The sequence below is a fragment of the Martes martes genome (genome assembly GCF_963455335.1).
Source record: "Martes martes genome assembly, chromosome: 1".
NCBI classification, from domain to species: domain Eukaryota; kingdom Metazoa; phylum Chordata; class Mammalia; order Carnivora; family Mustelidae; genus Martes; species Martes martes.
In genome coordinates, this window is record NC_137888.1 from 1,826,169 (window position 1) to 1,963,873 (window position 137,705).

Sequence of the window (137,705 nt, forward strand, 5' to 3'; positions counted from 1 at the left end):
AGACCTGTGCGCACAGAAACAACAGAAACCTTCTCCGGCCCTTCTGGCCACGTGGTCTGCCCACTGTAGCTGCCCTTCTGACCGTAATTGGGCTCTGGGCTGATTACCTCACCGTTTATCTGCCCGGAACCCAGGCTCGGAGGCCCCAGGGGTGCAAGACAGCTGCTCGGACCGGCTAATTGCTTCCCCACCAAGAAGGTGGATGTGCGAGGCGAAGTCCGAGCGCATCTCTCTGGGGACCAGCACAGAGGTGCTGAGCCTGTGGCATCCACAGGGGCCAGGATGAAACCAGGCCTGTGAATAAAACATCTCGGTGAGGCCAGCATGCTGCCCTCCCCCAGGGAGACTGCCCCTCCTCGGGGTGTCTGGGCGGCTCTCGACGCTCTACCGTCCCGCCCCGCCTTCCTGGCGCATGGTCCGCCCTACCTGCCCTGGCCTCCACAGCGGCCCCGGGGGCCCCCAGCTCCTGCCCAACCATGGGGACCCCCAGACAGAGCCCCACGCCCACCCAGGAGGGGCTGGAGCAGCACAGAGGGAGAGGACGGAGGCCGCTATTGAGAGCCGGAGGGGCAGGGCCGGGGACCGCGTGGAACCAGAGCCGAGGCAGAGGACGGATTGCCGCGCACTCACTGCTTGGGCGTCTTTTCCAAGAACCGACTGTTTAATGTAATCATCGTGGCGACTCTACTTCCCTCCTCCGTACACCCTGACGTCCCCCGCCCTGCATTTATGTCGTAGCCGCTCTCCAGCTTCTGCAGTTAGAGGCTCGGATAATTCACTTTCGGTCTTTTATCTCTGAATAAGGGCATCTGAGGTCGGAAAGGTTTCTCTCGCGACTCTCCAGCCGCACCCCACAGGCTGTGACATCACCCCCCGCCCGCTGTCTTGCGTTGGTTCGCTCCCCGCTTAAGGGGCAGGTCGCAGGCAGAGAGGTGGCCGGCTCGGTGGCCCCCCGGGCTTTCCCTGGACAACGCCCAGCTCACGGTCCTTGCTTGTCCTTCCCCGAGCAGCTGGGGTGGCCCTGGGACCGAGCGCTGACCGGAGCCTGAAGGACAGCGTCTCCTCTCCCGACAGAGGCACTGCCTTCCTCACTGAGCTCTTGCCGGGGAAACGGGACAGAAGCCCCTCCAGGGAGGAAGGAGGGCAGAGGGCAGCATCACCCAGCAGTGCCCTGCCCTGGGTGCCACCTCCTGTCCCTCCGAGCTGGTCAGGGGACCAGTCACTCACCGTCCCAAGCGCAGGCCCCAGGAACCACTGAATATAGTTTCTGTCCCTTCTGGCGTATGTTCTCGTTCTAATGTTACTGTTTTGTTTTAAGATTGTATTTATTTATTTAGAGAGAGATCATGAATGGGAGGAGGGGGCAGAGGCAGAGGGAGAAGCAGGCTTCCGGCTGAGCAGGGAGCCCGATGTGGGACTCGATCCCAGGACCCCGAGATCACGGCCTGAGCCGAAGGCAGACGCTTCACCGAAGGAGCCCCCTGGGGCCCCCTCGCCTTACCGTCCCCACGCTATGGCCCGGGAGTGTGGCTCCGTCCTGGGGTGGCCTTCGCAGAGCTGCTGAGATGTCCTCAATGCGGTGACACACGCTTGGTTTTTATGCCTGTCCCATGTGTCTCCTCGGGGGCCTCTGGTTGCCGCTGCTGGGGCGGGTGCAGAATCATACACCCACATGCATGAACGGTGCATGTTTGTGCGTGTGCTGTGTCTGTACGCATATGTCACATGGAATTAATACACAACTATAAATAGGTATTTCATTTTATGTACACAGATACATGGCACCTCACCTCTATAATTTACATGTGATGTCTGCGTATGTCATGTTGTGTATGTTTGTGTAGGTCATGGGGTGTGTACACGTGCATTTCTATATAAACACACGCATGTGTGAAGGTGCGCACAGGGAAGGACCTCGGTCTTACCGACTGTGTTATTCAAATTCTGCAGTTTTCCTTTTGTTCTTGATTCCCTGATTTCTGAGAAAATACCTCAAATGTTACTGCGGATTTGCTCATTTCTCCTTGAATTTCTATCAAGTTTGCTTTATATATTTAAAACGCTGCGGTGTTGGGTGGGTGACAGTTCCCGAACGGGATGCCTTCTGAATGCATGAAGCCCGTTGCTGCTCGAACGCCGCTCCTGGCTCCTCATGGGAGGCCCCGAAGGGAGCGGGCGTCCGTGTGTCCGGCAGGGACTCTCCCCACGCCTTCCTGTGGGACAGGCTTTGCCCAGCGCGACTTGTTCGAGTCATTAGCTCTCAGACGTCTGTCTTAGGTGATACGGAAAAGCACACAGAAAACAAGACAAAGGAGTTGCATTTTTTAAATCTGATATGAAAATCACGATCTAAACGTGTCACAATAGCTGCCGTTTCGAGTGTTTCCTACCCCGTTTCACAGTAACCGTCCTCTGTGGCTTATGGTGCTTCTCTGGACCTCGTCGTTCCCATTACCTCCTCCGGGGGTGCTCGGTTCTTCCCGTCTCTGCCCCTGCCGCAGCCACAAGCCCCACAGCCGTCCCGTGGCCCCACGTCTGTGAGCCCCGCCGGCCGTGTGGCAGGACCATGGGCGGCATCTCCCTCCTCTTCCCGCGTGAGAGGAGACCTGGGCGCTGGGACCGCCACCTGTCTCCTCTGCCAGCTCCGGGGAGACCAGCTAAGCCACAGGATTTAACCGTGTCTTTTCTCGGCACAGGTCTTGGTCTGTGCACCCGCACAGGTGTGTGTGCGTGTGTGTTAAGGCCCGAATGCTTGTCCCCCCACCAAGTCCCCGTGTCGGAGCCCTAACTCCCAGTGTGGCTGTACTTGGAGGCCTCTAAGGGAGTAATGAAGTTAGACGGGGCAAAGGCGTGCGCCCTGAGGTGACAGGGAGAGGACCCTCGTAGGAAGAGACGCGGGAGCCCTCACGCCCTCTCTGTGCAAACACCGAGCACGGGCGCGCGAGCCGGGAGGAGGGCCCGTGCCGCAGCCAGCCCCCCCCCCCCCCCCGCCCCTCGGTCTCGGTCCTCCAGCCTCCGGCGCCGACTGGACGCGAATGCCCGTGGCTCACCAGGCTAGGTCGGGGCTTGCTTTCCCGAAACGCATCTTAGAGAGAGTCTTTCGGAAAGGGCGCGTGCGTAACGCGTTTTTTGAGCCTTTTCCATTCTGAAGTGTCTTTATTTGGTGCCACCAAGGTCCCCACGCCTGAGCACCTGTGTGGGGGGAGCCGCGGAAAGGGCGCCGGGTGGCGGTGGGTCTGAGAGGGAACAGCTAGTTCGGGCCTCAGCGGCCTGCAGGATGTCCCGGGGAGGAGCCTGAAGGAGATGCCGCCAGAGACGCTCTCGGGCCCCGGGGGGCTTGGCAGTGGCCCAGACTCAGCCCCCCGACCGCTGTCTGTCTGAACCCGGAGTGTGGGAAGCACAGGAGGCGCCGGCCCGGCCGGTTCGGGCAGCACGTTTAATGTTGGTTTTACAATATTCCAGACCTGGCGACTCCGGGTGGTTCACGCACGCCACTGACACGGAGAGGGGGGATCCCCCGCCATTGAGGCCCACCGCCTGCCCCTCCCTGGGCTCACGGGACGGGGGTGCCGTGCCTGAGTCCCCAGCCTTGGATCTCCAGAGAAGCGTGTGCTCGTGTGGGCCCCGTCCCCTTGCGCACGGGCCCAGCCCTGACTGCTCGGGGCAGTGAACTGTGGCTCCGAGTGCCCCCGACCCCAGAGCGGGCGAGGGTCCACATAAGGTCATGGTGGAAACCACCTCCGGGGTGTGGGCCCAAGGAGAAGGCCACGGTTGGGGGGGGGCCCAGCTGCCCGGGAAACACAGGCCTTGGGCCCACGCATGTGGGTGGTGGACGAGCTGCTCACGACACGGATGGGAGGGATCTCGCTGGCTGAGGGCCGAGGCCGCAGGGGCAGGGATGGCTGCGGGGTCCCAGGGGCCACGTCAACCCTGGGGAATGGCCCTGGGACCCGAGCCAGCTGTCCCCTGCCTGGGCTCTCCTCTGGGGCGCCCTGACGCCCTCCAGTTCACAGGCTCATCTACTCGGCAGCTCAAGGTGGCCGTGAGAGGCGGCAGAGGCCGCGCCACACCACGCGGTGCCCGGAAGCAGCCCCCCGCCCGCCCGGGGTCCAGGGGCGACTATGACTCGGACAGCTGGTAGTAGCCTGTGTCTGGGGCAGTGCACGTCTCCACGGGGACCGCGGGAGGACGAGCCTCTCCCTCCCCTGGCGGCGGGACCCGGCTGGACTGCACGGATCAGTAGAAAGCCCCAAACAAAGCGGCCACCTTCTGGAGGATGGTCTTGTGGTCGGCGTACAGCGGGATGCGCTTGTCCACGACCTGCCACTGGACGGACATCCCGGGGTCGCAGGTGTGCAGGTGCTGCAAGGGCGAATGGAGATCCTGATCCCCTGCTGAGCCGGCCCAGACACCCCAAACTTCAGCTGCAGGAGGACGGCGGGGATGCCGCGGCCCTGGGCCCGGCCATTGGGTGGCTCACGGTGCTCTCGTAGCAAAGCGGAGTGACAACAGAGCATGTGGCCTTGTTCCTGGGTGTTCCGTCCTGCAAACGCAGCCCGGGGTCTGCTCCCTGGGCCTCCACAGTCCCAGCTCGGACTGATCTACGTATGGGGGACCCGATCCCCATGAAGGCACGAGAATCCCGCCCCCTCCCAGGAGGTCCGGCTCTGACTCCATCCTGGCCTCTCCTCTTGGAGTCCCTGCTCTCTGCAGCTCCCCCTCTCTGGTCTTAGCCAGCTCTGGGCGCCTGGGAACCCGGCGGTCCCCCCAGAGCATGCTTACACCCCCCCCCCTTCTTGGGAGCCCGTGCCCGAGCCTCCTACAGAGTTCAGCCTCTTCAGGTCCATGTCGCTCTGGTCTGGGAAGTGGATGCTGACGGCCACTGTCTCTATCCAGGCATTGTCTGTGTTCCTTGGGTCGTCCACGTACCCCTTGTACACCTGGGGGGCAGCACGGGGGTGAGCGGGTCTGCCCCGTGGAGCCCTGAGCCCCACCCCAGCTTTTTTCCAGAGGGACCCGGGGGACGCAGGCCCTGTGCTCCGTCCAGGCCCGGGCACACTCTGGGCACCGCTCTCCACTGCCTCGGCCACCCTCCCTGCCGGCTCTCTCCCTGCCCGGTGCAGCCTGCTCCCCAGCAAGGCCCCAGCGTGCCTGGCCCACGGCGGGGCCCCCGCCTCACTCGTCTCCCTCCCGGTCTCTGGCCTGACATCCGGACCCTCCTCTACTGTCCTCTACGGCCGACCTCAAAGTCATGACACTAAGTGAGAGAAGCCAGACGCGGAAGGGCCGAGGGCCGCACACTGCGTGATTCCACTAACAACCAGGGCCCTGCGCAGGCAGACTGGCGCCAGGAGTGGGGGAGGGGCAGGCGGTGAGCGCAGGGGTGGGGCGAGCACTTGGGCTGATGGGAATGTTCTGGAACAGGCGGAGGTGGCGGTCACACACACACAGGGCACTCAAGGCCACTGACCTGATCACTTTGAAACGGTCCATTCTATGTTACGTGGATTTCAGCTCAATCAATAAGCTAGTTGATCCTTCTTACAAAGTACAGAAAAGAGGCGGTGGGGTGGCCCCGGGACGGCCCTCGTGACAGGACTGGGTCCAGAGTCAAAGCTCTAAACCCCAGCTCTTGCCTGTTTCACCCCGAATGGGCCAGAAACAGGGCCGGGGACAGCTCGGAGGTCCACTGAGGACGCTCGAGGAATCCCGGCACAAAGCCTCCCGGGGCCATGGAAAAGGGCAGGTGAATTTTAAATCAGGGCCTAAAAATAGGACCGTCGTGCATTAAGCAAAAATGTTACAGGGAAATGTGTGCGGTGTGGCCACATTTCTGCCAAGCACGTGTGGGGTTCACGCAGAGACCGTGGGCCCGGAGCCCACGCGGGCAGCCACAGAGGCCAGCAGAGGGCCTGGTGCAGGGCTCTCCGGCCCCATGGGCGGGAGTGAACGTGGGAGTGTGACAGCAGGTGCGGACTGCTTTCGGAATGACAAAAAGATTCAATGAGGAATGCGGGCCTGAGCAAGTTGCCTCCCGGGCCACGGTCTGGGGAGCCTACGGGGGGTGTCCCAGCACCCCCCTGCCCGGGGAGACACAGACCCTGCGGTGTCTCAGGGCAACAGTGAGTTGGGAGGGAGGGGCCGCCCCCTTGATTCAGAGAGAACAGGGACAGAGAAGGAAAGCAGGTGCCCAAGGCCCAGAGCCACGGCCAGCCCCGCCTCCTGCTCCCGGCCTTTCCTCCAGGAGCTGCGGGGAGTGGGTCGGGAGCAGGGTCCCCAGTGGGTCCTGCTCTCCCTGCAGGTCTCACCACCAGCACACCGTGGGAGGCCAGGACACACGGACGGGGTCGAAGCAGAAAGGCTGCCTTACCTCGGTGCCCTGAATCAGCAAGTTCTGGAAGGAAGACCAGAACTCCCTGCGGAGAACCTGCTTCAGCTTCCGGGGCAGTATCTCTCCTGGTTCCCGGGAGCCCTGCGCAGAGAGGAGGCACAGGCAGGTCTGCGAGGCTGTCCAGAGACCCACATCCACATCCACTGGCCACCTGCCCGGCGTGGGCCGCCAGCCAGCCCCCCAGAGCCACCGGCAAGGGAGTGTCTGTCAGCTCAGTTGTCTGGGGAATGATGTGACACTGCCCAGAGCCCACCGCCCGCGTCAGCCTGTGACGGAGCAGGGCTGGGTCGCGCCAAAGCCAGAGCCTCTGAGGGGTGCCCGCAGGCACCGGGGCCTCTCTCCGGCCCCCATAAGGTAACCAGCGCCCCGCCCTCCACCACTGGGGGCTGTAGGCACATGGCCCTGGGAGGGTGGCAGGCACACAGCCTTGGGGGGCTGCAGGCGAGCTGCTCGGAAGATGCCAGGTGGCAGGAACCACACTGGGGCTGGGCCAGTGTCTTGCCCAGAGAGACCAAAGTGCCAGGAGGGAGGCTGAATCATGCTAGGGAAGTCCCAGGGTGAGAGGGCCCATAAGCCACCCCCGATTCAGCATGGTGCTCCCTCTGTCAGGGGCACGGGGCTCCTTGCCGCAGGGGCCAGCGCTGCCCAGCACCCCAGACTCCTCGTCGCAGCCTGAGGACCCGACCATCCCCGGGAGAGGAGCAACGGCCACGGACAGGTAGATCATGGATGCCCCGGGAACAGGCTCCGAGGAGAGGCCCCCGAACGGGGCCGTACCCCAGACGCTGTGCACCAGCTCAGAGCCTGGTCCTCCTGCTAGGACCCCAGAACAGGGCTGGGGGCCGGGGAGGGCAGCCTGATCTGGGAGTAAAACCCAAGCCGTTCAGCCCACAGTCTTCTGCACCCCAATTAGTTTTGTCCCCACAAGGTCTTGGGGTGCACTCCAGCCTTTACCCCTGTGACCTGCCACTCCCCGCCCCCCCACAGCCCCGCAACTGTCCTGCCCTTAGGGCTCAGCTCAGCGCTGCACAGGACGCAGGGGCCCGCGGAGACACCTGCAGGAGGAGCCACTGCCCCCGCGGCTGTGAGCGCCACGAGGACGCCCGGCCCCGGCACGGACGCAGCCCCGGCCCTGAGCCTGGTGCTCAGACACAACGGGTATCCGTTCGGCTCTCGCACACCAGAGTCTCTGAACCCGTTTTCACAACTACACAATGAGCCGACGGGAAGGGGACCTCCTCACGGTGCCCAGTCCCAGGCTGTCCTTCAGGACCAGGGACAGAGTCTAGAACCGTGGGGCGGTGACCGCGGGGGGCGGGGGGCGGGTCTGCGGGTGGAACGGATGGACGCTCGGACGCTCGGACGCTCGGGCGGGCTCACCCCTGGCAGGGCCCAGGACTCCGAGAGCGGGGGCCTCACGACCAGCACTTCCAGCATTTTCTTGACGCTCTTCCTGCAGATGGCCCCGTCCTGGTTCCGCCTCCACCTGCAGACCGGCCGCTCGCGGGGATCCTCTGACGTCAGCGCACACACACACACACACACACACACACACCCCGCACCGGGGAGGGAGGCCACGGGGTCCCAGCCCCGCCCCCTGCCCTCCCGGGGGCCGACCCTGTCTCCTTCCCCAGCCGCTGCTCCAGGCGAAGCCGGGCTGGTGACCGCTGGGGAGTGTCTCTCCCGCTTCACTGATCCCGGGAGGACTAGAATGACCCTGGCTTTCCAGAAAACAGTTTTTTTATCAAAAGCCTCCAAGAAACACGCGCCCTGGGCTCTGCTGTTCCACTGCTCGCTCTTTGGAAAGCTGTGTGGGATCACACGTGTTTCCAGTCTGTCCGTGGGCCTGGGCCTGGGCACTGCCTCTCCTCCCAGAGCCACGCCAAGGGACAGGGACCTGAAGGGAGACAGCCTCCGGGAGTGGGGACGGGCCTGGGTTTTTCCCAGGGGCAGGGACACTCCTGCCCTGTATCTCGGGTGTGCATGAGGGTCAGTGGCTGGGACGGACAAGGTAGGGGCCCGTGGGGGGACTGGGTGGCCTCGTCGGTGGCACTCACCGCGTGATCACGGGCTGCAGCGTGTGGTTGGGTCCGAAGCGACAGAGGCTTCCTCGCCCGCGCAGTCCGGTGCGGCCCATGGGGTTCCTGGGGTGGACAGGGGTCGGTTAGATTGCCGCTTGCCTCCGGGAGGACCGGGACGGGGCAGTGGGCAGAGGCCACTCGGGGGGGCGCGCGGCTCCTCCTGGACCCTCCCCAGTCCGGGATTTTCAGAGCCCTGGCAGCTCACCTTGGCGGGAGGCAGGGAAGGAGCCCGAGTGTGGAGGCGCTGATGGGACCCCAGATCTGCCAGCCCCTCCCCCAGCCTCCCCACCTGGGGCTGTCCACCTGGGGACAGATGTCCCTGAGGGACCCCAAGGGATGAGGCAGGAGCTTCAGGTCACCTTGGAGTTGGCTGGAAGAGCAACAACCAGCCCGGCCGCGGACCGTGGTGTCCGAGGGGCCGTCCCGCCCCCCGGAGAGCTCGTGCCTAGCCCGCCACGCCACGCCACACGTCTGCACCCGGAGGCCTCACATACGTGGGTCCCGCTGTGACACACCAGCCTGCTCTCTCCCCGTGCCACAGCCCCGCGTGGCCTCCTGTCGCCGCGGTGGGGGCCCGTCTCCCACCACCTCCGGACACGTGGCCCGCTCCTGTTCCAGGACGTTCCTGAAAGCCCCGCCCCCTGCCACCTCTCTCCAGCCACCAGGCCCCGTCCGCTCCACGGGACTCGTGTGTCCCAGCCACTGCTGTCCCTCCACTGATTCTGACGGCTCCTTCCTCATCCCCGGGCCCTGGAGCGTCTCCTCCCCAGAGACCCTGCCCACAGGAGGCTCCTTCATCTCCAGGAGCCCAGGCTGACACAGGAGGTGACCCCCAAGGACTGCCGGGCAGGAGGTCACTGGTCACTCGACGGCCGGACGTGGGGCGTACTCTGTACAGTGGGACACCGTGCCCGTCCCCACAGAGAACAGATGCTGGCAAACACGGCCACCCCCGGACGCGACCCCGCTGCCCCTCGATGGCTCCCCTGTGACCAGAACCCTCTCAGGGAAGCATGCTCTGCCCCAGAAATCCAGGGAGATGGCGGACGGTCACCCCGCTTTACGGGGAAGAACGGAATCCCCCAAGGTTACTCAGGGATGACGGCAAAGCACCCAAGGCCAGCAGGGTAAGTCCCGTGAGGGGCAGGGGGGGGGCCTCGTCGAGGTGCTGAGGAAACGTTTTAGGTCGATGCATCTTTTCTCTGCATTCTGTTCATTTTTATCAGAAAAATGGCCAGTTTGCCAAGACAGGGCAGCTGAGCCCAGAAGCAAGCCCGCAAAGGCCCCCACAAGGGTCGGGGTGATGTGGGACGGTGGGCGGCCGCACTCACAGAGGGAGCCCGTCCTGCACCACGTAGAGCCCGTGGAAGCTCCGCCGGTCTGTGGGCCCGTCCACGGCGTTGTAGCTGATGCCGGCCAAGGCTTCCAGGACACTGGGAGCAAGCGGAGAAGTCACGGCCCCAGCGAGAACGGGCGGCCCCCGGACGGGGCCATCAGAGAGCCTGCGGCCCCAGGTGCCCCCAGCCACGCGCCTCCCTGCGTGTCCCAGCCCTTGGGGATCGGGGCACCCCGCCCAGGCCGGAAGCAGACCCTGCCCTGAGCCGGCTCTGGCAGCCACCTGGGAGCGCCGGGGGGTCCCTCACCCGCCCTCCTGCCCGGGGCCGAAGATTCGCACACTCACTTTCCCACGGGGTCCACCAAGCCCTTGTCCTTCCTGTCGTCCGTGTAAAAGGGTGGGTCGTAGATGAGAAACTCCGTCTGCACAGACATGGTGGTGCCCCCCTTAGACTGTCACCCAGACCACGGCTAGGGCCCAGGCACCCGGATGACCAAGGGCCATCAGAGTGCTCGTAGTCAAGGCCGCCGACACTGTCCCCAAAGTGCACATGGTAGCTGCAAGCTCGGGCACGCTGGGGGGGCGGCACCCCCCAACGGGGACTACGCCGAGGGGGCAGCAAAAGCACTGCTGGTCTAGGGGAGCCCCCAGGATGGGGGGGGGCGTCCAGGCTGGGCTCCAGGAATGAGGAGGACTCCAGCTGGCAGGGACTCGGGAGAAGGAATGGAAGCCACAGCCTGGAATGTTCTGGAAAGACCAGAGAGAAAGCCTGTGGGCCAGGGAGGGCACACAGAGGCTGTCTCCCCTTCCTCTCCCTTCGATGCTTTCGCAAAGCTGTGGCACTCACAAAAGGGGCAGTGACCACTCCCCGGGGATGCTGGGGTCCAGGACGAGCGAGGTGGCTGGAGGCGGGGGGGACAGTGTGCTCCCCGTGTGGGTCAGATCCTGGCTCCACCACCTCTAGCCACATGCACCTACGGGACTCAGTCTCTTCCTCTGTCCAGCACGTCCCGGGGGGCTGGAGTGGGCAGGGGCACACAGTGTCCGGCTATGTCGGGGGGCTCAGGGCACAACTGCTGCCCAGAACCCCGGGCGCCTCCTGCCAGGGCTCACTTACCTCCCAGGGCACCTTCTCGTCGGGCACCGGGAAACGTGTGACATGGGAGTGAGGGTAAAGGAGGTGCCGGGCGTTCACGTGGTGGGTGTCGCCCATGTCCTCCGCCTTCTGCCTGCCGTCCAGCTCCCGGTCCTGCCCCTCTGAGGCCTTCTGGGGTGCTGGGAACAGCCACAGGGAGCCATGGGCAAAGCCGGACCCCGGCTCAGGCACCTGGCCCACAGGACAGGGGTGTCCTCTATGGCCCTTTCCCTAAAACTGGGCCTCCTCCACCTCCCTGAGCCCAGAGTGAACACCACCAGCCCTGAAGGGGGCCTCAGCTCAGGGCCCTGGGACCGTGGCTCTGGGAGGACTGAGATCTGGAGTCAGGCACTGTCTTCACACCCCCCCCAACCAGCACCTGCCTCCTTGTGTGGCTGCCCCAGAGCCCGTCCAGGGCAGGAGGACCAGCAATGCCCCAGGAGATCTAGCCATGCCCATTTCTAGAAACACAGACTTTGCTTTCTGTACCCCAGCACCTCCTGGAGCTGCCCCTCCTCTGTGTCATGAGGCACACAGGAGGAGGTCAGGGACATGGGCCAGGCCTCTTCTCCGAGTCCCCCATCTGGTCATGTCGGAAGCTCATCTGTGCTGGGCCCCTGCTTCCCCGGGGCAGGCTATGCTCCTGCTGGGTCCTAGGGGCTCGGGGATGGCTCCGTCAGCTTACCCCCAGGGCCCGTGAGAGCCCTGCCTGCTGCCTCTCCTCCCCACGGACCCCCAGACTCAAAAGAACATAGGCCAGTAGAGACCAGCTGCTGGCGTGGCCCCCCACTCACCCAGGGTGGGGAGGCCCTCCTCTGAGCCAAAGCCACTGTCCCTCAGTGCCTTCATGACCCAGTGCAAGGCTCTGGACGTCTGGGCCACCTGGAAGGCAAACCCCAAGCGAGATGTGGTCAGCGCCTGCCCCCGTACAGCAAACCTACCCCCACTCCTCCCCCGAAACCACGAAGGCACTTCTGGAAGTGCCCCCCCGTTGCAGTGACCCCACCAGCATCCAAGCCCACCCTGCTTCCCTTGGTCCCCAGCAGTGCCCACCAGGGAGACACAGCGGCCACTGGACCTGGACACACCAGAGGCCACTGAACCTTGCTGAAGCCCCAGGAGGGCGGCTCTGAGCCGTCTTCTCAGGGAGAAGGTGGGGCGTGATGACCCATGGGAGCTTCCCAGGGCTCCTGTTCCTCCCAGAGGAAAGAAACTTCTGGAAGCCAAACCTACTCAACTACAGGCAAAAGTAGGAGCCATGTGATGGATAGGGGCCAGGAGAACACAGCTCGGCAGCAGCCGCACTCGTGTTAGAGGACGGCAGCAAGGCCAGGCCCCACAGGGGAGAAGGCAGTCGGCGCAGACCCCCACAGGCAGTGGTCCCCGGGTGGGGGCTGGCTGACGGCGGACACCCTGCCAGCACACGGGCCCAGGGGCTTGCCCCCGCCCCCGACACAGCAGAGCTGAGAAGGCGTGAGACTCCAGTGACAGCACAGGGGCGCAGGTGCTGCCTGCTGGGAGGCTGCTGTGGGCTGCCCGGGCTCTCATAAGAAAGCAGAGGTCCTCTGTGCCACCAGCAACAGGTGCGCAGGAGGGCAGGGACCCAACCCCCACCCGGCCCACCCCTCCTTATCCTGGAGGCTGGAAGCCTCCCCAGCCAACAGCCCCCATACAGCCCTTCGTTGCTGTGCTTATGAAACTACACTGGGACAGTGGACATTCACGTCTGTGCCCCCAAGACTGGAAACCTCTAAGCAGGAGACAATGCCTGTCCGCCTTCACATTCCTCGGGCCAGCCCTGGATGTGGCACAGAGGAGGAGCCCGAGAAACATGAAATGATGGATGGAGGGGGCGGGGTGGGGGGTGGATGGATGGGGGATGGGTGGGAGATGGGTGGGGGTTGGGTGGGTGGCTGGAAGACTAGATACATGAACGAGCAGATGAAGGAAGAGACGGGTGGACGGGGAGTGAACGTCCAGGGACCCGAGCCCAGCTTGCCGGCAAGGCTGCTCAGGGCCCCCTGTCTCAGGCCCAGCGCCTGGAGCCCAGCGGGCAGGGCCCATCCTGTCGGGGGACCATCAGTGTTCACTGATGGGGAATGAGCGGGGCTGCTCACCTGGTGCTAACTGCCTATCGACAACGTCCTTCAAGCTGCCTCTTAACAAAGGAACACGCTGCTGCGTGCGGAAGCGTCGAAACCTTGGACCCACATTCCCACCATCTGGGGCTGTGCTGAGACGTCCACACGCGGCTGTCTGATGTCGTTCCTCAGCCAGGGGTCCACACAGACATTCAAACGCACCCTGCACCTCCCTCCCAGCATCCCCTGGTGGCCTGGGACGTCTGGACGTGGAGTCCTGTGCACCGGTCATCTCAGAGGACAGCTCTGAGGAGGCCAGAGAAGGGGAGCAGAGCGGCTCCCTCAGACCAGCCTGCGGTGTGGACACCCGCAGTGCAGTGGGGCCAAGTTCGGCGGGGAAGGGTTTGACGGCATTTTCCGGAGGACAAAGAAGGTGCTGCTTCCGGCTGGGAACGGTTGCCCAGACATTCCCCAAGTCCGTCTCACGGTCATTTCCCCAGAGTTCTCCTTCTCAGAGAGCGGGGGCCGGGCCTGTCGGAGGCCTGGCCCAGACGAGGGGCCCCGGCCCGGAACCCACCTGCGCCTCCAGGGAGGCGAGCCTCTGCTCCAGGGAGCTGGACCGCTTCCGACCCTCCATTTCCAGCAGGTCCACCGCGGTGTTGACCCTGGAAGAGCACAGCGCTGAGCCCAGCCGGGCCGAGCTCGGCCCCAATGTCAGGAAATACGGCCCCAGGCTGCAGGGGGAGGTCCCTGCCAGACCCAGCGGCCCGGCCTCTCCTGCCCTTCACTTCAGGCCTCCTCCCCCCCGCCTGAAAGTATCTGCAACATGCGTTTCTGTGCAGAATGAACACCGCCTCCCACCCCAGAGAGGGGGGTCTCGTAGCGAGCAGCTGCCCCCGGCGCCCACGGCCTCTCTGACACCTGTAGGGGCCTCCCTAGGGGAGAGACGCAGGTATGCGCGACGCTCCTCGCCGTGCCGGGCCACAGGCCGCCAGAAGGCGAAGCCCCAAGTTCAGAGCCGCTTCTGGGCAGCAAGGGTGGGGGAGGAGGGGCAGTGCACGGTTCGGAAAGTCTGTCTGGTTTGTGTAGCTTGGCTACCGCGCGGCAGCGTGCCCATCCTTGGCCTGCCCCGTTTACAGTGAGTGATGCCACGGCCAAACACGGTCCAGGCTCTCCCCTCCGGCTGTGCCCGCTGCCGCCTGCCGGGAACGCTCTCCCATCATAAACTCAGCCCCCGCTTCGGTGACCACTTCGAACGGTTCTCTAGGGAAAGGGGAGGAAGGCATCCCCCCGAGGGTCCGGGTGTTACTCCTCCCCCCAACTACGTGCTCCCTGATCCCACAGGAGCCACGAAACCGCTTCCTGCCATGTCCCCAGCCAGCCCGTGGACGGCCGTGTGGGCACCGACGCAGCGTCTTCAGACCCCATGACTCGCGTCACCGGGACAAGCTCGCCAGAGACCCCACCTCATCAACACACCCCCTCCCCGCTTTGTGGGTGGAGAGGGGTGGGCTCAGCTCAGCCACAGGGCTGTGGGGCCAGGGTGCGCCTCGCGGCCTCCCCGGGCCTCGGATCCCTCCGCTGAGCTAGGGAGGGAAGGGAGGGAAGGTGGCCAGTGCAGGGCACCGTTGTCCCCGTGTCCCCAGCCAGGATGTACTCCTGCCTTTCATGTGCACTCCCTCCCGTGTGTTCTGGAAACCGTGCCGAGCGATGGCTGCCATCCTGACTCCGTTCACGGAGGAGCCAAGAGAGACCCAGCCAGGCAGGTGACGGCTCTAAGGACAGGTGAGCTCGGCCTGGCTGCAAGGCGCTCACCCCAGATGCCCCCTCAAAGCCCCACAGCACCCCTCTCCATGCACGGCCCAGGGGACGGCCCCAGGGGCAGGAGCAGGCATAGCTGCTGGGCCCGTGTCCACTGCCTCCTCCCGGCCCACGACAAGGCACACCCATCAGGGCCGAGGGGCGACGTGGACAGCCGGGAGCAGCAGCGATTTCACGCCAGGATGAAGAGGGGAGGGAGGACCTGGGGGCGGGAGGACGATACCCAGCGAGGCTGAGCTCCAGGCGGGCCGCCCGGTCCCGCAGAAGCTGCAGCGAGGCCGTGTGCCCACAAGCTCGCCGAGCTCACACCCCAGGCCAAGGGGGCCTCCCCTGACCCACACCCCTCCTTCAGCCCTGTCCACAGGGGTCAGCCCTGTCTGCAGCGCGGGTGACCTGCTCCCTCCTCCCCACCCCTCGGGGTCCGGTCTTCCCAAGGACCCAGAGAGAAGGCCGTGGGTCAGCCGGAGGACACAGGTTTCCCCGCCCCAGGGACCTGGCCCAGGTGGGCTGTGGCCGCAGTGCGACTTGGAGCTGTAGGGGTTTCCCGCCCCGTCGCCGCAGGGGCTGCCATACTTCTCGCTGATGTCTTGGATCTGCTGCTCCGGCCTCTGCCTCTGCTGGTGCTGCTGGCTCTGCAGGTAGTTCTCCTTCAGGTAGATCTCCCAGGACAGGAGGGCGGCCTCCTCGTTCTTCTCCAGCTTGCTCTCTGCAGGGCCAGGGGTACATGGAGGGACCCGGCCGCCACGGGGGGGGGGGGACTGGGAGGGGCCCCGGCCAGGAGGAAGACAGCGGGAGCCCACCCCAAGTCCACCTGAGGGGCTGGGGGAGGTCAGAGGCCCGCAGAGTGTCCCAGGTTCTAGAAGGAGCCACCACACCCCCTGCGGGCCCCCCACTACGCGCCGAGACCCGAGACAGCGGAGGGCTCTGGGGACGGCGGAGGGAGGGGGCTCACTGAGCTGCCTGTGCCTCTTGGCGGGCATCTTCAGGACCACCCTCTTGATGAACAGGTGCAGGTGGCTGAGGAGGATGAAGGGGGGCGGCGCGGGGGGCCTGCCGTGGTACTCCTCTATCAGGTCGTGGCGCTGGAACTTCCAGATCTGGTCTGTGTGCTCCTGGACCTGCTGGAACGTGTAGCTGGCAGGAGGCAAGGGGCGTGGGTCACGGGAGAGCCGGGGGGACCCCTGGAGTAGCCCACAGCATCACCTGGGGGGGCTGGGAGGCCCAACCCATGAAAAGCAAACACACAGCACCCTGGAGGGCAATTCCTAAAGCAAAGACATGGCAGCTGGGTCCCACGCCCCCCAGGAGGCTCCCTTCCCCGTGGGCCCGCAGCGCCCCGCGGGGGGCCCTCACTTGAACATGGCAATGAGGAGGTTCAGCAGCAGGATGTTGGTGAACAACAGGTAGAGACACAGCAGGATGACGGTCAGCCACTCGGGGAAGGCAGGCTCGTGCCGGACGGCGTCGCTCTCGGGACACTTGGGCTTGTAGGGGTCCGTGCCATTGGGGCTGCACTGGTCCAGGCTGAAATTCACACCTGGGGGGGGGGCGGGTGCCGGGAACAAAGAAACCACACAGAGTCACGAGTGTCCCTTGGGCAGGGAGCATCCCTGGGGCCTGGACACCCCCACAGCTGGCTGACCGCAGCTGTCTGCTCTGGCCCAGAGAGGTGCCTGTCTGCACCCAAGCACCCTCCATGGGCAGGAAGCGTGGCTGCCAAGGACGCTCCAGCCTGGCGCAGGCCCCTGCCGGCACCCAGCCAACCCCTCTGGGGCACGTCCTGGGCTCCCAGGCAGAAGCCAGCCCCAGGAGGGGTGACGCAACCTCCAACCGCAGAGAGCGGGACGGAATTCGAACCGAGAAAATGAACAGTTATCACAATGAGGAGGGAGGCTGGGGAGGGAACCGTGTGGCACAGGGCAGGTGCTGACCTATGCAACAGGGGGTACCAACCGAAGTGGAGTCCCCCATTCATAGCCAAGGGAAGGGTATAGGAGATCATAAAACATAAATATGTGTCCAGCTTGTACATCTAAAAACACTCCCGAGAGGGCATCTCTAGTGGCAGTCATTAAGGGCAGTTACCCCGGGGAAATGGGCTTATAGACAACTTTATTCTTTATATTTACTTTGGATTTACATTTTTGCAACACTGAGCATGCACTAGTTTTTAGAGACTAGAAGTCTGTACCTGCCACCAGCCCGTGTCCGTTTTGCCCATCTCCCCCACCCCCAGCAAACATGCACCGGTGAACACCCACACCCACAACACACCCTTCCCCTTTCAGTAAACTAAAAAACGGAAAGCAAACTAGACCCAAAGCCAGCAGAAAGAAGGAAATGAGAAAGATCAGAAGATCAGAATGCAAACAAATAAAAGAGAGAATAAGAAAACAATAGAGAAAATCAATAAAACCCAAATCTGTTTCCTGGAAAAGATTGAGAAGATTACAGCCCTTTACCTAGACTGGTCCATGGGGAGGGGGGTTGAATCGCTCAAGTTATAAGGAAGAGAGAACAGCACTACCAACCCTACAAAAGTAAGAAGAAGTCTAAGGAAACACTGCAGAACTGTGTGCTAACGAAGTGGACGGCTTAGAAACAGGGACAGACTCCTAGCGAGAGACGAAACACCGCAAGTGACTGAAGAGGAGAAGGGAGATATAAGCAGACCCGAAACAGGTAAAAAGATTGAAGTTATAACTTAAAACTGCACACAAAGCATCATTCAGGCCCAGAGGGCTTCCCTCGTGAATTCTACTGAATGTCTGAAGAATTAAATCCAACCCTTCACAAACTTTTTCAAAATATGAAGGTCGAGGGAACACAGATAACGCGTTCTGAGGGCAGTATCACCGCGATACCAAAACCAGACCAAATAAAACTGAACATAGATGCGAAAACCCTCCCCAAAATGCCGGCAAATTGAATCCAGCAACACATAAAAAGAATTATACTCCATGCCTGAGTGAGACAGATCCCAGGAGGACAGAGTTGGCTTCACATCTGGAAATCAATTAATACAACACACCCTATTAATAGCACGAAGAACAAAAATCATGTGAACATTTCAACAGATGCAGAAAAAGTGTTTGACAAAATTGTGTACGCTTTTATAATAAAAGCACTCGAGAAACTAGGGATAGAAGGTCTTCCTCACTCTGATGAAGGACATTTACAAAAAACCCCACAGTGAGCATCGTACTTAGCAGTGAAAGATTAAAAGCTTTTCCCTCTAAGATCAGGAACAACATAGAGATGTTTGTTTCGGACGCTTCTATTCACTGTTGTATCAGAAATTCTAACCAGGATAATTAAGCAAGAAAAAGAAATAAAGGTATTAGATGGGAAAGGAACAAGTAAAGGCATCTCTATTTGTGGAGGCAAGATCTCGTATAGAGTAAATCCCGAGGAATCCGCTAAAAAACTATGAGAGCTATAAAGAAGTTCGGCACGGTTTCAGATCAACATGCAAATATAGTGTATTTCTGTACACTACCAAAAAAAAATCCAAAAATGAAATTAACAAAATAATTATATTTACAGAAACATGAAAAAGAGTCAAAATCTTAAGAATAAACTTCAAATGAGTGTAACTCTCACACTGAAAATTATAAAATATTGTTGAAAGAAATTAAAGATCTAAATAAGCAGAAAGGTATCCCAGGCTCACAGTCAAAATCCTAGATGCCTTTTGGGGAAAGTGAGAAGCTGACCCCAAAATTCATGTGGATCCGAGGGACCCAGAGGCCAAAGCAGTCTTGAAACAGAACAAAGTTGAAGGACTCCCTGTCCTGACTGTGAAACTTACTAGGAAGTTACACTCGCCAAGACCGAGTGGTGTTGGCACGAGAACATGGAGATCAACAGAACAGAGCTGAGAGTCTATAGATAAAACTTTCCTTAACGGTCAGTTGATTTTTGACAAGGGAGCCGAGACAACTCAACGGGGAGAAATGGCTTTTTCGGCACATGGTGCTTGAACAACTAGAAATTTCCATGCAAAAGAATGGCCCTTACCTCACACTGTATAGAAAATTAGTTTAAATAGCTCAAAGGCCAAAAGTAAGAACAAAAGCTATTACTTCTGGAATAATAACACAGACGTTAAGTCTTCCTGACCTTGGATCAGGCATCGGTTCCGAGATAAACACAAATGAGAAAAGCAATTGATAAGGTGGACAGCATCACAATTCAAAACTTTTGTGCTTTGAAGGACACCATCGAGAAAGTGACAAGATGACCCACAGAATGCACTGGTAAATCACACACATGAGAAGGGACTGGTGTCGATGTGTAAAGAATTCTTGTAACTCAATGAGAAAGAAAAAGAATCCACTTGAGAAATGGGCCAATGAGGGGAGTAGACATTTCTCCAGAGAAGACGCCCGAATGGCTCAGGGAGCACATGAAGAGATGCTTCACATTGTTTAGCATAAGGGAAATGCAAATCAGAGCCACAATGAAATGCACCTCACACCCACTGGGATGGCTAGAAGGAAAAAAAAAAAAAAAGACAATGACAAACCAGAGAGAATGTGGAAATTGGGGCCCTCGGATATATTGCTGGTGAGGACATAAAATACAGGGCAGCTGCCATAGAAAATAGTTTGGCCAGTTCTCAAAAAGTTAAACACAGACTTAGCATACGACCCAACGGGTGTACATTCCAGTCCCAGATATATGCCCAAGAAAGATGAAAACATACACCCACACAATAACATATAAAAAACTTATAAATAACTGTTCACAGCAATGTTAGTTGCAACAGCTAAAAAGCAGAAACAACACGTGTTCACCAACTTACAAATGCATAAACAAAATGTGGTCTGTCCCTACAACGGAGTATTATTTAGCAGTAAACGGGAATTAAATACTGATGCAGGCTACAAGATGGGCGAGTCTTGAAAACGTTACACGAAGAAAAAGCAAGAAACAAAGATAACACATTGCATTCTCCGGTTCATATGAAACATGCAGCAAAGACAGATTGTACAGATGGAAAGTAGATCGGGGGTTGCTAACAGTCCCGAGGGATAGGGAGTGGCTGCTAACGGGTGTCTTTCGTGGGTGATGCACATGTTCTGCACTAAAACCACTAAAGCACACACTATACAGCTGAGTCTCGTGGTGGATTACATCTCGGTGAAGCTGTTGAAAAGAAAGAGCTCAGTATGCAAAAAGGACTGTCCCCGTCCAGAGGAGGAAGAGGGATAGGGTGGCGTGTGGTGTGGGGGAGGGGGGTCCGCTGGTGACCCAGCACCCCAGGCCACACCCTTGGCCCACCTGGGATCTCAGCACAACTTCAGGGTTTAGCTCAGACTCCCCCCGCCCCACTGATGCCAAACACCCTCAGCCGAGCATCGCACACACCTGTCTCTCTGCCACGTGGGCCCCTGGGGAGCTGCCGCCCACCGCCCCTGTCCCCCATACTTCTGTGAGCTTCGCAGGTGCCCCGGCGGGTGCTCTCAGCGCCCCACGTCCTACCGTCAATGTAAGCCGGCATCTGCCCGAAGATGGTGAGGTACGACTGGTAGACGACCCCCCGGAATATCCAGTCCACTCGGCTCTCATTGTGGATGAGGATGGCCTGCTTGGCCACCCCGAAAGACACCACCCACACGGCCAACAGGAAGAGGAAGAAGAAGACGTCCTTCATCTGCAGAGACAGGGCAGCCCCAGCTGCAGCCACGCGCGCCCCCGTGTCCCCTCCCTGCACACCCGGGCTGGGGCTCCACAGCACTGGGAAGCGTCTCTGACACCCACTGCAGGGACACGGGGGCCCACCGTCCTGGGCCGCCCCCGTATCCTCACAGGGTGCCGGGCGCCACACAAGGGGCTGGATGGGACTGTGACCCACAGAGGGGAGCGACAGGAGCTGTAACGGGGACAAGGAACGAGCTGTGGCAATCGGGGAAGGCTTCCTGGAAGAGGAGATGTACACGCAAGGACCTGAGACAGGCGTGCTAGGGTTGGGAGCCCGAGGGCGAAGCAGGGACGTGGGAACCCGGCAGCGGTCTCGGCCCGGGGGACCCTCACCGGCCGCTGGCGTCAGGACCCACGCGCCCCCGTACCATCCGCTTCACGATGATGATCTTGGGTCCCAGCGTCTTACTGACGGTGAAGATGTGCATCAGCCGGAGGCAGAACATGATGAAGTCCAGGGAGAGGATGATGCGTCCAGGGTACAGCAGCCCGGGGATGAGCCTGCCCAAGGCAGAACCGAGGGCCCCTCAGCTTGCCACGCCAGAGCCTGCCCCACCTGCCTGCTCACCGGCCCGAGCCCACGGTGGCTCTGGAGGCCTCTGGACCCCAAAGCACCATGCATGGGGTACAGCGCACGGGCAGAGCCTCCGGGGCCGCTCTCCAGACAAGTCCAGAAACCCAGCTGGGACAGAACAGGTGGGCCCCAAGGCCTCTTGCCTCATGGAGAAAGGGACGGTGGCAGGGACGCACAGAGACCTGAGGGACAGCAGAGTGGCCGGAGCCACAGCAGGACGTGCCAGGGAGGGCTGCCCCTTCTCTGCTCCTCCGCCGGCCCTGGGGAGCGTCTGCCCACCAGACGGACGACAAACACACCCGGGGGGACCGGGGCCCTCGGGGCTGCCGTCGCGGACGGGGAGGCCCAGGGCAGACTGAGCCGCTCACCTGCAGGTCAGTCCTGCTACGAAGAGCAGGATGGCGCCGACGTCCAGTTTGTTCCAGAAGTCGCTGAAGTACAGGAGCGCCACCTTCATCAGCCCGAACTCCTCGGGGTCGTAGAAGAGCTGAGAGAGGGCGCGGTTAGGGGCCTGGCCGTCGCCACCATCGGCACCAGAGCGGTAAGGACACTTGCTCCTTCCCGGACAGCGAGGCCAGCCAGGAAGGGGACAGATTTCCCCCGTTCCCGTGTCCCCCAGGTCGAGGAGGAGGGGGGAGGAGCTCCAGGCAGAGGTGCCCTGCGACCGACCCCTGTCCCGCTCAGCCCGCAGATGTCCGTGTTCTTGGGGGCAGTCCGTCCTCTCTGTCGGGAGCCAGCCAGCTCCCAACGGACCCCAGGACCCCAGGAAGGGTGGGACGGTGGCAGGCCCAGACCCTGGCGGCGGGGTGGGCCAGGGAGAGGTCCCAGAGATGGTCAGACTCAGAGAGGAGGGCACATGAGACCCCCATTCTGGGGCAGCCACCTGTGAGACTGGAACTTTGTCCCTGGGAGAGGATCTGGCTTCAGGAAGCGGTGCAGCCAGAGGAAAGCCAGGAAGAGCCCAGGGGGACAGTGCTGCTTCCCGCACCTGCCTCCTGCACCCGCCTCCCGCACCTGCCTCCGCACCTGCCTCCCGCACCCGCCTCCTGCACCTGCCTCCTGCACCTGCCTCTGCACCTGCCTCCCGCATCTGCCTCCCGCACCTGCCTCCCGCACCTGCCTCCGCACCTGCCTCCCGCCCCTGCCTCCGCACCCGCCTCCTGTACCTGCCTCCGCACCTGCCTCCTGCACCTGCCTCTGCACCTGCCTCCCAGAGCTCTGAGGCTGCCTCAGGCCCTGGCAGCGGTGTCTGGGTGCCTGGTGAGCCTACTGTGAGGCCACCCACAAAAGTGACCCGGCTGCGGGTCCCGGGGCCAGGCGCTCCCAGCTGTGGGTGGGGACCATAGGACAGTCCCTGTGGGTTGGGGATGTGGGGAAGTGGAGAAGGGGGCCGGCCGGGCGCACCTGCCGCAGCTCCTCACACACCAGGGAGAAGAGCCAGAAGTAGATGAGGCACTCGCACCGCGAGGGCGTGGGCTGGAAGTCCACCATGAGCACGTAGGCGAAGAGGCACAGGAAGGCGAAGTAGGACAGGATGTTGAGGTGGAAGATGACCACGGGGGCGCTGAAGAAGGCGCGGACGCGGAGCATGCCCCTCCTGGCCTGCAGCTTCTTCTCCCTGCAGGGAGAGGCCGGGGGGCAGACGGCAAGGCTGCGGGGGCCCGAGAGCCCAAAGGACCTCCGCCTCCCCCGGGGAGTGGAGCCAAAGGGCTCATGTGCTCACATGGCAGAAGCTCAGGGACACGGCCTGCGTGCAGCCAGCCCACCGACCCTGCCTACGCAGCACGTAGACAGCTCCCCCAGACGGTGCCACGGAAGGGAGGGCCCTGAAAGAGCCCTTTGGCTCTGGTGTCGCTAGGATGGAAATGAAATGCTGGGCTCCATTGGGTGCTCAGCGCAGGGCAGGTGCTCGGGGCAGGGCGGGTGCTCAGGGCAGGGCAGGTACTCAGGGCAGGGGCGTTGCTCAGGGCAGAGCGAGTGCTCAGGGCAGGGGGGCATTCAGTGTCAGGTGGGGGACCATGCAGGGCAGGGCTTAGCGCACAGGGGTGCTTCCCACAGGTGGGGACCCTCCCTCGGCCTCCTGCACGCCTCCCGCACGCCTCTCTACCGTCGTAGGACCCGGGGGCAGCCATGGGGACAGAAGCGACTTGCCCCCTGCAAGCACATCTGGAAGGAAGGTCTGTGGGCCCTGCGGCCGCCCAGCAGCCAGGCTGGTACCTGAAGGAGACGAAGCTGGTACAGAGCAGCGGGAAGGCCAGCATACACAGGATCACCCGCCAGAGCCCGTTGTCCACGCAGAGCTGGCCCCACCACACCTTGGTTAGAAAAGCCTGGGGACAGAGGAGGCGGCTTCAGAAGAGCGGGCGGTGCCGTGTCTGCTCCGGGCGGAGTGCCTGTGCGGTCCCCGGCACGGTGCTCTGAGCCCCCGGCCGCGCCACGTGGTGGGCAGCGCAGGCCAGAGCCCGTCTGCCGCCGGCTGAGGAAGAGGCTCCAGGCCCGGCCAGCCTTTCCCCGGGGTACGGGCTGGGGCCACCCGGAGGTCTGCGGGCTCTCAGGTAGGAACACCCCTGTGGGGCTGAGCCTTCACCACCCACCACCCCTCTCTCTTAGCACCAGTTTCCTGACGGGCAAAACGGGAGGGGAGCACACGATCAAGGGACAGTCCTTGTCCCCGGGACCCCAGGGGCCGCAGCACTGGGACCCAGGTGCCGGTAGGTGAACAGGAGGCCGTGTCGGCGCCCACAGTTCCTCCTGGAAGGGAGCCTCAGAAGGTCACCTGGATGCCTCCGTGAGACACGAACTTCATGTCCTTGGCCTCCAGGGCCAGCTGCAGGCAGGTGGTGCGCCCCCAGGCCTCCGACACGCGGGTGAGCAGTTTCTGTGCCCTTTCCTCGTCCTTCCGGTGGCACTCGGAGAACACCCCTGGCAGAAGGAAGATCCGTGTCTGAGCCGGGGACGGCGTCAGGGACTGGCTCCTCCAGATGCCACGGTCTGGGCAGGACCAAGGACGAGGACCCCGGGGCAGCGCGTGAGGAGCTGGGCCGTGGCCCCAGGCCAGCACCCGTAAACTCACCGATGGCTCTGTGTTCAAACTCGTCGGCCAGCGCCAGCATCTCCTCCAGGCTGTCCGTGTCCTCCTCCTCCTTGGACAGCTCCTTCAGCATCTTGCTGCAGGCCAAGGCCGCCGCAATGCAGTCCTGGCTCTGGGCACCGGGGAAGCCACCATGAGAACCCAGACAGTCCAGCCCAGGAGCCCCAGACACCCTGCCTGGGGGTGAGGAGACGGCGTGGGCCACTAGGTGATTAATTGTCCTGCCCCTGTCCATATAAACCACTTGCCCCCCACCCCCCGCAATCAGTAGGAGAGCCTGAGCCGGAGATCCAGTCTCCCGCACTGGCCAGGGGGAGGGGTCTGCCTGCCCACCCAGAGCACGGCCCTGAGGGCACGAGTCCCAGCACGGCCTGGGCCTCTGGTCAACCCCAGGCCTGGGGCTACAGGGCAGAAACAGGACCGGGTCCACGCAAGTCTCCCAGGCTCTGGGCACCCAGCCTCAGTGGCTCTGCCTGTCCCAGGCACCAGGGATGCCGAGAACATCTCAAGGGAGGCTCTCCAAGCACAGCCCAGAGGCACTGTCTGGTCTAGGACAAGGGGCTGGTGGCAGATCCTGGAAATCCCCCCGTGCACTGAGACCCACAGAGCACACCTGAGGCCACAGGCAAGCCCAGCTCTGTCGCTGACCCACCACGGGCCTTGGGAGAGGACAAGCTTCCCAGGACCACGGAGAGGGTAGACACTGGTGACACTGGGGAGGGGCCAATTCCACAAAAGCAATTTGGAAATGCCAATGCTGAGATGTAGGGGACCTCTCGGAGAAAAAATTACACTTCAATTTCCCTGTAAGAAGAGAATCTGCTGGAAGTAAAGGAGAGCCATATGTGGGGGCCTCGGGCCTGGCCCGTCCCTCATCATGACCATGGAGCTGCTACAGCCTAGTGATAAGGGCCGATGTCCCCAGGCAGCCCACAGAGAGGCTCAGGGCAGGCTCACACGGGGCTCGCTCCCCATCTGAGCCACAGACTCTGTCGACATCCCTGACGGCCAGTGACAGGCGATGCAGCCCCCCAGGGATATCACCTTCTGCAGAGTCTCTACGGAGCAGGCCGGCCACGGCACAGGTGACCCACCACCCCCGCCCCCGTGTGGGCCGTGGTGGGTGGCTGCTCCGAGCTGTGCCCGCACACACAGCCTCCGCCCTGGACAGAAGGACAGGAGGCAACACACCTCCTTAAATTTCTTTTCCTGCCTGAGCCCAGCTCTCTGTCCTCCAACACTGTGCACCCTGGGTCCCTCCCGTGGTCATGGGCACCCCCGCCGTCCCTCCAAAACCACACGCTCCTCTACTTGCTGTTGGCCCTGGGCTTTCCGGACACACTCCCTGGCCAGAGCCCTGTCGCCGGTCCACACTCAGCCATGCTTCTTGAGAAACAGGCCTAGTTACCTGGGCCCAGATGATTTCTGCCAGCTCCCGACGACTCTGGACGATGGCCCAAATGAGAAGATCGCGGACCGGGTCCATGGTGAAGGCCACATGTCCCGATGAGCGCTTGTGGAGGGACCGGAGGCTCACTCCCTGCATCTGGAGAGCAGCGAACATTCAGAACCTCGCCTAGGCCCCCAGGACTGTCGGTAACCCCGGGTGGGCCTGCTGAGGGTGCAGGCCCTGAGCCCAGGTCCACACCTTCCCAGAACCACTGTTCCTGGAGGCTGAGCCCAGCAACCTACAGTTTCAACACCACCTTAGACCAATTTCATGCACACCAGAGTTTTAAAACCCTCCCTCTGGAGACACGTGGAAACATTCAGAAAGTAGAATGTCCAGCTAACTCCTGGCCTAGCCTCTTGTTTACACACCAGGCACCTCGAGTTTCCTGAGTCTTATCTGATGGCATCAAAGCCTTTCTGGGAAGTCAACTTCTAGCACAGAGTCTGTTAGAGATTCATGGCTGTGAGTTCCTCAAGGGAATCTACACAGTGTCTCCTGCAGAGAAGGCCACGGAAAAAAGCAGAACAGACAAGGGTCACGTGTGAGCAGGAGGGCACCTCCTCCCAGACTCAGTTTATGCAGTGACATGGGGATCCAGCTTCCTAGCCCATCCAACTGTAAACACCTACTTAGATGGTCCGGAAAACATTTCCAGAAGTGAGAACATATTTCCCACATGACACACAAAATTCCACTTTCTTTAAGAAATTTTAGAAATTTCCTGAAGGCTTGTCCTTATGTTAAAAGAGATTAGTTGGTAAAGTAAATAAATTACAGGGGCGCCTGTGTGGCTCAGTGGGTTAAGCCTCTGCCTTCGGCTCAGGTCATGGTCCCAGGGTCCTGGGATCGAGCCCCACATTGGGCTCTCTGCTCAGCAGGGAGCCTGCTTCCCCCTCTCTCTCTGCCTGCCTCTCTGCCTACTTGTGATCTCTGTCTGTCAAATAAATAAAAATAAAATTTAAAAAAAAGTAAATAAATTATAGACATGTCTAGCTATGAGCTTCTAGTTTGAACCATCATAAAGGGCATCTTAAATACACCAGAATCTCAAAGAGTGAGTGGGGAATATACAAAACCCAGGCACAACCCCCTCTCTCCCAGGGCTCAGATGGAGCCCACCTGAGACAATGGATGAATCTTAAAACCTGAATGAAGTGGATAATTTCCTGCTAGATATAAAAACCAAATCTGGTCATAGAACACACAGAAAACCTAAACTGAGAAATTATCAGAAAAGAAACAGAGATGGGATGCCTGGGTGGCTCAGTTGGTTAAGCAACTGCCTTCGGCTCAGGTCATGATCCCAGCATCCTGGGATCGAGTCCCACATAGGGTTCCTTGCTCACCAGGGAGCCTGCTTCTCCCTCTGCCTCTGCCTGCCACTTTGTCTGCCTGTGCTCACTCTCTCTGACAAATAAATAAATAAATAAATAATCTTAAAAAAAAAAAAAAAGAAACTGAGAAAATTCTCAGAGCACCTACCCAAAAAGGCCCCGAGCCCTGAGGGACTCATAGGAGAGCCGGTCAAGCTCATAAGAACAGTGAATTCCGGCCACATAAACAGCTCCAGAGCAAAGAAATAAGGAAGGTTTCCCAGTGGTTTTCACAAGGATCACATAAAGCTGGTACCAGAACCTCACAAAGATGCCTCCAAAATAAAACTACCTTCAAATGCTCAGATATTCTGGAGCAAAAACCATGAAAATATTGGCAACATAATTCAGCATCATACTAAACACATGTCACACAGCAATCAAGTTAAGATCAAAACAAGAATAAGTATGTTTTGCCATCAGGAAATCTGTTGACATAATTCAGCAAATTCATAATTTAACGAAGAAGAGCCGTTCCAGTTCTCAAAAGGCACCTGACAAAACTCAGCGCTTGGGCTTCATTTGTAAAAGCCTAAATAACCGGGGAGGAGAATACTCAGTAATATGAATGCAAACCCAACCTCCCACTCCAGCACTGAGATGCTGCAGGATTCCCATCAAATACAGACAGAGACTAGAAAACGACTTTTCCTGTGCTGCAGTGCACGTGCTGGGCGTCCTTACAGTGCTGTAGTGGAATCCTGTTGACCTGACCACATGGTGGCCAGGACTGGGGGTCCAAGGCATGAAGGGGACCACTTCCCCCACATTACCTTTTGTACTGTTTGAGATTTCTAGAAAGGGAGAAGTATGAACTGAGATGTGTCCCCAGAATTTGTATGTTGAAGCCCCGCCTCCTAGAGTGACTGTATTTGGAGACGGAGCATCTAAGGAGGTGACTGTGGCCCTGATGTCATAGGACTGGTGTCCCCGGAAGAAGAGGAGATGGTGTCCACCATTGCTCTCCGTGTCTCCCTGCCCGCCCACCAAACGAAGACCACACATGGACGTGGCAAGAAGGCGGCCGTCCTCAAGCCCAGGAAGGAGGCCCCACCAGGCCCCAAGCCCACTGATGCCTCGACCGTGGGTTTCAGCCTCTGGACTGTGGGAGACCAAATGCTGTCTAAGCCCCCGGTCTATGGTATTGGGGATGGCGGCCCTGACAGACGAAGATGGGGAGCACGTTCCTTTTCCAATGGAAATAAGAGATCGTTTCTTAAAACAGAAGCGCTAAGGACCTAGTGGCGGCCCAGCACCCGGGCCGGCGGCGGGGCAGAGAGGGCAGGGCGGCGGGAGGGGTCACCAGCACGCACGTTGAGCTTCACGTTGGGCACGGGGAACAGGAGCCGGGGCCGGTCGCCGGTCCGAGGCCGGGGGTACAGCGGCTGCGTGAAGTCCCCCAGCAGCTCTCGGAGCACCTGGGCCACGTGGTGCATCTGCACGCGGGGGGCGGGGGGCCCGCCGGCCGGCCGCTCGGGCTCCTCGGCCAGCACCTTCTGCAGCTTGCTGTGGAACAGGCAGGAGGGGTCCAGGTGCTGGTACAGGGAGAGCAGGGTGTCCCACGTGACGAACTCCTTCAGCCGCACGCCGTTCTCCAGGAAGAGCTTCACGAACTCGGGCTTGTTGGAGATGAGGGCCGCCATCATCACGGGGTGTAGCTCTGAAGGCTGAGAGAGAGCACCGTGGGGCGCACACCCGATCGCAGGGCCGCTGGAAACGGAGCGCCGCGGTCCCTGACTCGGGCAGGGAGGAAGCGGCCCGGGGCGCTCTCCACCAGGACCAGGGCTGGGGTGGACAGAGGCCCCCCTCCAGGGCCCGTCCTCGCTCTTGCCGGCCAATAGGGCCCACCACAGGGCCGCGCAGGGGCCCTACCTTCCACTGCCGCTCGTCGGAGAAGATCTCGCTCCGGGCGATGTCCACGCGGTTCCACGCCACGGCTAACTTCAGCTGGTGGTCCCAGTTCTCGTGGCCAAAGTAATCGTGGCTCCGCGAGGCTGCAGGTAAAAGCACTCGCGTCGGGGGGCTTCGGTCTGGGCCGCGAAGCCACTCCCCCGCTGTCTGCCAAAGTCAGACAGGGAGGCACCTGTCACCAAGCCCGGTCTCCCCGTGACTTTGACTGAGGCGTGCGCCCAGCGGCCAGGTCCCTCGCCCCCCCACCGCCTTCACGGAGGCTCGCTTCCTTTCAGTGCTGGAGCCAGAGAATCTCTGGGTTTGGGGCATGGCTCTGGCTCACCCCCGCCCCCGCCTGGTCAAGCCCCTCGGCCCCCCGGAAGAAGACCGCGTCGGACAGGCAGGCGTTTCCGCGGGAACGTGTGAACAATGCACCTGCCCACGCGTCAGCTCCCTTTCCGCCTTGGGTGCAAAACCAGAGCTTGGCCAGGCTCTCGCCGCGGGCGTTCTGCCGGCGAGTTCCTGCTCCCCTCGCTGGCTTTACGCCCTAGAGCCTGGGTGGTGATTTGGGGAAGGAAACAGGAACCTGACCCTTTCTGCACAGCAGACACAGAAGCCAGTGTGAGGCACGGTGTGGAGACGGGGACAGGAAGGCTGAGCCCACGGAGCTGCCGCGTGAAGCGGAGGCGCGGGTGTGGACAGCACGAACCAGATGGGACAGAACGGACCGACTGGGCTCCGGGAAAACCCGAGCCTTCCGCTCGCCGAAGACACCGTGAAGGAACTAGGGAAGGGGGCCAGGACCCAACACACCCAGGGCGAGTATCGACACAGGATCTGTACCCGAGTGCGCCAAGAACTCCCGCGACTCAACGACGAGACGACCGATAACCAAATAAAGCGGACAGAAGACCCGAGAGGCCTGTCGCCAGGATGACATGTGCGCGGCCAGCGAGCCCGGACGCCGCCGGCCGTCGGGGAGAAGCAAACTCAAACCACACCGAGCGGCCGCGTGCCCCCAGACAGGGGCTGCATAGAGGGACGGCGACAACGCCCAGCTGCAGGCCCCGCGGGCACCCGGGCGAGGGGAGAAGTGTGGCGATCTTGTTGGAAAACAGTTTGGCGGTTTCTTATCAAGTTCGACATACGCTTACCATAAACAATCAGAAATCCCACTCCTGGACGTGGTCCTCAGGGAAACGAGGGCAAACAGAAGCTTTACGCACAACAGCCTCACGCTGGAGGCGGCCTGCGAGCCCCACGGCCCCCGAGCGGGACACCTGGCGGCGAGGACCGCTCGCAGCAGAAAGGAACCGAGTTCTGAGAGAGGCGACAATGCGGAGAGAGCTCTAGTATGTCGCCCTGAGCCGGAGAAGGGAGACCTGGCGGGAGGGGGGGCGGGGGGGGGGTGTGCGTGGTTCCATTTATGCGAGGCTCCGGGCCCGGGAAGCCCGTCTAGAAGGACAGACGCCATGCAGCGTCCCGGCTCCTGCTCTGCCGCACGGCCGTCCCCCGCTGGGCTCTGACCTACTCAACCAGCTCCTCCCGCTCCTCTGTCTCCCTGGCCGGAGGTCGTCCAGCGGGAGCCTCGGTCCAGGTTTTAACCATCTCGCTGGCTCTGTGACGTTTTAGGGCAGGAGGAGGGCGCGGAGCAAATCCCGGGTCGGAGCTTTTCCCCCCAGAGCTTCCGGCCCCGCCGCCCGGCTCGCGTCCCTCGAGGGTGACCGGCGGCCCGCGGGCAGAACATCCAGACGCCTGCAGCCCCATCGCAGCCCACGGGAGGGACGGGGACATCTGCGCTCCTCCAGGAGGGGGAGGAGGGGGAAGCGTGGCTGCCGTGGGTGGGAGCTTTAGTGTGGGGGGGGGTGTCCCTGCTGCATGCGAGGACGCGTGGGGGGCAGGAGCAGGCCTCCCGACACCCGGAATTGTGTGTGCAGCTGGGATGACCCTGGGGGGCACCTCGGTGTGTCCGACCTCGGGTCCCAGTGAAGCAGAGAAGCTGCAGAAAGGGGCCCGGACCCCCAACACCGGCGGCGGGCACCCCTCCCCCCACCAGGCGGGAGAGTGAGGCGGGCCGCAGCGCCGTCCACCGCCAGCTGCCCTTGGACCAGCACGTCGGACTGGGGCTCGGTTCTTCGGCTCGCGCAAACCCGGGGTCCCGAGCCCCCCCGTTCCGACTCTCCCTCTCGCCCGACCCTGACCTTTCAGCAAAGCCTGCAGGATAGCCACGTCCACGTCCTGCTGGCCGTCCTTGCCTTCCCGGAAGATGGTCAGCAGCTGCCGCCTCCGGACGATGTCCTGAATCTGCAACAAACATGGCCCGAGTGGGCTCTGGGGTGACAAGCGGGCCCCCCGCCTCCTCATGGGTCACCTGCAGAACCGAGACCCCAGACGGCGGCCGAGCCCCGGCGTGAGTCCGGCCTGCAGGGAAGGCCTGGGCACAGCGCCTCGCCTCCCCGCGGCCCAGACGGTGAAGGTGAAGACACGTAAGGACCACACAGGCGCTGTTCCCGAGCGGCCACTGGTGGGGACACCCCCAGGGCTCAGGAGTTTCACCCCAACCTGAGACTGTCTGTGAAGGCCCAACACCACTGACCCTGAGACCACCCCCCCACCCTCCTCCTGCCAGGGCCCCCCCTGCCTGCCTGTCTGCCCACCCACCCAGCCATCCGGTCAGCCCCCACCCACCTACCGGCCTGTCCACGTACCCACCCGTCCGTCCGTATGTCCAGCCGCCTACTACATCCCTCCGTCCCTCCATCTATCACCTCTGAGCCTGCCGCCCCGCTCCGTGCACCCAGAGGCCAGGGTGGGCCTTTCACAAGCACATCTAGCCGGGCTGCCCACCTCTCTCCCCAGGCCCCCAGCCGGTCACGCCCAGCCTCGCCTCCCCCCACCCCTGCCTCCGCCCCCAGCCTGGCCCCACCTCCCACCTCGAGGGCGGCCTCCCTCCTCCCACCACCTCCTCTAAGACCCCAACCTTCCCTGTCCCTCGGGCCACCTTTCTCATCGACTCCAAAATACTTCCCCTGCCGTCCCCCTCCCCAACCCCCTCCCCCCCGGCTGAAATAACGTCTCCTGAGTTCACCCCAGCCCTGGTCGGAGTGAGAGTAGCCCCCAGCTTTGGAGCCCACGTGTGCGGACACAGCGCCAACCACTTTGTCCTCTGGGCTTAAGCAATAACTGTCCATTTTCTCAGGACAAGAAAAGCAGCGCTCAGAGGGAGCCAACAGTTTCCTTTTGACCCACAGCTCCCTGGCGTCGGCGGCAAGCCCCCCGCACAAGCCCCAGCCCCGCGGCGGGTGTCTGCGCCCACCAGCGGCAGCATCGGGGGGGGGCAAGACCCTCGTATTCACTCCTGCCACCACCCGCAGTGTAGACCAATGCTCTGGGGTTTGTTGAATGAATATCGGATCCTGACTCTGCAGCTGGCCCGTCCCCCAGAACAAGAATGACAGTGAACGGCGAGGCGCGGACGGACTCGTACGGGACCATTTTTAGGGCTCTGAGTCAGTAGTGCAGAGCGGATGGAAGCAGACGCCTGTTGACAGCAGTGGGTTAGGATCAGTTCTAAGAATTGCCTGAATAATTTATAAACTGACTGAGGAAAGGCCCCACCCAGGGTGCGCCTGCCGAGTCCCACCGGCGCCATCAGGAGCCAAGCCCGCGCTCACCGCCGGACCTCGGCGTCTTTGCAGGCGGAGCCGTGCTCAGGGCAAAACGTCTCAGGCAACATCCAGATCGGACGTGGTCGCTCAGAGACCACAGGACGTGCCCATGAGAACGAGGTCACTGTGCTGCCCACAGAAACCCCGAAAAACTATGTCTGCCCCTCTCGAGAGTGAGCCCTGCTGCCCCCGCCAGGGCCCAAGGCCTCCCCAGGCTCGCGTGCCCCTCTACCCGGCCGACCACGGCTGTCCCTGGGTCCCTGCAGGGCACACAGTCCACGTGGCTTGCGATTAGACACCGTGGGACGAGCTAAGCTGGTCTACAGACTTGCCCTGAGAAACGCCCGTCGGGCACGTGAAACCTCCGATGTGCAGGCGTTTTCACAAGCTGCCTGGCTGCTCACAGAGCGAGCTGCTGGGTGGGGAAACCAAGGATCCGAGAGCACCCCCCAGCCAAGAACCAGCTGTGAAACAGAGGTCGGGGGGCCTCACAGGTGGGCCCGGAGCTCCAGGTTCAGAAAGCAGCAGGGACGGCGGGGGCCACGTGACCATGGGAGCCAGTGGTGCCGGGAGGCACCCCCGGAGCTCCCCTGGGATGGCCGGGGCCGCAGGCGTCAGCGAGGGCCGATCCGGCCACACCCCTCCATGCTGACCCCCACCCCACCCCGGCCGCCTGCGAGGACCCCCTCTGAGGGGCCCTTGCAGAGTCGCCCCTGTCTGGGAACAGTTCACCTGCCACCTTGGGCATAAAAGGGCAAAGTCACTGCATTTAAGGGCAAAACTACTGAAATGCAGGACAATCGTGTCACTGTCACCGTCACTGCTGTGACCACCTGGTCCTGGAGACCGGAGGGGGGGTCCCCTGGAAGGCTCCCTGCTCTCTGCACCTGCAGGTTCCCCAGGAGGGGCCCCGCCTGCCGATGCCTCTAGCTGAGGGGGTGCCCATGAAGCCCCTTCCAGGTGCCGCACGGTACCCCAGAGCCCCTCACCCGCCTCGCTGCCCTGCGGGCCCTCTAACGCCTCCGTCCATCTGCCCCAGGTGGGGGGAGGCGGGAACTCGCCAGGCTTGCAGGCTGTGCCAGACCCTCGCGCCCGTGGCTGTCACCTGGCAGCGCCCCTGCGGCCTGGCTCTCGGCTCCCCACTTCTCTACCCCTGCCCTGCCTAAAGCAGCGGCCTCCTGCCCCGAACCCAGCAGGCCTCCCTTCCGAACAGCTGCACTGTCACCGCCGCCCCCCAGCCCAGCCTGAACCTCCAGGGCCAAGAGGCCCCCGCCAAGCCCTCCCCTGGCAGGACTGCTGACCTTTTTGGTCCACTCGACAATCCTGCTGTCACTGAGGGTCTCAAACGTCTCCTGGAAGAACAGGCCGAGCTTCTCCTGAACCCTGGAGATGGTGATCTCGGATATGGGCAGGCCGGCCACCTGGGCGATGACGTCGGCCACGCGGCCCGAGCCCTCCACGACCACGCAGGGGGTGCCGTTGGTGATGGCGTTGTAGATGGTCTGCAAGGCAGGCCCCCTGTGAGCCCCGTGCGGACGCTCCCCGAGCCAGAGACTTCTCTAGTGCTGTGGCTCGAGGTCAGGGCTAAGGGGCTCCCGAGAAGTGTACAGAAAACACGGGGTTGGGGAGCATTCCCCTGCCCGGAGGGGCAAAGCCACTCGTCCCGACAGACCAGCCAGGCCCGCTGCTTGGGTGGACCGTGACCCCCGAAACAGAACCCCCACGACATTTTGGCCCATCGATCTGTGTTGGGGAGAGTATGCCGCCTGACCTGTCCCTTGGACAGGCCCAACACGAGACCAGGACCCCTCTGGGCAGACCCCAGACACCCAGGGTGAGGTCGGCTTCAGGAAGGGCCCCAGACTCCCTGCGGGAAGGACATCCCCCGGGCCGACGAGGCAGGTCTAGGTGCTATCTGTGAAGCCGGCCAGTGGTCCCCCAGCAGGGCCGGCCAGATGCCGTGGTCTGTGTTCTCCGCGGGAGCCTGCCTTACACTCGGCTGTGGTCCCATGGGGCTGGGGCGGGGCCTGAGGGCAACCCCTTCGAGAACCCTTCTGGGGGTCCTGGAAGCCAGGGGCCATCCAGCTCCCTCTTGGGGCCCCTCTTCCTGGCTGGACACCCAGGGCCAGATCCAGAACGCCCTCCCCCGGCAGGGCTCCCCCTCGAAGCCAACCTTCGCACCACGCCAGGAAGGGCCCTGCCACTCGACCCTCCCTTTCTCCTGGCCCGCCCTTCCCAGGGGCCCTGCGGGATGCTGGCCGGGGGCCCTCCGGCCAGCAGTGAGCTTGACCTCCAGAGCCCCACCCCCCAGCTTGTACTCACATGCAGAGTGCCGGGCCCCCCTTCCAGCACCACACAGACGACAGGGATCTTGATGGCCACGCCTAGGACAGAGCCAGGAGCCCTGATTTAGGGGACATGGGGACTCGGCCCCCCACCTGGGCACCCTCGCCTGCCTCCCTCCGGCCCCAGCCTAATCCCGGCCAGTGCACCGGATGGGAGATCGCGGGAGGCTCTTAGGAGCTTCCAAAAGCTGATGCTCTGCCCTCAGCGGCCGGCCCGGCCCGCGTGCTCCGAGTCAGGAGAGCAGATCCAAGGCCCGAGTCGCCTCCCGCCCGCCCGTCGCCTACCGCGTGTCCCTTCTGGGGCTGGAGGGGAGGAGGGCTGTCTGCCGGGCCACCACCACCGGCCTGCTTCTCTCACCGGCCCTTTTATGGGGCCTCAAATCTGGGCCCGCCGTACGGACATGGGGACGCACTGAGTCGGTGGGCAGAAGGCACCGTCCAGGCGGGGGAGCGCGGCGTGGGACCTCCGTCCTCTGGCCCACCCTCCCCATGCCCTGAACCTTCCCTCCCTTCCCGCCAGCGGAGGACTTTAGAAATCTCTCTGGGCAGCAGACTGTGCCTGCAGGTGCCGCTGCGGCGGCTCTGCCCAACCCCCCACCCCCTAGCCCTCCCAGCGTCACCCTCGCTGCACTCAGGGCCCCGCATGCCAGGCTGGCGAGTCCTCGGGGGGGGGGGGGCACCACTGCTCGCTGCTCGAAGGCCCCACCCACCCTGCCGTGGAGCCGGGAACACCTGCCGCTCCGGGTCCCCTCTCTTCCCCCCAGTCCTGCACGAATCCCCGCACCTGGAGCCCCCGTCTCACCCACAAGGGGACCGACGTCACGGCCGCGTCCTGCGCGTTCTCACTTCTGAACGGAGCCCGCGCGGGGGGTGTAGCGTGATTGCGGGCGGTCGACGGCCCGCGAGAGCTGGGGGCTTGCCCCACCTCCCCCCAGCGGTCAAACCGGGTGACAGACGGCGTCCCCGCTGAGCGAGTGCAGAGAGACGGTGGGACCAAGTCCAGCGGCGTCTCGTGGTGCCCCCGAGCCCCACCTGCTGACCGTCCTGCTCACGGCCCGCCGTGCCCCAGACCCCCGACCAGCCGGCTCCCCCAACACGGAGAGCCCGCAAAGCGACGCTCCACTCGCCTCCTCTTTCCTTTGTCTGCTCTGATATGAACTTCTCCAGCTTCGTCCTCAGGGGAATCTCGACCCCGTAGCGGCCGTGGGTCCCGTCGTCCACAAGGATGAAGTGAGAGTGGTTACTGTCCAGGCAGGTCAGGTGCCCTTGGCCTTCCTCGTCCATGATGTACTCCGCAGGAAAGCCACCCTGGGGACAGCCAGAGACGCGTCAGGCACAGACAGACGAGGAGTTCTGCATCTGGAATGCTAGGACTGGGGGGGAGGGGTGTCCTGCGAGGCTGGATAATGACCCCCAAAGACAGGAAGCCCTCAACCCTGGAAACTACGAATGTTACCTAATTTGGGAAAAGAGCCCCTGCAGGTTTGATGAAGTTACGGATGGTGACACATGAGGATTATCCTGAAGGGTCCGGGCAGGTCCTGAACGCCACCTTCCAGGGTGGCAGAGGGAGACGGACTGCCGGGGCGGGGAGGGCCCCACAGCTGTGAATGCCAGGCCAGGCGCGGCTCCCGACCGCTGCCGACACCTGCACGGAGTCGGGCCGCAGGGATTCCCGAGCTCCGGCCTCCAGAAGAGGGAGAGACCCCCGTGGTGCGGCTTTCAGCTGGAACCGGGGGGTGTCGCTGCCGCAGATGCGGGAGGGTTCTGGAGCGCGGACGGGTGGAGCCTGGCAGAACGCGGCCCGCGGCGGAGGAGCCTGGAACGGACCCGGTGGGAGCGCAGCGGCAGAGCCCCCGGCACCGGGGCCGGCGGAGGGCGTGGTGAGCGGGCGGAGCGAGCGGCTCCGGTCTTCCAACCGTGAGGACGGAGGCGGAGGGGCTGCTGGGGCGGCCCGGAGGGCACGAGGACTATGGCATTGGAAACGGGAGGACGACGGTTGCTCCCTGAGCTGCACGCGGCCGCTGTGCGGAGGGCACGAGTGTAAGCGACGGACACGGACGTGGACCAGGGGCGTCCCGAGCAGCGGGCAGGTGCCGCCTGGCTGCTTCTTGCCGAGGAAGGGGGCACGTCGAGGGAACCGGGACTTGACCTGGGACAGGCTCAGCCTGTCCAGCTTGAGAAGGCGGCCTGCGTGCTCCCGGCTCGCGGACAGGAGGCCCGCTCCCGGGCGGGGCTGGACGTTCGCTGGGGATGGCACGGGAGGCGCGTGGCTCTGGGCTCCACCACCTCGGGGAGCCTGCAACAGAGGTGGCGTCATCCACGAAGGAGCCGAGCGCCGGCTCCGTGCCTGCAGCATGGGACACACGCCAGGAAGACAGGATGTCGTGTCAGTGGAAGCCCGGCTAGCCAGGACCGAAGGGACGCATGATGTCAGACTCCCAGACACGGCAGGCGGGAAACCGGCAGATAACCTTCAAGAAAACGGCACGATCCCCGGGGCAGGGTCACGGAGGAGGCGGAGGCTGGGCCTCAAGTCACAGAGACTCCAGAGTTCAGCGACCAGGACCCCTTTACTCCTGGCACGTTCCCCTTTTGGGATGAGAACGGGCAGGGGCTCTAGGCTGCCCGTCCCATTACTGCGTTCCAGAAGAAAGTAGCTTGTCTCCCGGTGTTGCGGGTCCACGCACGAGGTGGGTGCTATCCCGGGATGGGTCACACGCAGAGCGTCTCTCCTGCCGGACTTGGAGGAATCAGAGGCTGGGATCGGGGACTTTCTGGCTGAGCAGGTGCTGTAACAGGTTCATATGAGGGGAGCCTAGGGATGAGGTGAATACAGTTTGCACGGGGGACAGACGTGAATCTTTGGGGGGTCGAGGGCCGCCTGCAGTGAGCTGAGCCCCTGTCGTCTAAAGACATCAGGACCCCCAGCCAGGGCAGGCCCAGGGGGCAGCAGAGTCTGGAGGCAGAAGCAGCCTCCCCAGAGCTTCTGGAGGGAGGACGGCCCGTCCACACTTTGACCTCATTCCTGACCTCTGGCGTCCGGAAGGGAGAGGATGCATTTCTGCGGCTTTCAGCGGCCACGTCTGCAATCACTAGTTCCAGCGGCCCCAGGACACTGATCCAGGAGGGACGGGGCCAGCGCACGCACTCCTGTCGCCCACAGAGGACGGCACGGAGGTGTCACGGGGAGAAAGTCAAGAGTGGTCTCCAAGGCGACCCCACCTCTCAGCCTCGGTTTCCACTCCCCAGAAGGAGCACGCAAGGTGGCACCAGTCCCGCCCCGCTGAACGCCCCGGTGGCTCGGCCGCAGAAGGACAAAGGCTGGGGGCAGGCTGGCCAAATCACCAGTAACCGTGAGGGAAAAGCAGTCCCCGTTCCAGAAGATTCTTCCTGGGAAAGAGCACTCGGTGGCCCGGAAGGCAGGAGGCCCCCATTCGTAAGTCCCCACTCACGGCCCGTCAGGCCAGCGTGTTCCCAGAACGTCCCCGACTGTGCGAATTAAGCACACATGCGCTCGTCGTGCCAAATCCGCTGCGTCTTTTAAAACTCATTGAAGGAACCCGATGATCTTCTCCAACGCGAGTCTCCGTGTTCCAGGGCTGGCCTCCCACTACCGCCCCTTCCTCCACACGCCCGGTGGCCGTGACTGTCACACACGGCTCTGGGCTGGGGCCACCGCGGAGGCTCAGAGTTCAGGCTTTGGAGCCTCAGTGCACCCCAATCCGGACACGTTCTGCCATCTGCGAAATCTGTGTGTCGACGGAATGGCTGTTGGGATGACCCGTGGTGGCCCTGAGGCTCCTGCTTGGAGCCGTCCCGTGGTCATAAGGGCGCCCAGCCCAGTTAGCTGCTGGCCCTGGCCGTCGGGGGCTGCAGTGCGGCCGGGCATGAGCCCCGGTCTCTTGGGCCCCCCGCCAGGCCCTTCCCTCCCCCCTGCATTTAGCCCGGGGTCCAGACGGCAGCCTGTCCCCTGCAGTACCCAGTGGGATTCTGCACCTGACCTCCTCTGACCCGCACCCCCGGGGGGGCTGCTGAGCTCACCGAGGGATGGATCAGGCCCTCTCGGTTGTGCACGGTGCCCCACGTGGCAATTCCGACAGTGACGACTTCTCCCTCATCGTGGCAGCTGCTCAGGGTGAAGTCCCGCACGGCCTCGCCCACCTGCTTCATGACGCCCGCGTGGGACCCTCCGGTGATAATCCAGGCCCCTGGGGAGAGGAGCACAGGTGAGCGCCTGCCACGCGCCAGCCGGACCCCGGGGGCCCTGTGTGCTCACTGCCGTTGATCTGCGGGGCCTCCACTGGGCTCTCCGACTCCTCGTCAGGAGTGTCTCGGGGCCGGGACACGGAGGAAGCCACACTGTGATTCTGCCTTTGAAGTGCGGCTCTGGGGGTCGAGGCTTCCCACCTGCCCAGGCCAGGGGTGGGGGACAGGGACGGGGACTGCAGGCCTCTCTCCCAACCTGTCCGCGGCCTCTCTCTGTCCTGCACTTGGGAACACGTCTGCCTAAATTCTTCTACTCCAAGACATCAATGTCCCTTCTTCCCCTTGGTTCCTGGGGCCTGAGTGTGGCAGCCCGAACCCCAGCTCCTGACCTACTCACCCCACCACGCTGCCCATTGGCATGCGGCTCGCAGTGGCCCCCACAGGGCACCCCCTTCCCTGCTGCGGTCCAGTCTGACCCAGGGGACCGGCTCTGGTCACCCCGGGCAGGCGAGAAGGGACGCCAAGCCTGGGTGCCGTGAGATTGTGTCACACTGTTTCTGCCGCACCCCTGTCTGTCTTCTGCCCTGAGAAAGATCCCCAGTGCCACCTGCTCCCCTGACCTGGAAGCCAGTTTTGTGTGGCGGTGCCGTAAGGAAGACGCTCAAACACGTGGCTTGGGCTTTGGGGCGGGGACGTTGCCAATGAATGCTAAAGAGATAACCATCAAGGCGTTTCACCTGAGATGACCTGCAGGACAGGTGAGCCCCAATGGGTTCGCAGCCCAGGTCAGGAGCGTGCCTGGGTGACGGCTGCGTTTAGCCCGGTCCCACCTCTGAGGAGACTCCAGGAGGACTCAGACCAAGTCTCTGTTTCAGGGCAAGGACCAAACAGAGGGCGTGGCCCTCCTGCATGGCTAAAGCCAGAGCCTAGAAGGAGGGTCGGCCTTCCCGGGGTGGCCCCAGTCTCACCTGGTCCCAGAACCCTTGCTCTCCTGCCATGAACCGACCCAGTGTAGCCCCCTTGGAGGCCGTGGGCACCGTGGCTACGGCTCCAGCATCACTCTGACACAGTGCCAAGGGCCACACCCCGTGGCCCTGCCCCGGGCTCCCTGGAAGTGTGGCCTTGAGGGACACAGAACCCCGAGGCCGTCCCCTCACATGGCAGTTCCTCCCTCTCCGACGTGGACGGACGGATTAGGCAACAGTGCTTTGGTTAACGGAGACCCTCATGGACATCCCCACGACTAGGACAAACCCTGCGGCCTCCTCCACCGGCCACCACATTGGCTCCCAGTTGCCTCCTGTTGATGCAGAGCCGGGTGGGGCCACCAGGAGCTCGCCAGAGCTGTGTCCGCCCCACGAGCAACTGAGCAGCACCCCTGTGGGCCAGCAAGGAAGGGCTGGGCGAGTCTGACCCAGCAGGGCATGGCCTTGGGGACTCCCCAGGGCTGCTCTGGTCCCCACACCCCAGTGCTGTCTGCTCAGCTCACCCATGGCTCCCAGCCCCAAGGGCTACCTGTGGTCTGGGCCACCTTGACCAGGCCTCTTCGGAACACACTCTTCAGCCTGGGCTTCATGTTGAAGTCCTTGGCCCCACCTGTCACAGAGATGAGGAGGTTGGGGACGTCCAGGCCCCAGTACTGGGTCATGAGGTGGTAGATCACGCTGGGGGGTGTGTCCTGGGAGAGGCGGACGTACTGCAGGGAAGTCAGAGGACAGCAGAGGACACGCTGTGTCAGCGGGTGGCCAGCCGGGCCCCAGAGAGGGCCGCGTGGCCATGCCCGAGAGCCCCGCCAGCGGGATGGGCACCTCCCACCCTGGGTCTACGCCAGTGAGTCAAAGTGTCCACGCCCAAGCAGGATGCAGATTGAGAGGAGGGGGAGGGGCAAAGGCCCAGAAGCAAGGCCCAGCGGGATGACAGGCCACCCTGCGGAGACCCACCGCACCTTCCCAGCCCCCTCGGCCCAGCCCTGCACCCACAGCACCCTCCCCTCCCTGCTTCTCTGCTGTAGGACACACCCAGACCAAGGCCCACCCTGCCCCGTGGTGACCCAGAACTCAGAGAGCCCCGTGGGTCTCCTGTGAGCCTTGTGGAGCCCCCGCCCACCCCTCCCCCAGTGCTGGCAGGCTGGACGCCTCGGGTTTCAGCCCGCCTCTCTCCCACACCGGGACATCCTGGCCATTTGGATCACAGAAGGTTGATGCGAGTCCACAGTGAGAACAACGGAGGGAGGGAGAGGGAGACCAACCTTTCCCACCTTCTGGCCGAGGCCCGTGAAAACAATGTCACCAAAGGCGTCCGTTGGCATCTCCTGGACATGTTTTTTGGGGTCCCAATCCTTGCCCTGCAAAGTGTGGGGCCTGGTGGCCTCCTCCAAGTGTTGCTGGCGTGTGTGTCCGCACTCACACACCACCTTCCTGCGAAGACCGCACAGTCAGTGGAGGAAGCAAGCTGCCTCTGGGCTCCCCTCTGGGGTGTCAACAGGGGCCCAGTGGAGGGTCAGGACTTTCAGCCCCCAGCAGCGAGGAGGCACCCCCAGCAACAGGGTCCGTGGAGGCCCAGTGGGGAGCTGAGCTTCCCTCCCATGCGCACAGCAGCAAGAAGCCCCTCCCTGCCGTGTATCAACTCAGGCCGGAAGAGCTTGGACTTCCATCCCCACAGGGCCGAGATATGTCAGAGGGGACCTGCTAAAACACAGGATGCAGAATCTTACATATAATACCCAAAATATCACAGTTTCAGATGGAAAATCACTAGCCATCCCAGGACCCAGGGAACTTTCCACCAGAATGAGAAAAGACAGCAGCCCCCAATGTCAAGGTGATACACATGTTAGAATTATCTGGCAAGGATTTTATGGCAGCCATCAGAAAAATGCTTTACCAAGGAATCATGAACACACTTGAAAAAGATGAAAAAAACATAAAGTCTCAGCAAAGAAATAGAAGGTACATCGAATGGAAATTTAGAAGTAAAAAATGCACTAACTAGCCAAAATTTTTTTTGAAAATCAGTAGGTGAACTCACCAAAGAATGAAGGTCGCAGAGGAGAGAATCTACGAACTTGAAGACGGAACACGGAAATAACCCAACACAAGCACCAGAGAGAAAACAGACCTAAATAAACAGCCTCTGGGACCTGCAGAACTGTGACAAAAGACCAAACGTGCGTGTCATCGGAGTCCCAGAGGGCAGAGAGAAAGGAGGCAGGGCCGGAAAAGCATGTAAAGAAATTATGACCATCACAACGATCACCGAGTTATGTATGTAAGTGCTGAATCATGGTATTATTCAGCTGAAACCACTGTACGTTACACTTGAATTAAAATTGAAAAGTTCATTTAAAAAATTATGACCAAGCGGGAGCTTTCTCGGGAATGCACGGTTGGGTTATCATATTAACAGAATAAGGAAGAAAAGTCTAAAGAGAATTCGATAGGTGCATAAAGTGTTTTACCAAATTCAACACCTGTTTATAATAGCAACTCTCAATGAAGTAAGAGGAGAGGGGAACTTCCTCAACCTGGTGAAAAGCATCTGTGAAACTCCTACTGCTACCATCACACTCAAGGATGAAAGGCTTTGTCTTGAAGACTGGGGACAAGACAGTGGTGTCCCCCCTCAGCTCCACTGGGCAGCGGGCACTGGAGATCCTAGCTCAAAGAATGGCAGAAAGGAAAGGAAACGAAAGGAAGGGGAAGGGAAAGAGGGAAAGAAAAGAAAGAAAAGGCCCACATACAGGAAAAGAAGTAAACTATCTTTATTCACACATGGATAATTTTGAGTGTAGAAAATCCTAAGGAATCTATAAAAAGCTATAAGACTGACGATAAGTCTAACACATTTGGGGGGTACAATATCAACAGAAATAAATCAATTTTATGTCTATATAACCGTAACAATTAGCAACTGAAATCAAAACAAAATACTACCTATTACAGCAAAGAAAAATAACAAAGGGCCAAAATCTCCTGCATTTGGAAAGAAGATCTAAATCTACAGATTCAAGAATCCGAGGGAACACCAAACACTGTGAACCCAAAGAGAGGCATACGAGGACACGAGAAATCAAACTTCTATAAACTGAAGACAAAGGAAAAAATCTTGAATGCAGCAAGACCAAAATGACACCCTATGTATTGGGGGAAATCATTCAAATAACAAGCAACTTCTCATCAGAAACCAAAAGGAAGTGCAAGGAGAAAGTGGCATACAAAACCAGAACCTGCCGGCCCAGAATTCTCTACTCAGCAAATACATGATTCACACGGGAAGTGGAAGCCGGACATCCTCCTGCAGGAAAACGAAGGGAGCCACCCGCAGAGCTACCCAAAAAGGAGGGATAAAGGACGATCTCTGAACAGAAGTGGAGTGATAGCAGGCGGAATGGTTGAGTATCAGAAAGGGAAGAAGAACTATAGGTAGGGTACGTGGGGCTCCAAAGACATGTTCAAGTCCCCCGGAAGCACTGAAAAGAAAAACAAAAAACCAAGCTGAAAACAGAAAAATGCAGCAGCCGACTCAAATCCTAACATGTCCATAATGACATTAAATATAATATCCTATATGCCAATTTAAAAAAAACACAGATCGGCAGAGTGGGCTAAAAAAATAAGACCCAATTACTTGTTTTCTTCAAGAATCTCACTTCTGGTGTAGTGTTGGAGGTGACCGGACTGGAGGTGACCGGACCACTCAGCAACGAAGAGGAGCGGACTGGACACGTGCAAGGACCCGAGTGGATCTCGAAGGCCTTGTGCTGAGCGGAACACGGAAAAGGTGGTGAGGGTCTCAAGGTGAGAAAGTTAAAGGGGTGAAGAACAGGTTCGTGCTTGCCATGGGTTAGGGTGACGGGGGCAGAGAACATGAGTGCGGAACCGGTGGTGGAAACAGGGGTGCTCTGTTGTGTCTCGGCAACTTGCAAAAATCTGCAATTATTCCAAAATAAAAGGTTGGGCCAACAGGGTGCATGATGCCCGGCCTCGCCGCCGGACCTGTGGCCCCGCTGGCCTAACGTGGGTGCTGCTACAGGAGAACCCCACCTCGGGGAATCCCCGCTCTGGTTTCTGCTTTCCCCGCAAGTGCGCGCCCACGCCTCCCGTCAGCCGTGACCTCCTCTCTTACTCCCTTCACGTCCGTGGGTTGAGACTTCTTGCTCCTTTACTGCCACTCACTGGGGCTTCGGGAGTAAGAGATGAATGTGCTCTTTATACCTCGCTTAATTGGAAATTATGAATTTTTAGGTTCTGACGTTTTGCTAGTATCTAGTGACCTGAAAGACAAGATCCAGATGAGACAGAACAACCAGTCCAAGGCCAGCTGAGACCAGGGCCAGCTGAGACCAGGGCCAGCTGAGACCAGGGTCAGGTAGCACAGGGGAAGGACGGCTGGGCTGCCTGCCAATTACCTAGTGTAGAGCATTGCTCCGACTCTCCATTTCTCTGCTGGTCGATGGGGAAAGCAGTACACGCCCCGACCCCCACCCTACCAAATGCTTTGAGGGTCAAACAAGGTTCTAGAAATAAATTTTTTAAGATTTTACTTATTTCTTTGAGAGAGAGAGAGAGAGCATGTGCCTGTGAGCCAGGGGAGGGGCACAGTGACAACACACTCCCCACTGAGCACAGAGCCCAACCCAGGGCTCAATCCCAGGACCCTGTGATCATGACCAAGTCAGACACCCAACTGAGCCACCAGGCGCCCCTAGAAATAATTCATAAAACTAGTGCAAAACAATGGTGCATACAGAGGGTTAGGAGACCCACAGCCTCTCACGCCGCACACAGAAGGAGACTCAAGACGAGTGGAAGACCTGAATATGAGGAGGAGAACACAGGCAGCGACCTCTGTGCCCTCAGCCGCAGCAACTTCTCCCTAGACTCGGCTCCAAAGGCAAGGGAAGCACGGGCAGAAACGAGCTATTGGGACGTCATCAAGATCAAAAGCTTCTGCACAGCCAAGGGGACAGTTGACAAAATCAAAGACAACTGACAGACAGAGCCGGAGAAAGTGTTTGCAAATGTCTTATCAGATAGGGGGCTAGTATCCAAGATCTATAAAGAACTTATTGAACTCAACACCCAAAGAACAAATGATCCAATCAAGAAATGCGCAGAAGACATGAACAGACATTTCTGCAAAGAAGACATCCAGATGCCAACAGACACATGAGAAGGGGCTCCACCTCCCTTGGCATCAGGGAAATACAAATCAAAACCACACTGAGATCCCACCTCACCCCAGTCAGAATGGCTAAAATTAACCAGTCCGGAAATGACAGGTGCTGGCGAGGATGCGGAGAAAGGGGAGCCTCCTGCACTGCTGCTGGGAACGCAAGCTGGTGCGGCCGCTCTGGAAAACAGTGTGGAGGGTCCTCAAAAAACTGAAAATAGAGCTACCCTACGACCCAGCAATCGCACTATTGGGTATTTACCCCAAAGATACAGATGGAGTGATCCAAAGGGACACCTGCCCTCCCGTGTTCATAACAGCAATGTCCACGACAGCCGGACTGCGGGAAGAGCCCAGACGGCCGTCGGCAGGTGAACGGACAGAGAAGACGGGGTTCGTCTACACAACGGAATGTGCCTCGGCCATCAGAAAGGGAGACGTCCTGCCCTTTGCATCGACGTGGATGGGCCTGGAGGGGATTGTGCTGAGCAAAGTCAGTCAGCCAGAGAAAGACAGTTATCACATGGTCTCACTCGTATGTGGAATTTAAGAAACAAAACAGAGAGGCATAGAGGAAGGGAGGGGGAATAAAACAAGAGGAAATCAGGAGGGAGACAAGCCGTGAGCGATGCTAAACTCTAGGAAACGAACAGGGTTGCTGGAGGTGGGTGGGGATGGGGTGACTGGGGGACGGGCATTCGGGAGGGCATGGGATGGGACGAGCCCTGGGTGCTGTATGCAGCCGGTGACTCCCTGACCTCCACCCCGAGACTAATAATACACTGTGCGTTAACCACATTGAATTTAAATGAAAAATAAAAAGAGAGACCCACAGGCTGCCCCGTACCCCGTGCTCCAGGGCTCTTCCAGGGCTGCCCCTCCCGGTGTATGTAGTGACCACAGGGCCCTCCCGGTGCTCTGAGCACAAGCGCCCACCCCTGGTGAGCTCAGGGCATGCCCGCTGACCTCCTCCACGGACCCCCAAGGGAGACTAAGATCTCCTGCAGTGATCTTGGGGTACACGTTGCATGCTGTGTGACCTCCTCGACCTATGGTCCACGGCAGGGGAGGGAACCGCCAGGATGAGGACCCAGCTCTTGTACCTTGGCCCAGGGCTGCCCCCGACTTTCTAAGTCTCTAGCGGCCTCTGACGGGCCGCCTCCCTAGCTCGTCCCTGAGGCAGCCCTCTCAGCGGCGCCTGGGTCTGAAACCTAAGCGGCTCACTACGCTGACTCAAGGCAGGACACGGCCCCCAGTCCACTGGCCCAGAAATGAAAGAGCCTCTCTGCGGAGCTCTTGGCCCAGACGGGCATGAAGGGGGCACCAGCCCTAGTCCCGGTGGGAGCACGGAGCCCGCAGACGCGCGGTCTCTCCATCTGGGCCCCTCCCCGCGGCCAGGAGAGGCGCCTTGACTCCCTGAGCGCGCCCGTCTCGTCCTCAAGATCGTTCCCGAAGCACCCGCTTCAGTCTCTGCCGGGCGGCAGAGGATGTGGTGTTCCAGGGAAGAGAACCAGCACACCGAGGCGGCGAGGTCAGCGTGCCAGAATACGGGGCGGGCGGGGGGCGGTGGAGGGAAGGGAGAGCGGAGGAGGGCCTGCAGGAGGTGGAACCAGTTAGAGATGCCAGGGGGGGCGGGGGTTCGGGTCTGGAAGAGGGTGGGGGACACCCTGGTGCGCTTGATGGAAATGTTTCAAGTGTAGACATGCACCTTTTCTGAAGCTCGGTTTGTGATGCGGAGGACATTCCTCACCCTCATGCCGTCCACTGGAGGGACCCGTCTGATGGGCCCGATGAGAAGGGCTCTGTGCAGAGCGCAGCCGGCTGCCGAGGTGAGAGCTGCTGCAGCCGGTGACTCCTCGCTCACACGGCCCCTGCCAGCCCCGGCCGCCCGGCTTTCACAGTGCTATGCAGTCCCCGACCCGTGGGCTCTGCTGTGGGCCCGGACCGTGCAAACGCTGGGATTTACGCGGAACACCTGCTTTCCCTCAGGGCCTGGAATTTGGGGGATGCTAGACAGAGGGGCCTACGGGACCAGCCCACAGGGCTAACCCCGGGCACTGAGTCCCCAGCGGCTTTGCAGAACAGAGACACGGCCAAGGGCTTGCTGCCCTTTTCCCGGCTGGCGTGCCCCTCGGGAGGGGGAGGACGTGGCAAGCCCGCCCGTGGGGGTCTCCGGACCCTGCTTGTGTTTTCCCTTGCTGAGCCTGGTGTGAGCCCCTGGTGCTGTGACAGCCTGTCACCGGGTCCTAGAAATTACTGAATTCAGGGTGGCCTCGAGGACCTCTAGGTACCAGCGTCCACCACCCACCCCGGCCTAGAATCAGCCCCCCTTCTCCCTGGGGCCCGCCCGCCCATGGACAGCACCTTCCTCGTGGGAAGCACGCTGACTGGCAGCAGGCTGTGGACAGACTGCCCTCCCCCAGGCTTACCAGGGCACCAGGCAGCGGGGACAGCCCCAACCCCCAGGCACCCGGCCACTCCGCAGACCCCACTGTGCCACGTGCGGTCCCAAATCTTTGAGACGGGAAATCAGAGATCATAACGATGCTCTCTTCATCAACCAACGGGCTCTCGGACATCATCTGTGGGTCACTGGTGCTTCTGGGCGATGACCCAGACCCCGGCCACGCCTGCTGAGCTCCCAGTTAGCGGAGGACAGAAAACCCCCATGCAGCCGCCCCTCACCAAGCTTGCCGCCCTCCCTGCGGCTCCTGGCGCCCTGGGCCCCGGAGCTCTCCCCAGGACCTCGGGGGGGCCTGCTTCCCCTCTCCAGTTATAAACCCTGTCCTGGAGGTCCCATTCATTTAAAGCTTCTGACACACAATTTAGGGACCTGCACTGAGTAACAAGACACAGCCAGTCAGGAAACAGTGGGCGTCATTCATCCCAGTTGCCGCGAACCAATTACACGGACACGGACTCACAGTGAAAGTCCTCTGGGTGTCCCCATCTCCCTGGCCCTCGCCGGGTCCCCTGGTCCCCAGACATGCCCCCCTGCTGTCTCCCTGGGACAGGCTTCCGCATTAACCCTGATGCTAATAAAAGTGCTTCTAGAAATTTCCAGAACCAAACACATCCTGAGCACTTTCTTCAACGTGGGGAAAGGGGTACTAAGGGAGTACCTCAAACCCAAGTACCCCCAGGCCTCGCTGACCCCCATCAACATTCCCCACTGGTGGCAACTCAGAGCAAAGAAGGGGCCCAGGGTGCTGCTGGTGGGGCCGCCCACCCCCGCAAGCTGGAAACCCGACGTGGTCTGTCCCAGAATGAGTCTGCAGCCTGTGGGTCCTGGATGGGGACGTGGGGGGCTCTGGGCTCTCTGAGGCTATGTCCATGAGCCTATTTTGAAGTAACTAAAGCGGAAACCTCGACACAAATTCTCTCCATACATCATCAGACCGAGCGGCGTGGCCTGGGAACTGCCCGCCGTGTGCGTCAGAGGTCACTGGGCGCTGGCCCGCTGGCCCAGGGTCTGCTGCCTGCACTGGGAGGTGAGAACCGTCCTCTGAGGCAGGGCCGAGCCGGGGCGTGGACCCCAACGCATGTGCAGAGCGTGATGTCACAGGGACAGATGCCACAGGACCCCAGGCACGGCCTCATCGTTGGGGACCACTCCCGCCGGACTCTGCCGGCATCTCTCCACCGTCCCCACACAGGGCTCCCTCCCGCACAGGCTGCTCCTCCCACACCATGTGACACACGCGAGCTGGCTGCTGTCTGTCCGTGACGAGAGGTGAGAAAGAGACTCTGCCACCACAAAGCCACACACTCATGGTGCCGTGGACTGGATCAGACCCGTGTCCGGAGCGTGGGGGAGGGGAGGTTACTTCCAGTGCAGTCAGGGAGGGCTGCTCAGCAGAGGCCACAAGAGTACAGTCGGTGACAAGGAAGGAGTGGACGAAGTAAGAGAGAACGTGGCCCATCCGTGGCCCAGCACGGACTCGGGCGTGGCTGCAGGGGAAGCAGGAACTCACACGCGCTCCGCGCACCCTCAAGGACTGCCAAGGACAGCCACGCCTCCCATGAGGTCCCTGCAAAGCTGTCCGCAGGCTTCCCCCCGACTCATGGGGAGCCCCACGGGAAGCCAGTGGCCTAGGAGTGAGATGTCCCGCGGCGTGGAGGTAGCATGGCCACGGCTGCCCGTGGAAGGAGTCGTGGTGGCCGCACCAGAGCCACTGGCTCCGTGGGGAGGAGCGGCCAAGGTGGTGTTGGGGGCTTTGGGGTGAGGGGGGCCCTGTCTGGATTTGGCACCCTCCGCAGTGAGGGGCCTGGGCTGTGGGCTTTCCCTGAGGCCCCTTATGGTTCCTGAACCCTCTCTACTCCACTCTCTACTCCACGGGGAAAGGAACATTCTCGCAGCGTGCCCCGTGGCGCCCGAACACCGGGGCTCGAGTCCAAGCAGCACTGCGGAGTGGTCCCATCACGACCCCGCACAGTCACTTACGTGCTCGGGGGAAGCTGCTCCCCCACAGCGAGCTCCGAGCTCCGGGGTGAGCGGAAATGCCGCGAGCGCCCGAGGCCACACAGACAGCCACGCGCGCGGGCCGGGGGAGGGGCGGCCACCCTGCCAGGCCACTCACCCGGCGTCCGACAGCTTGGAGCTCTCCACGAAGTACACGCACTCCTTCTTCTTGATATTTTGCGGGACCCACGAGCTGAGATTTTCTTGCTGAGGACAAAAAGGGCACTTTGACACTTCGGGGGACACACCCTACGCGGCTCCTAGACACGGCTGAACGCCCTGTCCAGCTTCGGGGGCCCCTTCCTGGGGGGCTGGGGGAGAAGGGAGGGGACCCTCGCCGAGGCCCTCAGGTGTGAGTTCAGCAGGAGGATCGCGTCCTCCTGGGCCCCACTCGGCTACCCCAGAACTTCCAGTTTCTGTCACCTCCGCCTACCTCGAGAACAGAGCCGTGCAGCGGATAAGGGTCTGGACACCTGCCTCGGTCCTGGAGAGACAGCGAGCTGACACCCCTCCCACGCGCCCAAGCAGGGGCCGAGCGAGTTAAACGCGCCCTTCCCACAGCCTTGCCCCGGGCCCCCAGGCAATCAGCTCCGGGACGTGGGTGGTGCTTAGGGCCCTCCGCCACGTCCTGGACGTCAGGGGCGACAGCCTCCCGTGAGTCTGGCCCTGGACAGGACCAACGGGCTTCCCCAGTGCCCTCCCACCAGACCAAGAGCACAAAGGGGTCGTGTGGTCCCTGGGAGCGGACAGGCCTGGCCGCTTACCGTCCTCTCCAGGCCCCCTGGCCCCCAGCTCCAGGGAGCCTCTGCCCCGAGCAGGAAACACAGCCCTCCCTGGAGGTCCCTGCGCCCCACAGGGCTGTGGTGCAGCCGGCCGAGGGGGCCTGCTGAGCCCCCCGAAGGCTACCTTTGCATTGTTTCCAAACAGGTGCTGCAGCCTCCGGGTCTTGCAGACGCTGCTGTTGCTGCGCCGGAGATGGGGGGCCATGCCCAGCTCGGCCATCGTCCTGGCTGCACCCCAAAGCCTTCCTCCTGCCTGGAGCCGGCTTTCCTCAGGGTCCGGGGCTCCGTCCTACGGGTCACTCGCACTCCAGCTTCTGCAGTCCCCTGCCCCCCTCAGGACAGCCTTTCCTGCAGCTCATGAGGCTGAAGGTTCTGGAAGGACACCGTGGAGGGCTGCTGGAATAGGCCAGAGAGGGAAATGAGGCAGGTGTCTGAGAGCACCAGGCGCGTGTCTCCGTGCAGGGGTCTGCACGCCTCCCCCGCCGCCCACGCTCTGTCCCCCAGCAGAGCCCCAGGGCGGTCTGGAAGCACTGGCCGGTGCCCAGGGCCCGGATGCCCACCTGGAACACGGAGGGCCCGAGAAGCAGCTCCGTCCCCACCCCTGCTGCTCCTGGCTTTCAGAGATCTCGGGGCTGCCCTCCCAGCACGGGCCCAGAATGCGAGGGTGCGGGGGAGCCGCAGCCGCCCTGCACCCTCCCCTCTCGGGCTCAGCTCTCTGATTCCAGGAGTGAGCCAGACAGCAGCCCCGGGTGCCGCCCCGGGGCCCCTGTGGCCTGGGTGGGAGCACCTGCCCCATGCCGCCATCTCCACTGTTTCGAAAAGTCCACAAGCCTGGGGGGCATGGCCACCTCCACCCAGACTTTAAAAGATGGGGCCACCCGGAGCCACGTGACCCAGGGAGAGGGCCAGAGGCAGGTGGGGCTGCAGTGGGCTGTGCCCAGCAAAGTCATCAGGCCGGATGCCCAGGCCAGGGGCCTCCAGGTTTTCAATTTGGTTGGCCCCGTCACCCCATCCTTCCTTCCAGTACACCCCTTTGGGATGGGCACATCTGTCCTGTGCCCACCCTTGCATTCGGGACAGCTTCACAGCTGGAGAGGCGCTCCTCAGCATGACCGTCCCTGGGGTCTCCCCGACCCCCGACTTGGAGGAGATTTAGATCGGACTTTGGACTCAGACTTGGGGGCTGATACAAGAACGAGTTCAAACTCGGGCTGTTGGGACGGAGCGAATGTATTTCTCCTGCGAGAAGGACGTGACTTCTAGGGGCCAGGAGGGGAAGGCTGGGGTCTGAAGGTGCTCCCCTGACATTCATAGGCTGAAACTGCCCACCCGAAGGTGATGGCCGTAGGCAGCGGGACCTCTGGGAGGTGATCAGGGAGGAGTGAGCCCTCATGACTGGGGTCCGTGCCCTCAGGAAGGAGACCCCCGGGAGCCCTCTTGCGCCTTCCCCGCTGCGAGGACACAGAGGGGCCCTCAGGCTCAGCAGCCCGAGCCTGAGACGCCGGCCTGACCCTCTCTCTCCCTCCCTCCCCTCCTCCCCCCTCCCCCACCCCACCGTCTGGGTCCTGGAAGAGTCTGGAAACCCAGGGCTGACCATGACCTTACAAAGCACCCCCTTCAACCTTCTCCGAGGTTCTCCCCCAAATCTGACCACGCATTCCCCCCCCGAAAGCGGTTGTGGTCACCCTGGTTCTCCTCGTGCAATGGCACAGGTGTGTGTTAACCTTTTAAAAGGAAGTGAGGCAGAAACACACAGCAGGCGTCAGCACGTGCCTGCACGTGCCGCCTCACAAAGTACTTGTCTGGGGTCACCACGAAATTCCTTCCGCTTCGCTGCATGCTTGGAAATGTTTACTTAAGAGATAGAGGAAAAAACCAAAACACAACCAGTGGACTCAAAAAGTAGAACATAGCAGTATAAGCACTAATTATAATAAGTACATGAAATCAGGGCGGCCGTATGAATGTGCCTGAAATACCAAAAAAAAAAAAAAAGAAGAAGAAGAAGGCCCATCTACAGACGTCGTTTGGCACAGGACCCCTGACGGCGATGTGGAGCTGTTGCCACAGAGCGAGCGGGCCTGGACGCGCAGGGCCGGGCGGGGCGGACGTCCCAGTCTGAGCGGTGCTCCGAGCCATCCTCAGGAGAGAGCATGGCGGGGCCGCCGGCCATGAGCACAGGTGGGTGGGGAGAGGGCCCCCCAGGCGACAACCCTCGTCCCCAGGCTCCCGTAGTCCAGGGGGAAAGACCATGCCCCTGGCTGCATCGGGACTAGACGCCAAATCCAAACAGAGTGAAAGTACTGGGGCCGAGCTCTATAGCAGCCGCCTGGGGCCAGGACCATGGGAACCCCCCCAGGCTGGGCCCCTCCTTTACCCCCCCCACCCCAGCCAGAAAGGCCCAACCAACAGACTTGTATGTGAGGCCACGGGAGCGCAGGCTGGCCAGGGGCCCCCCACCCGCCTCTCTGCCACTCCTTCCAAGTAGTGCACCTGCTCCCTGCTGTTTCCCAGGTCGCGTCCTCTGAAATCCGGGCCGCGAAACACTCTCAAGCCTGAAGGGCAATTCCCGGGCTGAGACAGGAAGAAAGCGCCGCCAACAGCCCCGGCCTGGGGTCGTGGGGGTGGGTGTGGGGATGGGGAAGTTGCGGTCAGAGCTTAAGTCCAAAACGGCCGAGTTCAGGGTGTCCGCAGATCTGGGGAAGGCGGCCCCGACAGACCGCGCCTGGGGCCTTGCCGCACCCCGCCTGCAGCCTGGATCCCTGCACCCCACGCTCCTGCCTGGCCCAGGCCCGAGTCCCCACCCCGGAGCTTGCCCCCACCCGCCCCGTGGCACCCCGGCTCGAGCCCCGTGCCTGGGTCCCTGCACCCCTCCAGCCTGGAGTTGCCCCCCGCCCTGCCCCCGCAGCGCCCCGGCTCGTGCCCCGCGCCTGGGTCCCCGCACCCCTCCAGCCTGGAGTTGCCCCCCGCCCTGCCCCCGCAGCGCCCCGGCTCGTGCCCCGCGCCTGGGTCCCCGCACCCCTCCAGCCTGGAGTTGCCCCCCGCCCTGCCCCCGCAGCGCCCCGGCTCGTGCCCCGCGCCCCCACCAGCCCTGCGGCGAGCGCCTAGGTCCCCGCCTCGGGCAGCGCCGCACCCTAGCCCGCGCTCCGTGTGTGCCTGCCGCCCGGCCCGCGCCCTTGGATCCCGGGACACCCTCCCCCCACCCCGCGCATCCCCCCGCCCCCCGCCCGCACCTGTCCTGCTACCCGTCTCCGCACCCCGCTGTCTTCCATCCCGGCGGGGGCGGGCGTACCTGCTCGGAGCGGGCCGCGTTCCCGCGTCACTGGCGCCGCTGCGGAGGACCGCCCGCCGGCCCCGCAGGGCCGCCCGCATCCCGGCTGAACGTGCGTCCCGCGCAGTCCCCGCAGCCCGCAGCGCGCTCTGCGTCACTGGCCCAGAGCGCTCCGCCTGCGGAGTCCCCCGCTCCGGAGCCAAGGACGCGGGCTCGGAGACGCCCTGTCCGCGGGGACCCTGCCCAGGGACCCCTACGCCGGCTCTCGGGCAGCTTCTAGCCTCCGGAAGGGCTAGCGGCCGGCTTCTCTTTGAAAGGCTGAGCGGCCGCGGTTCTCCCCAAGCCCTGAACCGCGCTGCGCTGGGGGCGGGGTGGGGGTGGGGGGCTCCGGGGAAAGGCAAGGCAGGAGACCCAAGCGGGCCTGGAGCCAGGGTGAGCCACCTCCCCTCCAGGCCTCAGAACCTCATGCCCCAGGAAACCCCCAGCGACCCCCACCCCAGTCTTGCAGGCAGGGCCTAAGCCAGGAGACCATCCCCAGGAAGGCAGGATCGGAGGGGTCAGGAGGGGCTCCAAGGCTCTAACCACAGAGCAGCCCTGTGGCAGGTGCTGGCCACGGGGCCCCACAGATGTCTAAACTCCACCCCGGTGGCCCTGGCCCTTCTCGGTCCTCCTGAGTGGAAGAACGATGAGGAATTCTGACCCCCTCCCCCCAAAAAAGCTGACCACAGCTTTCCTAAAGGGCCAAACCACCCCCACGGGCTCTCACCTCACAAAGACCACAGCCCTCTCCTTCCCAGCCACCAGCCCACAGTGTCCCGCAGCCACTCCCGGGCCCTGGGCCTCTCTGGGGGTCAGGGGACTGCCGGCTGAGCCCTGGCTGGCTGGCCACCCCCCTCACTTCCTTCCCTGGCTGTGCTGACCCAGCATCCAGATTCCCGCCCACAGCATCCTCCACGGGAAGGCCCCCGGACTTTATCTGTCCCTGCCTTCCCACAGAGGAACCAGCCACAGTGCCGTGGTCCACAGGACCCCCGTCTCGTGGTCCCGTGCTCTGGAGGTGTCTGCGCAGCCCAGGAAGGTGTCAGAACCCACCAGAGCCCCTCGTATGGGGCAGTCCTTGATGGATTTCCCAAGACACTCCGACAGGCACAGAGGCGGTCGGAGCCCTCCTCCAGAGCAGCTGGCCCCGTGGAGAGAGTGGGCGGCGGGGAGCGCGGCTGCCGCAGATACGAGATCCCACCTGCCGGAGGCCAGACCACCTGTCACCGCCACGTTCCGAGTCCGCCAGTCGGGCAAGCGGCAGGCGCCCGCTGCAGGAGCAAGCTGGCGGCCTCTGCGGCCGCCCTGGAGGGGGCCCGAGGCCCCAGGAAGCTGGCGCAAGAAGCAGGGACCCGCCAGAGCCTGCAGCTCGGTCCGGAACCCCGGCCAGCGCTCCTTCCCTGGGCTGCCTGCGGGTCGAGGGCCGCCTCATTGACGAAACGCACACAGTGCGCGTGCATGTGTGCGTGCGTGCATGTGTGCGTGTGAATATTTCATGACACAGTAACAGTCGCAGAGTCCTGGCGGGTGGCACGGACGGAGGGCCGTTTGCTTCCCGGTATCCCAGGGCCTCTGTGGGAACATTGGCCGAGGGCAGGTCGTGCTCGAGACGGGCTGCTGACCTGACGTCGTGATCACGCTGTCCCCCTGCGGCTCTTTCCCCTCAAAAGAGAAACCACACATTTCACAAGAAGGCCGCGTTCCGTCTGCCAGGGAGCCGTTGCAGGAGCACTTACGAAACATCCTTCCCATAAAAATAAAAAGGCCTTTGCCCATTAGCAGGACCCCAGCGAGCCCTGATGCTGTTTGCCCGTCTCAAGTTCAGAGCGAGGAGAGCGACGCAGGGGCCTTTCTCCGCCAGGGACAACATGCCCGAGAGAAGCAGCTCTCGCGGCAGGAAGAAAACCACAGTCCGCGAGGAAGGGAGCGCTCTGACCGCTTGGCACGGCCGCGCTCCAGTCACAAATAACACGCGGGAGCAGCGGCCGGGCTGCGGGCTCCCGGGGTGCGGGGCCACGGGCTGGGAGGCCACACGGCCAGGGTCTAGGGCAGGGGCTGCACACTTCCGTCCGACCACCTGGTAAATACTTCAGGCCCTCAGGCCCTGGATCTCCCCTGAACTGCTCAGCGGAGCCCCTGCAGCCGGGGGAGGGGGTGGTGGGCAGCCACTGGCCGCAGGTGAACGGGTGAGCGTGGCCGCGTGCCAATAAAACTTTATTTACAAGACAGGCGGTGGCGGCTGCATTTGTGGAGCCCTGGTCCCGAGCAGGCCCCGAGAGAGGAGGGCTTCATGCTGGGGACACCGTTGCCTCCCTTCCTCTCTTCCTGTCTGAGGCCAACAGGTCAGCCGCCTCCCCAAACGCTCACGGAAAAGGACTCGCTGTGAGATACGAAGGTGACGTGCAAGCGACACGGCGAGCGGCCGAGTAGCCTGTGGCTCGGGAGCGTGGCCGCTGCCCGCCCAGGTGTGGGCAGGCGTGCCCCGGGAGCCAGAGCAGGCAGCGCGTTTCCAAGCGAACAGTGACAGGGATGGAGCTGGAAGTGGCCCCGGGGCCCGCAGGACCTCTCAGGTCACTGCACGGGGTGGACGCAGGCAGGCCGCTCCCCTCGCCACCGGCATGTCCGGATTTGCCGCGGCCCGTCCCTCCTGGACTCTCTTGGCGCTGACTGGGGGCACCCTCCAGCGGAGCGGTCGACGAGGTTTCTTTGCTCGCGGGCACCCTCCTTGCCAAGCACCATACAGTGCTCCCCACGCCCGTTCGCAGCCCCCACAATGCAACGTGCCAGGGAACCTTCTCGCCCCCAATCCCTGATGAGGGGCCTGTGACTCGGGGAGACTGAACACCATCCCAGGGACCCCCGGCAGGGTCCAAAGGCACCTGCAGACCCAGCGTTCACTGTGTTCGGGCCATCCCCAGGCATTTACTGAAGCCTTACCGTGTCCAGAACCTGTTCAGGGGCAAGGCTCCAGGAGAACGGGAGCCCAGGTCTCCACAGGGAGAATGGCATCGACAGCCTCAGGTTGTGTGTCGTAAACACTGAGGAACTCAGCAGGGCAGGAGCTGGAGAATAAGGGGGGGTCAACGTCAGGGCAGAGCAGGTGCAAAGGCCCTGTGGTGAACTCAAGTCTGTGTGCTTGAGGAACAACAGGAAGACCACCAAGGCCTCCAGAGTGCGCCAGGGGAGCGCGGCAAGCGGGGAGGGGAGGCAGGGGCAGGCGCCGGACCGGACGGCCTTCTGGCAGGGAAGCAGTTCCCTTGGGCTGACACAGTGTTTTGGGGACCCTGTGCTGGTGGGTCAGAGCACCATGGGTCCTAGACCACAGCGCTGGCTAAGGCCCCCACGGGCAGGAAGGGCAAGCCCAGACCCAGAACGTGTCGGTTTTGTGGGAAGGCAGTGCTGTGCCGTGTGGCCTCCGTGGCCACGCTTCCTCGCGAGCCACCTGCGGCCCAGAGCCGCTCGGGACGGACGCCGACTGGCCGAGGACTTTCCCTCGCGAGCTGTCCAGCACCTCGTCCGTGGTGGCTGCCCCTGGTGGGCCTTAACAGGGGGCGTTAGGATCTCCACCCTGCCCCCCCTCCCAGTGCCTCTTCCAGATCCCCTTGTCCCTGGTCTTCCGGTCTTCCTCTCCTCGGGCGCCCTCCGGAGCGTCCGGCCATCCCAGCCGTGATTCCGCGCACACTCTAATGTCAGCGTTCGTCCCTTCCCCACAGAGCAGAGGCTGGGGCTCCCTCCATGGGGGAGGCGGGTCCCCCTCGGGTTTCATGCACCCCCAGGCATGTTGGGGCCGGCCGCCTGGTCACGTGGTGTCCACCACGGCTTCCAAAGCAGGGAGAGTCCCCGCCCGGGGGGCCCAGCCTTGCTCCAGAACAGTGGGGTCCGCATAGTGATTCTCCTGCTGAGGCTTATACCCTCCTCACCCAGACGTCCAACCCCCTGGGTTTCGCCGGGTCGTATGGTCCACACAGCAGGCTGCCTGCACCTCAGAGGCCCCCAAATCGAGTGAGGGGCTGGGCCTTTACGTCCCCTGTTGGTCAGTCCGTCACGGGATGGGGCTGGGGTGGGCAGCTCCCCTGCAGAGGGCCGGTTCCTGGGAGGGTCTCAGCTGAGAGCTATCCGGACGCAGACTGGCGGAAACACCGAGGGGGCGAGTCCCCGAAGGGGAACCAGGCAGGGAGAAGGGCAGGCAGGCCTGGGGACTGTCCACCCTGGGGTGACCTTGATAGCTAGCAAGTTTCTGCTGCCACTGGAGAACCAGAGCTCACGCCCTCCCCACCCCAGGACCTTCCTCTCTGCCCCACCGTCCAGTCCCAGCACCCCAAACTTTCCTCAGCACCTCAGTCCCTGCCCGTCCCCCCCGCTGTGGGGCAGTCCCTGGGGTGAGAGCTGAGCGCTCAGGCTGTGGGGAGGAGAGCAGACCCCTGCTGGAGGAGCGCCTTCCCCAAAGTCCAGGACCCAGGCGGAGGGCGGACGGCACTTCCCAGCCCCTGGAGGCCCCTCCCCGCGCCCTCCAGCCCGAGGGCTTCAAAGAGCCCTAAGGAGGAGACACTGCCTGTCGGTGTCTGTCAGTACCAGAAAGGCAGCCTGTGGGCTTCTGGGGGAGCCACGCGGGTCTGGCACCCGGGATGGTGGAAACGAATTGTGGGACTCAGCTCGGCTAGAACTAGAGGAAGGAGACTGTCCTCCTGTAGCCGGGGCCACCATGACAACCCCAGGGCCCCAGCCACGTGGCCATCCTGTGAGCAGAGCCCCAGACAGACCGCTGGGACGGGGAGATCCCCCGGAATACGGAACTGTGCGCAGGGACCCGAGGAAGGACGTGGCGGCCAGCCGAAGCCGAGGTACATTCCGGTGGCCGTTCTTCCCGCAGCAACCACCAGCCTAGAGCTGCAGGTCCTCTTTTTCTCGGATGTTCCTCTGGGTCACCTCCCCTCCTCTCCCCTCTCCTCCCCTCCCTCCCTCCCATCATCCACCTTGGGCACGTGGCTCCGGCCAGCAGTCCCGTCCTGGCCAAGCCGGCCAAGGGCGCTGCCAGGCCAATCCCCAATCGGGCACCCGAGTTACTGGGGAAAAGATTTCCTGCTGCTGCGCTCGAGCAGACAGCAGACGGCGTCCCATGAGGGCAGCCAGAGGCTGGGAGGTGAGTAGGTGCCGAAGCCACCTGAAGCCACTGCCTGGGCTTCTTGGTCCCATGAACCAATGTTTCATTTTTGGTTTAAGCCAAGTTTGGGCTGCATTTCTGCCTGTGTCAGGGTTCACTCCCAGAAGCAAAAGTCCCATGAGCGTGGTGAAAGACGAAACGAGTCACGACGCTACACAGTTGTGGAGGGGAGCTAGGGAGAAGCTGGAGAATTGCGGGGTGGGGGGGGGGGAGGCAGCCCTCCCCAGCAGGGGGCAGGTGCCAAGGGAAGAGCTTACAGGGGAGCAGGGGAGCTGGGCAGGCCCCGCTCTGCAAGCAGGACCACAAGGAGGGGCGGAGGGAGAGGTCTGGGGAAGGCAGTGGCCCCTTCAGAGCTCGGCTACTGTGAGTTTCCCATAAGGGACGCCGGTGGTGGGGAGGGCCTCTGTCGGGAAGAGGGGGACACACTTGGGAGACAGCCCCTGCCCCTCCAACCCGACCCTTCCCCGTCTGTCCGTTTCTGCCCAGGATGGCCTTCACCGCTCCTCCTCCCCCATTCCAGTGAGTGCCCGGGAGTCCGGTCCTACCCAGAGCTACCCCGGGAAGGGAATTCTGGGAATGCACAGTGACACCCCAAACCACCACACTTAACTTACCGAAAATCCTCACTTCACAAGTGTCACCTGAGCCACCAGGACCTTCCACGGGTTCACACCCGGGCTACCCTCTTGAACACCCAGAGGTGGCAGGGGCTGGAGAGGCCCCAGAGGCCAGAGAGCTGTAAGCACGGCTGCCCCCTTGCCCTCCGTGTGGGGGCCCCACAGCTGCTGCCCCTCCCCCCAGCTGAGAGGTTTCCTGCCAGAGCCGCCCGGACTCAGGGATGAGCGACTCCTGTTCCCCAGTGCCGGGTGCAGGGAATTCCACACACGCTGGAGCTGAGGGCCTTGACCTACTCCGGTACCCGAAGGGAGTCTCCACCCCTCTCCCACCCCGGCGCCTCCAGCAAGCCGTCCGGGGCAGCCCCGTCCTGAGAGCCGAGGTCTGCCCCACAGCCCTGCCTGGACTTGTCTCTTTGCCCTGGCAGGAGGAGGAGGGGCCGTCTCAGCCAGGTGGGGGCCAGCAGGGCCGGCAACTCCCAAGCCCCGTCCCGTCGGCCCCCGGCCCACTGCCGCCACCTACAATACCCTGTCACAAGCCTGCTCAGTCCCCCAGAACCACTTTCTGCAGACGCTCGCTTCTGCCTGCTGGCCACTCCACCACCCCCGCTCGGCAGGCTCTCTGGCCGGGGGCTCTCTGGGGCTGTAGGACCCCTGGTCTCTGGCCGGGGGCTCTCTGGGGCTGTAGGACCCCTGGTCTCTGGCCGGGGGCTCTCTGGGGCTGTAGGACCCCTGGTCTCTGGCCCGGGGCTCTCTGGGGCTGTAGGACCCCTGGTCTCTGGCCCGGGGCTCTCTGGGGCTGTAGGACCCCTGGTCTCTGGCCCGGGGCTCTCTGGGGCTGTAGGACTCCCGCACTCTGGACCGGGCTCTATGGGGCTGTAGGACTCCTGCATGAGACAAGCTCCCGGCTGCCCTGAGACCTGGACGGTGCCCGGGACAGCTCGTAAGGCCCGTGTCCGCTTGAGAGCGTGTCACTGCTTGTGTCTTCTTCTCCTGGGGCCCGGGGGGACTCCCGCCCCACCGTGGGGCACCTCGCTCGCCTCGGTGGGAGCGCAGGGCAGGAATCGGACCCACCAGGGCTGGCCAGGCCCGCACAAGGACACCCCGGGGCCGCAGCGGCTGCTGAGCGGCCGCGGGAAGCCCCGCCTGGCCGGACCCCACGTCGTCTCTGCGCCACCAGCGCCGGGGCCGGCGGGCGGGAGACCGGCCGTGGGTTCTGCTGTCTCGTCGGGCCGCGGGGCCTTCGTGCAGGCCGCCCCCGCCCCCGCCCGCGTCACTGCGGCCGAGCAAACGTCCTCGGGACAGCGAGGACAGTGAGGCGGGCTCTGCTCCGGGCCGCGGGCCCCAGGGGCAGAGGCGGGGCCCGCGGACGGACAGCGGAGACGTGCCGCAGGGGCCCGGCTCGCCGCGGGCCAGGGGGGCCGGACCCGACTGGCCGGCCGAGCGCGTCGCCGGACGCGGGGCGCGGGGCCCCGACCGGAGGGCACTCGGCGGTCACGTGCGCCGGCGCGGCCCGGTCAGCCGGTTTCCGAACGGCCTAGTCCCTGCGAGCCGCGTCCCTACACGCCCGCGGGGAGCAGGAAGCCGCGGCCCCGGGGCTGCCCCCGGCCGCCGGGTCCGACGGCGACGCGGGGTCGGGAAGTGTCCCCGCGGTCCTCCGGGCTTGGGGGCTCCGGCTGGGGGCGGGGTCCTCAAGGGCTCGGGAGCTCGGGGGGCCCGGAGCTCGGGGCCGGAGGGCTTGGGGCTCGCGGGCCCGGGGCTGGGGCTCGGTCAGGAACACGGTCCCCGCGCGGCGCGGCAGAAGCGCGTCAGACGCCCGCACTCCCCGCCGCACATGCGCAGCACCGGGCGCCCGGCCCGAGGGGCGGGGCGGGGCGGAGCCAACGTTCCGAGCCAAGCTTCGGGGGCCTCACTGCGCTCGCGCCGCTCCGCCCCCTCACGGAGTGACCAATGGGCTCGCGGGCCCCGCCCCTGACGACGCGGACCCCGCCCCCTGGAGACGGGCCGCCGTGGAGCGGAGACGGTCCGGGTTAGCGGGCTGGGTCGGGCCCGGCCGGGACGGGGTGTGGGTCCCCGGGCGCTCGGCCATGAAGCTGACTCGGAAGATGGTCCTGTCCCGCGCCAAGGCCTCGGAGCTGCACAGCGTGCGGAAGCTCAACTGCTGGTGAGGGCCCAGAGGCCGGGGCGGCCCCGCGCGTCCTGCCCGCCGCCCCGGACCCGCGGCTGGGCTCCGGGCCGCGGGCGGGACGGGCCTGCGAGGAGCCGCAGGGCGGTCGGCGTGGGAGGACGCGGGTGCCGGGCCGCTCCGCCTGCGGGAGGTGCTGCCCAACCCGGGCCGCGGCCGGGGTCGTCCCGGAGCTTGCACCCCCCGGGCTGTGGCGGCGGACGTGCTCTGCCTGCCCGGGGCGGCTGGGATCGCCCGAAGGCTCCTCGCCGGCCTTCGGACAGCGCCAGTGGGGCCCACGGTGCCTTCGGGAGGCCATTTTCTGACATCCCCGCACAGGAGCCGGGTCCACTGCTGGTGGGGGATGCAGGGGTGAGCCGCTCCCTCGCGGGGAAGGTGGCGACACCCGGCAACCGAGTCCTTAGTCCCCGGTGCCTCGGTGTCTGGGAGGGGCCGGACGGGATGCAGGAGCTGGGGTCAGTGAGGGCTCCAGGCTGGGCAGGCCAGGTCTGGGGGTCAGTGTGGGCTCCAGGCTGGGATGGCCAGGTCTGGGGGTCAGTGTGGGCTCCAGGCTGGGCTGGCCAGGTCTGGGGTCACTGTGGGCTCCAGGCTGGGCTGGCCAGGTCTGGGATCAGTGCGGGCTCCAGGCTGGGCTGGCCAGGTCTGGGGGTCAGTGCGGGCTCCAGGCTGGGCTGGCCAGGTCTGGGGTCAGTGCAGGCTCCAGGCTGGGCTGGCCAGGTCTGGGGTCAGTGCAGGCTCCAGGCTGGGCTGGCCAGGTCTGGGGTCAGTGCGGGCCCCAGGCTGGGCTGGCCAGGTCTGGCTGGGCCAGGGAAGGACAGACGCACTTCAGGAACTCCTGAAAGATCTACAGGTGTTCACCGGGGACTCAAGGCAAGGCTCCACGCGCCCCTGTATGTGGGGCAGTGGAGGGGGACGTGGGGAGCTTAGCCCAGAGCCCGGCCTTCCTCCGAGGAAGTGTCGACAGATTGACTGCAGTGATCTCCATCCGTGGCGGCCTTGTCACTTGTTCCCAATAACGCCCCTCTTTGTTTTCCAAGAGGTGGCCGGGCGTTGTCTGAGCAGCAGAGACAAGGGCCCTGATTCAGGCGCGCCGGCGTCTGTGTTCATGAGCTGCCCGCTCAGCCTCTGCACTCGGCCTCACAAGGGCTCGCTTGTTTACTTCATCAGTGAGGGACATTGTGCGGCCTTGCCGCCGCCTGCCGAGTGAGCGGACCTCTGTCCTCCAAGTGCGGCGGCTCTCCTGCTCCTTAGTCGGAGAGGCAGCCCTCAAGCATGGGGCAGAGAGACTTGTGTCGCAAACGGCCCTCTCCCAAGGTTTGACCCCTTTGCCGCTCGTCTGGACAGGCCGTCCCGGACTTTGTCACCGACATTGTGGAGTTTTAGCCTGTGGACATTCGTCGTTCATTTTTGGAATTTGTGTTTCAAATACTATTTTACTCAGCTTTAATAAAATTAAAGTACACATGTCTTTTCTTTCTCTAGGGGCAGCCGCCTCACAGACGTAAGTATTATGGCGACCTCTCCGGTGCTCTCTGGTCCCAAAAGTTGTATCCTGCCCCCCAGGAGGACCGCGGGATTTACAGAACTGCACGCGTTCCGTTCAGCCCCTAACCTGCTACTCTGTCCACATAGCAGTTTGCGTAGCATGGAACGACTAAGAAAAAAGCTATGCCCAGTGCCCGGCTTTATTCTGAAGTTCCTTCGTGTCCCAGGTCTCACGGAGGAGGGAGCAGTCGTTCCCTTCAGCTCCCGCTCCCGCTGGGATCCAGTGTTGTGTTCTGGCCCCCAGGCCGTGACAGGGGAGTGGGGCGCAGGGTGGGGGTCAGGGAGCAGCACCCTGAGCGGAGCTGTGGGTCTGTGAACAGATTTCTTCCCCTTTCTCTGTCTCCTGGACTGAAAGTCCCGACTCACACAGGGACCACATGCCTGTCTTGTCTTTTTTCCTTACCTTTGTCCCTTGAACCGTGCCTTTCCTTGAAAACAGAGTCGAAAATGCCGCCGACGCGGGGCTATCCAGGAGAGCTGATTCCAGCTCATGCTGTAACTGAAACGCAGCATGTTCAAGCAGCCAAAAACTACCCTGAAAAAACAAAAATACCAACGTAGCAGAAAACCACTCCACTGCACACGTGAAGTGTTCTGAGCAGACTGCGAGCCTGTTGAGGTCAAGGGCCCTGTCTGACTCGGTGCCTGGCGCGTGGCAGGTGCAGAGACATCTGGGGACTACCCCGCCCTTCGGCCTCAGAGGTTAGGGACCCGTTGTGGACCCAGCCGAGCACCTTGTTGCTCTCTTCCCCTGAACTGACAGTATTAGATGGTACGAGATCCAGCTGCAATCCTGTCTCCCTTTTGGCCCAAGTCTGATGGCCAAGCCCTCTCCTTGTGCCTCAGGGACTGTGAGACAAAGGTTCTCTGTCCAGCGTAGGGACCGCAGAGGTCCCCTTATCTGATGTCTTCTGAGGCCATCGAAGAGTAGGAATCCTGGCCGCGTTTGGTGGTGGTGAGAGAGAGACTGCGTGTTTCTCCGGCGGGCTGAGGGGTCCCGAGGACAGTGCGGAGTACTGAGTGTGATGCAGAGCCCGCGGGCTCTCTGTGTGCTGTACCAGCTCCGCCTCGGCGGTGGCGGTGGGGCTGCGTGTGGCCGTGTCCGCCAGTGCCCGGCGGTTTGTGCGCCACCAGCTTCCTTTCCTTCCTAGGTCTCCATCTGCCGGGAGATGCCCAGCCTGGAAGTGATCACACTCAGGTACCTAAACGCTGCTGTGCTCTGAGTCCCCGGGCTTGAAGGAAGACGAAAACCTTCAGAAGCCTGAGATAACCGGAGAAGTCCCAACGGGAGCGTGTCTGGGAGGGCCGCCTCTGTGGGCAGGGCAGCCCAGACGCACAGGGCCCCTCCCAGCTCTGCCTGGCCGTCCCCCTCCAGCTGTGTCCCTGCCCGCCCCTGCCGCGATCATGGGAACACACCCACCCGATGAGCAGCCGCTGTCGAGGCCGCAGTGTCTGCCCCCAGAGCTCCCACTCGTTCTGCCCCGTTTCTGGCGTGGCGAGGAGCTCGCCAGAGTCTCTGTGTCACACGCGCTGTCATGACTGTAGCCATCTCTCCCGGGGGCACTGGCATCTTAACAGACGAGGGAAACCGTGCAGGAGCCAAACGCAGCCGTTGGCATTTCTGGCAGCCGGGCAGTTTGGAGGGTTGGGGGAGGGGGCCTGGGAGTCGCCACTGCTTGCCGGTTGCTGGCTCTCCCCCTTGGGCAAGGCTCAGATCTCTGGGCCTCGGTTTCCTGCTCTGTAATATGGACATGTTACCGGCACCTGCCCGTGTGGGGGCAGCGAGGAGCGAGTGCAGGCGGGGAAACAGAGGAAACAGAGCTTGGCGAGCGTGCCGGGCCGCTGTCTGTGTCGTGGAGTTCTCAGTACCAGTGTGGCTGAGAGTGGAGCTCGGGAGCGTCCCTGATGAGTCAGTGGATCGCCTTTCATTCCTGAAAGTGGGCGCAGCTTCCGCCCGCCTCTGCCCTGCCTGGGGGGCTTTGGGGCAAGTCGCTGGGCCTCCCTGAGCTGTAGGATCTGTCGTGCTCACAGCCCAGAGAAAGGACAGGAGGCCCAGGGTAGTGGACTGAGCTCAGGTGCCCAGTGCCTGCGTGGCCAGCTGCGTTGGAACCCGAGTGTGAATCGCAGTGTGAACACAGGGCGCCAAGTCCTTTCCTGGGGTGCGGTCACTTCCCTTTGGTCTCAGAGCCTTGCGCAGGCCGGCCATCTGTCCTGGCTGCTGTAAGAATCCCGTAGACCGGGCGGCTTGCGGACAGTGGGCAGCGTGTCTCGTGCCTCTGGAGCTGTGAATCCAAGGTGAAGGTGTTGGCGTTTTCAGTGTCTGGGGAGGCCCCCTTCTCCCTGAGTCCCTGTGTGGGGGAGGAGTGAGGGAGCTCAGGGGAGCTCTTTCCTGAGGGCGCCCTGACCCCGTCCCCTCCGAACCCTGTCACCCTGGGGCTTAGGTTTCAGCATGCGAGTTTGGGGGGGACACAACACCGTGGAGCCACAGCTAGCCCCGGTGCTCCTGCAGGAGGACAGCAGGTGGGTGTGGCTCGGATCTTCACGGCCCACCCCAGCCCGGGCCTCGGACAGCTTCTCAGACTGGGAGACGGCGGAGCCTCGCCCTGCTCTGGGCGCGGTGGCGTCTGCTGCCTATGGGCTGTCGCTGCAGCTCCCCCGTGCTGAGCACAGGCCTCCACACCAACAGCTCCATCAGTAACCGGGGCCTCCGCTGCGGTGCTGTCCCCACCAGTGCAGCCTCCAGTAGAGGATGTCCTAGATCAGTCTGGCCCTTTGGGCAGGGTCGCTCTGAGTAGCCCCACTCGTGCCCCCCCAGCTGTGCAGGGAGCCGCAGCGTCCCCAGGACTGTGCGGTGGGGGGGGGGGGGGGGTACTGGCCTGGCCTGCACAGTGCTCTCACTGGGCTTCGGTCCTGGCTGCCTGCCCGCCCGCTGAGCAGGCCTTTGCGGTCCGTCTGGCTTTGCAGAGGTGGGAAACTTTCTGCTTGTGTCCCCGTGAGCCTGTAGGCTCTCTGCCTAGAGGCCTGACGATTTTCTGTCTGTGGTGTGTTCACAAGTCTGAGGGACAAAACGTAAACCCACCTACTCTGTTTCTTCCTGCAGCACGGGATTTGGGAGGTCGGGTGTTCAGTTCTGCGGAAGGCTGAGCTCGCGTGCGCTTGCTGTGTTGCTGTGGGGCTTTCCGGCCACTGCCCACTTAAGGGCACAGAGACGTTCTTTGGTGGCCTGTTCCCTGTCCTGTGAGGGACAGTGAGACCTCCGACCTCCCAGCTGCACGCCCCCCCCCCCAAGGCTGCACCAAGCCAGAGGCCAGGGCGTGGCTCCCTGCTCCTCCTGTTTCCAGCCTGAGCGACTTTCCGTCCTTGCGCCCGAGGCCTTTGGTGAACTTGACTCACAGGGTCCAGTGTTGACCTCCTTCCACGGAGAGGGTGGATGGGCCTGACCCCACGGGGGCCTTTTCTGGTGTTTGCCGTGGACCCGAGATGGGTGCAGGGGGGCCGCCCTCCGCAAGCGGGGTGCTCACCGTGCTGACCCCCTACTGTCCCCATGCTGTCCCCGTGCAGCGTCAACAGCGTCTCCACCCTGGAGCCCGTGAGCCAGTGCCGGCAGCTGAGCGAGCTCTACCTGCGGAAGAACCGCATCCCCAGCCTGGCCGAGCTCTTCTACCTGAAGGGCCTGCCGCGCCTGCGCGTGCTCTGGCTGGCGGAGAACCCGTGCTGCGGCCCCGACCCGCACCTCTACCGCATGACCGTTCTGCGCAACCTGCCGCACCTGCAGAAGCTGGACAACCAGCGTATGTGTCCACCCCGGCGGCGCCCCGCACAGCCCTGACCCCTGCAGATGGGCAGCTGCCCCTCCCGGTGCTCTCCTGGCGGGGGGTGTCTCCTGTGGGGGCCAGTCCGCTCTGATGCCGTTGCTCCCCGCCCCTGCTCTGAAGCCGTCACCGAGGAGGAGCTGTCCCGTGCACTGCTGGAGGGAGAGGAGGTCACGGCTCCTGGCATCGAGGGCACAGGGAATGGTGGCTCTGAGTTGTCCTACGCCCTGAGTGCCATGGACACCAGCGCTGAGACCCGGCAGGACACATTGAGCTGTGGCGAGGAGGAGACGAGGTGAGCCTGGCGGGGGCCGCGGGCCTGCCCCGAGGGTCCTCCTGGGGACTCAGTGGGCCCTTCTGGGAAGGAGGGAAGGAGCTGCCCGGCGCGGTTCTGCCGTCTGCGGCTCTCAGTGACCCCCAGCCTGCTTCCAGCTGTGTGTCCGGGAAGCTCCGGGCCCAGGCGTGTGTGGGTGTGGAACCACGCCCACAGCTGGAGTGGCCTGGAGCTGGGGCAAGTGGCATGGGCCGGCGGGCCTGAGGGCACTCCTGGGCCCAGCCCTGCAGCCTCCCGAGGGCAGGCCACGAGGCTGTGACTGTGGCCAGCCGAGCTGCTGGTGGGGGGAGGGCAATGCGGCCCCAAGGAGGGGACCTCTGACCGCAGCACTGCCGATGTGGCTGAAGCAGTCTCTGGGGACAGGCTGCAGACTGTCACGGGCATTTCTGAGCAGCCACGAAGCACGGGCAACGTGGTGGAAATAGCCAAGCCCAGTGAGGTGGTCCGGCTGTGGCCACTTGGCAGCCAAGCCAGCCATTCTGTTGGCCCCCAGTGTGGGAAGCCGTCCGGGTGCTGCCCACGGCTCTGCGTTCCCGTTTGTGTTCAGTGTCCCCCACGCTGGGGGAGCCCAGGTGCAGCGAGGGGGCCCGCCGGGGGGCCAGAGAGATACGTGCTTGCCCATCAATCCTTCCTGCCCCTGCCCGTGCCGTGCTCCGTCCCTCCAGAAGCAGCGTCACCAAGCGGCGGGTCGCCTTCCTCACTGTGATCGGCGGCTCCGGGGTTGGAAATGGGGCCCCGAGCAGGTCAGGCCTCACGCGCCCTGTGCTCCCCCTCCTACCTGCAGCGTCCAGAGCCAGCTGGGCCTGAAGCTGCCTTCCCGGGAGCGGTTTCCTTCCTTCTCGCAGAGGGACGGCCCGAGCAGTCCCAAGAACAGGGTGAGTGTGACCCGGGACAGCCCAGGCTGGAGGCGGCTGCCACTCCCGCCGCCCGGCATGTGGAGGGTGGGGCTGGACAGGCTGTAGACACCCAGGGACCCAGGTTTGAGAAGCTGGCTCTGAGCCAGACCAGAGGGGGTGTCCCGGCCAGTAGAGAAGGAGCAGCCCCGGAGCGAGCGGGGATCCCCGAAGCAGCCTACGGGCCGCTCCGTGCCGCACACGGGACCCGGGTCCGCCCTGCGTCTGGCCTGGGGGTGGGAAGGCGGCTCGAGCAGCCGCTGACGCTGCAGGGGTGCTGCTCGCAGGGTGGCCTCCGTGTCCCGGCAGGGCGGCTTCTGTCGCATCATGGCTCCCGATGGTCCGTAAGGTGTAACAGGTTCAAGGAGTGGGTTGTGTGGGCAGCTCCGTCCAACATGCTGGACCTTTCCAAGCATCTGCCTCCTTGTTATTCTGGCCCGTCCAGGGGCTTGTTCCCTTCCTGGTCACCGGGCTGGCCGTCTGATCCAGGCGCACACCCAAGAGGAGAGGGGCCGTGTCTTCTCACGTGTGTCCTGATGGGATGGAAAGGGCAGCTTCCCTATGGACCCGCAGCCAGCAGGACTGGCCTCGTCAGCCTGCGGGGCTCACATCCTGAGTATGGCCGGCAGGACGGGGTCACCACCGTTAGCGTGGCCCAGTGGGGCCGTTGCCTCTGTCACGTGGGAGGAGGGCTGCCTGAGCAGAGCCGGGGCCTGGGGGAGGCCCGTGACCTGCAGGGTCTGCTCCCGGCTCCCGGCGGCAGGGTCTGACCGGAGCTGTGGGACCGGCGCGCACACACATGGGAAGGGCTCCACGGGCGGGGCTGGGGGCTGCCAGCACCCCCTCAAGGAACTTAAAAAGCTTGTGGGCGGTGCAGAGGGGGATGGACAGAGGCCCTGTCCTTGGGAGGGGCCAGCCCGCCCTCCGGGAAAAGCATCCCCCAGAGCCACTGACAAAAGTGACTATGGGCTGCAGGCCAGTGTAGGCGGCTGTCGCTGGGCCTGAGGCCCAACCCTGCACAGGTCACCGTCCTCCGCAAGGTCCGTGCGCATGCTCCCCAGCACCTTCAGGGAGGAGCCCCCCGACAGCCCCCGGGGCCGGTCAGCCTCTGCCGACAAGGCAAGGCCCAAAGGACCGGCCTCCCCACGTGCAGGTGTCTGCAGGGCATCCGGGGGTTTGGAGAGGGGTAGCCTCGGGATTGAATCACTGGTCCAGAAAATCATGGAATCCCCTGGAGCAGACAGAGCCGCTTCTGGGGACAGAAGGGAAGGCTGTGGCTCTACTCCCAACAGGGAGTGTGGCTCGGTCCTCCCACGGGAGGTCCTGCAAGCCTGAGTGGGAGGTTGCAGGTGGCCAGGGAGGCCGCACCAGAGTAGGGGTGCGGAGGGAACGGGACCCTCGAGGGTTGCTGAGGCCAGGGGTTAGCACCGTGGGGCGGGCGGGGGCTCTGGTGCTGAGCCCCACTGTGACCCTCTGAGCCGACATCACGTTGCTGCCATACGCTCCGGCTCAGTCAGCTCTCCTCGAAGGACGAGCCAGCTCGAGTAGCCCCCGTGTGCAAAATCCTCCTCGCTCAGGTGCAGATAGAAACCACATGCACACACGACACACACGAGCGTGTGTGTGTGTGTGTGTGTGTGATCACACGCTCCCGAGCACTGTTTCCTACTGTGTGGCCGAGGGCCAGTGGCTTAATCTCTCTGGGCAGTCCCTACAGGCTCTGTCCACCTGAGTCTCTGTCCGTGTCTGTCCGGGTTGCCTGGAAGGCCACTTGCCCGCGGTGTCCATGTTAGGGTGGGGCCCTCAGCCGGTGACTCTGTGCCCCCAGAACAACGTGCTGAGCGCCGTCCTGCTGCTGCTGCGGGAGCTGGATGCCGAGGGGCTGGAGGCCGTGCGGCAGACCGTGGTCGGCCGGCTCCAGGCCCTGCACAAGCTGGAGCTGCAGGAGGACGTGGAGTGACGGTCAGCCGGGAGCCCGAGCTGCCAAGCCTTCCTCCCACGACCCCGTGCCCAAGCGCCTGGGAGATGTGGGGTCCCTGCCACAGCCACGGCCTCCACGGGACCCCGGCTGAGTCCCAGCATGTGGGCTGTGTCCCAGGAGGCTCTGGCCTGCCTGGGGGAGCCAAGCCCTTGGTGCGGATGGTGCCCCAGCGAGAGCAGGCAGGGCGTCGGGCACTGTGCTGGGTGCCCTCCCTGCGCGGGGCCCAGTGCACACCAGCCTGCACGGGGGGGCCCCCTGGACTTGTCTCTTCCTGAGGCGGGCAGGGCCCCCACTGTCCCTAATAAATATCTTACCAAAGTCTGATTCGGAAGCAGGCATTTCCTAGGGGACAGACATGACCTTGACATTGTTTTGAAGGTGAGAGCCATCGTTCACACACGTTTCCCTTGTTGGTTCTCTGACCCAGTTGAGGGATAGGCTCTGTCCACTGCAGCCAGCTTCCAGAATGGTACCGTCCTTAGAGTGGCCTCACGTCAGCAGACCCACACCACCACCAGCCGCCCCCGAGGCATTGCGTGTGACCGGCAGCCTGGGGGAGGGCTGGAGAACTCACCTTCCCTTTTTCTCTGCCTTCTTAAGAACCCGCAGGGTGCAGAGGTTTGTGCGGGACGGGCCGGATCCGGGTGCAGCCGTGGGAGGGGCAGCTGGTGGGGAGGACACCGTGGGGAGAGCCGCAGGCCTTGCTCTGAGGCACAGGCCCTAAGTGGTCGTGCTGCAGGCCAGGGGCGGGCCCCTTCCTAGTCCCCCCCACCCACCCCCAGCAGCTGAGGATGCCTCCCCGGGCTGGGCAGCGGCTTTCTGAGCTGGTAGCCAGCCTTACGGGTGCTGCCGCGGCCGGGACGGGAGCAGGGGTGCCCTCCACCCCCACTCCGGTTGGGGGGACCCAGATCTCTGTAATGTGTCCTTCGCTGTGCGAGCAGAGGGTGACCGGTGCGCCATGTGCAAGAATCCCGATGGGGCGACTATGCCCGGGAGACGCCGCTCCCATAAAGGGAAGGCTGCCCTCAGGCCAATGGGTTTCAAACTGCCCGGGGCCCAGGGCTGCCGCTGGGCGCTGGGTGCCGGGCGGGGCGTTTCTCTCCAGGGCGTCTGGTTCTCCAGGAGCTGAGCGGCGCAAGCAAGGCATCGCCGCGGGGGGTCTGGGGAGGTGGCTGCAGGGACATGCGTGTGCCCTCCGCTGTACGTGCGGACGGTGGTCGGACTCTCAATAAAGCGTTGTCTCGGAGGAAGTCAGGGGTGTTTGTGTTAAATTGAGGACAGCCTCCCTTCACCCCGCACCTGGCCAGGCTCACACCAACCTCCCGCCCACGCCATCTGGTGCGCCCCAGGTGGGGACCTTGGATTGGCCGCGGGGCTGGTCCTCTGCTCCCCCAGGGCGGCTGGGGAGGTCTGAGTTCGGGGGAAGACGCCCTTTGAGGTGCCCTTTGATCTTGCTGGCTAGGGGTGCTGTGCAGGAGGACCAGGTGGGGGCAGGGGTCCCCCAGATGGCGGGGCACTTGCTCACCTTGTTCCCGAGCCCGGGGCTGCCCCGTGTGGAGGGAGGACACCGATGGTGCTCCGGTGGTTGTGCTCCCGGGAGGCCTCCATCCCCCCGGCAGGGACTGAGAAATGCTCACGGGTCCCCCTTGTTGGTTCTGGAGTCAGGTCAGTTGGGGAAATTCGAGAAGAACCCGGGGATCTTTGCTGCCGATGTTCTCCGCGAAGACACATGGGCTCCAAGGCTGCCCTGGGGGCCCGGAGCTCTGGGGGGACCCGCCAGGGCCTGGGGGCTGCCCGGGCTCTCCTGGTGGGCTGCCAGCACACATCTGGGGAGTTCTGTCCAGCCAAGGGAGCGCTGGCCCTGCTGGGAGTGGACACCCACAGTGGGCTTGCGGAGTGCGGGCAGAGCTGGGCATCCACATCCCGCGATGGAGCTGGTTTGCTGGCCTGCGACGCCCGCACCCCTGCATTCCTAGTGTGCGTTCGGCCAGGCTGTGACCAGCGTGGGCACATGGGATCCACGCTTGCTGGGTGCTGTGCCCCCACATCCCGTAGCCGGATCTTAGACGTCTCCCGGGAATTGAGCCGTTTGAGTCCCGCAGGGCTGTCTGGTCTCACGCGAGGAGAAAATGCTGCTTGTGCGTAAAGGTCCGAGCTGCCCATCACGGTGCCACACTTGGGAGGCTGATGGCCACGGCCCTCACCCGGAGAGCCCCACCTGCGCCCTCCCCTCTGCAGGGGCTGGCGGGAGGTGTGGGGGTGGGGCCGGGGTGGGAGATACCTGGGAATGCGTCCACCTCATCCCTGCCTTCAGGACATCAGGTAGGAAAACCAGGACAGCTGCCCCCGTGCCCAGCAGCGGGGGGCCCCGTGGTGAGCGTCCGCGCTCTGCCCGCGGACCGAACGTGCCGGGCGGGGGGCCTTGCTGGGGGGCTGGGACAGCGCCCCGATGCCTGCTGCGGCGCGCCCCCGCCCCACACGCAGGCCCTGGGGAGATGTTCTCCTGAGGTCGCGCGGTGAGCACGAGCACCCCTGTGTGCAGGAGCCCCTGGCGATTTCCCAGCTGCCTCCAGCGCTCCCCCAAGCCCTGCCCACGGCAGAATTGTCAAGAAGTGTGCAAGCCGCCGCCACGAGGCCTCCTGCTTCAGCGGACGCTTCTCAGGGTCTGGGAACCCCGCTGAGATTTACTCATGGGCTTCGTTCCCTGCTCACGGTAACACCCGTGTCCCCAGGGCCTGAGACAGTCTGCACAGAGCGGCAGGACCTGCAGGGATGAAGGGACGGGACGACGCACTGTGGCCACCTGCGTCCCGGAGCCTCCGGCAGCCAGCTTGCCCTGGGGACACAGCCTCCTCCACACAAGGGACAGTGGCTTCAGGGGAGCTGCCCTCCAGGGCCGCCCTACACTGTGGGGACAGCCATCTGGGCGGAGAGCTGGCTCTGGGGTTCCGGGGCGTGCAGGCCAGCCTCAACCCCGAGGGGCTGAACAGGGGCTGGGGGGGCTGGGGGGTGGGGCTACCTCATGAGGCAGGTAGAGTGCTAGCTCTGTGCTCCAGACTGTGTAGACACCTCCCCCGTGCCCCACCCTGCAGCAGACGCCCCCCCCCCCAGCCTCTCCCAGGACCCTGCCCCAGTCTCAGGCAACAGGTGGGCGATGCCTGCTACCTAGCTCACCACATTCCCGGGGCCTCCAGCACCCCTTCCCCAGCCACAGTCCCGAGGCCTGACTCTGGCCTCACACCCCCAGCTCAGCCCATGCTTTTCTGCATGTGAGGGCGGGGCTTGTGGTCTGTGGGCTTCTCGGGTGGCCCCAAGGTCCCAGACCCCATATGACCTCCACCAAGTGGGGGGGGCTGTGAACATGATGGATACTCTGCACATATGGCCGAAGTGAAGGAGCTTCACGGATGTTCACAGATGTCACTCAAAGTCCCTAACCAGCTGCCTCAGTGAGTCAGAAGGGAGATTCGCCTGGGTGGGCCTGGTCTAATCAGGGAGCACCGGCAGCCAGCAGCCCCCTCCTGGCCAAGCCAGCCGCCTGCCTGCCCCAGCTACCCCACCCCCAATCTCTGCACAGCAGGGACCCACCGTGGGCACCCTCCCTTCCACATTGTGCGTGTCTTGAGTTCACAGGTGGACTCGTCAAGGCCTTGGCCGTGTCTTTGGGCCACCAGCCCCAGAGCAGACTCCACACGGCGTCCATACGGTGGGACAGAGAAGCCTCCAGCGTCTGTCCAGAGCCTCCCCGAGTCGTGTTCAGAGGCCCACGTGCACACACACTCTGGGAACACGGAAGCCACTTCCTGGGATCTCGCATCCGCCAGAGCGGCCCTGCCCTGGGCTGAGGCCTCCCACGTAGCAAGCCCCTGACCCTTGGGCGCGGTGCAGAGGGCACACTCGTCAGTGCTCTGTGGCCAGGCGACTGGTGCCACCCCACCCTTTTGGCACCTTTGGGGGCCCCGTACGGTGTCCTCAAAGACCAGCTGGAAGGCAGAACCCGCTGAGCTGGCGGTTCAGTGCCCGCTCCCCAATCTGCGACGGCCCTGGGACAGCCAGGCCTTCAGGGCCTCCTCCAGGACGGGGAGCCCCCCCGCTTTGCTTGGGGAGCAGGGCCTGGCTGCAGGGAGGGGGTGTCGGGACAGTGGGGGCCCAGCCCAGATGCACAGCTATGAGCTGCAGCCTCCCCACGCACACGCGTAGGCACGCACGTGTGCACTCACCTGTACGGACACACGCCCACGTGCACACGTGCAGACACGCACACGTGCAGTTACACACGTGCACACTCACATGCCTACATATGCACACAGGCACACACATGCACGCACTCACATGCACACGCGTGCAGCCACAGAGGTGTGCACACGCACTCAGGTGCACACGTGTGCCGTCACACAGGGGCACACTCAAGTTTCTGGGACCCAGGAACTTGTCCCCGGTCTCTCGAGGGTCAGACACTTGGAACCCTTCCTTGGGGAACTGTCCCCTCCTCGGCCTGCCCCAGGAGCGCCCACACTCATCAGAGGCACAGTAGACCTGAAGGCTTTCAGGTTCGGGGGCCCCCACAGTGAGGAGGGTGTGGTCCCCTGGCCTGGCCCCCACCAAGCCTGCTGCTCCCGGAGTGACCAAGGCACCCTGCCAAGGTCTTGGGGATGTGAAGACAGCTGGAGGAACAGAGGGCCGGTCTGGTCCCTAGGCCCAACCAGGAGACCCCCCTCCCGCCAGGAGCCCCCGATGTGGCCTGTGAGCCCCTAAGGCCAAGGGCTCCCCCACAAAACCTCAGGGGTACCAGCCCCCCGCCCCCAAGCCTCTGCAGGTGCTGAGGGCAGGAGGGTGGACCAGGAGCAGCCCGGCACTGAGTGTCCCTATAACCGCGGTGGAACAGAAGTGGGTTGTGGCGGCGAGCTCAGGAGGGACGGGAGTGCCCCCGAGAGAGCAGTGTTGGGGTTCGGCTCATCCTCCTGGGGACCCTGGTGCCGGCACCACATTGGACAGCAAGGCTCCGTGCTGCTCCCCAAGCTCATGGTGGATGGGCCCTCGGCTCCCTGTGACACTTCTGACGGCCTCCCCTGTCCCCCAGGCCCCAGGGTCTCCCCGTGGGGCTCTCTCAGATCAGCCGCTCGCCCCAGGATCTTGGGCTCTGTTTCTGAGACCCCAGTCCAGGCAGGGGGGGAGGCGACTGTCCCAGGTCAGACTCAGGGCCTGGACCCAGGCTCAGAAACCCTTCCAGGGCTGGGGGAGGCCAGGCCTGTGTGTGCAGGCCGGGGGCTCCCACCAGACGCCCACCCTCCTGGAAGGTTCCACGGGGCCCGCTCCCCAGAGACCGGCCGCACTCCACAGTCAGGGGGATTTTATTTCTAGAAAAAGTGGCAAGCTCCACGCTGCACAGTGCCCAGCGCACACAGCTGGCCCAGCGAGGCCCACGGGGAGCGGTGACCCCGCACGGGTGCCCCCACGCGCCCCCCCCAGGCCAGAGGTGGGCATCCAGGGGCCTCCGTGCTGTCAGAGAGCCTGGCGGACAGCGGGGGCACAGCCAGGGCCGAGAAGGCCGCAGCCCCAGCCTGCCCGCCCGCGGGCTCCCGGGAAGGAGGACAGGCGGCCTCAGAAGCCCTTGTCGATGCTGAGGCTGCGGCGGGTGACGTGCTCCAGCTCCCCGGACACGTAGTCGGCCATGCTGATGCGGTAGTGGGCCAACATCTTCAGCATCAGCCGCAGGTTCAGCCACCACTGCTCCCGGGGCATGCGGTGCCTGCGGGGGAAGGGGGGCCTTAGGGGCCGCGGCGGGGACAGCAGCCCCCGCGGGGACCCGGTCCCAGAGCGCGGCCGCCCCCGTCCCTCCCGCATCTGCCCCCGGGACGGGTCAGACGGGCGAGGGGGGCCCAGGGGTGGCCCCGGGCACGGGGACGGGGCCGCCTGTGGGGTGAGGGCCGCCCCCGCGCTCTCCGAGGGGCTCACTCGAAGTCCGTGTCCTTCTTGAGCTCGGTGACGGGGCTGAAGGCCACCGCCTTCTTCCGCAGGCCGATGACGCAGGCCGAATCCGGGGCGTTGGCAAACACCCGCCCTGTGGACACAGGCTCTGGTTGGCAGCCCTGAACCCCGGGTCCTGGCAGAGGGCAAGGTCGGGCCCGGGGCCGCCACCCCGTCCCGCCACGCACCATTGCGGTAGACCGCCCGCAGCTTCTCCGACATCCAGAGCATGGCCTTCACCCCGAGCTTGGTCCCATAGTTCCGGTCAAAGGGGGTCGGAGCCCCACCCTGGAAACGCAGCGGGGACGAGGCAGGTGGGCACTGCCAGCAGCCCGGCACCACCGTGACCCCAGGGGAGCCCCCCCACCCCGTTTCCCACCTGCTCCCTCGTTCTCCACCCCGAATCCGGCCTGAGAACCACCTCCAGAGGCTGGCGGGCTCCTCCGGCTGCACGGCCTTCGGGGACCCGCCCCTGGCGCGTGCGCACTGCCCCAGAGAGGGGAGCCCCCACGTGGGCCGCTGGCAGGCCCCCAGGAGGCCTAGAACGGGGGGGACCGGGCCTGCCCCTTCCTAGCGCTAAAGACTCGTGGGACAGGAGTCTCGCCCTCCTCACTGCGCTGAGGGACGCGGGGCGTGAGGGGAAGCGGCCGGTGGCCTGTGACCGGGGCGCCGCAGGAGGCTGCGAACAAGGAAGGGCCCCCCTCCCGCCATGCCCTCCCGGGTGCGAGCTGAGGCCAGAGCCCACGGTCCCGAGCCCGTACCTGCTGCAGGTGGCCCAGGACGTTGGTCCTACAGTCAAACACGCCCTTGCCCTCGGAGGAGTATAGGTTGTACAGAAACTCCGTGGTGTAGTGTTCGTGGCACTTCTCGTTTCTGGTGGGAGGGGCCGGCCCGGGTTACGCGGGAAGCAGCCGGGGTCTGGTCCCAGACACTGACCCATCACCGGGTCGGGCCACAGACCGGTTCTGGGAGAGGGCACGGCGCCCCCGGCGAGGCCCGTCCGGCCCCACTCTGCCCAGCGGCCCCGTCCGCAGCCCCGTCGCAAGGCCCACCGTGGCTCGGGCAGACCCCCTCCCGCCCGGACCCCCGCCCCCAGCAGCCTCACCGCAGCACGAGGCCCCGCTGGATATCTGTCTTCATCTTCTCCGTCATGTGCTCCACGTTGGCCTGAGGGGACGGGGGACGTGAAGGGTGTGCGGGAAGTCAGCCACTGTGTGGCAGGAGTCCCCCAGCCCGACCCGCCCTGGAGCTTGTGTGACTGGGGCCGTGGGGAGGCCAGCAGCTGCTGGCAGGGCCCCAAGGACAGGGCAGGGCCAGGAGGCCACGGCGGCCACAGAGTAGACACAGGGTGGGGGGGCTGCGTGGGTCTGGGAGACCCCACCCAGCCCCACCGCGGGGTCCACTGCGGGAGACGGGCTGGGGGCTCAGCTCACTTTCAAGTCTTGGATGTTGAAAGGGTCCTCGAAGACGTAGGCAGCGTCGGCACCCACCGCGATGCCCGTCACCGTGGCCAGGTAGCCGCAGTAGCCGCCCATGGTCTCCACGATGAACACGCGGCGCTTGGTCCCTGAGGCTGACTGCTTGATGCGGTCACAGCTCTGGGGGATGGGGGCGGTCAGGGCCTTGGCCGGGGCCCCAGGAGGCTCCCCAGGGCACACCATGGAGGGGCCGGAGGCCAGGATGGCCCCATGCCCCGCCGTGCCCAGCCTTCCCATGCACTCTCCACAGGGCTGTCTGAAGCTGGGTCCTCAGCCGGGGCCACTGTGCCCCCAGGGAGACAGGACGTGTCAGCAGCACCTGCTGGGTGCAGGCCAGGGGTGCGGCTAAAAGGCTCTGGTGTTGGGCCCGGGAAACACCCGGCCTTCGCTTCCTTAGCGGTCAGTGGAACCATGGGGTCACGGGAGCAGGGGACCCGCACCCCAGCCGCCACAGAGGCGTGGAAACAGGGCACCAGGTGACACGATGCCCACATTCTATAGGTGCCAACAATGATGTGACATAGAATCATTCTTACCCAAAAGTTTCAGAGTTTGAAAAGGGAATTGTAACATTAAAAAACTGAGAAAAGAGAAACGAGACCAGTAGGTGATGGGGTCTGAACCATGAGTTTAAACCCCAAGTAAGAGACAACCAGCAAAGTGGAAGAAAATACTCTAATGTTTGCCAAAGGATCAATAGCCTACATATGTAAAGAGCATTCACAAATAAAAAACACCAAGAGAAAAATGGGCAAAAAATAGGAAAAGGTAATTTTCCATAGAATCTTCAAACGGGCAACAAACAGAGAAAAAAGTTCACCTTCACCCGAAATCAGAGCTATAAATTAAATAGAATGCCACTCTTGCCATCGTAGAGACCGAGAAAACAGAACCGTGTCTGGTGCTGGAGAGGAGCTGCGGGCGGCCCACAGCGGTGAGATGGCAGGGGTTGGGGGGTAAGATCGTGGGGTCCCTGGGTCAGCGGACCCTGTGGTCTCGTTTGTTCTCTTTTCTCCTTTCTGTAGCATCATACAGGAGCTGCTCAGCTCAGCCCAAGACCCCCACACACACAGGTGCTGACCCCAGCAGGCTCGTTGTGGGGGGTCACAGGTGGGGTGAGAGAGTCACGGGGAGGCACCCACGGAGCCCCAGGCGGGCACCCACCCTCCCATGTCCCAACCAGGGGCCTGGGCTCTCCCACATCCACGTGTGGCTGTTCACTGGACAGGACCATGGCCCCCTCCACATGGGCATTAGCCCCGCCCATTGGGGGGTCTGGCCCTGACCCCCCAGGGCCTCATGCCACAGTGACCCCAGAGCCACAGCCCCGCGGGCCACCCTTGAGGGCTCACTTCCCGCCGCCCCTCCCTCCCAGGGCCACGCAGTGTCCTCCTGTGTCCCGCCCACGTGGGGGAGGGGACAGCGTCCTACCTCCATGGCAGCGTTGACCGCGGTGTCAGAACCCAGGCTGAAGTCGGTGCCGGGGACATTGTTGCTGATGGTGGCGGGGACCACACACATGACAATGCACAGCTCCTCGTAGCGCCCACGGGCCTCCACCAGCTGCAGCACGCCCTCGTAGGCCTGGGGGTGCACGGGCGGGCGCCAGGGGCTCGGGGATGCCCGCGAGGCTGGGCTGCGGCCGCGAGGGGCAGGCGGGCTCCCAGGCTGGGCGTCCCTGGCCCTCCCACCCAGCTGACCCACCCTGTGCCTGGGATGGGGGCCCGGGACCCACCTGCTCCCACCCCCAGGGCCGCAACCAGGGGGACCCCACCCGGCCGGCCGTGTGGCCATCAGCCGGGGAAGCTGGACTGAAGGACAGGAAGGAGGCCTGCCCGCCCTGCTGTGGCCCCATCCACCCGGTGCCGGCGGCAGGGGCCCGGGGCCGCTCCGGGAAAGGGCAAGAACGGGCAGGCGTCATTTACGGGGCTGCCTGAGCACCGGGGTCCCCCCCGCAGGCAGCTGAGATGCTCAGAACCCCGCCCGGGAGCTGCACGAGGGACCCCAGCTCACAGGCGGGGGAAGGCCAGAGCGGGGAGAGGGAACGGGCGAGGGGGCCATGGGGCTCGCCACCCGGGCCGCCCACCCCCACCAGGAGCTGCTGTGCCTCCCCCTGCCGCTCCCCTCCATCCCCCGCCCGCCCCCCCAACCAGCACCCGGGAGCCCGCATCAATCTGCACGTCGTGAAGCCGACACTGACCCCCATGCCCGTGGCCCCCTGAGTACGGCTGGCCCGTGGACTTCCCCGCAGGGACGACATTCGGGCGCCCCCGCCCGGACCCGGTGCCCCGCCGCGGGCCTCACCTCGAAGCCGCCGATGACCAGCACAGCATGGATGTTGTAGGTGCGGATGTTCTCCACGATCTTCTCCAGGTAGCTCTTGGGCAGCGTCCTGCAGCGCACGAAAACCGGACGAATGTGGCACCGCACGCGGGCTACGAGGACCCGCCAGTGCGGCAGCCGACCGCGGGCGACCGCGGGCCCTGGACATGCTGTGTCCCCACTTAGAGGTGGAAGAGGCTCGGCGCCGGGGGACGTGTGGGGCCCACAGTGGGACAGAGAGGCCTGAGCACCTGCTGGGGGGGAGGGGGCGGCGCTGGTCTCCCACCACCCGGGAGCCCACTTCCTGCCCGACAGATGCCCTCCACAGGAGCGGGGCCACCCGGGCAGCTCTCCCTGCACAGATGACCTCGTTCGGCTCTCAGCCACGAAGGGGCAGGCAGGAGGGCCTGTAGCCCGCGCTGGACAGGCCACCAGCCATACGTCGGGACTCAGTCCCCGGCCACGGGGCACGTGTCCCCTTGCAGCCACCCACCCCCCACCGAGCCTGCTGTCTGGGTTTCCCTCCCCCAGCTGCCCACGGTGGCCGGGGAGCCCGGGCCCTTGGCCAGCAGCTCACCTCTTGGTCCCCAGCATGGAGCCGCCCCGGCCCAGCCAGCCGGCCACGTCGTGCCAACTCACTTCCTGCACCTGCAGGGAAGGGGGGGGAGGTGCAGCCCCAGGGGACAGGCCGGGGGCACCCTTCCTCCTCAGGCGACAGGCCCATGCTCAGTGCGAGCCCATCCGCGCGGGACCAGTGGGCTGTGCCGGGCACTGAGTGGGTCACTGCGGGCCAGACGTGGTCTGGGGCCCCCACCGGGGGAGCTAACCCTCTCCCGAGGGCCTGTCCGCTGCTTTCTTCGGGGACCCGACCCGGGCCATCGCCCTGACTTTGTACCGTGAGCTCCCAGTCCTTGTTCGCTGTGAGCAAGCTGGGGGCGGGTCACACGACTCACACGACTCACACACGTGCCACCGCGCCCGCACGGCCACACCTACCTGACCCTTGGCCAGTCCCTCGAAGCCATCGTGCACAACATACACCGTGTGGCCCTGGGAAATGCCGGACCGCACGGCCGAGCGCACCGCCGCGTTCATGCCGGCCGCCGGGGCACCCACGTTCAGGATGGCCAGGGAGAAGTTGGTCTTCGAGAAGGAGAGGGGACAGGAAGGTGAGCACAGGGCTGGGGAGGAACCAGCAGAGCCAGACGAAAGTCAGCGAGAGCGCAGCTCCTGGCGCCGGGCCCGGGTCCCGTAAGCCTCGGGGCCAGACCCAGCGTGGTGAGGGGACCCGCCGGGCCGCAGCCACAGGCCTCCGTGGGACTGTGGGGGCTCCCAGCAAGCGCGGCGGTGGGGGACAGCGATGCAGGCGCCGGCCGGCATCAGAGCCCATCTGGAAGCTTCCAGCCATCACCCCACACTCTGGGCTCAGAGCAGCCGGCGCCCCATGCGCTGGGCGAACAGCACAGACGCACAGCAAAGGGGGCCACAGAGGTCATGGAAGTTTCCCAGGAGCCACGTTAAAAAGCACAAGGAAGCAGGTGACACTAGTTTTAGGAGCAGGGTTGGCTTAACCTGACGAACCAATGTCACCTCAACCAACTCCCAGCGGCCAGCTTCCTGACCGTGTGCCCAGAGCCCGGTGCGTGCCGGCACACACAGCCCACCCCGCAGGGCGGCGCGTCCCGAGCGCTCTGTGGCCACGGGTGGCCAGCCAGCGGCTCTCCAGAAAGCGTGGCTCTCGTGGGTCCTGGGACACAGCCCCCCCGTCCCAGCAGCAGGCCCCCTGCAGCAGTTCCAAGCAGGCAGACCCTCCGCCGGAGCGCAGGTGCGGCCGATCCCGGACCAGCCCCGGGACGAGCGGGGACCGGGACCCCCTGGTCTGGGACGGTCTCCACGGGACCCCTTCCTCGTCCCCAGGGCATCAGAACAAGTTTTGAAGAAAGCCCATGTCATGAGGCTATTAGCTATTCTAGAACAAGTGCTAGATCCCTTCTGTCCTGACTTAAACCCTCGGACCTGACTTCACTTCCTTCAGCTGTTGGCTAAGCAAGTGGCCGAGGTCACCTCCAGGCCCAGACACCGGCTGTTTGAGACCCGCTGGTCAAGCCTCTCGGCTCCCAACTCAGAACCCAGACAGGAGTGGGTACACAGGCCCCCAGGGTAGACCCCGACCCGCAGGCAGAGCCGGGGCAGACCCCAGCAGCGCGCCAGGCTCGCAGAAGCGGCGGCGGTGAGAGTGACCGAGAGGCGGCTCAACCACCTCACCTTCTCCGCGGGCGGCTTCTGGTGCGCGAGCAGCTTGTAAATGTTCCAGTTGTTCTCAAAGCTCCTGCAAAGGAAGCCGGTCGTGCGCCATGCAGCCCGCGCCCCTCGGCCACACGTCTCAGCCCAGCGAGCGCCCTGCGTCCAGCCGGGCGGGGTGGGCGGCTCGGAGCGGGCAGGAGGCACGGCCACGGAAGCCAGAGCTGCAGGTCCAGTCCCCCGGGCCCCTCCGGGCCCGTCCCCCCTGCCCCCTGCTAGGACAGCCCCCGCCAGACCCCAGCCAGGCCGCTCGCTCTCCTCTGCTCTGTAGGCAGCTCCTGTCCACCCCACGGCCCGCCCGCTTCCCAGTCACAGGGACCGCTGGGCCCCCGTTCCTGCTGCTCCACTCCACACTGCTCGGCCACACGCTCTGCGAGAAGAGTCTCAGGAGAGACGTGCAGCTTCACCTCTACAGGCACAGCCGTGTGCGAGCCATGCAGGGGTGTGCAGTGGGCCCGGCGACCAGCCAGCTACTCCGGCTCCAGGCCCCGCGAGGCCCTCACCTGCCGCGGAGCTGGATGGCCTCGTCGAACCTCTTCTCATCCATGGCCTTCTGCACCTCCTTTGTCTTAACGGAGACGAGAAACACAGGCTGGAGGAGGCTGGCGCACACGCACGCGCACACACGCACACACGTGCACACGCACACGCATGGCGCCCACCCAACACAGTGGGCCTGTCTTGCAACTGCCGGGCAGCGGTCACTGCCAAGACCAGCAGATCTTGAGCTGAGACCAGGTGGTCCCCAGGTCTTCCCCACCCTCCTCAGCTCTGTGGGACCCCACCAGGCCCCCGGGACTCTCCTGCCACCTGCAGACCAGCACCAGCATCCCCACTCCCTCTGCTCCCCTGAGCCTTGTCAAGTGTCCCCCCAGGTCTGCAGAGTTTACACAGTGGCTCTGGCCACCCCACTGCCCCCACTCCCAGCCTACCCCAAACACCCTCCCCTGCCCAGCCCAGAAGGTCAGGCCTGGGCCGGCGGCTCCGGGAAGCTCATGACCCGGCTATCCCTGCTCTCTGCAGCTCCCACTCCTCTCTCGGGGCTCGACCCACCTTGGGGACATGCTCCCGCCCTCCTCCCCGACCCGAGGACTGCGGCCAGGACAGGAGGGGCCCGCAGGTAACAGAGAAGCAGCAGGACCCCGAGGGCGACAGGGTGGGGAGGGGCCTGGGTCTGAGCCCGCCGGGTGGGGGCCCCTCGGAGGCCCCGGGGAGGGCCAGGGGGGCTGTGGGCAAGGGGGCCGGCAGCGCAGAGCAGGGCATCTCCCTGGGTCCCCCCGCCTGGCCCGCCCCTGGCAGACCAGTACCTACCACCTGCACACACTCCATGAGGGGCAGCCGCACGGATTGGTTCCCCGACAGGCTGACCACGCAGGCCTGCGTGTCCGGCGTGGCCTCCAGCAGCGCCATGACGGCCTCCATGCCCATCTTGCTGCTCTGAGCGGGGACAGGGGCGGCGGCTCTCAAGCAGGGGCACCCCCGCCACGAGCCATGTGCGCATGACCCTTCTCGGCTCTGGGCCCACACCATGCACCCCAGGTCCCCGCGCCCTCAGCCTCAGGGCCCCGCCCCCGACACACACACACCGGTCGAAGCTTCTAGAACAGGTGGTACCAGAACTGACCTCACGCGACCACCACCACTCACAAGAGCCCTTGCGGGGCTCGGACAGCCCTGCGAGGAAGGCTCGGCCCCACCACAGGCACAGCCTGACGGGAGCCGGGGCAGCTCACTGGGGGCATCGGGGTCCCCGAGCTCGGGCTCCTTGCCGCCGGTGCTGCCCACTGTGTGCAGGGGTGGCCCTGGGGGCACGGGGCTCGGGAGCGGCACAAAATGCCGCTCAACCTGCCCCGGTCTGACCCCGGCATCTTGGGTCTTCCCAGCCCCTACACACCGGCAGCCCAGTCCGCTCTCCTGCGGGGTGGAGGGCAGACCCGGAGCCGTCCCCACATCCCTGCTCCCCAGACTCGGTGGAAGGACAGCCCTGCCGTCCTGAGATCCTCGGGAGGCTCTCCTGACCTCACCTCTGCCGTATCACATGGTAGGGGGGCATGGAAAGCCTCACCCCTGCCGTATCACATGGTAGGGGGCAGAAAGCGCCCAGCCGGGGCGGTCAGTGTCCCTGCTGCTCCGTGTGGGACTGACGGGGGTGGGGGGACACCACACCGGGGCCTCCCGGGGAAGGCAGGTGCAGCTCGCCATGGGCGCCAGGCCCAGGGTGACCAGCCCCATGGGTGGGCACTTTACCATCCGTGGGGCCTTTCTGGGCCCCTGACCCTGTCCCCATTTGGTGGCACAGGATTCCCACTTGGCAGAGGACCAGGGGGAACCCAGCAGGGATCAGGAGAGTGATGGCGCTCAGGCCACAGTCCAGGCCTCTGCATCCCCACGACCTCCGCCAGACCCCAGGAGCTGTGGTGCCGGGCTCAGACCACCCGACATCAGACCCTAGCAGGGCTGAGCCGCGCGCCTTGCCCCTGTGCACCCCTCCCTTCCTAGAGACCCGCCGAGTGTCACCGCTGGGGGGCTGGCACCAAGGTTGCTGAGGTGGGGGGGGAATGGACCCCAGCCCCACGTTTCTCCCCACACAGAGAAACGGAGGGGCCACACCTTGCTCCCTGAGACCAGCGGCGGCGAGGACGTGCCCACCACACTCGCCCACTGTACACACTGAAGGCCAGAGCCCGGCCCCACCTACCAGGATGCGGTCGAACGCCGAAGGGGTCCCTCCCCTCTGCACGTGGCCCAGCACAGTCACACGCGTGTCAAAGCCCAGCCTCTGGACCACCAGCTGCTCATTGGGAGAGAGTAGGGGGTCCTTGGGGTCAGTGCCCGCCCCACAGGCCCCAGCCCTGGTCCTCGCCGCTCCCCATCCTCAGGGATGTCGGGGTGTCCGTGCCCCCGGGGTCCCCGCAGGGCCAGCTCCATGCCCACAGTGTGTGAGTGTGGGTGTGCAGCTGCTGTGTGAGCGTCAGCGTTTCCATTGTGGGTGTACGTGGCCGTGTCCCCGCAGCCCGTGGCCGTGGTCCAGCCCCTCGGGTCAGGCTCCCCCAAGCCTGTGGCTCTGGGCCCTGAGCGCAGACTCAGTGGGGACACAGAAGCTGGACGGCCCATGAAAGGGGGCACAGAGGTTCCTGGGGGCTGTGCCTGCTCACGAGGCCGGGGCCCAGGGCCCTGGGGCAGAGTGTAGCCGGTGGCTGGAGGTCATACGGAAGAAGCCCCTCCCCGCTCCAGAGTCAGTTTTTTGGCTGTTGAGTCCTGCACTGGGTGGGGGTCACGGTCACCAAGGAGCCAGCAAGGGCAAGGGCCCTGTCATGGGGATGTTGCTGGGGGCCCGGACTTGGCCTCTGGGATGGGGGTGGGCCCGCTGGGTGGGCGGCTGGGTGGGCGGCTGGGTGGGCCCGCCCCCGCCCCCGCCCCCGCCCCCGCCCTGCAGGGAACACATTCTGAGCGGAGATGAGGAGCCGGGGGGTGGGTGGCTCCCAGCAGATGTGGGGCCCCACTCGGCCTCTGGGGCCAGCCGACGACCCACATCTGGCTATCGTCGGGAACGAGGAAGCACCCTCTGTCCGCGGGCCCCAGCTAGAGCCCTGGGGGACTGGAGATAAAGGGGGGGTCCGCCCCCACCGAGGCCCCACCCATCCCACGTCACCCAACCCCCTCCCCAAAACTCACGTCCTTCACGTAGCGGGAGGAGATAGGCTTCCCGTGGCGGTCGATGGCGCCCTCGGCGATGATGATGATGTTGAGTCGGGACCCCCGGCTCCGCGTCTGCGGCAGAGAGGCCCCGGGGCCCGGCCGTCAGCTCGCAGGTGCCGGCCCCCGACCGCAGCAACCCACGCCTTCCCTGAGGTCCACGCCCCGGGCCCGCAGTCCACACCAGCAGGGGTGGGGGGGCCTCCTGGGGGCGGGGAGAGGCTGGGGTGCAGGGGGGCGGCAGGGGAGGGCGGCGCCCTCAGAGCCAGGAGCCGGGCGGACGGCGCGGCGGGGACACGGTACCCGGCTCCCGAGAAAGCAGTCACGGCAGGAAGCCATGTGGCGCGGCCGCCTCCCCGGGACTCGGGCTGCCGGCGGGGACGGGGGCGCCTCCCAGCGGCTAACTGGGACCCCAGGTCACCTCCGAGCCTCAGTTTCCTTATCCTCAGAATGGGGGGCCTCACGGTGCTGGCCACCAGCCAGGGCTTTCTGGAGCGAGACCCCCTCCCCTCCCCAGGCCGTGGAGGGTCAACGGGGGCACCGAAGGGACCCGCAGCAGCCCGCGCCAGCCCTGCAGGGGACTAAGCATTGCAGGCCGGAGCTCTCCGGGGAAGGCCCCTTCCCAATCGTTTATTTCAACCACATTCCAAACATTCGCTCTCACCCACGAGCCCCTGCTCGCCCCACAGCATCCAAAGAGACTCAGAGAGGAAGAGGACCAGAGCAGCTCCTATGAGCCCCAGTGCAGTGGGAAGGAGAGGTGGGTGTGGAGGACTGCCTGGAGGAGGTGACCCGGTGCAGGTGAGCTGAGACAGGCAGAGACAGGGCTACAGGCGGAGCGGAAGAGCCGGGGGCTGAGCAGAGTGGGGGGGCACTTGCACCTCACAGGTGGGGAAACGGAGGCTCAGGGAAGCCAGGGAGGGCCCGAGGGTCTCCCACAGAGCAGGGGACTCCTGAGCGCAGGCCACTCCGGAAAGGCCCAGCCCCGCGTTCGCAGTGAGGGAGCCGAGGCCAAGGTCAGCCAGGCACCAGGCAACTGAGTCCCACTCCACAGGGTCAAGGCCATGGGCCCCGGGGAAGGAAAGCACTGCCCGCACGGACAGAACATGGGCCTCTGGTCAGGCCCTGCCCTTGGCCTCACTGGGACTGAGCGGAGATGCAGCACAACGGGCTGGCGGGCAGCATGGGCGGTGGACGGGACTGACATGGCCCCCATCCCGTGGCGAGGGGCACACTGAGCGCCACCAGGGCCCACCCACCTGTCTCTCCGAGGGCGTCGGAACTGAAGAAAGGGCCACGTCCCCAGGCAGCCTCAGTGCTCACCGGGGGGCACAGCCCCCTCCTGAGTGTGAACTTCAGGGCTCTACCTCGGGGGTCCCCCGCCTCAAGTCCAGACCACAGCCCCTTGATCTGAAGGCGCCCTCCCCACCTCAGGGACCTCCTGTGCACCACGGAGCCCTGGGATGGCCGAGGGGCCAACCTATGCTGGACCACTTGGGGGTGCCCAGGGCATGCATCTGCCTGCTCCGCATCAACGCCCCGACTCCGCCCCGACTCCACCCCGACTCCTCCCCGACTCCGCCCCGACTCCATCCCGACTCCGCCCCGACTCCTCCCCGACTCCTCCCCGACTCCGCCCCGACTCCACCCCGACTCCTCCCCGACTCCGCCCCGACTCCATCCTGACTCCATCCCGACTCCCGACTCCGCCCCGACTCCGCCCCGACTCCTCCCCGACTCCGCCCCGACTCCCGACTCCGCCCCGACTCCGCCCCGACTCCATCCTGACTCCATCCCGACTCCCGACTCCACCCCGACTCCTCCCCGACTCCTCCCCGACTCCGCCCCGACTCCTCCCTGACTCCTCCCCGACTCCATCCTGACTCCATCCCGACTCCCGACTCCGCCCCGACTCCGCCCCGACTCCACCCCGACTCCGCCCCGACTCCGCCCCGACTCCCGACTCCGCCCCGACTCCGCCCCGACTCCTCCCCGACTCCATCCCGACTCCCGACTCCGCCCCGACTCCGCCCCGACTCCATCCTGACTCCATCCCGACTCCCAACTCCACCCCGACTCCTCCCCGACTCCTCCCCGACTCCGCCCCGACTCCGCCCCGACTCCTCCCTGACTCCTCCCTGACTCCTCCCCGACTCCATCCTGACTCCATCCCGACTCCCGACTCCGCCCCGACTCCGCCCCGACTCCTCCCCGACTCCGCCCCGACTCCGCCCCGACTCCCGACTCCGCCCCGACTCCGCCCCGACTCCATCCCGACTCCCGACTCCGCCCCGACTCCGCCCCGACTCCCGACTCCGCCCCGACTCCGCCCCGACTCCTCCCCGACTCCATCCCGACTCCCGACTCCGCCCCGACTCCGCCCCGACTCCATCCTGACTCCATCCCGACTCCCGACTCCACCCCGACTCCTCCCCGACTCCTCCCCGACTCCACCCCGACTCCGCCCCGACTCCTCCCTGACTCCTCCCCGACTCCATCCTGACTCCATCCCGACTCCCGACTCCGCCCCGACTCCGCCCCGACTCCGCCCCGACTCCGCCCCGACTCCCGACTCCGCCCCGACTCCGCCCCGACTCCATCCCGACTCCATCCCGACTCCCGACTCCGCCCCGACTCCGCCCCGACTCCTCCCCGACTCCTCCCCGACTCCGCCCCGACTCCCGACTCCGCCCCGACTCCGCCCCGACTCCTCCCCAACTCCATCCCGACTCCCGACTCCGCCCCGACTCCGCCCCGACTCCATCCCGACTCCATCCCGACTCCCGACTCCGCCCTGACTCCGCCCCAACTCCTCCCCGACTCCGCCCCGACTCCCGACTCCGCCCCGACTCCGCCCCGACTCCATCCTGACTCCATCCCGACTCCCGACTCCGCCCCGACTCCGCCCCGACTCCGCCCCGACTCCCGACTCCGCCCCGACTCCATCCTGACTCCATCCCGACTCCCGACTCCACCCCGACTCCTCCCCGACTCCGCCCCGACTCCTCCCCGACTCCACCCCGACTCCGCCCCGACAGCTCCCTGACTCCTCCCCGACTCCGCCCCGACTCCATCCCGACTCCCGACTCCACCCCGACTCCGCCCCGACTCCTGACTCCACCCCGACTCCTCCCCGACTCCGCCCCGACTCCATCCCGACTCCCGACTCCGCCCCGACTCCCGACTCCTCCCCGACTCCGCCCCGACTCCATCCTGACTCCATCCCGACTCCCGACTCCGCCCCGACTCCGCCCCGACTCCGCCCCGACTCCCGACTCCGCCCCGACTCCGCCCCGACTCCTCCCCGACTCCATCCCGACTCCCGACTCCGCCCCGACTCCGCCCCGACTCCATCCTGACTCCATCCCGACTCCCGACTCCACCCCGACTCCTCCCCGACTCCGCCCCGACTCCTCCCCGACTCCACCCCGACTCCGCCCCGACAGCTCCCTGACTCCTCCCCGACTCCGCCCCGACTCCATCCCGACTCCCGACTCCACCCCGACTCCGCCCCGACTCCTGACTCCACCCCGACTCCTCCCCGACTCCGCCCCGACTCCATCCCGACTCCCCACTCCACCCCGACTCCGCCCCGACTCTGCCCCGACTCCTCCCTGACTCCTCCCCGACTCCGCCCCGACTCCATCCCGACTCCGCCCCGACTCCTCCCCGACTCCCGACTCCACCCCGACTCCTCCCCAGCTCCGCCCTGACTCAACCCCGACTCCGCCCTGACTCCATCCCGACTCCGCCCCGACTCCCGACTCCACCCCGACTCCGCCCCGCTCCGCCCTGACTCCACCCCGACTCCGCCCCGACTCCTGACTCCACCCCGACTCCTCCCCGACTCCGCCCCAACTCCATCCCGACTCCACCCCGACTCCTGACTCCGCCCCGACTCCGCCCTGACTCCACCCCGACTCCGCCCCAACTCCCGACTCCACCCCGACTCCGCCCCGACTCCGCCCTGACTCCACCCCGACTCCGCCCCGACTCCGCCCTGACTCCACCCCGACTCCGCCCCGACTCCCGACTCCACCCCGACTCCGCCCCGACTCCGCCCTGACTCCACCCCGAGTCCGCCCCGACTCCCGACTCCACCCCGACTCCTCCCCGACTCCGCCCCGACTCCTGACTCCACCCCGACTCCGCCCCGACTCCGCCCCGACTCCATCCCGACTCCGCCCCGACTCCACCCCGACTCCTGACTCCACCCCGACTCCGCCCCGACTCCGCCCTGACTCCACCCCGACTCCGCCCCGACTCCGCCCTGACTCCACCCCGACTCCACCCCGACTCCTCCCCGACTCCGCCCCGACTCCATCCCGACTCCACCCCGACTCCTGACTCCACCCCGACTCCGCCCCGACTCCACCCCGACTCCGCCCCGACTCCGCCCTGACTCCACCCCGACTCCTGACTCCACCCCGACTCCGCCCCGACTCCGCCCCGACTCCGCCCCGGCTCCACCCCGACTCCTCCCCGACTCCGCCCCGGCTCCACCCCGACTCCTCCCCGACTCCGCCCCGGCTCCACCCCGACTCCGCCCCGACTCCACCTGGGCCCAGATACTCCCAAATACCCGGCTTGCCCCCTGACTACACCTCAGCCCCCAGCCGCCTCTCCGTCCTCTCCTGCCCCCACAGCCCGCTTGGGGCCTCACCCGCTGGGGTCACTGCCCATGTCCCCTCCACCCATTTTCAAAAGGCCACCTCCCCTGGCCCAGGCTCAGTGGCCACGGCCCCCAGGAAGCCAGCATGACCGTGACCCGCTCCCGCCCCCTCCCCATGTCAGCACTGACCCCAAGGAGCTGAGCCTGGGGCAGTGTCCCAAGCTCTATCCTCCTCTGCCTTCTCTGCCCGGGGACGCGCCCTGGGGGACACCTGCCCCTGTGCCGACACAGCGGCTCGTGGCAGGAACCTCTGGGACAGGACAGTCCCCACTCACCTCACCCAGCCGCTCACACATGAAGTTCTCCCAGCCGTCCTCAGGCGGAGCCTCGGGGATGAACAGCCAGTCGGCCCCCGAGGCCAGGGCGGACACCAGGGCCAGGTACCTGGGAGAGCGGAGGGTTGGGCACTACTGTGGGTAGCAGGGTGTAGCCCAGCACCATGGTCCAAACCCCGGGGCCCAGGGAGTTACAGCTCTGAGCCTCATCCAGCCCCCAGACCAGGACTCATCACGCCTCGAACTCTCATCCCTTGGGCAGGAAGCCAGCACCTGCTGTGTTCCTCACCCCGACTCCTGCTCCCCAGGAGCGCGCTCCCCACTAACCACGGCAGCCCCCTTACCCGCAGTGCCGTCCCATCACCTCCAGCACAAAGGTCCTCTGGTGGCTGTGGACACGGAACAGGGTGGAAGGCGTCGGTATGCGCCACAGTGAGCTGTGGGCACGGCCCAGCCCGGCAGAAACAGCCTCGGGGCACAGGAGCGGGGCCACGCTGCCCACGGCCACGCTGCCCACCACCCCAGCCCTCCCCTGGAAATGCCCCAGTGACCCAGTACACTCAGGAGCAGTTCAAGGACAGATGGCCCCTCCCACACCCAGGGCGGCTGGGTCTCTACCTAAAGGCCGCCCATGCCTGGGTTCACCCGCCTCTGGGCCGGTTTCCACAGATCTGCCCTCACCGCGCTGGGCCGCTCACCTTCCCTGGGCCTGGCCGTCCCTGGTCAGGAGTCTGCACACCCCCTGAGGGGTGCACCCCGCCCTGGGGTCGCCAGGCAGCCTAACGGAGATCGCCTGCAAAGCTGGGGCCCCCACGGACCCCGCAGAGCTGCGGCCTCAGCCCCAGGAGCCGCCTGCCCATCAGGGAGAGGGAGCGCGGCCTCGTTCACCTCTGGGCCGTGGTGGTGATGGCGTCGATGACCTCCATAATGCGGTGCAGGGCTGAGTCCGTGCCGATGGTCATGTCGGTGCCGCAGAAGTCGTTGTCGATGGAGCCCACCAGCCCCACGATGCTCAGGTGCGAATACGTTTGCGCCGTGCTCTCCGAGATCTTGCCTGCGTGAGTGGCCAGCATGAGGCCCCGGCCCCGGGGCACCCACACCCAGCCCCCCAGCCGCGGGGCCCCCCATCCCGCGCAGGTCCCCCGCCCAGTCCCCGGGTCCTGCAGCAGGGGTGTGGCGGTGAACGGCAGAGGCTGGGCCTGAGAGGCCTCCCGGGGAGGCTAGCAGACGGCACCCCTGCTCTCCAGGTCCCGGAAGGGCTGAACACGACCCCAAGAAGTCAGCGTCGGACTGGCAATCTGGGGACTCCACGCCCTCAAGCTGACAAGGTCCAGAACCCACGTCCGGGCATCCATTACAGACAGGCCGTGTACACACAGCCCAGGGTGCCACCCGGGAACGGCTGTCCACGTCCAGGAGCACAGGCGCTGCCCGCGGATCCCCAGCGCTGCGTCCCCAGAGGCCTCGGGCTCCCACATGGACGTCCCCACTACTGTCCAGAAGGCCCGCCACGCCCTGACCTTGGGCCGCGCCCACCGCTCCCCGCCAGCGGCCAGACGCCTCCCGCATACTCACGGCCCCACGGCCTCCTCCCGCCTGTTCCCGCCGCCCCAGCCGCTCCGTGCCGGGCCCAGACCCACCTGTGGCCACCAGCTCCTCCAGCAGGCTGCCCCACTCGTTGCGGAAGATGTTGGCGCCCGTGAGGCTGCCGTCGCCGCCGATGACGCACAGGTTGGTGATACCACGCTGCACAAGGTTGTAAGCCGCCGCCCGCCGGCCCTCCCGAGTGGTGAAGGCCTTGCAGCGCGCGCTGCCGATGATGGTGCCGCCCTGCAAAGACGACACGGGCCCTTGGGGTGCGCCGGGACACCGGGGGACCCCAGGACAGGCGGCAAGGGGTTGCTGGATCTTGTAGAACCAGGAGAGACGGACGAGTCCAAGGGCTTCTCTGGAGGCCTGGGCAAGGGCCCCCACCTCCCAAGGTCCTCCCCGCGCTCACGACCCGGAGAAGCAAGCTACGTGCCAGGCTCCGCACGCTCAAGGTGGTGAAAAGGGAAGTCTCCGAAATCTGACATGCGCACGTGCACACACACATGCACACAGACACACGTGCACACAGAGATGTATGCACACGGAGACACACACACAGATGTGCACACACAACCACACACACGTGCACACAGACACGCGTGCGCACGCAGAGACGCAGACACACAGACGCACACAACCACACACACACGTGTACACAGACACTCAAGAGATGCAGGTGTGCACGCAGACACATGTGTGAGCACACAGAGATCCAGACACACAGACACGCACAACCACGCACACACGTGCACAGACACAGAGAGATGCAGGTGTACACACAGACACACACGTGCACATAGAGACACAGACGCGCACAACCACGCACACACGTGTACACAGACACTCAAGAGATGCAGGTGTACACACACACGTGAACACACAGAGATGCAGACACACAGACGCACACATGCACGTGCACACATAGCAGCCACGAACGCAAGGAGCTCCGTCAGCTGCAAAAGCACGTCTTCATCAGCCCAACCCCGGCCGGCTTCGGTCGGGGGCACCCCCAGGACGCAGCTCAGGGCATGCCCCTGCGAGCCCACTGTGTTCCGGCCGGACCCAGAGAGCAGGGTGCCCCGTGTCCTACCACGCGGCTCGTGAGACCCACCAGGCCGGCCCGGGGCCCCAGACTTACAGGGGCTGGTGGAGCGGCACTGCCCTGGAGGCAAAGACCAAATCCTTCCTCTGCCCCCCTCGGTGACGGGGATGGCAGAGCGCCTCCCAGAGGCCCCTGCAAACGCTCAGCTTTCCTCCCAGGAGCCCCTCTGGCCCCCTCTGCCCATCTGTCCCCTCCTGTCCCTCCTTCTCTGTCCTGCCCCTCTGTCCCCTCCTCCCTCGACCCCCCTGTCCCCCCACCTCTGTGCTCTGGCCTCCCCCCCTCCACCTGCCTTACCTTCGATGCTGCTCTATAGCCCAGCTTAGTGCTCAGCCTAAAGCCCCGTCACCAGGGCCACTCGCTCAGAACAGAGGCCACGGGTGTCCACACACAGGGTTAGGGCAGAGTGAATGGCCCGATCGGGGTCTAAGGCCTAAGGGACGCCCTCCCCAGCCCCCTGGGGTGGAGGACAAGGTATGGGACCAAGCCAAAGCCCCGCCCTAGGACACGGCCAGGTTGGCTGGGGTGGGGGGTGTCTGGTGAAGCCCAAGAAGGAGGCTCATCCACGTCCCCGCGGACTGACCACAACAGGGAGAGCAAAGTGGCCCCCACGGGCGCCTGGGGGAGCGGGCTCCATCGGGAACGCCCACCCTGGGCAGGAGGGGTGGGCCGTGCTCGGCACCAGGGTCTGGCTCTTGGCCCCCACCGCCCTTGCTGACCCCCTGGTGGCTTACAGTGGTGACCAGCCACCCGCCACCGGAACACACAGGCACCCGCAGCTGGCGGGATGAACAGGTAACGAGTGCCCACACAACCCTGCTCTGGGAGTGGACGAGGCCCCAAGACCACCTCCGCTCAGGACTCCTGGCCCAAGCGGGGCGCTCTGTCCATGTCATTTGTAGACACCGGCTTGCCTGCTGCCTCGGTGCCCGGGAAGCCTGGCATGATGACCAAGGGGAGGAGCAGGAGCTGGAGAGTGGCAGAGGCCGCTCGGGGGCCGTGGCACAGCTTTCCTCGCGGGACCCGTCCTCCCTACCCACCCTCCGCTGAAGACCGAGGGCGTTCTCGGAGCAGGGACATTCCAGAGCCATCGTGTCCCCAGGACCCCAGAGCAGCCGCCGGCCGGGTCAGCCTGGAGCCCGCCCGCTGCGGGACGGTGTCCGTGTGCATTTCTGCATGTGTGCACGTGCGTGGGTGTGCACACAGCACACGCCCTTGGGCACGACGGGGCCGCCCCACGCAGGCCTTACCAGCTGGATGATGTTGGAGACACTGAGCCAGTTGGCCTGCTTGATGTTGTCGCCGCCTTCCACGAGGCCCTCGTAGCCCTGGGACCAGGGGGACAGGCATGAGCCCCGTGCGCACAGCACCACCGGCGGGGAGCAGGGCCCCGAACATCCTCCCCAGAACCCTTATGACTGGAAGGGTCCTGGCCGCCGAGGTTCCCCAAGCCCAGGCCCACTGGCCCTTCCGAAGACCTTCTGCAGGGTTGGCGAGCCTACTTCCTGCGGAGCTGACGCGCGACAGAGGCTGGAAGGTGGCCGGCTTGAGGAGCTCCGGAGCCACACGCGCCGAGTCACCGAGACCAGAAATGCAACCGGCCCGGCACCCAGAGTCCCTCTGCCCAGGAGCCTCCCACCGAGGAAGCGGCTGTCCTGCCTCCTAGGAGTACCGACGGGCCGCACGACAGACAGCCCGAGGGTCTGCTCCTTGTGTCTGGCTCAGCCCGGGGTCTGAGAGGCCCACAAGCCACGTGCAGGAGTGTGTGGCCGCTGCTGTGCCCTGGTCAGCCCGCGGCCCCACAGGCTTGTGTCTGTCCACTGCAGGGGCCATCGGGGTGGTCTCCAACTCGAGGTTTACAAATGCTGCTGCTAGGGACACACACGTGTCCTAGCTGTGTCCGAGTGACGCTCCGTGGTCGCTGACACCACCCTGTGTGCTCGCAGCCACCGCCCCGCCAAGCGGCAAAGTGGCCGGGGGTCAGGCACTTGCCCCCGCAGCGCTGGGCCATGCCAGTCTCCATCCCGACGGTGTGGCGGTGCCTGCAGGTGGCTGTAACTGGGATTCCCTGGGACGTCAGCTACCTGGAGGGCCTCTGGGAGGAGGCGGGTTCCAGCTTCTTGCCCGTTTCCCCTGCACACAGGTCACGTGCGTTTATAAACAGTGGAAAGACCCGGCACCACCACGCTGAGAGGAGCAGGGCCGCCTCCTCCCTGCAGCCCTCTGGGCCCCACCAAGTGATGCAGGGAATGAGCCACTGTCCTGCCTGGGGCGGGAGCCCAGCTTGGCTCTGCATATCTGCTCCCCCCTCTGCCTCCTCCCCTCGGGCCAGTTCACCCTTGCTGTCCATCCCCTGGGCCTGCAGGGGCCTCCCACTCCTGGCGGTGCGGGTGGGGTCAGGAGCCCACCCGCCAAGAACCAGAACTGGACAAAGGCTCTCAGGGCCGTAGGGGGACCTGAGGGACCACCAGGCTGCTTTCTCCCACTTAGGTTAGGTCAGGACCCTCCCCCTTCCCCCTCCCTCCCCTCCCCCCATCTCCCTCAGGAATTTTCTGCCACTAGGACAGAAGCCAGCCCCTCCCCCCAACCCAGGTACCAAAAAAAGCGAGAAAATGACCTGAAAACCCACAGCCAGCCCTGCCCGGGGCAAGCAGCGGCAAACAGGCAGCTCTCCGCCCGCGGAAGCCCAGAACTGGGCGCAGAGCCCAAGCTCAGTGCCGGCCCCTGCCCCACTGTGCGTCCCCGGAGACATGGCTGTGGCCGCGCCACTCAGCTGGAGGCAGTCTAGCCTTGGAAACTTCTAGAATGTCTCTGCATACCTCTACTCACTGTGTGTCATCCTGTCCCTCCGCCCCCTACCCTCCACCCTCTCCAGCCCTCACGCAGGCCCAGCCCTGCGCAGCTCCCTCCGTCACCTCTGAGCCCCGAGGTCCGGTGTTGGCTCCTGGGCCAATTCCGACCTTCTGGATTTCGGGACCGTGAAACGTGCCATCACTCACCATGTTGCAATAGCTTCTGTGCCCTGACATCCCCGCTTAGCCAAAGAAACAGAGGTCACACTCACGGAAGGGAAGGACGTACCTGTCACACGTACACAGGCTCGGGGAGCCCGGGCAGGACCCAGCCCTCCCTGTCTATGGAACCTGCCAGTCCCTGGAGACTCTTCCCTGTCCCCTACAAGGTTCTAGACCATTACCAGGTGTGCCCCCCCCCCCCGCCCAGCTCCTGAGACTGCCAGCCTGGTCTGCAGAGGGAGGCCTGCCCACCTGCTCGCTGCTCGTCGTACTCAGACACCCCCAGATATCCGCACCAGCAGCCCGAAGGCAGGGGAGGGAGGCCGGGAAACTCATTACAGTTTATGTAAAAAGTGAAAACAAAGTAACACAACAGCCAAAAAACCACAAGGCAACATTCCTCAAAGGTGTGCGAGCCAGTGCCACGTGTAGCTGTGGGCACCCGCAGGCTGGAGGGTGAGCCTCAAACCGAAACAGGGATGGGGTGGGGTGGGGGCAAGGCCAAGGGGCAGCGCTCAGCCGGACACGCCAGAGCGAGAGCGCGTGGTGCACTCCTGTCATTACGGGTCCTCGGGACACCGTCTGCCCCGTGCTGCAGGAGGGCCGGGGTCCGAGGACGGGGCTGGAAGGACAATGGGTGGGGAGGAGGTCCCGGGCCTCCGAGGGCCACAGCCTCCCCGCAGCCTCCCCCCAGCCTGCACCTCAAGGGCCACGGCCCTCCCCACAAGCACCCAGGGTGGGCCAGCCACTGCACCCCAGAGCCGGGGCCCAGCCCCTCCCCACCCGTCACCTGGTGACCGGCCTCCACGGCCCCATCCCTGCTCTCTGAAGCGTGAGCCATGGTCAGGGGTCCGCCCTCTCCCCCACACGCTGGCCCCGGCGCACAGCTGGCCTAGACCCTCGCGGGGGTCCGAGACCCCACCCCACGCCTTACCTCGTAGATGAGGAAGACTTTGGCTCCCACGTAAATGCCCATGCGCGTCACAGCTCTGACAGCCGCATTCATACCTGCGAGGGGTCGGGGCAACACCCGTCAGCGGAGGCACACACGCGTCGGGACCCGGGACCCCCCTGCGTCTCGGGGGGCGCCGAGCTGGGAGTTCGAGGTCCCACCCCGGGGGGCCCGGCCAGGCGCAGGTGAACCACCAGCGGGCTCTGAGCTCCCAAGCATCAGAAAGAAGAGACCCCTGGGGTTAAAGCAGGAGAACCCAAGCCGGGGATCAGGTGAGTGCGAACGTTCTGGACCCTTCATGGCCACATCCACTCCCACACAGGCCGCTCGGCAGACCCCCCCCCACCAGCCCCTGCCCTCTGAGCTGGGGTGGGCAGGCAGGGCCTCTCGGCTCCGGCGTCCTGCGGGAGCACGTGGCTTCCAGGGTCCCTCACGGCATGTGCGCTCCACCTGGGGACCCGGATGTGAGGACTCTAGGCCCCTGCCCTGGTTACACAAGTCTCTCGGGTCTGGAGCCTAGAAGGCAGGGCCCGGGGGGACAGGGCAGGTCACAGGGCAGGTCACAGGGCTGCACGGAGCACCTGAGCAGGAGCCCAGCACACAGCCCTGCCCACATGCAGCCCAAGGCGCGGGGCTCCCAGGAGAGCAGATCGCGCTGCCCACTATCCCCATTCTACAGATGAGAAGCCCGAGTCCTAGAGGGAGGGTAGGGGGTCTGCCCTACCCTCTGCCACGGACAAGGCAGTGGCAGGATGGAGCCCGACCCCTACTCGTCCCCAGCCAGCAACCGAGAGTCCTACAGCTGAGGTCCAATGCCAGGGGTTCCAGGGCAGGGGCACCCAAGACATCGCGGGGGACAGAGCACAGAGGCCACCCGGGACCTGAGCTGGCCACACTCGCCGCTTACACTCTTGACTTTAGCAAGAGAATCTTATTTCTACAGGAATCATCATGTCTTACGATCCCCCAAGGGGGAGAAGCAGAGAATGACGTTGAGGCAGGAGCCCAGCTCCCAGCCCGAGGTAGGGGTGGCAAGGGAGAGGAGATGGCAGGAAATCTCCCCCTGCCCCCCTGCAGCCCCCAGACCCACGCCCGCCCAGGCTTTCCACTCTCTCCTAACTCAGGGCGGGGTCCCTTTGGGCCCCAGCTCCGGCCCGGGAGGCGAGGACAGAGGGCACAGGTGGGGACTGTGGGGTGGGAGGGCAGCGGCCAGGGACCCAGGCCCACGGTGGGACTGGAGGTCTCTCTGGTCGCCCCCAGCTGTGTGTGCCACCTGGCAGGCCACCCCTGGGGTCGTGACCATCTCCCGAGCCTGCGGTGGACTTGTCTGGGGCCCCGGAGAGCGGAGGCCCCGAGCTCCTGCCACCGGTTCAGACCGAGTTACCGGCCGGTGTGATTTTCAGAACAGGACTGAACGGCGCTGGGCCAGCTGCCGTGGGAACGCGGCGGGAGGCCTGGCTTCCCTTGCACACTTCACTGTAAGCTGCTTCTTAAAAGAGCCTTTTGACTTCCCTTTAATCTGCTTTTCTTTCTCAAAATAAACCCGAGGCGGCAACCACAGCCCCAGTCCCCGGGCGGGGTCAGGAGAGTAAGCGAGAAAGCCCCAGCTGCCAGACCACCCCAGGACCCAGGACCCAGGACCCTCGACCCTCGACCCCGCAATGGGCGCAGGACAGCCACCAGACCTCTGCCTGAAGTCCACGACCTCCCGTGATTTGTCCTCCTCCACTCCCAGAAAATGAGTGTGTGAGAAAGTGGTGACACTGGGCTCAGGGAACAACTTTAATTGTGGGCTGGGAAGACGTGCGGTGGGGTGCAGTGGGGGGGGGCGAGCTAAGCCCCGCCTGGGGAGACCTGGGGGAGAAGTGGGGGGCGGGTCCCACTCGTCCTTAGTCTTCGCTTTACTCCGGCACCAAGGCCTCCCCTGCCGCCTTCCCTCCACGGGCCAAGGATGCTCTCGCCCCCTCCCCTGTTTCCAGAAGGGGAAACCACAGCCCCAAGGGACACACCTGGGTTAAGTCAGCACGCGGGTCACGGCCCAGCCACGACCAGGTCTGGCCCTCCCCTGCACAAAGCGGGTGCTTTTCCCGCACTCCAACAAATGCGGAATTTAGCATCCGGGGGAAGTGTACCCTAAAGTCCCCACTCCCCGTAGTGCTGTCAGCCCGGCACCCACACGGGCATGCGTCACCCGGTCCCTGTGAGCCCGGCCTTTGGGACCCCTAAACCGAGAACCCACCGTCTGGGCCAGATCGTGGGGGCAGAGCTGGCAAGAGGGTGAGCCAGCCCAGGGCCTGCACCCACGGACCGGGTTCAGGAATTACACTCCGCAAGGCTCTGTCGTCCCCCAGGACACCAGCAAGCCCCTGCAGCTGCCCTCCAAGGCCACAGGCTACCCTGGGTCCGCACCAGACAGCGCACCCGCCGCTCACACAGGCTCTGCTCTCACGCGGCCCACCTGTCCGGGCTGGCAGCACCCTCGCGGGCCAGAGCCCTTCCTCCCGGACCCTTCACCCACCCGCCAGCCATGCCAGGCCCAGAGGGCTGGGGGCAAACTGCAAGAGGCCCCTGTGCCGGGCAGCGCTGGGCAGCGCCGGGCAGCGGCTAACTCTGCCCTTCTGGGCTCCTGAAGGCCTCTTCCTCCCACTTCTTTCCTGCCTTGAGGAGAGAGAAGCAGAGAGATGCGTCTGCGCTTCCTGATCTGGAAGGAGGGGGCCCGGCCCATCCCCGCAGGGGTCTCCCTTCTGGTCTACCCCAGGGTGCAGGGTGCCGGGGTCAGGGGGTGCAGCGGGGCTGTGCGCACTGAGCAAGTCAGGTGCCGCAGCGGCCCCCCCCGCCCAGAGGCACTGGAGTGCAGCAGTCAGGACCAGACCAGGCCCCTGCGGCGGGACCCCCCCCACCCCCGCTCCCGCATCGCATCGGAGCAGGCCACCAGGACGTCTGGCTTCCCCTGTACAAAGGGAGTGAGCACACGTCTGAGCTCGGGAAAATTCCCCAAGCCCCCGCCAGCGCCCCTCCGCCATCCAGCCCACGTCCCCACCGAGGCCCCAGACAGAAGGGCTGTTCTGGGTCGGCCTGCCAGTCCCAGCCCAGCCTGCCGGGGTGGAGGAGGAGAGGGAAGGGGTGCAGAGTCGGAGGTTCGGGGAAGCACGACGGCCCCGGGTAGCGTGTGGGAACCAGGAAGAGCGGGGCTCCCGGGCCTGCGGGTGGGGGACCTGCCCGGTCGGGGACCTGCCCAGTCCCGGGCACCTCCGCGCATCGTGAGCTCCAGGAAACGGGGTCCTGGCACGTGCGGCCCGGAAGGAGGGGCGGGGGGCGGGCGGCCGGCCCGAGGGGCGAGGGCGCCGGTGTGACGCCGCCACTCGCGCGCGTCCCGGGGCCACCGCGGCCGCGCAGACACACCCCCGGCGGCCGGGGGCGGGGCGCGGAGGTCGTGGCGGGCGGCACGTCCGCCGGCGGCTCGGGCGCGTCCGGCGGGGAGCGGGGAGGGCGCCGGCGCGGACAGGGGGACCCGCACGGGGCCGGGATGAGCCGCGCCTGGGGCGCAGGATGGAGCGCAGGGCCGGCCGGCCGCGCGCCCCCCGGATCGCGGCCGAGGGGGGCGGGGGCGCCTGGAGGGGCCGAGGGACAGGCGGACCCCCCCCCCGGCAGTGTCCCCCGCCCGGCCACGCGCCCGCGTCCCCGCCCACCTTGCGCATCTCCGCCGCTGGTCAGCACGCCGATGGCCTTGCCGGCCCCGGACATTCGCAGCTTCTCCAGGTCCACGGTGGCCATGGCGGCGCCGAGACGGGCCGCGCTCGCTCCTGCCGGGGCCGCGCACTGTCGCCGGGCCCGCCCCGCGCCGCTGTCCCCGCCCCGCGCCACGTGTGAGGTCACCGGCCGGGGGCGCGGGCAGGGGCGGAGAGGGCGGCCGCGAGGCGGTTCCGGGCCCGCTTGGGCGACACCGAGCGGCACCGCCACCGCGAGGGACTCTGCGACCTCGGACCGACCCGGCCGCGTTGTTTCAATTTAGCAAACGCGGCGCGTGGACGGACAGTCGGCGCCGAGAGTCCGGGGGCCAAACCCCACCTGCCGTCAAGCTTTCCGAGCGCGTTCCAGACCGTCCGTCCCCTGCCAAGTCCTGCGAAGTATTTGCAGGTCTAGGCCCGGTCTGTGTTGACTTTGCTTTTCAAGAAGTTGGTGGCAGGAGCCCAAGTTCCCCTCCGTCCTGTTCCGGCGACCAGGAAGGGCCTTGAGGCTTCAGCGGGGGCCACGGAGAGCCCTCGGTGCTCAGTTAGGGTGCCGGGAGGAAGCGCAAAACCAGCCTTCACCCGTTCATTCCTGCTGCAGTAAACCCCCGTTGGACCCTCGGAAAACTTACACACCGTCCTGTGGTGTCAGGACGATGGTCTCTACCTTACGTGGTCCCTGGGTCAGTCAGGTGCCGTGGTGGAGCCCCTCTTGTGAGCCGAGACCCCCCCAAGTGGGGACCCATCCTGCAGGAGCCCTGACCCAGGACTGGCCATTGGGAAGGCCCAGACAGCCGTGAGGCATCTTGGGACACAGGGAACATTGCCTTTCCTGAGCGGAATGGTGACAAGAGGTGTTTGTTTTGTGAAAATACAGCGCAGGGATCACCTGTGCTTTGCGTGTGTCCTTATCTGTGTTACATTCTGATAAAAGGTTGGCCAGTAAAGACTCCATGGTTGCAGTAGGAGAAACTGGGAGGTACTGGTCAAAGGGCGGGCAGGGGTCTGATCCACAGGATGAAGGAGTCCTGGAGCGCCGTGGTCCTTCCCGGCACCTGCTCACAATTCTGCACCATACACTTGAAGCCCACACCCGGGTGCCTCGTGGCACAGTGGGCCCAGCATCCAACTCTTGGTTTTAGCTCAGGTCGGGATCTCAGGGGGGAAGGGCTGAGCCCCTTGGCAGGCTCCGGCTCAGCTTGTGTCTGCTTGGGAGGCTTTCCCTCTACCTCCCCCTCTGAGCCTCTCCCCACCCCTGTGCATGCTTCCTCCCAATAAACAAATAAAATCTTAAAAAAAAAAAAAAAACTCATGCTAAATCTTTTTATCACAAATGATGATAATAACGAATAAAGAGGGTAACTAACAACATTTAAAATGGTTTTTTACCCAAAACAAAACAAAATCATTCCATTGTGTGGAATATTGAGAAAGAGTAGAGGTTTGGGGACTGGCAAGAGGCAGGGGGCCGGGGGAGTGGAGAGCGTGGACAAACCGCACAACTCGTTTACCTGCAGAAAGTTCGAATGCAGCGGGCACTATGTCCGGGGTAGAGAGTATGAGCCAGACACCGATGTGCCCTCCAGGATAACCAATATGCTGATGTTTTCATTCACCATTTTCTTGCTTTTCTTCTAGCTTTACGTATGTCTGTGGGCTTGTGTGTGCGCTTAGAATTGCGTGGTTTTGTGGTACGAAGCTAAAAGTGGCAAACACAAGGTCACTGGGCAAGAAAAGGCCACTGGAGCCACTATTGGATGGAGGCTCTCGCAGAGCTGGAATGGTCCCTGGGCCACAGTCTGCCTGTCCCCCTGACAGCTGCCAGCTCTCAGGGAGACCTTCGTAACCAAGTACCCTGAAACTTGGAGGCCTGTACAGCGATACCCCTTTATGATCTCACGGTTTCCGAAAGCCAGGGCTTGGAGAGCTGCTCTGGGGCGGTTCTGGTTTCGGCTCTCCCGTGAGGGTGGCCGCATCATCTGCGGGCCCAAACGCGGCGGGAGGGGCTGCTCCTGCGATAGCATGTGGCTGTGGCCACGTCCGTGTCCTCAAACATGGTGCTGGCTTCCCCCAGAGAACGCCATCCGAGGGGAAAGCCACCGTGCTTTTGATGACCTAACCAGGCGTCACCCATGGCTCTTCTAGCACATTCTACTAACTAGAAACAAGAAGCTCGGTTCAGCCTGCACTCAAGGGGAGAGGAACGAAGCGCCCCTTCTTGAACAAATGGGTATCAAAGAACGTGCTGACGTGTCTTTTTTTTTAAAGGTTTTATTTATTTATTTGACAGACAGAGATCACAAGTAGACAGAGAGGCAGGCAGAGAGAGAGGAAGAAGCAGGCTCCCCGACGAGCAGAGAGCCCGATGCGGGACTCGATCCCAGGACCCTGGGATCACGACCCGAGCCGAAGGCAGAGGCTTTAAACCACTGAGCCACCCAGGCGCCCCTGTGCTGACATGTTTTAAAGCCACCACCAGTCCCTTCCTGGGAGGCAAGCCAGCCAGGCTATGGTGTGGGCAGGTCCTAGACATTAGGCAGGCATATAATTGGGGACTGGGCTGGTTTGTCCTGCTGCAGGGCAAACTGAGGGCCCCCTCTGGCTCTCAGATGGTCAAACTCACATCCCGACTACAGACAAAATGTTGAATGTTTTCTGACATCAAGTGCCCAGATGTGTTCCCCACACCAACCGATTCTCCAACACCAACTGGGTGTCCAACGATTTAATTCAATTCTGACTCTAACCACCCAGTCAGGGTCAGACTCCACAGGTTAAGGGCTCAGCCCCACAGGACTGCCTCGACCTCAGATGCCAGTCACAGTCATGGGGCCCCAGGTCCCCCACGCTTCTGTCCGACTCGGCCACATTTGGGGCGTTCCCACCACTCCCCCTGCGCAGGATTGATAATGTGCTAGGACAGCTCGCAGAACTCAGGGAAACACTTTCCTTACTGATTTATTATAAAGGGTATGATAAAGGCTGCAGATAGACAGCCAGATGAAGAGGTCCATAGGGCAAGGTACAGAAGGGTCCCAAGTGCAGAAGCTTTCTGTCCTCATGGTGGCGGGTGGGTGTGTTCACCAACCCAGGAGCATGGCAAACCCCTGTGCTTAGGATTTTTATGGGGGTTCCGTCCTGTTAGAGTGATGGATTAAGTTGCCAGCCGTTTGTAACCACCTCAACCTCAGTCCCTTGACTCTCTCTGAGGTTGGGGGTGGCTCAGAGCCCCCACTCTCTGATCACTGGTTGGTTCTGGTGACCAGTCCCCCATTCCCCAAGAGTCACCTTGCTGACATACCCTCAGGTGTGGCTAAAAAGGGCTTGTTTTGAATAACACAAGGTGCTCCTCTCAGCCCTATACATCGGGAAATCCCCAGGGTTTTAGAAGCTCTCGTGTCAGGAGTCTGGGAGACACGGGGTAAATATATACGTCCTGTTATCACAGAGGAGAAAAGGAGGCTCATTAGTCACAGTGAAGCCAAGTTGGGCCAGATAACAATCGGGGCCACTCACCTGGCCGTCTGCCCTCAGACTATGAAGACGGAATGATGGCGGGGACAACATCTTTCTGGGGAAGGACAGCCCTCAGACTGTGCCCTGAGCCCTGCTGCCCCAGTGTGGATACTGCCATCACCATCAGGTGTGCACCTGTCATCCTAGGACCTCTGTCCCCACCACCGTCCTTTGGGCATCTCGCATCCACCAGTTCCCAAATCTGGGTGGGGCACGTGCTCTAGAATGTTCCTGATGAAGCACTCATGGAGCCATTTGGGGAGGCTCTGCATGTGTTTGAATTGGCATTGCTCGATCCTGATGCCCGCATGGAGGTCTGCTGCATACAGAATTTTAGTTAGAAAGCATCTTGCTACAGAATCGCGGAGGAACGTTCATTCCATTGTTCTGTGCCTTCCAATGTTGCTATTGAGAAGTCAAAGTCACTCCCAATTCCTCACCGTTTGCACACCACCCAATAGTCTCTCTCCAGAAGCCTGTAGAATCTTCTTTTCCCAGCTGTTGTGGAATTCCACCAGGAGGTGCGTCAGCGGGTCTGCTTCCTGCAGCTGTGCTGGGCACACGTTGTGCCCTCCCAGTGCCGTGGTGTGTTTTCCGCCTGGGGCAAGTTCTTGAATTGTTTCCCCAAGGACTTCTTCCGCTCTGCTCTCCCCTTCCCTCTTCTGGGAGTGCCGGTCCTTTACAGCTCGGATCCTGGGCTGACCACCTCTGTGTATTGTCTGTACTTTCCTAATTTCCAGCTCATTTCTGCTCTACTTTCTGAGAGATTTTCTTCCCTTGATATCCCAACCTTGTCTGACCCTAAAGCACAGCTGTCCTGGGGGACCAGCCCCTCCCGCCCCATTCCCAAGGGGCTGCCTAAGAAGCCCGCGTGTGGATCAGGGGGCCCTGGAAGTGCCCGGAGAAGTGGGGTGAGCCAGCCAGACCCCCGAGGTGCCAAGGGCCATGAGTCCTATCCCTGATGTCACTCCCTGGCTGGGCTGCCCTGGGAGGGGTCGCAAGCTGCCGTCCCAAGTCAGCACATGGGTCGCAGCTCAGCTGCCCACACAGGGCAAGGCCTGTGGCCACTCCCTCCCTCCCCCTCGGGGCGATCCACCATGGGGTCCCTGCGGGTGGGGAGCTCTGATGGCCCCGACATCTTCTTCCACCACAACCGACCCAGGAGCTGTGTCCTAGGCAGGGTCCTGCCCCGGACCCTGGCCATGGGCCAGCATCTGACCACAGCATGTGCTTCGAGGAAAGTAAGGGGTGGTGCTGGCCCTGTGGCCCCCTTCACCCCGACCCGCCGGCCCAGTGGTTGTCCCCCCACCTGCCCCCTCAGCCTCCACCCCAAGCATCCTCCTGCCACGGCCCGGGCCTGCTTCATGCCTCACGGAGGTCACCTGCCTCCTACACACAATCTGTCCCTCCAGCCGGAATAGCCCCCTCGGACCGGCGTGCCTGGACAGATACAGACGATCTGCCACCAAGGTCTCCCGGGTAAATGTCTGATGGGACAAGGAGGCGGACGGGGAGCCCCAAGGGAAGGAGGCTCTCAGCCCCGAGGCTCTGAGGGATGCAGGAGCTGGGGGCCCGTGGGGGTAGCCGACGATGGGGGGCCTGGACCTCACTGCAGGTGGATGGCGGGGACAGGAGCCAGCAGAGAAAAGAGCGCGTTGTCCGCTTCTCGGGCCCGTCCCTTCCCACCAGCGCAGCCTACGCGTGGGGCACGGGAGAGGCAGGGGCCCACCCCCCACGGGAGAGCCTGTCAAAGCCCCCCGGAATGATTTTTATCTGAGTCCGTGCGATGCTGGTGTGTGCACAAAGATGAGTCGCGGCCGCAAGCCAAGTGGAGACGACACCCAGCCCTTTCCGTTTTTCTTGGTCCTAACCCGGCTCCCAGGGCTGGGGAGTGTGTCCTGCTGCCCGCTCAGGGGAGGCCACCGTGAGCACGAGCAGGGACTCACAGGCCTGTTGACTCGGAGTGGGGAGCGGGGAGCGGGGGTCCGCTGTCAGCTGAGGCTGCATCGGCGGGGGGCCTCCCCTCCCCCAGGGCTGCCCCACAGACCCCAGCCGTCCTGGATCAGGAGGGGAAGGTGGGCGCCTCGGCCAGCGGGCGGGCCATGCTCTGGATGGCCCACTGCAGGATACCGTCGAAGGAGTGCTGCAAGACAGCAGAGCGGGGGACTCAGGGACCGAGCCCAGCCCCCACACGGGCATGCACAGCCTGGCCTCCAGGGTCACCAGGCATTCTGAGCACCCTGACCCTCCCATTCAGAGGTGGGGAAACTGAGGCCCAAGGCACCACAAGACGTGCCGGGGGTGGGGGGAGGACTCCTCATCCAGTGCTCCATCCTGGCATCCTGTAAGCACGGGGCGAGGCCGCCGCGGCTGTTCTGCCCCTTCTTCCATGGGCTCTCTCCCTCCCTGCGCTCAGGGCCGGTCTCCAGCAGCTGGCCCTGCCGGAGCCACAGAGCCTGGAGTCCCCCCCCAAGACACCTGCACTGCGTGGGACCCCCATGCTCCCAGCCCACCGCACAGGGCAGGGCCCCATGGCCCGAGGAGGACACGTGTTGGCCCCAGGCTCTGGGGAGGGCTGGAGGAGTCTGACCTCCTGTCAAAAGAAGGCGGAACCCCTAGAAGCCCCATTTTCTTCCCAGTGACTGAAGCTGCTCGTCCTTGGGGACAGAGGCCTGGGTTGATGGGGCCATGAGAGGTCCACTGAGAGGTTCCGGGGCGCCCGACCCACCCCCAGAGGACGCCAGGATTCTGCAGTGCTTGTGTGAGGTTCTGTAGTCCCCGGACCCCGGGTCTAGGACCCCAGACAGGGCTGGAGGCGGGAAGGGCTCAGGGTCCCCTGGGGGCTCCTCCATGTGGGGGGAGGGGCCTCCACGGGACTGTGGTGTTGGGAGCCCCAGAGAAGGGGGGTTTTCCAGCCGCTTGGGAGGCTTGGGTGCCGGCTGCTTTGGGGACCGGTGGGTGACGTGTTACCTCGCTTAGGAGGGATTCCAGGTCGTCCCTGTGCAGAACCGGCTCGTGACCAGCAGAACCGTCCCCTGCCTGCAGCCCAGGAAAGGAAGGTCAGCCCAGCTTCCGCACCCCTGCTAGGGACGGCCAAAACGAAGCAGGACTCCCTGCCGAGGCAAGGGGGGGGAGGGGGGTTGGGGCAGAGGCTCATGCCAGGGCAGTGGGGCCGCCGCCCCAGGCAGGGCCCCGGGATCTGAATTCTAGCACCCGGCTCCTCCCAGGCTGCTGGGCGCGGGCAGGGTGGGCATGAGAGCTCCCGCTGCCAGTCAGCCCCCTGGCCCCAGCGGAAGCTGGTTCCCCGAGGCCCCCAGGGCCTGCCTGCCTCCACCTGCTACGCGCAGCCTTCCGGGGAAAGCCAGGCAACTTAGAGAACCAGCTAGAAGGGAACCTGTTATGGATGGGAACTGAGGCCCAGAGAGGAAAGTGCCTGGTCCTATGCCAGCCAGTCAACCATCCAACAAACACTGCCAGAGCCCATGATGCCCCTGGGCAAGGGGCCAGGCCAGGGAACCAACCACAGGAGGCCGCCAGCTTCTGGCTCAAAATCGCCAAGTCCCAGCTCATCAACACTGGTCCTGGGAGGCAGGACCAGCCCGAGGTCGGGAAGGAGGAGCACAACCTCCACGCTGTGTCTGGTGGGGGGCGGGGCTGGGGAAAAGGGTCGGGGGCCACACTCACATTCTTGGGAAGGCACCTAGGGAAGGTGGGGCCGAGGGAGGGGCTAAGGGGGCTGGGGCGGCTACTCTCCAAGGTCATTACATTTTACATCTCAAGGACGAGGTCTTTTGAAAGCAATGATCCCAGGTGTCCAAGAGGAAGCATCTTCTTTCAGGGAAGGACCCCCTGGGGTGGGGCGGGCAGGATGCCCGCCGCACCCACCCCCACCCCCCACCCCCCCGCTTGAGCTTGCGCGGTGCAGATCGGTGGGGACAAGCCTTCCAGGCCGACCTGCAAAGTGCACACAGGCAGGTGCCGGCCGGGCTGTGGGGTTGTGCGGGAGTCACCTCGTGGGCACGGCCTTGGCCCCCCAGTACCCGGGCTGGCCCATTACCCGCACAGCGTGTCCGGGGAGTATGTGGCACTGTTGGGAAGGAGGGTGGGCCACAGATGGGGGTGGGACTTCTCGCCTCCCCCAGGGCCCTCAGAGGTTGTCCTGGGGTCAGGAACACGTCAGGAAGCCCCTGCACACGGGACTCCCATCCTTCAGGCTCCCGGGACCAGTGCGGCTCAGCAGGAAGGCAGATTAATGACCACAGAGAGCTCTCCCGGCTGGCGGCAGGAGGGGGCTGCAGGGGGGCCCGGGGTGGGGGCGCCCAGGGGGCCTGGGGGACTAGGAGCCCCGCGCAGCCCGGCCACACTGGGCAGCCGAGCGGGCTTGTTCTTGCCAGGCGTGGGGCCTCCGTGCTGCTCCCGCCTCACCCCCATGCACGGGGGCTACTTGCACCCCAGGGACCGGGAGAGGGGGACTTGGGGCTGGGCTCGGTCACCGTGAAACGGGGCAGCCAACCGCCAACTCATACCACTGTTGGTTAGTGGGTGTCCCTTTCAAATAGATGCTAAGTTACCCAAAAGGGGCCTGTTTGAACAACTGCACCGTGTGAAAACAACCAACGGGGGGTTCACTGGTGCACACCCGGGCAGCGGGCACCTGGGCAGTCCCTGGAGGTGTCCCGGCCACCCCAATCCCGCGGGGTTGGGGCCTCCCGGGGTAGCACTGACCTTGGCAGGCCCTAGTGCAGCGCGGGCGGGGTTCGGGGCGGTCGCCCCCTCCTCAGGGGCCGGGGCTGCATCTCCGGAGCAGGACCGGCAGCGCGGGACGGCCCTGCACACAGCGGACGAGGGTGTCGGGGTCGCCGCGGCCAGCGGTGTCCCTCCCCGGCCGGGCGCCCCAGCCGTCGTCGCACTCACCCTGGCCTTGCGACGGCTCCGGGGAAGTGGCAGCGCCAGTGGAAGGCGGCGGCGCAGTGCGCGCACCGCAGCGCGTCCGTGCCGTCCCCGCACACGCTGCACCGCGCGCCCGCGGGGCCCTGGAAGGGAGCAGCGCTGTGACTGGCGGGGGGGGGGGGGGGCGCACAGCCACGCCCTCTGCCCCGCCCCTGGGAGCTCAGGGACACCGGGCAGACCGGACTGCAGCCGGGAGAGACCTCCTCTGCCTTGGTGGGCCCGGACCCCCTTTTTAGGGCTGGTCAAGGGGACCCCAGGACTGCACCCCCAGAGGAGGCGGGAGGGTGTGGGGACTGGGACTCCCCAACATGAGGGGCCACCCCCTTATCGTGGTGCCTGGGGGTAGGGGTCTCAGGGTCAGGGACAGAATCTCACTCCCGCTGGGGTCCCTCCGGAAGCTTCCTTCCCGGCCCTCCGTCCCGGTTCTGGGGGCGCTCCTCCATCACCCAGCCCCCCAGGCCGCCCTCTCCACGGCCGGCCGTCTGGCGGCTCTTGGCTAAGGCCTCCCTCAGCCCTGACCCCGACCCCCCATCAGATGACGACCCCCTCTCCCCCTGCGTGTCAGAGCTCCATGTGGGGGCCTGCAGGCCCTGAGCCCCCGGCAGACAGCCACCCCACCCCAGCACCCCCTCACCTGCTGCCCCTCAGGTTCCACACACAGTAGGGGGCGCAGGGCTGAGGGGTCCAGTGCCGGCAAGGCGGCTGCCGAAGGTGGGGCCGGCAGGTGCTTGTAGGGGGCAGGGGTGTCGATCCCGACCAGGGTCTCCCTGGACAGTGCCTTCGCCTCTTCTCCTGTCAGCCTCAGTCCCAGAAGGACCTGGAACCGGAGGGTCAGTGCTTGGAGAGGCCACGGGGGGACTGGCACAGGGCCACCCAGGGAGCCAGTGATCCCCAGACCCTGGGAGCCCAGGGGAGCTGGTGTCGGGGGCCCCACACTGGGTTGGAAAGGTTTGGGTCCAGTTCCTCAGCAAGGTCCTTGCCCCCCACCTGAGGCGGGGATGTGTGGCCCTCGCGGGGTGTCTGTGGCCCTCGCGGGGTGTGGGTGAGCTCAGTCTGTAGCGGGGCCTATGTTCTATCACTCGCGTCTCGCCTGCCACCGACACGTTCTGAGACAATGTTCTCAGTGGCCAAAGGGCATCCCCGTGCTGGACCGATGGAGCCGAGGCCCCCGCCGAGAAATGGGGCCCCTGGAAGGACCACTTCCCGGTGCGGAAAGCCGAGCTGGTGAGGCCAGGCCGGGGCGGGGGGCGCACAGCTGCGTGGCTGGGGCCCGACCTGCAGGAGCCGCCAGGAGGCTGGACGGAGGGCCCTGGAAGGGGCCTGTGCGTACCGGGGGCTCCGCGGGCGGCTCGGGGGGCGGGGGCTCCTCGGCCCGGGGCAGGTCCGGCGGGGCTCTTCCCTGCAGGCATCTGGAACACCTCCACGTCCCACTGCTCCCGTGGCCACAGCCGGGGACGTGCAAGGCGAGCAGAAGGGACGGTAGACTCCCAATGCGCAGGGCAGGGGAGGCCTGAAGTTCCCCCCAAGTCACCCCTTTCCCTTTTCAGGTAGGGAAACGGAGGCCCAGGCAGGCCAGTGGGCAGAGCCACGATGGAGGCGCTGGCCCGGCCAGTCTGCAGGAGAGCCCAGGCAGGACACTGGGGAGGTTACCCCTGGTGGGGTGGCCCTCGGTAGCCTTGTCGGTGTCCTGTCCGAGAGCGTCTCTGCCGCCCTGAGAATCCGGGACTCCTGCTAACCTGCAGCGGCCTGGGCGTGGCTCTCATGGGCCCCGCGTCAGTGGGACCTCTCTGAACCGGGGTGTTTATACCCCCCGGACCCACGTTTCCACAAGCGGGTGGTGCCCAGCAGAAGGGGACGTGGTCAAGGGTGCGAAGGAGGACGGCAGCCCCACCCAAACCCTCTCATTCCAGTGACAAGCATCCGGGGCTCAGAGACAAGCCACCTGGTCAGGGTCACTCAGGGGGCTAGGCCAGGGTAGAAGGGGGGTCACTTGTCCCACCCAGGCTCTTCCCCTCCTGCTGTGGGAGCTGGTGGGAGAGGCTAGGGCTGGGAGGGTCGGGGGAAGGGAGCGCCAGGAGGCAGACTCCGGGAGGACAGGCACCCTGCTTGGGACGGGCACACTCAGCCTGACTTTGAATACGACCTTGCTTGGAGAGGGGGACCGGCGGCTCGGGGGAGTTTGGGCTGGGGGGTGTGCGGTGAGATGGGACAGGATGGCTGTTTGTCACCGGGAGCCTTCTTGCTTCTCTGCCCTCTGGGACCCCTCCTGGCCAGGCTTGGGGAGTGGTGGGGGAGCAGTGTGGCCGCACGGGGAGGTGGGGAGGGAGGCCCCAGGCCCCAGCCTCCGGTCCAGTGATGTGAACGAAGGCCTCCCTCCCAGCCGCGGAACGGAGAGGCTTCTGGGCAGCCTCCTGCCCAGGGTCAGGGTCCGCTGGGTAGAAGAGGCCGTGGAGGCAGGCGGGGGCATCCTGGGAGGCAGCGTGCAGGGCTCACCTGGGAATGTCGCGGAGCGGCGGGGACAGGCAGGCCAGGTGGAAAGCCCGGGGACAGCCGTCGCAGCAGATGAGCTCCCCGCCGTCCCGGCACACGGCACACTCGTCCTCGTTCTTCTGGCGCGGGCAAGACACACGCAGCCGCTGGAAGCTCCCGGGGCGGGGGGCACCCTCCCGGGGAGCCCCTCAGAGCAGCTCCACTGCCCCGTCCCCTGCCTGCTCCCTGCTGGCCCATGCCCCAGATTCTGCCCCTGCTCCCTGCCCTCCCCCAATGTCCCCACCTCTGAGATGTCCCCACCTCGCAGCCCTGCCCAAATGGTGCCATGGTCCCCTCCGTGGGGTCACCTCCCCAGGCCAGGCAGCCTGGCACAGCGACGAGCACACTGGTTGTCATAACCGGCCCCCCGCCCCCCGCCACTGCCTTCTGGGGAGCCCTTGGAGGCAGGCAGGGATCCCACCCTTCCTGAGTGCCTGGGGCCCAGCACCCCACCCGGTGTGGGAGGGGGTCTGTCAGAGCTGTGACCTTGCGCTGGGAGCCCAAGGACAGGAGCTGACGCTCCGCTTCCTGACTCCCAGCAGGGGCCACCCCCCCCCCACTGGCCCGCCGGGAGACAAGGGACAGCGGGTGCCTAGACCAGACCATGGTGGTCAAAGCCCGGTAGGACTCGCTTGCCCTGACTTACTTGAAATTTTACAGTTGTGTGTGTTACCAGAAGAAGTAGTGCTAAGGGAAAGCCAGGCCTCTGCCCTCACCCCCACGGGAGAGCCCGGCCCAGGGCAGAAGCGGTGGCAGCGTGTGTCCCCCCCTCCCCCCACCTCCCCCCACCTCCCTGCGGGTGGGGCATTACCTGATGGGGCTGGGGCTCGCTGGGGAGGGCGGGAGCCGCCTGTGCCCTGCCCTGCTGGCCGGCTCTCAGCTCACCCCCGCCCTGCTGGGGGGAGGGGGAGGGTCACCACCACGGGAGCCCCCCTGCAGGCCCCGCCCCAGCTGAGCCCCGGGTGCAGAGGGCGGTGCTTACGGGGGCAGAAGCCTGGGGCCCCTTGGCTCGGACGAGCGTCTTCAGGCCGCCACTCCGGGTCTTGCCCTTACCCCCGCCGGGGTCCTCGAACTTGCCGGGAGTGTAGAACTCCCCCCCGACCTGGATGCACTTCTTGGCGCCACCTGGGAGGAGAGGCCGGCTGGGCCCCGTGCGGTGGCCCCAGGGCCTGGGCGCCCTGGGCAGGCTCTCGGCAGCTGGGTCCCAGCACGCCCCCGCCCCGCTGAGCCCCGCTCTGCTAGGGACCAGGCTCCCGAGGGACACTGGGGACACCGGGTCCGATGACGGGTGCCCCCAAGAAGAGCAGAGAGGACACAGACCCAGGGAGGAGCCCCTGTGGCTTGGTGGCAGGGACCGCAGGGCGGAGGCCAGCATCCCCGGGGAGGGAGCCCCGAGGCAGGAAAGTTTCCTCCGGAGCCTTCGGAGGGAGCGAGGCCCTGCGACACCCTGATCTGGGGAGCCCTGTTGTTCTGGGGAGCCCTGTTGTTCGAAGCTGCCCGGTTTGTGGCCATTGGTCATAACGGCCGTGGGGAGCTCCTGCAGGGTCCTCGGGACCCTCCCTGGGCCGTGGGCCCGGGGCCCGCATCAGCTCCCAGGGGCCAGCTGGCCCTCACTGTCCTCAGCATCCCCACGGGCAGCTGCGCAGCTCAGAGGGAGGGCAGGGAGGTGGGGGGGTGCACAGGTGTTCAGGCTGTCCTGTGGGAGAACCTCCTGGGAGGGGGTGAGTCCAAGACCCTGAGGGGCCCGTCTGAATGCGCAGAGCTGACCCAGGCTGTGGTCCCGGACCGCCGGCCCCCCAGAAGTCCAGGAGCCCCGCACCCCCAGGGGAGCCCTCGGTGCCCATACCCCCCTCCAGAGGTAGCAGAGTCATGGTCCCACCAGCGCTGGGGCCGCCAGGTGCTCAGGGTGGACGGGGGTCCGGGGGGCCTGCGTCCCTCCGGCAGCCCCCCGGCGAGCCGTCTACCTGACTCGAACACCTGCTGGATGAGGATCCCCTCCACCGCCCCACAGGCTCCTGGGACGTCCCCCGACGACACCGTCACGGCCCTCTGGACCGAAGTGGACATGGTCTGAATTCCTGAGGAGGGGAGCCGCAGATGGGGGTCACCCATCGGAAGGAGAGCCCCTGAACCCCTCCTTCCTGCAGGCGGTGGGGGGTCCGAGAGGTGCCTGGGCTGTGGAACCCTTCTTTCCTTCTGCCCAGGGCGGGCCTTGGAGGGGGCCAGCCCCTGGACGCAGACAGACAGACAGCCCGTATGTAACTGTAGAGAGAACCCGTGGGTGTGTGTGCGGTGTGTGTGGTGTGTGTGTGTGCATGTGCGTGTGTGTGTGTGCGCACGCGAGCGCGCACGCTTGCTGGGAGCTCACTCCCCACGGTCGGCAGGGATGAACACGGACCCCAGCACCTGGCCCTGGGCTGCTGGGAGGGAGGCCAAGTTCCGGGGCGGCCTGCAGATCAGGTGACCACAGGAGGTCTCTGAGGTCCCCCAGGCTGGGGCAAGGAGGGGACAGAGAGGGGCCAGGCTTCATCCAGCAGACGGACAAGCAGGACACTCTGGAGGATGCATGGTCTGGGCTGATCCTGAAGGACGGGGACATGGGGCCAGCCACATGCGGGGTGATCTGAGACGCCAGGACAGGCCCTCCGAGGGCAGCACCCCACCTCGGCCCTTGATCCCCTGACCCCCTGACCGCGGCCGCAGCGCACCGGGCGGCAGGACGCCTGGCTCACCGGTTCCCGGCGGGAGGCGCTGTGGCTCCGCGCTGCTCTCGGGCTTCTTGGACAGCTTGGCCTTCGCCTGGGAGCCTGCAGGGGGAGCGCAGCGGCCCGGCCCTCGTCTCCCTGCTGGGGCCAAGGCCAGCGGCCCAGGGTGGGGCCTCCCCAACTCGCTGGGGTCCCCTGGCTTTACTGAGCTCTGGTGTCCACATCCTGCCTACTTCCCAGCGTCCTGGGACAAGGGACGGCTAGGCTCATCCTCTAGGGACCCAAAGGGGACCTCCGCAGCCCCTGCGAGGCCGGCTCCAGGCCGGGCGGTGGGGAAGGGGGTGTGGTCGGGGGGGGGCGCTCCCCAGGGCAGTCTGTAGCTGACTAGCTCCTCAACTAGGCACCTGGGCTGGAGGTCCCCCGTGGAGACGATGCCACAGGCAGGGCGACCCTTGGCTCCTCCAGGGCCTTCCTCTTGGTGGGGAGTCTGGGCAGCAGCACCGGGGCCTTGGGGCCCGTCGGGGGCTTCCTCCCCTTCCGGGGCTGGCTGAGGTCCACATCTGCAGGGTGCGAGGGGGGCCGAGCCTCAAGACCGGAGCCCCCACTGTGGCAAGGAGGGCGAGACCCCGGCCCTTCGGCAGGCAGAGGCCAGGACGGTCCTAGGTGATGTCCAGGGGTTCCCTCGCCACGCCCCGACCCTCCCTCCTCAGTCCAGTTGGGGTGCCTTCAGCCGCCGCAGGCCCCCAGTGAGGGGGCCGAGCCCCGTGGGACCCCCGCCCCCCACGGTGCCCTCCCCACCTTTGGGGAAGCCGTCTAAGATGGGCTGCAGCCGGGCGTATCGCTCCAGGTTGTAGTCCTTAAAGAGAACCCTCCAGAAGTCCAGGATGGCAGCCGCGTCCTGCGTCAGGAGCCACGAGAGGAGCGCGTGGAAGGCCTGTGGGCAGCCTTCCTTCTCCTTCAGACGCAGAGTCTCCTGGAGCAAGGGCGGGGAGTGGGAGGCCCTGCCGCCTGCCTCCCCGGTACCCTCACTTCCTGCCGCCCTCCCGGAGGGTGCTGCAGGAGACGTGGGCGCCGTGCCCATGCCCCTGGGTTGAGGTGGGTGTGGGCGTGCCCGAGGGTGCTGGGGGCCAGGGAGGCCGGCCTGGGACTCGGGGACCACACCCCCGGCTTGGAGGGCAGCTTCGGGAGGGCTGGGAGGGGGCATCGGGAGGACAGGAGCTTGTCCTGGAGGCCAGGCCCCTGACCCGTGATCACACCAGCAGCCCCCATCCCAACCTTCTGACCCCGACTCGTGGGGGGCCAGTAAGGCCCATCTGAAGCTCGCCCTCCCAGACACTGGCCCTGGCTTGGGGCAGCCTCCCAGACACGGCAGGGCTTGGGGAGCCTGGGGGGTGCTGGGAGTCCGGGTTGGGGCCCACCTGGAACTTGTCCTCGGGGACCACGTCGTGGTCGGCCAGCGCGTGCAGCAGCGGGAAGGCGCTGTCCACGGCCACGGCGATCTCTGTGCGGTGCAGCCTCAGGAGACGGCGCAGAACAGCGTCCCCACCTGCCCGGGCCTCGCCCACCGTCATGGGTTCTCGGGGCATGGGGCTCGGGGCCCCCTCTCCCCGCCTGGGGTCCCGCGGCCTTGGGGCGCCACTGGACTTGGGGAGTGTCTGGGCCATCTCCGCCTCCTGGCCCTCGCGCGGCCCCTGCCCTGCCGGGCACCTGTGTGGGGGCACAGCTGGGCGGGCACCTGTGGAGGGCTGAGCCCAGCCAGCACCCCGTCTCTATTATAGCGGACTCCCCCCGAAAAGAGCAAAGGCTGTGTTTCCCCAGAGCCAATCAGGGCCAGAGGGAGGGGCCGGAATGGAAACTTCCGTGTAATCCAGTGAGGACAAGGCCCCAGGCCCCCAGTTCCGCACCCGCCAGAGGGCTGTTGGCGTCTCTCCCCTGTGTAAAGGAGGCTTCTGGACTGGGGCCGACCCCTCCGCGAGAGGGCTGGGAGGCGGCCAGCCCAGGCACCCTCCACCTCACCCAAAGCGCACGGGACACTCAGCCCGGGACCACGGGGCTGACTGGGGCAGGGTCCCCGGTGGGGAGTGGGCATTACCACCCCCATTGCCCAGGGCCCTGGGCCTGGGCTGTAGGAGGGTCAGATGGAGGAGTGCCTGTCTGATGGAGGACTGAGCGCAGGCCAGTGGGCACAGCATTGGGCATTGCCTACAGGCTGTGTGGTGCTGGCCCAGTCGCTTTCCCCCTCTGAGACCCATCTTCAACAGGAGCACACGCCCCTGGGGGGCCCAGCTGCAATCTACCGCCCCTTCCTGCAGGTGTGTCCCGAAAAAGCTTGGAGAAGGCAGCTGGCCCGGTGGATGGATGCCCCTAAGCGTGGGCCCCTGTCCTTGTCCTGCTCACAGCCCGGTGGAGGGACGCCCCAGGAGCCTTTCCAGGGCTGGCGACAGAGGCTGGAGGATGGTGCGGGGAATCGGGGAGGCCATCCTGGGGGGCTGTAGCAGACGGGGGACCCGCATCCCAGGCTATGATGGGTGAGTGTGGGGGACCGGGTGCTGCCAGATCGCGGGACCCAGTGTGGCCAAGGGCCACAGACGAAGGGCGCGTCCAGGCGGCCAGTTTCAGGCCACGGGAGGTCTTTTGGGTGAAGAACTGGACAGTCTTGGATGGGCCGGTGGTGAGTGTGGGGCGGGAGGACCCGGGAAGCCCGGGGTCAGGGCAGTGCTGGGCTGGGAGGAGGGGTCCCCGGGCAAGGGGAGGGGGCCCAGACAGATTCCGTGGGGGTGTCGCCAAGATTCCTCATGAGTTTAGGTAGCTGTGTTCTCTACCACGGTGGGAGTTCTGGGGGTGCTGCTGAGGGCCCCCTCTTCCTGCCACGGGAGTCTGTGTGGGTTTGTCCCCCTCCCTGGGCCTGGGTCCCTCGGATTGCTGCCCGATGGGTGTTCTGAGGTGTTCCGGAACAAGCCTGGGCTCGGGCTGTGGGGGTCGTCACCCAGAGAGCTGGGACCTGAGTGTGGACCTCGAGAGCAATGAGGGTCAGAGCAGACGCGGCCGGCTGTGGAATGTTCTGGGGCCTCCGGCCTGGGAGCGGGGCCCTCGTGCTGCCGGCCTCCGGGGCTGCGGGCCCAGCGGCTGCAGTGCTGTGGGCAGGGGCCGCGGAGGGCTGGGGCTTGGGGCGGTCCCAGCCCGTCCTGCCTTGTGCCATCACAGACATCCAGAGGGAACACCCCCGGGGCCCCACCGACGCCGGGCCGGCCGCCCTCTCAGAGAAGCACATGCTCGCCCCAGCCCTGGCCAGGCTACGGCCTCCTGGCCTTTCCTGCCCGCTCTGCACGTGGGATGCTCTGTGGCCTCTGAAAGAAAGCAGAAGTCGGAGTCGCTGCTGACCGTAGCATCTGCTGGAGCAGCCGCATCCCCGCTCGTGGGGGGTCTGGTCTCAGGGAGCCGAGCACTTCGTGTCCCATCTGAGGGCACCTGCTGGGCCGGCAAGCTGCAGGGGTCCCACAGAGAGGCTCTAGGGGTGCTGAGGAGCCTGCTGGTGGTGTTAGGGTGACCGCAGCCACACCCCTGGCAGCTCGGTGTCCCCCTCCTTCGGGCCAAGCTGCCCTATAACGCCCCTCCGCAGCCGGCCGAGCTTTCCCCCAGCAGCCGACTCATCAAGGGACACCTTAACCACAAGACAACGGTCCAGGGGGTAAAAATAGCCAAAAGGATTGAGTCTTCACTTTTCTCGAGCTGCGAAAGCCTTGTGGGTGCACCTGGGTCAGCAGCCGGCCCGGCCTGCAGGCGCCGCCCAGCTTCTCGCCAACAGATCTGCGAGGCTCCTTGGAGAATTTTGGACTTTCCGCCCCGTGGGGGTTTCCGTGGCAGCCCCCTCCTGCAGGGGCTGGGGGCGGCCTGTGAGACCCAGACAGGAGCCAGGGCAAGGGGCCCACCCCGCCTCCAGCGGCCCCCTGCCGTCGGAGAGGTGGGCCGTACTCAGGTCCCCCTCGAGGCGCAGGGCGCAGAGACCCACCTGCCGCTTGGCCGGCCACCTCCAAGCCTCTGACCTCACCTGCACGGAATCTCTTCCTCCGACGTGGTCATTTTACGTAGCAGACACGTCCTTCCCACCGCGCCCCGGGCCCTGTTCTGAGTACTTTGCAATTACACTCCACCTCACAGCTACCCCGCTAGGCCGGCGTTATGATGATCCCATTCTACAGATGAGGAGACGGAGGCCCAAGGAGGCTGTGAGTAAATGGCCTTGGGTGGACGGTGTCCAGGTCCACGCTCTCAGCACACAGGACACGGCTCACAGGCCCAGGCCGTGTCAGGTCAAAGAGTGCGATGTGCGCACTCTATGTGATGTGCGCAGAGATCAGGGCAGGGCCGGGCAGAGACCGGAGGCGGCCTGCCCCTCGGCTGCTTGGCTTGGCTCCCTCAAAGAAGCCTGGACTCGGTGACCTTCTGTGTGGCCGCAGATGGAGGCTTCAGAACGTGTGGGTCCCGGGAGGGGCTGGGCTCCCAGTGGTAAGGAGGCAGGGACCGCTTCAGGGCACTTGGGCATCAGCTCGGGGAACAGGGCAGGAGGGGACTTCCCACCGGAGAGGGCATCCGGGGAGGCTCTGTCTCCTGGTGACACTTTGCCAGGACCTTAACACCCTATCGGCCACCAGCGAGCTGCGTGACCCTGTCTGAGCCTCCGTTGGCCCATGAGAGATGCTCAACACTACTAATTCTTAGAGAAATGCGAAGGAAAGCCAAATGAGAGGCCACCTCGCACCCACCGGGACGGCTACTATCCAAAACTAGGAAGTAATACGTTGGCGAAAACACGGAGATTTCCGAACACTCATACGTTGTTGGGGGAGTGCAGAGGGTGTCCCCACTGAGAAATATGGCTGCTCCCCAGTAATTTCCTTCATAAGTTAAGTTCTTCTTTTTTTTAAGATTTTATTTTATTTTATTTTTTTAAAGATTTTGTTTATTTATTTGACAGAGATCACAAGCAGGCAGAGAGGCAGGCAGAGAGAGAGGGGGGAAAGCAGGCTCCCCGCTGAGCAGAGAGCCCGTTGTGGGCTTGATCCTAGGACCCTGGGATCATGACCTGAGCCAAAGGCAGAGGCTTAACCCACTGAGCCACCCAGGTGCCCCTAAGATTTTATTTTTAAGTCATCTCCACACCCAATGTGGGGCTTGAACCCACAAACCCAAGGTCAAGAGTCGCATGCTCCCCCGACTGAGTCATCCAGGTACATCAATATGCTGAATTCTTCGATAAGAATTACCATACTAGCCATTCCACTCCCAGCTGCGCCCCCAAAGGAACGGAAAGGAGGTGTGCAAACAAAAGCCTGTGCAAAAATGTTCACGGCAGCGCTATTCAACAGCGGTTACCGGGCGGAAACGACCCAAATGTTCATCTACGGAAGAATGGATACATCAAACGTAGACACACGATGGACTTGTTCAGCCGTGAAAAGGATGGGATACAGGCCCTGCTGCCGTGCAGATAGACCTCGAAGACGTGATGCTCCCCGAAGTAAGCCAGACAGATGTGAAAGGCCGCTCATCACACAGCTCCATTTATATGAAATTCCCAGAAGAGGCAAATCTGTAGAGACAGAAAACAGATCAGTGGCCTGCGGAGCTGGGGGAAGGGGAGGGGGGTGACAGCGAATGGGTATGGAATGTCCCTGTGGGGTGACCAAAAAGTTCTGGAAATGGACAGTGATGGTTGCATTACAGTGGACTAATTACTACAGCATTTTGAACTTTCAAATGCTAAAAATTTTAAATTTTATGGTATGTTTATCTTACTATAAATAAAAATTCAGGGGTGCCTGGGTGGCTCAGTGTGTTAAAGTCTCTGCCTTCGGCTCAGGTCATGATCCCAGGGTCCCGGGATTGAGCCCCGCATCAGGCTCTCTGCTGAGCGGGGAGCCTGCTTCCTTCTCTCTCTCTGCCTGCCTCTCTGCCTACTTGTGACCTCTATCTGATAAATAAATAAAATCTTAAAAAAAAAATTCATTCTAAAAATCAGGCAGATGTATTTGTGGGGATCTATCTGTGGGTTGTCTGTTCTGTTCCATTGATCTGTGTGTCTGTCCATCCACCAGTACCACACAGTCTCAAATACCACAGCCATGCAATGAATTTTGAAATCCAGTAGACCATCTCTATCTGCTCCCACCTTACTCTTCTTTTTCAAAATTGTCTCTGTTACTCTAGTTCCTTTGATTTTCCATATAAGTTTTAAAATTTATAAAAAATCTTGCTAGGATTTTGACAGGAATTACATTGACCCTATGTATCCATTTGAGGGAAATTAACATCTGTATTATGTTGAGTGTTGCAATCCATGAACATGGTATGTTTCTCCATTTATTCAGACCTTCACCGATTTCTATCGTGGTGTTTTGTGGTTTTCAGTGAGCAAGTCCTACACATGCTTTGTTAGACTTACTCCTGAGCAGTTAATCTTTTGAGCAAGGGTAAAGAGTTCTGTGATTCCACTTCCGATGCCCACGTGTTTGTGCATTGTTAGTGCATAGAAATACAAATGATTTCTTTTTGCATATTCATCTTACATCCTGCAACATTGCTGAACTCCCTTTATTGGTTCTAGAAGTGGTTTTGTTTTGCTATAGAATCTTTGGGATTTTCTACAAACACAGTCATGTCGTCTGTAAACCGAAACAGTTCATCTGTCCCTTCCCAGTCTATGTGCCTATTCATTTCCTTGCCTTGCCTTATTGCACTGCGTGGGACTTCCAGCACTGTGTTGAAGAGAAGTGAGGAGAGTGGACATCCTTGCCTTGTTCCCGATCTCAGGGCGGAAGCATCCTCTTGCATATTAAGTATAATGTTAGCTGCAGGTTTTTGGTAAGTTTTCTTTATCAATTTTCAGAGGCCTTTCTATTCCTATATTTACGAGAGTTTTTATTATGAACATGTGTTAAATTTTGTCCAATCCTCTTTCTATATTGACTAATATGATCAAGTGATTTTTCTTCTTTAGTCTGTTGACATGGTAGATTACATAGATTGATTTTTGAATATTGAACCAGTCTTGCATCCCTTGAATAAACTCCACTTGGTCACGGTGTATAATTATTTTCATAAATTGTTGAATTTGATTTGCTAATATTTTCTTAAGGATTTTCATGACATACATTGGCCTGTAGTTTTTTGTTGGTTTGTTTTTGTTGTTTTTACAATCTTTGTACGGTTTTGGTATCAGAATTATATTAGCTTTATAAAATGAAGGCAAATTCCCTCCTCTTTCATTTCCTGGAAGGGATTGTGTAGAAATGATGTTAATTATTTTTTAAATGTTTGATAGAATTCCACAGTGAAATCATCTGAGCCTGGAGAAATCTTTTTGGGGAGTTTTAAAATTAAGAATTCAATTTCCCTGGGGCCCCTGGGTGGCACAGTCTGTTAAGCATCCAACTCTTGATTTCAACTGAGGTCCTAATGTCAGGATCTTGAGATCAAGTCCCGCATCTGGCTCTGAGCTCAGCAAGGAGTCTGCCAAAATTTCTTCTCCCTCTCCCCCCACCCTCTCCCCACCTCTCTCTCTCTCTTTCTCTAAAATAAATAAATAAATCTTTTAATAAAATAAAATTAAGAATTCAATTCCCTAAATAGTCATAGGGTATTCAAATTACCTACTTTATAGGTTAATTGTGCCATTTGTGGTTTTCAAGGAATTGATCCATTTCAACTAAATTGTCAAATTTATGAGTGTAGAGTTGTTCATAGTTTTCTCTTATTATTCTTTTGATGTCTTCAAGGTCTGTAGTGATATCCCCTGTATCAGTTTCAGTATTGGTAATTTTTGTTTTCTTTTTGTCAGTCTTGCCAGATACGTATCGATTTTTCTTTTCTTTTTATTCTTTTTTTTTTTTTGAAGATTTATTTATTTAAATTAAGAGAGAGAGAGAGAGAGAGAAACAGACAGACCCAGGACAGGGGCAGAGGGAGAGGGGGAGAGAACCTCAAGCAGACTGCCTGCTGAACACAGAGCCTGGAGCCTGCCTTGGGACTCAATCCCAGGACCTGGGATCATGACTTGAGCTGAAACCAAGAGTTGGATATTCAACCAGCTGTGCTAACCAGGTACCCCGATATGTGTTGATTTTTCAAAAAATTTCTCAAGAACCAGCTTGTATTGATATTCTCTATTATTTTTGTTTTCATTTGTGTTGATTTTTGGCCTTATTTTTACATTCTTTTCCCCATACTTTTAGGAAAACACTTTTCCTTTTCCCAAAGCCCATTTTGGGCTTATTTTGCTCTTTTTCTTCTAGGTTCTTTTTCTAAATTAAATTTTATTTTATTTAAATTCAGTTACTTAGGGGGTGCCTTGGTGGCTCAGTTGTTTAGATGACTGCCTTCAGCTCAGGTCATGACCCTGGAGTCCCGGGATCGAGTCCTGCATCAGGCTCCCTGCTTGGCAGGGAGTCTGCTTCTCCCTCTGACCCTCCCCCTTCTCATGCTCTCTCTCCCTCTCTCTCATCCTCTCTCTCTCTCTCAAGTAAATAAATGAAATCTTTTAAAAAATAAATTCAATTAATGATCATACAGTATGTTACTAGTCTCAGGGGTAGAGGTCAGTGATTCATCAGTGGCATACGACACCCAGTGCTAATTCCATCACGTGTCCTCTTTAATGCCCATCCCGCAGTTATCCCATACCCCCACCCCCTCCACTCTAGCAACCCTCAGTTTGTTTCTTATGTTAAGAGTCTCTTATGGTTTGTCTCTCTCTCTGCTTTCATCTTGTTTTATTTTTCCCTCCCTCCCTCTATGATCCTCTGTTTTGTTTCTTTGTTTTGTGAAATCATATGGTATTTGTCTTTCTCTGATTGACTTATTTCACTCAGCATAATACCCTCTATTTCCATCCACATCATTGCAAATGGCAAGATTTCATCCTTTCTGATAGCTGAGTAATATTCCATTGTGTAGATGAACCACAACTTCTTTATCCATTCATCAGTGGATGGACATCTGGGCTCTTTCCAGAGTTTGGCTATTGTGGACATTGCTGCTATAAATATTGGGGTGCAGGTGCCCTTTTGGACCACTACATTTTACCTTTGGAGTAAATATCTAGTAGTGCGATTGCTGGGTCATAGGGTAGCTCTATTTTCAACTTTTTGAGGAACCTCCATGCTGTTTTCCAGAGTGGCTACACCAGCTTCCATTCCCACCAACAGTGTAGGAGGGTTCCCCTTTCTCCACATCCTTGCCAGCATCTGTCATTTCCAGACTTGTTCATTTTAGCCATTCTGACTGGTGTGAGGTGGTATCTCATTGTGGTTTTGATTTGTACTTTCCCGATGCCAAGTGACATGGAACACTTTTTCATGTGTCTGTTGGCTGTTTGTCTGTCTTCTCTGGAGAAATGTCTGTTCACGTCTTCTGCCAATTTCTTGACTGGATTATTTGTTCTTTGGGTGTTGAGTTTGATACAAATTGTGTATTATTTATCCTATCTCTGTGAAAAATTGTGATGGTATTTTGATAGAGGTTGCATTGAATGTATAGATGGCTCTAGGTAGCATAGACATTTTAACAATATTTGGTCTTCCAATCCATGAGCAAGGAACTTTTCCCATTTTTTGTGTCTGGCTCAATGTTTCATGCATGTTCTATAGTTTTCTGAGTACAGATCATTTGCCTCTTTGGTTAGGTTTATTCCTAAGTATCTTAGGGGTTTTGGTGCAATTGTAAATGGGATCAATTTCTTAATTTCTCTTTTGTCTGTCTCATTGATAGTATATAGAATTGCAACTGATTTCTGGGCATTGATTTTATATTCTGCCAATTTGCTGAATTCCTATATGGGTTCTAGCAATTTTGGGATGGAGTTTTTTGGGTTTTCCAGATAGAGTGTCTTGTCATCTGTGAAGAGTGAGAGTTCGACTTCTTCTTTGCTGTTTGGATGACTTTTATTTCTTTTTGTTGTCTGATTGCTGAGGCTAGGACTTCCAGCAATGTGTTGAACAACAGTGGTTACAGTGGGCATCCCTGCTGTGTTCCTGACCTTAGGGGAAAAGCTCTCAGTTTTTCCCCATTGAGAATGATATTTGCTGTGGGCTTCTCATTTATGGCTTTGATGGTATTTAGGTATGTTTCCTCTAGCCCTACACTGTGAAGAGTTTTAAACAAGATAGGATGCTGTACTTTGTCAAATGTTTTTTCTGAATCTATTGAGAGTATCATATGGTTCTTGTTCTTTCTTTCCTTAATTTATTTTTTTTCTTTCTTTAATTTGAGGTATCACATTGATTGATTTGCAGATTTTGAACCACACTTGCAGCCCAGGAATAAATCCCACTTGGTTGTAGTGAATAATTCTTTTAATCTACTCTTGGCTCCTGTTGGCTAGTACCTTGGTAAGAATTTTTGCATCCATGTTCATCAGGTTATTCGTCTGTAATGCTCCTTTTTGGTGGGGTCTTTGTCTGGTTTTGGAGATCAAAGTAATGTAGGCCCCATAGAAAGAGTTTGGAAGTTTTCCTTCATTTTTCATTTTTTGAAACAGCTTCAGAAGAATAGGTATTAATTCTTCTTTAAATGTTCGCTAGAATTCCCCTCTGGGAAGGCTTTGGCCCTCAACTCTTGTTTGTTGGGAGATTTTTGATGACTGTTTCAATTTCCTTTTAGGTTATGGGTTTGTTCAGGTTTTCTGTTTCTTCCTGTTTCAGTTTTGGTAGTTTATATAATTCTAGGGATCCATCCGTTTCTTCCAGATTGCCTAATTTGTTGGGATATAATCGCTCATCACATTTTCTTATAATTGTATTTCTTGGGTGTTGGTTGTGATCTCTCCTCTTTCATTCATGATTTTATTAATCTGGGTCCTTTCTCTCTCTCCCTCTCTCTTTTTAATAAGTGTGGCTAGGGGTTTGTCAATCTTATTAATTCTTTCCAAGAACCAGCTCCTAGTTTTGTTGATCTGTTCTACTGTTCTTTTGGTTTCTGTCTCATTGATTTCTGCTCTGATCTTTATTACTCCTCTACTCCCACAGGTTTAGGCTTTGTTGTTTGCTGTTCTTTCTCCAGCTCCTTTAGGTGTACAGTTAGGTTGTGTATTTGAGACTTCTCTTGTTTCTTGAGAAAGGCTTGTATTGTTATGTACTTCCCTCTTAGGACCGACTTTGCTGCACCTCAAAAGTTTTGAACAGATGTGCTTTCTCTTTCATTTGTTTTCATGATTTTTTCTAATTCTTCTTTAATTTTATGGTTGACCCAGTCATTCTATAATAGGATGCTCTTTAACCTCTTTCTATTTGCCTTCCTTCCAAATTTCCTCTTGTGATTAAGTTCAAGTTTTAAAGCATTATGATCTGAAAATATGCAGGAAATAATTCCAACCTTTTGGTACCAGTTGAGACCTGATTTGTGACATTCTCCTAAGTTCTTGAGGTGGGCGCATAGATTGTTGCTTAGATGTTTCCTCTTTTCCGATGTCTGCATTAGCACTAGAGCATTCTCTCGGCTCTGCTGTAGCTACCACCCACAATGCTGGGTATGTGGCTTTATTCATTGTCATTCAATACAGTGTGTTTTTTGAGATTTCTCTTTAACCCATGGATTATTTAGAAAAGTGATGTTTCGTTTTCGTGTGGTTAGAGACTTTTCTGTTATCTTTCTGCTCTTAATTTCTAGTTGGATTCCAGTGTGATCAGAAGACACATGTTATATGACTTCACTTCTCTTAGGTTTGTTGGGGTATGTTTATTGCCCAGGATGTGGTCTATCTTGGTATACAACTGTGCACACTTGAAACAATTGTGCATGTGCTGCTGTTGGGTGGAACATTCTGTAAATGTTGATGAGATCAACATTTACAGAGTTGTTGGCTGACGGTGATGTAGGGTCTCCCTACATGTTTGCTGATTGTTTTGGCTACTGCTGAGTGGGGGATGCTGATGTCTCCAGTTGCCTTGTGGATTCATCTCTCCTCCTCTATTAGGTTTGCTGTACATTGTTTTCAGTTTCATTGTTTGTTGAGTACACGTCTAGGTTTTCATGTCTTCTTGGTGGATTAGCCATTTCATCACTATGTAATGATAAAAGGGTCAGTTTTCATTGTTCTGGTCATTTGGTCATTTGCTTTGCTCTGAACCGTACTTTATTTGGTATTAAGATAGCCATGCTTGCTTGCTTTCTTTTTTTTAAAAGACTTTATTTATTTATTTACTTATTTGGCAGAGACAGAGACAGCGAGAGAGGGAACGCAAGTTGGGGAGTAGGAGAGGGAGAAGCAGGCTTTCCGCTGAGTAGGGAGCCCGATTCGGGGCTCCATTCCAGGACCCTGGGATCATGACCAGAGGCTTAATGACTGAGCCCCCCAGGCGCCCCGCCATGCTTTCTTTTGGTCAGTGTTAGCATGTTGCATCCTTCCCCATCCACCCTGTTACTTCCAATCTACCTAAATTGTTATAGTTGAAGTAAATTTCTTGTACACGGCCTATAGGCAGTCGTTTTTTAAAATCTGCTCTGTGCAACCAGGCTTTTAACCGGTCTACTTCGAAAAAAATCTACATTTAATGTGATTATTGATGTGTTATGACTTAAATCCACCATTTAATTTTGTTCTTTTTGTTCGTTCTCTGTTTTCTTTTTCCTGCCTTCCTATGGGTTACCTGAACACCTTACAGGATCCCATTGTGATTTGTCTACAGTATCTTTTTGTATAGATTTGTGGTGACTGCTCTGGTATGCTGTTATCTATCTAGTATCTGATATGCATATTATCTATGCTGTTATGTATGTTATCTACATAACTCATCACCATGTGCTGACATCAACATTTTCCCAGTTCGTGTGAAAGTATAGACACCTCGCCTCATATTACATCCTTTTAGCTTCCTCATTTATAATATGATTTCCTGAAATATTTATTCTAAGTACATTTAGAACTACATCAGACAGTGTTATAATTTTTGCTTCCACTGTCAAACATAAATCTGTAAAACTCAAGAGAAGAAAGGAAATGTATTCACCCACATTTTTACTCTTTTCATTGTTCCTTCCTTCTTGCTGATGTTTTAGAACTCCTTCTTTTTTTTTAAGATTTTATTTATTTATTTGACAGAGAGAGATCACAAGTAGGCAGAGAGGTAGGCAGAGGGGGTGGGGGGAAGCAGGCTCCCCGCTGAGCAGAGAGCCCAATGCGGGGCTCGATCCCAGGACCCTGAGATCATGACCTGAGCCGAAGGCAGAGGCTTAACCCACTGAGCCACCCAGGCACCCCATTAGCTAATCTTTAATCATTTCCTTTTGTCCTGATGTTCTTTTAGGGTAGGACTGCTCATGACAAATTCCTTTAGTTTTCTTCTATTGGAGAATTCTTGGTTCTTCCTTCATTCCTAAAGGACATTGTCACTGGACACAGAATTTTGGGTTGGTAGTTCTCCTTTTTCTACACTTGAAAAATGTTTCTCTCCTCCATGATTTCTGAAACTTGGTGTCATTTGAACTGTTTCTCCTATTATAGGTATAATGTCAGATCTCTCTCACTGATTTCCTCGTCCTTGCCCTTGGTTTTCAGAAGTTTTACTATGAGGTGTCTCAGAGTGAATTTCTTTGGTTTTATCCTATTTGGGATTTGTTCACATTGTTGAATCTATAGGGCTTTATGACCTCTGCCAAAATTTGAGACTTTTTCCCTCATCATTTCACGTACTTTTTAGCTTCATGCTCTTTCTCTTCTCTGTCTGGGACTCCAGGGACAAATCCTGTGGCTGTAGTCACCCAGGTCCCTTGGGTTCTGTTCACTTTTATCAGTATATTATGTCTGTGTGGTTCAGACTGGGTTCCTCTGTTCTTTTTTTTTTTCTTCTTTCTTTCTTTCTTTTTTTGACAGGACTTAAATTCATAACTCTGAGATCAAGACCTGAGCTGAGATCAGGAGTAGGATCCTTAATCAACTGAGCCACCCAAATGCCTCTGGGTACCTCTGTTCTATCTTCCAGTTCACTGGGTCTTTCCTCTGATCCCTCCATGGAGTTCTGGTTGGTTTTTTTTTAAATTATTTAGTTAGTTGTTATTTATTTAGCTACTGTATTTTCACTGGGCTCTTCCTGTCATCTTCTCTTTCTTCGCTGAGACTTTTTCTTGGGACTTGCTACTTTTCCACTTGTTTCTAATGTGTTCATAACTTCTCATGGAAGCATTCTTGTAAGAGCTGCCATATAAGATCTCCAGAGAAACATAACCAACAGAATGCATATATATTATTTAAAAATTGGCTCCTAGGATTATGGAGGCTGAGAAGTTCCAAGATCCACAGCCAGCAAGCTGGAGCCCCAGCAGAGTTGATGGTGTAAGCTCCGGTCTGAAAGCGGGCAGGTCTGAGACCCAAGAAAAGCCCATGTTTCAGTCCAGCCTGAAGACCAATGCCCCAGTTCAGGGTGGTCAGGGAGGAAGCGCGCCTTCTTGCTCACGGGAGGGCCAGCCTTTTTATGCCCTTCAGGCCCTCTGCTGATTGGGTAGCTTTTTTGGTCTGTGCCTGTTGGTGTTTCTGGGTTGCTGGCTTCTTCAGTAGCAGGCCTGGGATAGGAGGCAAAAATTAAAAAAAAAAAAAATCAAACCAGGGAAACAATCACCATGTTAATCCTTGGGTTCCGAGGTCCCTTGGGAGGTTGGTCTTCCTTCTCTCCACCGTTCAGAGCCTTCTTATATTCATTTTGTGCATAACACCCAGGGTTTTTATGAGACTTAGCAGTAGGAATAGGATAAAGCATGCCTATCCCTCTTCCCACATGGAGGTTGATGTTTTTTTCAGGGTTCAAATTCTATATTTGCCACTTACTCGCCATTTATAAACTTGTACAAGTTAAATTCTTTGTAGAGGGTGAGACTCTATTTTTTTTTTAATGAACATATAATGTATTATTTGTCTCAGGGGTACAGGTCTGTGATTCACCAGTCTTACACAATTTACAGCACTCACCATGGCACATAGGCTCCCCAATGTCCATCATCCAGCCACCCTGTCCCCCCACCCCCCTCCCCTCCAGCAACCCTCAGTTTGTTTCCTGAGATTTAGAGTCTCTTATGGTTTGTCTCCCTCTCTGGTTTCGTCTTGTTTCATTTTTTCCTCCCTTCCCATGTGATCCTCTGTCTTGTTTCTCAAATTCCTCATATCAGGAGATCATATGATAATTGTCTTTCCTGATTGGCTTATTTCACTCAGCATAATACCCTCTAGCTCCAACCATGTCGTTGCAAATGGCAAGATTTGGGTTTTTTTTTTTTTAAGATTATTTATTTATTTATTTATTTGACAGACAGAGATCACAAGTAGTCAGAGAGGCAGGCAGAGGGAGAGGAAGGGAAGCAGGCTCCGTGCTGAGCAGAGAGCCCGATGCGGGGCTCGATGCCAGGACCCTGAGATCATGACCTGAGCCGAAGGCAGAGGCTTTAACCCACTGAGCCACCCAGGCACCCCTGATTTTGGGGTGTTTTGATGGCTGCATAGTATCCCATTGTGTATATACACCACATCTTCTCTATCCACTCATCTGTTGATGGACATCTGGGCTCTTTCCATAGTTTGGCTGCTGTGGACATTGCTGCTGTGAACATTCAGGTGCACGTGCTCCTTTGGATCACTACATTTGCATCTTTAGGGTAACATTGTTATTTTAAAAGCATATATTAAATGCACACTTTCCAGCGGGTGCCTGGCTGCCCGTGGTCTTTGCCTGGACGGAAGGTTCTGGGGTTTCTGCGGTTCCGTTTTTGAGCACAAGGTTTCAGTGGGAGGACACCAAGCCTGCTCCCTCCTCCAAGATCCCAGGCGTGCCAGGTGTACACGCGGCGTGGAGCACAGAAGCATTTATTTAACAGCTATTCTGAGCCGGACGTTGTTCTGGGAGAACAAAACTGACCAAAGTCGCTGCCCAAGAAGTTCCTACTCTAGCAGGAGACTCACAATAAACAGATAGATGAGTGACCCCGGCTGGACCTAGAGGCGGCGAATGCAGAAGAGGAAACCGAAGCAGAAAGGACGAGAGAAGTGGGCAAGGGGCAGGAAGGGGCAGTGTTTGCCGATATGAGAGGGGAGACCACTGAGAAGACAGCTCTGAATAAAGACCTGAGCGGCAGAGTCCGGAGAGCAGCATTCTCGACAGAGGAGCCACAGGTGCAGGGGTCCTGGGGAGGCACCTGTCCAGCAGGGAGGCCAGTGTTCTCTGGCGACCTCGCTCCCAAAACACACGGTGGGGCTGGCTCATCCCTACCTGCCCCTGTCCTGCTGAGTCTGCAGATGTGACCTGCTTCATGGTTGCAGGGGCGGGGAGGCCCCTGCCGGTGATGCGTGAGGATCGAGGAATGGAAACCACCCAAGTGTCCCTCAAGGGAAGCGGTCAGAAGCCAGACAGAGCATCCCGTGGGCCAGGGAAAGGCCAGCCGGGGAGCCGGGGCTGTGAGCGGGGACCTGCCCCACGAGTATGAAGGGCTCTAGGTGGCCACGTGTGTAGGGTGACGCCGTCATCGCAGAGAAGAGCAAGAGAAGAAGAAAACCGGGGCACCTGGAAGGGCCCACGCGCCCCGTGAGGCCGGGGAGGGCGGCGCTCCCTGCGCAGTCACCACACTTCCGTGTGGCCGGGGCTCTGTGAGAGGCAGCTGCACTCATTTTTCTAGAAAAACAGAAAATAGTGAAAGACTTTTTTAAAAGGATTTTTTTTTAAATAGAAAATAAAAGGTAGTGGAAAATATTCACGATACCAGGGAAACATCAAATAATTAGGAATAAAGATAAGAATTCTGCAGCACCCACAGAAGAAAGAAACGGGGCGCCCGGGGGGCTCCGTGGGTTAAGCCGCTGCCTTTGGCTCGGGTCGTGGTCTCGGGGTCCTGGGATCGAGCCCCGCGTCGGGCTCTCTGCTCAGCGGGGAGCCTGCTTCCTCCTCTCCCTGTGCGGCTCCTCCCCCTGCTTGCGAACACTCTGTCTCTCTCTCTCTAATAAATGAATAAAATCTTTAGAAAGAAAAAAAAAAAAGAACGAAACAGAAAGATACACCATGTTTCTGGATTTCATTTCTTAATTGTTTTTTTAAAAGTCTGTTCTTCCTTAATCTATGAGGCTCACAGAGTCCAATCCCATCGGTACAGGGGCTTTAGAACTTGACCCCAACGTTCTTTGTGAAGGTGACGGCACAGGCACAAAACCCTCTTGAAGGCTGTGGTGCTACCAGGACACGCGCACGGTTGTTAGCCCCCGGGAGGAGCGTGGGGGGCAGGAGCCACCGGGGACACTCATGGCTGGGATCCGAGCCCCCACGCAGCAGGACCCGGACACACCCAAGGACCGATGACATCACATGCGCATCATTTCTAACACACTCGTGTGACTGAGTGGATGGAGTCCTTGTAGCCGGTCTTGAGACGAAGGGCAAATCTTTTGCAAAAATCATGCCAAACACCAAAAAATATTTTGAGTAAAGATGTAAGTAGCAAAAATGAAACACAATACGGAGATCAAGATGAATGTCTTTTTCCTCTTGGGATGGAGAGGAACTTTTAAAGTTCAGTAGGAAAAGTGGAGATCACGAAGGAAAAAGCCACTGGATGTGACTTAATGACGCAGGACAGTCGCGTATACAAATAGCGCTGAACACGAAGAGGCCCGCGACAAGCCCCGGAGAACGCTGGCGGCCGACACCCGCGGATGACGTGAGAGTCAGTGTCTTTAATGTTCAAGCAGCGCTCGGATCAGTAAGGGAAGGACAGACAGTGGGGAGTGAGACCCAGCACAGCAGAGCCGGGTTCCCCCCGTCCCCCCCACCGCCCAGCACAGTAGGGTGCCGTGGGGAAGGGGCACAGCTCTGGGGCTCTGGGGCTGGTGTCCCTAGGAGGCCATCCAGAGGCAGGGAGGAGGCGGCAGTCCCCCATCTTAGCCAAGAGAGGGGGTTGTCTGGTCATTTTTCCAGGGGGCACCCGCTCACACAGCTGGAAGTGCATCTGGCCTTTTCCACTCGGGTCACAGAGTGGCCTCGTCTGGGGTCTTCAGTGTCCACAGGAGCACTGGGGACCCAGCTGGGAGGCTTGGCCGCCTCGTCTCTCCTCTCTGCCTCTGTCGCTGAAGCTCTGAGCCCAGCGTCGTTTGTCCCCGCAGCCCATGAGCCCAGGCCGGGGGCCGGCAGCTCTGCCCCTTCTTCCAAAGCCCGGTCACAGGGAGCCTCGGGAGGGCTGGCGGCCAGACGGGCCCAGGACATACTGTGCGCCTGTCCTTTGCCTGGGGGTTCATTTAGTCTCTGGGAAGTCCTACAGGAAATGTGCTTGGCGCTCTGTCTCCCTTAACGTGCTTAGCGAAGAATGTTCCCCTCCCAGCGCGTTTACAGACACGGCACGTGAAAGTGAGCTCGCGGAACACCAGCTTGGGAAACCAGCTCCAGACCGAGCAGAGAGAGACAGCCCCTCTCCCCAGGAGCCTGCCATCCCGGGAGGGCGCCAAGTGTGACGGTTGCGAGCTCCCGCTGTCCGGGCACTGTCTCTCCGGCTCCTCCGCCTGACTGATCTACAGGCAGCCAGGACCCCCACCTGATAGCTGGAGTAAAAGGAAAGGGGCCCGAACCCCAGCCCCCAGATGGACACTCGTGCCCGGTCTCTTCCCAAACGTGCCTCAGGGCAGTGGTGCCGGCGTCGGCCCTTGGTCAGCTCTCCAGGGGACAAGCATCTCGGCCGCGGCTGCCAGGCCCCCTCTCTCTGCTTCGTTTGCCCGAGAACCTTCTCCAGTTGCCCGAAGTGGGACCCTGGAGTCCCTCCCGCTATTTCTGGGGCCACTGCAGAAACACAGGACAGCACTCGGGCTGACTCGGGGTGGGGCTGTCTCTCCCCAGTCCCAGGACACGAGCGTCCAGCTTGCTTGGCACCTGGACCGGGCTGGGATTCCCTCTGGCTACACGTGACCACCCCACCCCAGCTGGCCGGGGGCCCCCCTGGAGTCTGGAGGACGCCTGCCAGCCCGAAAGCACCTGAACTTCCCTGTCCTCCCCCACCGCGCCAGGATCAAGCTGTAGGCGACCCTGTCAGGCCAGAAGAGGGTGTTGGCAGCCCCCTGAGAGTGACCCCCAGGCACGTGGGACCTCCCACCACGCCCTCCGTGGTCTGAGGCTGTGGGGGCTCCTGCAAAGGCCGTCGATGTGTTTGACCTGTGCCCACGTCCACCCAACGGACGCCGCAGCCGTGGGAAGGCAGGGGGGTCAGGAGGCCCGGCCGGGGTTCACCTGGACAGCTTCAGAACAGGCCCCCACGGGGCCTGGAGGAGGCCGGGTACACCGCCGGGGCTCAGCCAGTAATTCCCATGGAGGTGGAGAGAGCCTATTTTAGGTCCTGCCCTTTGCTCCCACAAGGGACTCTCCACACGTGTGTGATAGGGTTCCTGGGGTTTCCACGGGCGAGAACAGGTGTCCAGAGATGCCCAGAGGCCTGGCACCCGCAGCCAGCAGGAGAAGCCCGCGTATCTCATGGTCTGGTCCTGGGGATGGCATGAGGACCTGAGCCGGTCACCAAGAGGCTAGCTCCTCTGGGGTCTGTCTCCAGACCACCAGGGCACCCTCTCTCTGTGACCTCCTGCAGACCGCTGCAACTGGGTGCCCAGGGAGCCCCAGACTGACAGCAAGGCCCCTGCGTGGGAGCATCCTGGGGCCACACCAGCGCTTGTCCCCCACCCCGTACGGAACGTCCCGTGAGCCCCCCCCCCCACGCGGAGAGGACCGGCGGCTCCTGTCCCCAGATGCTCTTCCTGCCGCGTGAGCCCCACAGCAAGAACACGGTCCCTTCCGCGGAGCCAGAACAGCCCCTGGAGCCCCGCCAGGAATCTGGCGTCCTCCAGACTCTCGAACAAGGCGGACGGGCCCGGAGGCTCAGCAGCGACGCTGGGGCCCAGCATCCCTGTGATGATCTTCTCCCTGGTGTCCTTGCTAAATGACACCAAACAAAGCTAAAGGAGAGGAAAGGAGAGCAACAGAGACGGTTCCACTGCAAAAAAATTAAATTTAAAATAAAAAAATTGGGGGCACTTGGGTGGCACCGTCGGTTAGGTGTCCAACTCCTGGTTTCAGCTCAGGTCACGATCTCAGGGTTGTGGGATCGAGCCCCGCGTCGGGCTCCATGCTCGGTGGGGAGCCTGCTCGGGATTCTCTCTCTCCCTCTCCCTCTGCGCCCCCCGCCCGTGCGCTCACTCTCTCTAAAATAAATAAATCTTTTAAAATTTTCTAAAAATCAAAAATAAGCCATTTTAGAAAAAATACTTTTAATTACTTATAAAGGTATCTTAAATAGCCTGTGCTCACGTGACTAATATTATCGTAATATCCACGTTACCCGAAGCGGTCTACAGACCCCGTGCCGCCCCTGGCAAAACTCTGATGGCATTTTTCACAGAAATAGAACAAACGATCCCAAAATGTGTATAGAAACACGACGGACCCCAGATGGCGAGAGCAATATTGAGGAAGAACAAAGCTGCAGACGTTGCGTTCCCTGATTTCAAACTGTATCGCAGAGCTCTGATACTTAGAACGGTGCGAGAGCCACATAAAACAGACACGCAGATCGGCAGACACACGTAGAACAGACAGCCCAGAAGTAAACCCGTGGGTGTGTGGCCAATTAGTTTATGACCAAGGAGCCAAGAATATACAATGGGAAAAGGACAGTCTCTCTTATCAATGGTGTTGGGGACACTGGTCAGCCTCATGAAAAAGAATTAAACTGGGCCACTTTCTTCCACCACACAGAACGATAAACTCAAAAACGGGTTAAAGACTTGAACGTTAAGAACCGAAACCCTAAAACTCCAAATTTGTAAATTTCCTATCTGATAAGGTGTCAATGTTCAAAACAGACAAGGGACACATATAACACAATACCTGTAAAACAAGCAATCCCATTAAAAAACGGGCGGCAGACCTGCATAGGGCCTCTTTTTTTTTTTTAATAAACATATTTTTAACTTTTATTGTTTCTTGACTTACAAAGTTTTTTTTAAATTAAATTTTTTATTTATTTTCAGCGTAACAGTATTCATTGTTTTTTCGCCACACCCAGTGCTCCATGCAATCCGTGCCCTCCCTAATACCCACCACCCGGTTCCCCCACCCTCCCACCCCTGCCCCTTCAAAACCCTCAGGTTGTTTTTCAGAGTCCATAGTATCTCATGGTTCACCTCCCCTTCCAATTTCCCTCAACTCCCTTCTCCTCTCCATCTACCCTTGTCCTCCATGTTATTTGTTATGCTCCACAAATAAGTGAAACCATATGATACTTGACTCTCTCTGCTTGACTTATTTCACTCAGCATAATCTCCTCCAGTTCCGCCCATGTTGCTACAAAAGTTGGGTATTCGTCCTTTCTGATAGAGGCATAATACTCCATAGTGTATATGGACCACATCTTCCTTATCCATTCATCCGTCAAAGGGCATCTTGGTTCTTTCCACAGTTTGGCGACGGTGGCCATTGCTGCTATAAACATTGGGGTACAGATGGCCCTTCTTTTCACTACATCTGTATCTTTGGGGTAAATACCCAGCAGTGCAATTGCAGGGTCATAGGGAAGCTCTATTTTTAATTTCCTGAGGAATCTCCACACTGTTCTCCAAAGTGGCTGCACCAGTTTGCATTCCCAGCAACAGTGTAAGAGGGTTCCCCTTTCTCCACATCCTCTCCAACACACGTTGTTTCCTGTCTTGCTAATTTTGGCCATTCTAACTGGTGTAAGGTGGTATCTCAATGTGGTTTTGATTTGAATCTCCCTGATGGCTAGTGATGATGAACATTTTTTCATGTGTCTGGTAGCCATTTGTATGTCTTCATTGGAGAAGTGTCTGTTCATATCTTCTGCCCATTTTTTAATATGATCAACTGTTTTGTGTGTGTTGAGTTTGAGGAGTTCTTTATAGATCCTGGATATCAACCTTTTGTCTGTACTGTCATTTGCAAATATCTTCTCCCATTCCGTGGGTTGCCGCTTTGTTTGGTTGACTGTTTCTTTTGCTGTGCAGAAGCTTCTATACTGCCCAGAGCAATCTATACTTTTAACGCCATTCCGATCAAAATTCCACCAGTATTTTTCAAAGAGCTGGAGCAAATAATACTAAAATTTGTATGGAATCAGAAGAGACCCCGAATTGCTAAGGAAATGTTGAAAAACAAAAATAAAACTGGCGGCATCACGTTACCTGATTTCAAGCTTTACTACAAAGCTGTGATCACCAAGACAGCATGGTACTGGCATAAAAACAGACACATGGACCAGTGGAACAGAGTAGGGAGCCCAGATATGGACCCTCAACTCTATGGTCAAATAATCTTCGACAAAACAGGAAAAAATATCCAGTGGAAAAAAGACAGTCTCTTCAATAAATGGTCCTGGGAAAACTGGACAGCTATATGTGGAAGAATGAAGCTTGACCATTCTCTTACACCGTACACAAAGATAAACTCGAAATGGATAAAAGACCTCAACGTGAGACAGGAACCCATCAGAATCCTCGAGG

General features: G+C 62.1%; 4 protein-coding genes across 7 annotated transcripts; 1 reads left to right on the forward strand and 3 right to left on the reverse strand.

Annotated features, from left to right (window-relative positions):
* Positions 1–3,139: 3,139 nt before the first annotated feature.
* On the reverse strand, positions 3,140–50,824 carry TRPM2 (transient receptor potential cation channel subfamily M member 2). Its single transcript, XM_080818719.1, has 32 exons — positions 50,694–50,824; positions 49,906–49,994; positions 41,403–41,571; positions 40,670–40,850; positions 38,990–39,156; positions 36,073–36,253; positions 34,923–34,984; positions 33,902–34,102; positions 31,134–31,236; positions 28,915–29,036; positions 28,356–28,709; positions 25,625–25,762; positions 24,199–24,328; positions 23,902–24,047; positions 23,343–23,455; positions 22,530–22,743; positions 21,494–21,612; positions 20,920–21,052; positions 20,333–20,504; positions 16,199–16,382; positions 15,798–15,979; positions 15,419–15,551; positions 13,602–13,689; positions 11,738–11,825; positions 10,926–11,083; positions 10,154–10,230; positions 9,804–9,905; positions 8,449–8,535; positions 7,772–7,877; positions 6,371–6,472; positions 4,824–4,940; positions 3,140–4,362 (listed from the first exon to the last, which is right to left on the reverse strand). The coding sequence occupies exons 1-32, from the start codon at positions 50,787–50,789 to the stop codon at positions 4,237–4,239; spliced, it is 4,440 nt and encodes a 1,479-aa protein (XP_080674845.1). The 5' UTR covers positions 50,790–50,824; the 3' UTR covers positions 3,140–4,236.
* A 10,831-nt stretch (positions 50,825–61,655) lies between these two features.
* On the forward strand, positions 61,656–70,728 carry CFAP410 (cilia and flagella associated protein 410). Of its 4 annotated transcripts, XM_080828723.1 has the most exons (7): positions 61,662–61,818; positions 63,322–63,340; positions 64,536–64,582; positions 66,946–67,175; positions 67,320–67,491; positions 68,315–68,405; positions 70,252–70,728. In XM_080828723.1, the coding sequence occupies exons 1-7, from the start codon at positions 61,742–61,744 to the stop codon at positions 70,381–70,383; spliced, it is 768 nt and encodes a 255-aa protein (XP_080684849.1). In that variant the 5' UTR covers positions 61,662–61,741; the 3' UTR covers positions 70,384–70,728. The 4 variants fall into 4 exon arrangements, with proteins under 4 accessions (XP_080684850.1, XP_080684849.1, XP_080684851.1 ...); XM_080828724.1 differs by lacking the exon at positions 63,322–63,340 and having other exon boundaries at positions 61,656–61,832; XM_080828725.1 differs by lacking the exon at positions 63,322–63,340.
* A 5,009-nt stretch (positions 70,729–75,737) lies between these two features.
* PFKL (phosphofructokinase, liver type) lies at positions 75,738–101,608 on the reverse strand. Its single transcript, XM_080819945.1, has 22 exons — positions 101,460–101,608; positions 97,753–97,826; positions 95,055–95,132; positions 92,756–92,945; positions 92,004–92,169; positions 91,460–91,504; positions 91,116–91,224; positions 86,148–86,243; positions 85,171–85,263; positions 83,784–83,909; positions 82,976–83,040; positions 82,437–82,500; positions 81,168–81,314; positions 80,749–80,819; positions 80,154–80,241; positions 79,281–79,433; positions 77,805–77,969; positions 77,477–77,538; positions 77,133–77,244; positions 76,560–76,659; positions 76,360–76,465; positions 75,738–76,153 (listed from the first exon to the last, which is right to left on the reverse strand). Exons 1-22 carry the CDS (start codon positions 101,542–101,544, stop codon positions 76,006–76,008), a joined length of 2,343 nt encoding a protein of 780 aa, XP_080676071.1. The 5' UTR covers positions 101,545–101,608; the 3' UTR covers positions 75,738–76,005.
* A 5,468-nt stretch (positions 101,609–107,076) lies between these two features.
* AIRE (autoimmune regulator) lies at positions 107,077–116,862 on the reverse strand (the record flags this gene model as incomplete). Its single annotated transcript, XM_080817764.1, has 14 exons — positions 107,077–107,157; positions 107,985–108,049; positions 109,736–109,842; positions 109,929–110,047; positions 110,599–110,781; positions 111,295–111,394; positions 112,458–112,573; positions 113,305–113,385; positions 113,476–113,618; positions 114,458–114,571; positions 115,226–115,300; positions 115,603–115,758; positions 115,997–116,171; positions 116,617–116,862. The coding sequence occupies 14 exons, from the start codon at positions 116,860–116,862 to the stop codon at positions 107,077–107,079; spliced, it is 1,761 nt and encodes a 586-aa protein (XP_080673890.1).
* Between the last annotated feature and the right edge of the window lie 20,843 nt (positions 116,863–137,705).

Bases quoted from the DNA above. Each gene is read 5' to 3' on its own strand.
- CFAP410 (XM_080828723.1), top strand. From the start codon at position 61,742: ATGAAGCTGACTCGGAAGATGGTCCTGTCCCGCGCCAAGGCCTCGGAG. The intron at 64,583-66,945 runs GTACCTAAACGC...GTCCCCGTGCAG, and splicing joins CTGGAAGTGATCACACTCAG to CGTCAACAGCGTCTCCACCC. The intron at 68,406-70,251 runs GTGAGTGTGACC...CTGTGCCCCCAG, and splicing joins CGAGCAGTCCCAAGAACAGG to AACAACGTGCTGAGCGCCGT.
- PFKL (XM_080819945.1), bottom strand. From the start codon at position 101,544: ATGGCCACCGTGGACCTGGAGAAGCTGCGAATGTCCGGGGCCGGCAAG. The intron at 82,501-82,975 runs GTGAGGGCCTCG...CTTCCTTTGCAG, and splicing joins GCCATCCAGCTCCGCGGCAG to GAGCTTTGAGAACAACTGGA. The intron at 77,245-77,476 runs GTGAGGCTGCTG...CCCTCCCACCAG, and splicing joins CAGCGGGGCCTCGTGCTGCG to AAACGAGAAGTGCCACGAAC.
- TRPM2 (XM_080818719.1), bottom strand. From the start codon at position 50,789: ATGGCCGAGCTGGGCATGGCCCCCCATCTCCGGCGCAGCAACAGCAGC. The intron at 41,572-49,905 runs GTGAGTGGCCTG...CGGTCTTCGCAG, and splicing joins TCCAAGCTGTCGGACGCCGG to GAAGGTGGTGTGTGAGTGCG. The intron at 24,048-24,198 runs GTGAGTTTACGG...TCCTTCTGCCAG, and splicing joins GTTTGAACACAGAGCCATCG to GGGTGTTCTCCGAGTGCCAC.